The sequence below is a fragment of the Bos indicus x Bos taurus genome, chromosome 25 (genome assembly GCF_003369695.1).
Source record: "Bos indicus x Bos taurus breed Angus x Brahman F1 hybrid chromosome 25, Bos_hybrid_MaternalHap_v2.0, whole genome shotgun sequence".
Taxonomy (NCBI): Eukaryota; Metazoa; Chordata; class Mammalia; order Artiodactyla; family Bovidae; genus Bos; species Bos indicus x Bos taurus.
In genome coordinates this window covers 8016338-8146191 of record NC_040100.1, presented here as the reverse complement: position 1 = coordinate 8146191, position 129854 = coordinate 8016338, and the positions used below count along the sequence as shown (strand labels likewise).

The window sequence follows — 129854 nt, the reverse complement described above, 5'->3', positions numbered from 1 at the left end:
TCTTAATTTCCCCACCTTTGAAGTGAGGAATTAAACTCAATGCTCCACCCAGCCATGATGAGTTCTAGATTAGAGTCAGCCTGTTCCTCATCTGAAATGGAAGGCTGTTCACATTCTTTAGCTGTGGAAGCAGGGAATCTGTCTACAGACCTGGGAGCTGCTTCAGTGCCAGAGCTGAGAGGCTCAGAGTCATCTTTGTTTTTTATTTTATTTTTAAATATTTTCTGGCTGTGCAGCTTGTGAGATCTTGGATCCCGGCCAGGATCAAACCTGCACCCTGTACAGAGAAAGCCCAGAGTCTTAACCGTTGGACCACCAGGGAAGTCCCCATCTCGGTTTTTTTTAGACACAGAGATATCAGCTGTATGACTGGCCAATGGTCACACATCAGCGACCCCTAGAGCCTGAATTCAAACCCAGGCAGATCTTCTGGACTTCAGGCAGTAAGGGCACCCTTTCCTGCCCAAACTGTTGAGAGTCTACCTCTCAGGAAAGGAGGAGCCTTGTCCTCTGGGGACCGACTTGACACAGGGGCACTGGGCAGGTGCCCTGTGTGGCTAACCCTTTGCTCCATCTCCAGTGCTGGAGGATATGACCTTTAGAGGTATCTTCTTGGGGCTGAGTTGGCCGACAAACAGGCCAGCTGGAGACATTAGTGTCCTGCTGTTTCTGGGCAGTCGTAAATCACTGCAGCCCCATCCCCTGGCTCCTGGCTTCCTCCTGCGGCTAGAAAGCTCCCTGATTGGTGTGGAGGCAGCAACAGCAGCAGCAGCAGCAGCATCTTCTGAAGCAGACCAGCAACGCTCCCCACCCTGTCGTCTGGGAACACTTTCCAGCTGCTGCCCTAACAGGCAGGTCTGCAGTAGGGGCAGGGCGAATGACAGATTCACAGGCAAAGGACGACAGGGAGATCTCAGTGGGCTGTCTCTCTCCCTGAGGATATGGGAGCCACTAGTGGAGGAAGCCTGTGCTGCGAGGCAGGACCCACCAGTTGAAGCCTTGACTTTGATATTGATCCTGCGGAGTGACCTTGAACAAGAGGCTTTACCTCTCTGGGCCTCAGATTGTACATCTGTAAAATAACAGAATTGGATGGATGCTTCTTAAGGTCCTCCAGCCTGTCAATTACCCTACCTGAGTGTCTCCCCAGCGTCTCCAGTATAAGAACTGAAAGATGGTTCTCTATGTGCTTCCCATCTTCTCCTGGGCTTCCCTGGTGGTTCAGATGGTAAACAATCTGCCTGCAATGCAGGAGACCTGGGTTCAATCCCTGGGTTGGGAAGATCCCCTGGAGAAGGAAATGGCAACCCACTCCAGAACTCTTGCCTGGGAAATCCCATGGACAGAGGAGCCTGGCGGGCTACAGTCCATGGGGTTGCAAAGAGTTGGACACAACTGAGTAACTAACACTTTGATCTTCTCCTTCCCTCGCCTTGGCTTTGCCATGCGTGCCACTCCCATTGCATATGCATCAAAATCCCTGCTCCCTAGCCTGGAGTTCACAGGCTTCTCCCGAGGTTCCTTCCTACCTCCCTGGCTACATCTCACATAGGACACTTGACTGGCATTTCCTGACCAGGCAGTGCCCTCTTCTTACTTTGGGCCTTTTCAAAGGCTGGGATAGGAATGGGAGGATGGGACAGGAATCAGGGGTGAGGGACCAACAGAGAAGCAGGGCCAGAACACTGGCCACGCAAAGGTGTTGCCCAGCAGTGGATCTCAACTCCTTCAACTCTTACCCCCCATACCGTGCCACCTCTTCAGCCTTTAGACACTGCATGTTGAACTGACCACTCCCCCAGGAGCTCCCTCCAGCTCCCAGCACTGGTTCTAGACCTTGTCACTGCGTATAGGACTTTGTCTTCCCCTGTGGTCTTACAAGTGGATTTCTCAAAGACAGATCCATCTGAGTCACCTCAGAGCTCTGAGCCTGGCATGGAGCAGATGCTCAAGGAAGTTTTGTTCAATGAAAAAGGCTCTGCTTCAAGAATGAATCACCTGGCGATGGTCTTACCTCTTGAAGAGGACTTAAAAGGTTTTGCCTCCAAACAAATGGCCGTGATCAAATTGTGGCCAAAACTCAGGAAGGCAGAAGTGTAGACAAATCCAGGAACAGATAGGGCCACAGCCAGACAGGACGGTCTTTAAGAAGAGCCAGACAGGATTTCAAAGACAGCCTCTTGACATGGGGCTGACAACCACAGAAATTCTCTGTTCCGTGTGTCTGACCACTGCTCACCAAACCAGCTTCCCTAAATCTAGGGTCTCTCAGATCCTCTAAAACTGATTGGGCTGAAAGGAGGGAGAGATTGAAAAGTCTGATACATCTTTCCATTTCAAGTTTTGCATTCCCCTAAAGAGGCCCACTTCAAAGTTTACCACACCAAGGGAATGTTCATCTCCATTAAAAAAAAAAAAAAAGCAAAATAGGCCTTTGTTGGATTTCCCTGGTAGTCCAGTGGTTAAGATTTCATGCTTCCACTGCAAGGGGCACGAGCTGGATCCCTAGTCGGGGAAGTTCCATGTGCTGTGTGGTCTGTTTCCATTAACAAGAGATGGACTTTCCAGGGCAGGGGAGCCTAGGATAGAATCGTCTCCTCAAACTCATCTGTGTGAACTTGGGCCAAGTGCTTCTCCAATATGGACCTCCCATTACACCCCCCAAATCTCAAAGGGAACTCTCCATCATGCCCCCTGAATGTGTTCTTGACTCTGAATGTGTTCATGCCCTCTGGATGAGTAGAGGGGTCTGAAGTCAAGGTCTTGATGCTTGACTCCAACAAAGAGCAAATGACTCAGCGGGGAGCCACAGTGATGGGGCTGGTGGCAACCTACCTACCACAGGGAATGAAGCAGGGGCTTTCTGTTTTTAGAAAACGCCAAGCTTCCCTGGTGGCTCAGACAGTATAGAATCTGCCTACAATGCAGGAGACCCGGGTTTGATCCCTGGGTGGGGAAGACCCCTGGAGAAGGAAATGGACACCCATCCCAGTATTCTTGCCTGGAAAATCCCATGGACAGAGGAGCCTGGCTGGCTACAGTCCATGGGGTTGCAAAGAGTCAGACATGACTGAATGACTAACAAGCTGCAGAGAGCCCATCAGTTTCGGTTCATTTCCAGGAGGCAATTTCTCCACCAGCTGGAGCTGTCCAGTGATGGCCTGGGCTGAGTCTGGGCAGGGTGGGACTGGAATCAGGGGTGAGGGACCAGTAGAGAAGCAAGGCCAGAAGACTGGCCACTCGGAGGTAATGCCCAGCAGTGGTTCTCAACTTGGCTGTGCATCGCAGTCCCCCAACATCCAACGGAGGAGAAATAAAACCCGTTCTGAGAAAGCCCTGAGGCTAGGAATCTCAGAACAGATCAGCTTCTGCCCTTTGGATTCTTCAGCCAGAGCAGATGTCAAGCAAGGGAGAGATGGGGTCCGATTTGCATTTCAGAATGGCCACTCTGCCAATACCCAGACAAGGGGAACTTGTCTAGAATCCAGAGTCTCAGGTCCAATAGAGTGGATCAGAACCTCCAACCATGGGGCCTGGGAACCTGAAACTCTCTGGGGGATTCTGCCACCATCAGCGGTCTGCCAGAATGATCTCGAAAGACCCTGGGAACACTGAAGAAGGCCAGGCTAGGCTGCTCAAAGAGGAAGTGGCATGGCCATGAGGCCTCAGAGAGCTGGCCGAAGAGGTACAGAACTGGCATTTTCTTGCATTGGCTACTCTGCAGAGTCAGCCCAGCACTAATGCTTCCAGACTGCAAACCCCACTTGATCATGTAATAGGAACGCGGGTGTGCTGACGCAGCGGGCAGACTGGAGCCCAGGCTGCACTAGGGGACGGAAGGTAGGCACAGACACTCAGCACCAACTCCGCGCTCTGAGCCTGGGGATAGACAGGAGCAAAAGGCACTCCCTCCGCAGCAAGCCTGAAGCGAATTGAGATGACTCAGGAACATGGGGCTTGCCCTGTCTTCTAGGTTTCAGAACCAACCAGAGGTTCCCTCCCTGACTTCCCAGACAGGTTGGTAAACCAGAAGGGACAGCAGGAGGACCTTTGTTCATCCAATAGAGAAATCCCTTATATAGCACCGCACCTGCTGTGCATCAGCCCTTGCCGCACACCTCTGGCCACAGGTAGTTTACCGTTTCCTGAACCCTCGCTTCCTCTGTGGGACAACACTCAGGTTCCCACGTCCTTTTCCCCATTGTTCCTTATATTCTACCTTTGGACGTCATAAGAAAAAGGAGAGCCCTTCTTCTCCCCCAAAGCCTTTTACATTTAAGGCCAGAACAGATAAAGCCCTTTTGTCTCCACACTGAACAAATTTCTCCAGGAACAAAGAGTAGATTTTAGCACGTTCCTTCCCCCCACCCCCCCTCCATCTATAACGTCCGGTGCATGACGGGAATGGAGAGATGGCCAAAGAGATGGATGACCAAGATATATGGTACTGAGCTCCTGACCTCTCTCCTCGTCCAAGCCAAGAAACCTGTGCCCAGGGACTTCTCTGGTGGTCCAGTGCTTAAGACTCTGCATTCCCAATGCAGGGGGCCCAGGTTTGATCCCTGGCCAGGGAGCTAGATCCCATATATTACAACTAGGAAAAAAAGAGAGTGAGAGAGAAGAAAGAAATGTGTGCCCAGAGGGTTATACAAGGCCTAAGAGCACTTTATGACAAGTGGAGATTGGGCCAACCCCAGGCAGGGCAGTCACACCAATTTGGGCTGAGCCAGGTGCCTGTATCAGAGGCTGCCTCAAAGTCTATAATCTCTCCCCCTAAGTCTTCATCTTGTTCTAACACTCAGATGGCAAGGAAAGGCCACTAAGTGAGAAAACACAGGAGCGCATATGCATTTATCCCCATTCTTCCACGCTATAGATGAGGGGTCCAAGGCACAGAGAGGTTACGTAACCTGTCTAGGTCACACAGCTAGTAAATGGAAGGGCTGAGTCATGAAGGAGGTTCACATGTCTCCTGTACTTCACTGGAGGGGTGGAGGCAGGCCCGACTCCCCACACACAGCTGGGTTTAATTCTAACCACTCCCATGGGAGGATGCAGATCAAGCTGGGTAGGAGGAGGAGCCTGACAGAGGAAGTGAATGACCTGCTCTCTCATGAGAGTGGGAAGGAGTGTATTCCCCAGGAGGATGAGTCCAAGCCAAGGCCCTCCTGGAGAAGTTGGAGGGACAGCAGTTTCCAGGCATCCTGCCCAAGGCAGTGGCTGTCCATGCTGGATTCAGGGACCTGGGGCTGCAAACAACACTGGAGACTGGCTGAACCAATGATGGGCTAAATAACCTTAAACAAATCACACATCTTCTCTGGATCTCTGTTAATTCTGGAACACAGAACTAATGATCCATCAGCACAGAAAAAGCCACTTGGGTTAATACTAAAACCTTGACACTTTCTGCTCTTTGTTGAAATAACCTGACCTCTAATCACCCTGTGCAAATCAGAAGCCTTCAAAGAAAACTTTGGGGATTTCCTGGGTTTGGGGGCATCAGGGAGGGGAGGATAAATAAAACCAGTCCCAAGAAAGTCCTGAGGTTGGGAATCTGAGACTGGATTGGATCCGATTGGACCAGATTCTGCCCTTTGGATTTTTCAGCCAGGGGAGATTTCAAGCAAGGGAGAGGAGGAGTCAGGTTTGCATTTTAGAATGGTCACTCTGGAAGCTGGAGTAGAGGGTGGGCCAGATGGGGAGACCAGAGGAAGGGAGACCACTGGGGTGGGGGTGTTCCTATAACAGCCACTGTGGGAGGTGTGGGAGTGAGGGTAGGGCAGCAGTGGTGACCGGAGGAAATGCCCAGCACGACTCCTAGACAAGTGGGTGGACAGGGAGAGTCCCATTCTCCTCGACAGAGCAGGGTTAAGGGAAAAATGACAAGTTCAGTTTGGGAGGTGAGATGCCCAGATTGGGTCCCAACATAGAAATTTGAGTTTGCAGTGGGTGGTGGACCCATGGGCCTTTAAAGGATATAAATGGGGGACTTCCCTGGTGGTCCAGTGGCTAAGACTCTGCACTCTCAATGTAAGGGGGCCCGGGTTCAATCCCTGGTCAGGGAACTAGATCCAGTATGCTGCTGCTGAAGATCCCAAGGGCCACAACTAAGACTTGGGGCAGCCAAATAAATAAATTAAATGTATTTTTTTTAAATGAAGAGTATAAATGAGCAGGGAGTGATGTATGGGGTTGAGGCAGAAGGCAGATGGGCCCTGCCCGCCCCTTCCTCCCACAGTAAAGCTATTGGAGATTCATTCCCTATGGACTGCAACTCCAAGAATAGCAGGACAACTAAGGGAGGAGGCTGGGCCCTGCCCAGACCACATATTTCATTTCTCAAAGTCAGGAGACCTCCCCAACCACACGTGTGCAGAAAAGGCTTCTTGGAGGTTAAAGGAGAGTCATGTCAAGGGATGTTCCTTACCCAGACGCCTTTTCGGTAAAATCCATCTTGGCTAAGAAACGCGTGCACACACGTGGGAGGATCCTGAGATGGACCAAATATAGACTGTGAACCAGGCAAATCAAAATGATTGGCTAAAGGAAACCCAGAAGAAATACCCCACAAAAGTAATTCTAACTGCCACGAGGGCGCAATTCCAGAACTCTCCCTCTGAGTCTGTGCATGTGCGTATCTATCCACACATACTGTACTTGTTTCCTCTTAATAAATACTTTACTTGCTTCACTACTTTCCGTTTTTATGGGAATTCTTTTCTGCAAAGCTGAAGGCCAGGGCCCTTGTCACTGATCATGGGTCTAGTAGCTAGAGTCTGGTGCTTTCTCCATCGTGACCCAGCTTCAATCTCTGGCTCAGAACCCAAGCCCGGCTCCAAGCCAGTGCAGGCCGAGGCCACCCGAGATCAGGGTGGGCCAGTGAACACGGGCTCTGGAGACCTGGAGGGATCACCAGGAAGCACTAGATGTGACCATCCATTCCTCACGGTGCCAAGTGCCTCCAGAAAACTGGAAGGACACAGAGCAGGCCTTTGCTGAGCTAGGGCATCTTTGTCAACCTTGGCAAGTGAGATTTTAGTGGAGTTGAGCTGTAGTGGCTCAGGATGGCAGGGGTTAGCAAGGTGGTGAATCAGAATTTGGAAATGACTGTTGTCTCTTTCTTTTTTTCAATTTAATTTTAATTTTATTCTAGAGTACAGTTGACTTACAATACTGTGTTACAGAAATGACTATCTTCATCAGTCATTTAATAGATGAAGGAGGGAGAAGCTGATATTGCTGGTGGCTCAGGACCGAGGGAGGGTTTTCTTTGTATGCAAAAGGCTGGGGGTTGTTTAAAAGCCTCGGGGAGAGTCTGGAGAGTGAGAGGCTGGAAGGATGGGGGTAAGGTGGGAGGAGCGGGTAGATAAATTGATGTGGGAGAGGTCTGGAGCCCTGGAGGAGAGGCCAGCGGGGAAGGAAGGCAGGTGGAGACTTTCGAGTGGAGAGCAGGGAGGTTCCTGGGAAACTTCTTCCCCAAGAAGAAGCTGAAGTCATCTGCTGAGTCATGGGAGGAGGAGGGGAAGAGGCTGGTGAACAGGCTGAAGGTTTGAGGGAGCCTCTGGGGAGGGTGGGGGAGTGAGCTGGGAGAAGAACCAGCTGGGCCTGGAGGCCGCGTGCACCGGAACCCCATCTGCTGGGTCCTGTGGTTTTCTTCAGCAGTTCTCACTCAGCACTGTGGATCAGGAGCTGCGAAGGTGGAGGTCAGACCACCCAGGGCAGGCAGTGGTCGGCTGTGGCCAAGAGACTGGGGGCCAAGAGGGCTCAATATATCAAAGGAGTGGGTGCTAGGACTGGCCAAGGACATGGATGGGGCAAGGTGGGGAAATCAAGGCAGGAGGAGGTCAGAGGCCGGAAGGCTCAGGGACAGGGAAGAGCAGGTAGAGGGAGCAGTGAAGTGGGGGTGCCAGAGCATCAGGAGAGTGGGAAGCCCCCCAAGAGCAGCAGGAAATTCTGGAGAATGTACAGGCTCTAGAGCAAAGACTCTCTTGAGAGGCTCCAGTTGAAGACACCATGTCCTGTGGATGCTGGAAGTCCCCAGGATGAGGCAGGGCCTGGGGAAGGAGGAAAATGACCACTAGGGGTCAAAGGCTCAGGAAGGCCACCCAGGACCAGGCTTTGAGGGCACAGGGATAGTTCACAGAGCTACAAGCTTTGGGCCCCAAGGAAGGGGGTCTGCCCAGGGGGCTTGGAAGAAGCAGCGTGGCACATGGGGCAGCTAGTGGCTTGAACCTTCATGTCTTTCCATTCTGCCAGGCACAGGGCCCTGCCACCCTTGCATCTTGCTCCCGTAACTCTGATCTCTGGGCCAACACTTCAACCTCGGGAGGAAGACGGGATGATTTGGGCCTCCTGAACTTCACAACCAGAGAAGAGGAAGCCAAGGGCTTGAGCAAAGGGGAGTGTGGCCACGGTATTCCCCTGCCATGTACTTGCTTTGTCCACTGGGTCACGCAGGTGGCTAAGAACAGGCAGCAGGCAGAGTAGGGGCCGCCGTAATTCCCCAGGCGCTGAAGGTCCTGGGGCTACTCCTGGGGCAGGGAAAGATCAAGGAGGAGGCCGAGAGGCAGGCAAAAAAAAAAAAGAAAGAAAAGAGAAATAAACAGAGACAGAGGGACAAGGATCCGACAGGACAGAGAGACAGACAGGAAAGCAGGATGGCTGAGACAGAATCGTGGAGAGAAGGTGCTGAGCTCACTGGCCACGTGCCCATGGCTCATTCCGGAAGCTGCTGGGATGGACCCAATCAGTGCAAGATGGACGGCTGTTCTGGGAAGGCAGAGGCCGCCAGGCCAGGCAGCCACAGCATCCCTTCCATCTGCACCACCTGCTGCAGGAAGCCCAGTCAGGTGACTCTTGCTGAAGACTGATGAGTGCCCCCAGGGTTTCCTCAAGGGCAGCAGGAAGTGGGAGAAGAAGGGGTCTGCTTTGGAGGCATGAACACAGCACTCCCCCCCAACCCCAGTCTGCCTCTCACTAACTGTGAGGTCTGGCAGCCATTAACCTCCCTTCATCGCCATCAGTAAGATGGAAAGAGCCACCCAATGCTCAGCGGTTGTGACATGTCTTCACCTGCCCCACAGGGTCCTGAGTAACCTGGGCGTCAAGGCTGTCCTTCAGGTCTCACAAGAACTTGGAGGCAACTGATGTCTTCTGTTCCTGGCATCGTTTGAGGAGAGTTCCAAAAATCTGGCCAAGCCGTTTGGGCCAGAGGTGGGGAGTCAGGACATTAGGTTGTGACCCCAGTTCCCAGGGCTGCACCACTGCTAAAAGTGAAAGTCACTCAGTCGTGCCTGACTCTTTGCAACCCCATGGACTATACAGTCCATGGAATTCTCCAGGCCAGAATACTGGAGCAGGTAGCCTTTCCCTTCTCCAGGGGATCTTCCCAACCCACGGATTGAAACCCAGGTCTCCCACATTGCAGGCAGATTCTTTACCAACTGAGCCATCAGATCAGATCAGTCGCTCAGTCGTATCCGACTCTTTGCGACCCCATGAATCGCAGCACGCCAGGCCTCCCTGTCCATCACCAACTCCCGGAGTTCACCCAGACTCACGTCCATCAAGTCAGTGATGCCATCCAACCATCTCATCCTCTGTCATCCCCTTCTCCTCCTGCCCCCAATCCCTGCCAGCATCAGACTCTTTTCCAATGAGTCAACTCTTCTCATGAGGTGGCCAAAGTACTGGAGTTTCAGCTTTAGCATCATTCCTTCCAAAGAAATCCCAGGGCTGATCTCCTTCAGAATGGACTGGTTGGATCTCCCTGAAGTCCAAGGGACTCTCAAGAGTCTTCTCCAACACCACAGTTCAAAAGCATCAATTCTTCGGCGCTCAGCCTTCTTCACAGTCCAACGCTCACATCCATACATGACCACAGGAAAAACCATAGCCTTGACTAGATGAACCTTTGTTGGCAAAGTAATGTCTCTGCTTTTGAATATGCTGCCTAGGTTGGTCATAACTTTCCCTCCAAGGAGTAAGCGTCTTTTAATTTCATGGCTGCAGTCACCATCTGCAGTGATTTTGGAGCCCAGAAAAATAAAGTCTGACACGGTTTCCACTGTTTCCCCATCTATTTCCCATGAAGTGGTGGGACCGGATGCCATGATCTTCATTTTCGGAATGTTGAGCTTTAAGCCAACTTTTTCACTCTCCACTTTCACTTTCATCAAGAGGCTTTTGAGTTCCTCTTCACTTTCTGCCATAAGGGTGGTGTCATCTGCATATCTGAGGTTATTGATATTTCTCCTGGCAATCTTGATTCCAGCTTGTGTTTCTTCCAGTCCAGAGTTTCAAACAATACTGGAGTGGGTAGCCTATCCCTTCTCCAGCAGATCTTCCCAACCCAGGAATCACTGATAAAGATCTCACTAATTAAAAGCTCCTCCCCAGGCTTCCCAGGTGGCTCAGTGGTAAAGAATCCACCTGCCAATAAGGAGACTCGGGTTCCATCCCTGGGTTGGGAAGAGCCCCAGGAGAAGGAAATGGCAACCCACTCCAATATTCTGGCCTGGAGAATCCCACAGACAGAGAAGCCTGGCGGACTACAGTCTATAGTGTTGCAAAAGAGTCAGACACGACTGGAAGACTAAACAACAGCAACTCACCTCCCCTCACCCCTAAACCCCGGCACTTATGCTGGCTGCCAAGCTCCAACGACACAGGGACAAAAGGACACGTATCATCGCTCTGTCCCACCTACCTAAGAGCTCTGCCCCAGATGGCAGCCCTCCACAACTGGGCCGGAGGAGACCCTCCTGATCATCAGGGTTGCCGGCACACTGGCCTCATTCTGCCTCCCCACCATTTACTTGTCCCTCCATTGATTCAAATGTTGGGTACTCATTAGGTGCATCATATCTGGCGGGTGAGACAAATAAAGACATGTGATGAGAAGACGAGCCCAGGATGCTGGGAAGGGACATCAAGGGGGCTCTAGTCCCGTCTATCCAAGTCCTTGGCCTCCAACTCCAGCTTAAGTGCTTCCTCTTCCAGAAGGCTTCCCAGAACTTCTTCTAGGAGTGACTTCTTTAAAAAAAAAAAAATTATTTATTTAATTTGGCTGTGCAAGGTCTCAGTTGCAGTACAAGGGCTCTTCGATCTTCCTTGCGCCATGGCGGCATGCAAACTCTTAGGTGCGGCATGTGGAACCCAGTTCCCTGACCAGGCATTGAACCCAGGCCCCTTGTATTGGGAATGCAGAATTAGCCCCTGAACCACCAGGGAAGTCCCTAGGAGTGACTCCTTCTGCTTCTGAGCCCACATTTCTCCAAAGCTGCATACACCAGGGTCTTACTCAAGGGCTAGGAATGTATATGCACAGTATCCTTACAGATTGTCTCCTCTTTGGGGTCAGAGTACAGATCCTATTCATCTTTGCATTCTATGGAACCCAGCACAGTTGCAGGGGATCAGAGGTCAATGGATACATATGTTTTTGAACCTCAGCAGAGTTCATCAGATGCATAATAGTTTATGTCTTTAAGCCTTAGTCTCTTCACTTGTTAAGTGGGGATAATAATTTTCACTTCCTGGCGAGGCCAGATGGATCAAATGAGATATTGCATGTGAAGTCCCTTGGCAAGCTGGAGGCTGCACAGCTCTGTGCAGTCGTGGGTTGTTGCTAATAATACTGCAATCTCGGGGCCGGAGTTGGACGCAGAGAGGCAGGGAGCAGGCGCCCCTCTGTCTGCAGCTTCTCCTCCTGTCTGACAGTGGCGGAGAGGCTCTCGGCGCCTAAAACAACCCAAATGTGGGCAGCCAGACTGTGGTGGGAAGAGAAGCCAGTGGGAGCCTGGATACTCAGGTTCCAAGTCTGCCTCTAGCTCAGGGTGGTGACCTTGGACAGGTCAGTCCCTTCTCTGAGCATCAGTTTCTTCATCAGCCAAGTAGGAATTGAATTCACTGGCTGGCTGGCAGCAGAGATGAGGTGAGGCTCTAGTAGGAGCTGGAATGCAGAGGAACGCCACACCAATGTCCCGGTATTGTACAGCTGTGGGGTCCCAGTGAGGTCTGTACCAACCCATCTGCAGACATTACCCTTTCCCTTCCAGCCCAGTTGGGTCAGATGGCAGCCTCTCTCCCTGGGAAACCAGGCATAATTTCTGACTAGAGTGGTGCTCAAGTATTTGTTGAATGAAAGAATAAATGAGTGAATAAAGGGGACCTCACAGAGGGAGTGCCACTCTTAGGCTCCAAAAGCATTACAGCCCCCCTTGGACAGGTCAACAGTTCATCCCTCTGCTCATGGTCTGTACCGCTTCTATCAGAGTTTGAACCATCATCACAGCTCCCCTGAATTAATGCAGCTGGTTTTCCTGTTTCCATCTTCTTTCCCTACTATCTACCCCTTCTCCACAGGATGCTTAGAGTGATCTTTTTAAAACTCAAATCCTATTATGTCTCTCTTCTGCTTAAAATCCTCTGGTTAGCTTCCTAGTGCCATCAGGATAATCTTCCTAACCATTAATGAGCCTACAAAGGCTCTTCTCCCGTCTCAATCCACTGTCTCCCTTGAGCCTCTGTTCCAGCCACCTGCTTCTTTTCCCATTCCTCAAAGAAATCCAGGCTCCCTTTCATCTGGTTAAAAGCTATTTTCTTTCAAAAGCTTTCCCTGGTCCCTCCTAGACTCAATTGTTTTTGTTCAGTTGCTAAGTATTGTTAGATTCTTTACAACCCCATGGACTGCAGCATGCCACGATCCTCTGTCCTCTACTATCTCCCAGAGTTTGCTCAAACTCATGTCCATTGAGTCAGTGATGCTATCTAACCATCTCATCCTCTGCAGCCCCCTTCTCCTTTTGCCTTCAATCTTTCCCAGCATCAGGGTCTTTTCCAATGAGTCAGCTCTTCGCATTTGGTAGCCAAAGTATTGGAGCTTCAACTTCAGTCCTTCCAATGGATATTCGTGGGCAATTTCCTTTAGGATTGACTGGTTTGATCTACCAGCTGTCCAGGGCCTCTCAAGTCTCCATGGAGTACTCATTTAGTTTTAGTGTTACACTGCTCGGTCATGTCTGACTCTTTGTGACCCCATGAACTGTACAGCCCACCAGGCTCCTCTGTCCATGGAATTCTCCAGGCAAGAATGCCCTGAAAGCTGCCCCAGACTTAGCACTCTATTCTTCTCCCATCCAACTCTCACCAGTATTTCATGGAATCATTGGTCTATCTCCTGCCTAGACTGTAAACTCTACAGGAGCAGAGACCTGGTTGGATGCGCTGTTTGTTCCAGTTTGACACAAGGAAGGGCTCAAATATTAATATTTGCTGAGTAGCTGAGTGAGGCTGAGAGGAAGAAAGGCTGCTAGCAGTCTTTGAGAGCAAGATAAGCTTAAGCAGACCAAGACCAAGGGCAGAGGCCAGAGACGGGCAGAGGCCAGAGACGTGCAGAGCGGTGGAGGGCGGTGCAGGGGAGGGGGCGGGGTGGGGGTAGGGAGAGACAGGGCCTAGACTATGAGTTTGATGAACAAACTGCTGAGATCCAGAGACCACCCTCCCTGCCCCTTGTCTATATCTCAAAGACCCTCAGGACCAAACTTGCACGCCCAGGCCTTTGTCCGGGTGCCCCTAAGCGGCTGGTCGTGAAACTCTCAGCCTTGTACACCTGTCTGCAAGTACCTGGGCCTGCCTCTTCCAAATGCCAGTTTTAATAAAAACTGGCCTTATAATTTTAATAGTCCTCTGCAGGGTAATCCTCCCCTAAACCAAGAATAAAGATCCCAGCCTGGCCCGATTGTGGGCGGGTGGAGTGTCAAACGCTCTTTGTAAACTGAGAATGGCCGCACAGACTAGAAAAGCTCGCCTTCACCCCAGGTTCTTGGGCGCTCTTCCTGACCTTTTTCTCCTGACCCCGCATAGGTGGCACCAGGCTTCCACCCCAGTTCCAGGCACAACCCCCTCTCCAGTAGCGGAGCCCAGCACGCTCCCCAAAGCCCCAAGGGGCGCGCCCGGAAAGGGCAGATTCTCAGATAGGAGGGGAGGTGGTGCCTTTGCCTTTGGCTCCGCCCCACCCGCACGCCGCAGCTTGCTGTGATTGGCTATGTCAGTCCAAGCCTCTCCAATCAGGAGGCTACCCCGGAGCCAGAGGTGGGGCTTCGGTTCTCACGCAGGGCGGCTCCTAGTCTCTCTTCTCTTGGGGCGTCCACCCCGCCCTGCCCCTCCGCCATGACTCAGCAGGAAGGCGCGACCCGACTGGGCCGGAAGGGCCGAGCCAAGTCACCCCCTCCAGGTCCACGCCACTGAGCGTGTGGGACTGGGAGGAGGATTTGGGGGCAGAGGTGAGAATCCCTAGACCTGATCCCTGATCTTTGTGACCCAGAAAAACTGATCCTTCTCTGACCCTGCGTTTTTCTTTTGTACAGCAGCGATAAACACGTCCAGGAGAAGTCAGGAGACACGGTTGTACTAGTTAGTAGGAAAAGCATGGGGCTTCTCTGGAGTTTGACAGTTCAGGGAGCGAATCTCACCCTCTTAATTATGTAGCTGTGTGATCCTAGCCAGTCCCTAAATCCTCCTGTGTAAAATCCTAGAAAGATTTTTATCTCCATCTCTTAGGTTGAGACAGTGAGACAATGAATACAATGTATATGAAACCACTTAGTTTCATAGGTGGCTGCAGAATTAAATTGGGAGAACCAGCTTTGATTAGCAAAACAAAAGGGACAGTTTTGGAAAGCTAGTCCTGGAGGCTAGGCAGTAGACAAAATAAACAGTTCTGCCTAAGAAATGGGAAAGAACCCAATCGAAAAATGGGCAAAGGACTTGATAGACATTTCTCCAAAGAAGATACACAAATTGTCAATAACAACAACAACAAAAGACACTTGACATAATTAGTCTTTAGGGAAATACAAACCCAAACCAGGAGATAACACTTCACAGTCACTAGGATGGCTAGAATTTTTTTAAGGGGATGGGGATGACAAGAATTAACAAAAATGTGGAGAATTGGAACCCCTGTGCAGTGCACGTGGGAATGTAAGATGGCCCATCCACAGTGCAGAACAATTTGGTAATCCCTCCAAATGTTAAGCATGTTATTATCATTTGCGCTATTGTTGTTTAGTTGCTAAGTCATGTCTGGCTGTGCAATCCTATGGATTGTAGCCCACCAGGCTCCTCTGTCCATTGGATTTCCCAGGCAAGAATACTGGAGTGGGTTGCCATTTCCTTCTGCAGGGATCTTCCCGACCCAGGGATCAAACCTGGGTCTCCCATATTGCTTGATTGTATGTCTACAAAATGTCTAGAAGCCATCTGGACAGAAAGTGAATTAGCGGCTGCCAGATGCCCCAGGGGTGGGGAGATGGCGAGTGACTGCTAATGGATATGAGGTTTTTTTGGTGGGGTGATGAAATGTACTGGAATTAGATAGTGGTGATGGTTGCACAACCTTGCAAATAGCTAACGGACCACTGAATTGTACACTTTAAAAGGGTGAATGTTATGATACGTGAATTATATCTCAGTAATGCTGTTGTTTAAGAAAAGGCAAAAATGTAGGAGTCAGAGGGCTTGCAAACGTTGGGGTAGGAGACAGGGAGGGTCTCATTTGGGGTAGGCTGTTAGGGCTAGAGTAAAGAAAATCAAAATAAAAATGATGTGGGAATGTGCCTGTGTGTGCAGTGGTGGTGATGGTGGCCCTGTGTGAATATACAAAAGAGCTCTTTAAAAACAGGATATGTAGGGACTTCTTGGTGGTCCAGTGGTTAGGACTCTGAGCTTCCACAGCAGAGAACCTAGGTTCCATCCCTGGTTAGAGAATTTGTATCCCACAGGCTGTGTGGCATGGCCAAAATAATAATAATGGACTTGAGTTTAAAAAAAAAACAGGGTATCTAATTTTTAATTTTCAGTTGTTTGGTTCTTTAATGTTGTTCTTTATATTTATTTTTTTGGCTGTGCTGGGTCTTAGTTTTGGCACACGGGGATCTTCGATCTTCGTTGTGGCGTGCTGCATCTTTATTTTTTAACATTTATTTATCTATTTATGGCTGTGTCAGGTCTTAGCTGTGGCACGTGGGATCTTTCGTTGCTGTACGCGGGCTTCTCTCGAGTTGTGGCACTGCATGGGTTCCAGAGCCCACGGGCATGAGGGCTTAGTTCCCCCAAGGTGTGTGGGATCTTAGTTCCCAACTTCGGATCAAATCCGAGTCCCTTGCATTGGAAGGTGGAGTCTTAAGCACTGGACCACCAGAGCAGTCCCTCAGCTGCTTGTTGAATGCTTGCCCCCAATCAGTGGCCAAGCGTGCACTGTGCACAGCCTGGAACAGGTGGAACTTTAGGGGTGAAGGGCTTAGTCAGTGAACAGGTAAAGGGGGAGTCACAAAGGAGGTAAAAGCAGATGCTGCTGCTGCTGCTAAGTCGCTTCAGTCGTTTCCGACTGTGCGACCCCATAGATGGCAGCCCACCAGGCTCCCCCGTCCCTGGGATTCTCCAGGCAAGAACACTGGAGTGGATTGCCATTTCCTTCTCCAATGCATGAAAGGGAAAAGGGAAAGTGAAGTTGCTCAGTCGTTTTCGACGCTTAGCGATCCCATGAACTGCAGCCTACCAGGCTCTTCCGTCCGTGAGATTTTCCAGGCAAGAGTACTGGAGTGGGGTGCCATTGCCTTCTCCAAAAGCAGATGGGAGATTCAGAAATCAGCAAAAGTCAGGGGGACTTAGCAGGACCTAACCTCCATAAGGGGCTTCCCTCATAGCTCAGTTGGTACGATGCAGGAGACTCCAGTTTGATTCCTGGGTTGGGAAGATCTGCTGGAGAAGGAATAGGCTACCCACTCCAGTATTCTTAGGCTTCCCTTGTGGCTCAGCTGGTGAAACAATCTGCCTGCAATGCAAAAGACGTGGGTTCGATCCCCGTGTTGGGAAGATCCCTGGAGAAGGGAAAGGCTATCCACTCCAGTATTCTGGCCTGGGGAATTCCATGGGCTGTGTAATCCACGGGGTCGCAAAAAGTTGGACCCAACTGACTTTCACTCACTTCACTAACCTCCATAAGAATTCCTGAGATTTTTGGTAGGGATCCTTGGTATCCTATTTTAATGGGCCCTTTTAATTAATCTCAAGAGGCAAGGTGCAGTCAGGAAGTTGAAAGATGCGGAAGATGGCCAAGAGGCTCATTGCCCTTAGAATAGAACTCTTCTCTGTGGCCCAGAAAGCCCTGAGCGGTCTGACCCTTACCAGCTTTCCTGACTTGTCTCTTGGCACTTTGCTCCAGTCACAATGCCCTGTTTTCTGGTCCTTCTGCAGGCCAGGCTAAATCCCTAGTGACAGACCTGGAATGGTCTACCCTAAACCTTTTCATGGTCCACAGAAGGCTCATGGCTGGTTCCCACCCAGGCCCAGCTCAAGTCTCACCTCCTCAGAGGCTTTCCCTCACCATCCATTCCCTCCCATAACACCCTGCTTCATGTTCTTCCTAGCACGAATCACTGCTCCAAATCTCTTGGCTGTTGATTTGTTCAGTGGCTTATCACGGGACTTGCCTTGAAGGTAACCTCTGGGCCCTGCAAACAGAAACGGGTCTAGATCTTTCTGGGGCTCTGCAGCCCCAGAGTCCAGCCCAGTGCGCAGACTAGCACACGGGCGCTCCAGAAATATTTGCTCAGGTCCTCTGTTCACTGGCCAACTATTATTTGAGCACCTGCCGTGTATGAGGTCTCGCACACAAAGTTGAACACAACAGCCCCAGCCCCAGGAGGACACAGCCGAGTCAGAGCAGTCCGCTGAGATGCGTGGGTCGGTGCTGTCCCTGGGCAAGTGCATGGTGTGATGGGGGCTCCTAGTCCTGACCGTGGGTGCGGGAGCGGGTACCCGTGAAGGCCTTCTGGAGAAAGGAAAGCTGAGCCATGAGGCTAAATAAGAGTTGACTAAGGGGGAAGGAGGGGAGAGGGTGACGTGTATTCCAGGCAGAGAGAACAGCATGTGCAGAGGCCCGGTGGGAAGAAAGCCCAGACATTAGAGGAACTGAAAGTAGTTCAGCCTGGCGAGATCCTGGCACCAAGTGGTGATGGATGATGTCAAAAACACAAGCAGGGCCAGTCTGTGCAGGAGACTTTGTAGACTGAACTAAGGAGTTGAGCAAATGGCCTTCCCTGGAAGTCCAGTGCTAAGACTCCTTGCCCCCAATGCAGGGGGCACAGGTTCAATCCCTGGTCAGGGAATTAAGATCCTGCATGCCATGTGGTGCAGCTAAGAAATAAAAGAAGCTTAACTTCCAGTCCTGCATCTACTCTGCAAACCTGGATAAATCATTTCCGGTCTCTGAGCCTCAGTTTTCCCTGTCTGTAAAAAGGGATGCTAATACTTCCCTTGAGTTGAGCACCGATGAAAGCACTTTGTTAGATGGGGAAGGGGAGTCCAGGGGTGGGAAGCTGTGATACACCTCAAGACAATGAATGTGGGTGTACCTCAGTCAGTCAGTCAGTTCAGTTGCTCAGTCGTATCCGACTCTTTGCGACCTCATGGACTGCAACATGCCAGGCTTCCCTGTCCATCACCAACTCCCGGAGCTTGCTCAAACTCATGTCTTATCGAGTCAGTGATGTACCTGGAGAGGTAATAACCATGGGCTGTGCAAAATAATAGCGTGCTGCGCTCAGGTCTGAGGCTCTTGGTAGCTAGAACTTCCCTGTTTCTCTGCCTGACTCCCTCCATTCTTTGGTGCTCTCACAGGAGGAGATGAGCACACATCCTTCTACTTCACCATCCTGAACCAGAAGCCCCAACTCCCTGAATTCTTCAGCATTGTCATTCCTTTCCCTCCTCCAGCCCGCGTCCCTCCAATGACACAGTAGGTTGCAGGGTGCTCCCTGACAAATGGAGACAAAACCAATACTGCCAAGAGCTGATGGAGTTTGGAGCTTAAGTGTCTGCCTCGCTTTTTGGCTGGCAGCCAAGACTTGGGTTTGGAGCCTGTGGGAAGCAGAACAATGCCTTCCCCTCAAAGATGTCCATGTCCTAATCCCTGGAGCTGGTGAAAATGTGACTTTACATCGTTAAAAAGATTGTGCAGATGTGCTTAAATTAAGGACCTTGAGATGGGGAGATTATCTTGGATTATCCAGGTGGGCCTGATATAATCATAAAAGACCTTTAAGGATGGAAGAGGGAGGTGGGAGAGTCAGAAGAAGAGATGAGATGATGGAAGCTGGGGTCGGAGTGATGCGATTGCTGACCAGAAGGAGGTCTTGAGCAAGCATGGAATGCAGGCAGCCTCTAGAAGCTGCTAAAGGTGAGGAAATGGATTCACCTCTGGATCCTCTAGAAAGAATATCGCCCTGCCAACACTCTTGAATTTAGACCGGGGAAACCCATTTCCGACTCATGACCTCGGGAACTGTAAGATGATAAATTTATGTTGTTTAAAGTCACTAAATTTGTGATAATTTGCTACGCAATGAGAGAAAACTCATACAGAGCCTGCAGGCTAATGTGGAAGGCGGGGCTTTTTTGGTCAGACAGTTGCTATTGGCAAGTCATGCACCTTGGGGCTGAGAGAGGCTCTGGCAGGATCCCCTACTTCTCTGTGGCCCTAGGGCTCCAGGTGAGGTACCCCAAGAGCAGCCCTTGGGGAAGCCCCAGTGCTGCTTCCTTTTCCCCATCATTCTTTCTGCCTCCTGTCAATTTTTTTCTCTTCTAGTCATTCCGATGCCATGACCGCCATGTTTCGTGACCTTGAGTAGACCCTGTCGAAGACCCAGATTTCTGTGAACATAAAAGTGAGGATGGCCCAGGGGACCTTCTAGGGGCCTTCTTGGCGGCCTGACACTGTGAGTCAGCGTCTCCAGGATGCGAGGGGCCTGCGGAAAGCTCTCTGATGATGCTCTTGACCCGCCCTCCATCCCCCAGAGGGTTTCCTCCAGAGTCCTAACCAGAGTCTTTCCTGCTGCCACAAACAGTGCACTTACACACCAACATTGACCTTGGTTAAAAGAGGAAAAGGAGGGGAAACAATGCTTTATTGACTTGGCACCTATGAATGGGTGGCTACAGGCCCCCAGGGTTCTTTGCATCTGCAAAATGGAGGCTCTGTCGTGGGGGCAGCAGAAATCAGAGTTGCTGGTTCCAGCTGCAGGGAGGGACCACTGTCACTGCTTTGGCCCCTTCCAGTCCCCTTGTCCAGCCAAGCACCATCTGGCCCTCTTGGAGCAGGCCAGTGCAATGACCCCGGTTCTTCTGCAGCCCTTGGCAGTCTAAGGTCAGAACTGTAGGCCTCTCCTGCCTTCCCTCTTCTTGAGGATTCCAAGATGAGTAGAGGTGGGAAGGAAGGGATATACCCCATTCTGGACCTTCTGGAGGACAGACCAGGAAGGCTGGGTCAGGGTTCCTGTAATGGGACCCCTGCCAAAGAGGACAGTTAGGAGTTATTCACTCCCCACCACTTTCTGTTTGAGCTGAGCAGAAAGTGGGAGCTTTCATTGAACTGGGCCCAGCACAGGTGGTGACAGTGAGGTCAGACACTAAGTTGATGGGCTCTGCTTCCCTAGGCAGGACCACACCATTTAGGCAGGCTCTCTCCCAAGCAAGGGGAGGGCAGGCAGAGTGAACTGCTGCTGTCACAGGAGGAGGACTTCCTGGAGGAAGAGGGGCAGGCCACAGTAGGCTCCCAGAAGAGGTGGTCTGCAGAGCAAGCTGGGTCACTCCGGCTGGCACAGGACACTGGCATCCTCGCTGTGGTCACAGTTGTGGGCATCCCAGCGGATGTGAGAGCACAGCAGCAGGGCGCTCTCATCCCCACGGCACTTGACATTGTCCAGGAGAATAGGGCCTCGGCCTGGGCCAAAGTGGGCCTCACCAGGGGCTTCCAGGGCCTGGCCACAGCCCAGCTGGCGACACAAGACGCCAGCTGCCCGCAGGTCCCAAGCATCGTCACAGACAGTGCCCCACCGCTGCCCTAGGAAGAGCTCCACACGCCCCTCACATCGGTGGGCTCCGTTGGCCAGACGTAGGTGTCCTGTGGGGGGACAAGGCCTGGGGCTGGAAGGGGCCGGCCCAGGCCAGGCCACTCCCAAGCTAGGCCAGGGGAGGGGTAGTTAAGAGGAGACAAAGGGTGGTGGTTTGGGACACCTCACTGCCCTGGGAGCCACTGGACAAGGGCAGACAAATGAGATAAAATAAGATGGGCATCAGGAAAGTGTGTACAAGCCCTTGTGGGGTGTTCTGTGCATGCTGCGAGCTCCATGCCTGCTCTCTCCTTAGTTGGCTGTTTACAATCCTAATACCTCAGCCCTACAGCTGTTGTCAAATGAGATTGTGTCCCCGAAGGTCATCACCATTTCCCCTCCCCTCTGGACTCCCCAAATTAAAGCCTGAATTCTTTCATTGATTTCCTCAGGACAGGAACCCCGTCCCTTTATTTTGGTCTCAAGTCTAGAAATCTCTCAATTGCTCTACCTTAAAACCCCCCTCCCTCCTTCCAGACATCATACCTCTATTGATGAGGCCTGAGACTAACAGGAAAGGACAAGAGTTCTAGGATCTGGTGCAAATCTGCTGTGTAACCTGGGGCTGTGACTTCCCTCCAGATCTGGTCCCTCCTACTCTGATGCCTCCACCTCACTCTTAGGGACTGTGAACACCTACCGTCCCTGGGCCGAGGAGTGGGTACCCGGGTGGTCTCAGCACCCTCCTGCTGGACTAGCTCATCTGGACCTGGTTCAGCAAGGACAGAGAAAGAGGTGGCTGTGATACTAGGGAACCAGTCCCTTGAGACCAGGTCACCTCTTACCCTCCAAGGGAAGCCTGATCTAGGATCAGAAAGGGCTTCATAGGCCCCCACTCCTTGGAACAGAAACGGGGTTTGTGTTTCTCTCACTCTGGGCCCAAAGCAGAGCCCTCTGTGGCCAAAGCTACCACCAGGGCACCAAACAAGGGCGAAAATATCAATTCCCACATCCGTCAATAAAGAGACGCATTTTTAAATGTGTCGGACTCTGCAACTATCCCTTTTCCAGTGACTTCCCAAGGGACAAACGTATGCTCCCCGAAAGCTGATCAACTTTCGTTGCTAACTAGAGCTTTTCGGATCCTTGACGCAGCACAGCAAAAGCTCCCGGACCACGCCCTTGACTGACTCTCCCACTCTGAGCTCCGGCACTTCGGACTCTGCTCGGGCCCCGCCCCGCACTGCCGCAGAGGGCGCTCCCTTCCCGGCCCCGCCCATGCCGCGCAGCCGCAGAGCGAGTGGGCTCCACCCGATGGTGGGCTCCACCTCTTACTGCGGAGCGTGAGCACTCTCCCGCCGCGCTCACGCTGCAGTGCCGCGGTGAGCGCTCACGCGCGACCCCGCCCATTTCCCAACGAACCCCGCCCTGCCCGCGCCGCAGAGCGTGCCTCCGCGAGGCTCCGCCGATCCCCAGAGCCTGCCTCCGTGAGGCCCCGCCCATTCCTCAGAGCCTGTTCTTCCCGCCGGCACCACGGCCTACTTCACAGCAGACCCCGCCAATGCCTAAGTAAGCGCCTGCGCGGGGCCCCGCCCACTTCCCAGAAGGCGTTCAGCCTCGCCTGAGCCGCAGTGCACCTGTGGTCCTGCTGCGGCCTCACCTGAGCAGATCGCGCCCGCATCCTCGTGGTGCCCGCAGTTGTGCTGGCCCCAGCCCAGATGGAAGCAGTCGCTGAGGCGGGCCTCCGTGCCGGCGCAACCCACGTTGTCCAGCAGCACGGGGCCGCGGCCGTAGCCGAAGTGGCCAAGGCCCGTGGCGCCCAGCGCCGGCCCGCAGCCCGCCTCGCGGCAGGCCACGCGCGCGTCCGCGAAGTCCCAGTCGTCATCGCACACGGTGCCCCAGCCCCCGGCGTACAGCACCTCTACGCGACCGCGGCACGGGCCTGGGCCACCTACCAGCCGCAGCCGCCCGCCTGCAGGGTGCACAGGCCCGCGGCCAGAGGGGCTGGGCTGGGGCCGCCCGCTCCCTGGCAGAGCCCTGGCCCCACCCTCTCCCACCCGCAACGGAACCCCTGCCCTGCCACTTACTTTTCTTCCCTGCCGCCCAGGCGGCAGTGGTGAGCCGTGCGGGCTCCCTGGAAGGCAGGGCACCAACTCCTGTAGCTGCAGAGACAAGGCATCTAGAGCGTTTGAATGGGACAAAGGGGACTTCTGGCCTGCAGCATGGCACACGGCTCACCTACGGAGATGTCCGACCTCTACCACGCCTTCACCCTACTCAGCCTCAATTCTAGAGTTACCATGTTGTCTGCTGTGGTGGGGTCCTCAGGAAGCTTGAAGGAAATGAATCAAATCCTACTTCCAGACTTCAGTGCCAACGATAGTTCCAGCCCTCATTCCAAAAGTACTTCTATCCTTCATTCAACGTGTATCTCAATTTTCACAAGTCTCCTCGATTTCCAATCTCAGCACCCCATTCCACCCGGCCCCTGCCAAATTTTATTTCAGAGCTTCGAAGAAGTGCCTCCTCCCACCCTGCTGAACTTTTCAGAGCTCCGGATTTCATTCTTGCTCCATCTGCTCATCCGTTCTCTCACTCACGTCTTTACCATCTGGTTCAAAAGCCCTGGCCTGCTAGCCCAGGCCCCCTCCCCATGGATCCAGACAGTCTTCCCAATTTCCAGTCCTACCCACCTCATCTCTACCATTCCAGCCTGGAGGGCAGGGCTCCTTACCCTCTGGCTCTGTGTGCCAGGCCCAGTCCACTCTTGTGGCTGACGGTGGCAGTGCTGTGAGAGTCGAGTGGCCCAGGACTAGAGTAGGAGAGAAGGGAGTGGGGTCAGAGGCCAAGGTTCTGGTTCCTGGAGAGAATGAGAGGGTTTCCCTGGAGAAGACAAACAGATTTTACTTCCAGAGCTGGAGACTCAGCCTCAGCTGGGGTCCAAGGAAGTCTGCCCCGCTTTGCCAATTCTGGTCATTTATTTGTGCTGCCTAGGCGTACACTATAGTTTATACAACACTTTCACAAGCATGTTTTCATTTCTTTCCAGGGTTCTCAGAAGCCCAACGTATGTTCAAGTTGGGGAGATAAAGAAGGTCTTGCCCACCAGGGAGGGCCATGCACAGTCCTGAGGGGCTTGCAGAACAAAACTCACTATCCCCGTCTTACAGATAAATAAGATTAGAAGGGGCAAGGGGCATGCTCAAGATTATGCAGAAAGGTTAGCTGAGGCTTTGCCAGGGCTCACTGTGCCTCATTGGGCCTCAGCTTTCCCATCTGTAAATCGGGATTGATGGCTCCTGGTTTGCCGTGAGGCATGGGCAAGCACTTAATATCTGGCAGAGTGGAGTCCATCTGTAAAGTGCCATTAACAGCCCTATTATTTCTATTTGTTCAGAAAACCTTTCACTGCGGAAGAAGGACCAGGTGAGGGGAAATACTATCATAAGAGAATCAGGATTGAAGAGAGAGGGAATTCAGGGGACATACCTGAGTTTCAGTGAAAGAATTCTGGAGTATCTCTGGAGCTATCTTAAAGTACTATTACTTTACTCCGAAGTATTTCACAAAGAGTGCTTAGTAATCAACAAGTGTAATCAACAAGAACCTACCGTATAGCACTCAACATACTGTAATAATAACATATATGGGAAAAGAATCAAGAAAAATCCATGTATATACATGTATATATGTATAAGTATAGTTTAAGGGTTCAAAGAGTCAGACATGACTGAGCATGCACACACATATGTATAACTAAATCAGCGTGCTGTACACTGAAAAGAATTACAACATTGTAAATAGACTACATTCCAATATAAAATAAAAATTAAAAAGAAAATACCAACAATTAAAAAAAAAAAAAAAAAGAGTACTTAGTGCCAGAAACTCAGCAGTGGCCACAGGACTGGAAAAGGTCAGTTTTCATTCCAATCCCAAAGAAAGGCAATGCCAAAGAATGCTCAAACTACCGCACAATTGTACTCATCTCACACACTAGTAAAGTAATGCTCAAAATTCTCCAAGTCAGGCTTTAACAGTCTGTGAACCGTGAACTTCCAGATGTTCAAGCTAGTTTTAGAAAAGGCAGAGGAACCAGAGATCAAATTGCCAACATCCGCTGGATTATTGAAAAAGCAAGAGAGTTCCAGAAAAACATCTATTTCTGCTTTATTGACTATGCCAAAGCCTTTGACTGTGTGGATCACAATAAACTGGAAAATTCTGAAAATTCTTAAAGAGATGGGAATAGCAGACCACCTGACCTGCCTCTTGAGAAATCTGTATGCATGTCAGGAAGCAACAGTTAGAAATGGACGTGGAACAACAGACTGGTTCCAAATAGGAAAATAGGAAGGCTGTATATTGTCACTGTGCTTACTTAACTGATGCAAAGAGCCGACTCATTTGAAAAGGCCCTGATGCTAGGAAAACTTGAAGGCGGGAGAAGGGGATGACAGGATGAGATGGCTGGATGGCATCACTGACTCGATGGACATGAGTTTGAGTAAACTCCGGGAGTTGGTGAAGGACAGGGAAGCCTGGCGTGCTGCAGTCCACGGGGTCGCAAAGAGTCGGACACGACTGAGTGACTGAACTGAACTGAGTGCTAGAAAATTCTGGAGACATGTTTGGAGTACTGTTAGACAACTCTGGAGTATTGGTGGGGTGAAGTCACTCAATCGTGTTCGACTCTCTGCGACCCCATGGACTGCAGCCCACCAGGCTCCTCCATCCATGGAATTTTCTAGGCAACTGGAGTGGGTTTCCATTTCCTTCTCCAGTGGATCTTCCCAACCCAGGGATCAAGCCCGGGTCTCGCGCATGGCGGGAAGACGCTTTACCGTCTGAGCCACCAGGGAATCTCAATTGGTGGGGTAATACTGCAGTATTACATAGTCGTGGAGTCTACTAGAATTTTATGAGGCACTTCTAGAGTCGTACTGAGAAACAAAAACTAATTTGGGGGCCTTTTCGAAAGAGCTCAGGGAAACATCAAGCCACTCAACATCCCGATCCCCTCCGAGGTCCCTCTTCCGGTCTCCTGCTTCAGAATACGGCCCCGCCCCGCGCACCGCCCCGCGCCGCCCCGCCGGCCCCGCCTCCAACCCCGCACCTGCGCAGAGCGCGCCGGCGTCCTCGTGGTGCCCGCAGTTGTGCACGCCCCAGCCCAGACTCAGGCAGGCTGCTAGACGGGGCTCGCCGCCTTCACAGTGCACGTTGTCCAGCAAGATGTGCCCCGTGCCGTAGCCGAAGAAGGCGTTGGTAGTGGCTGCCAGGGCCGCCCCGCAGCCCAGCTGGCGGCACACCACGGCTGCGTCCGGCAGCCCCCAGTCGTCGTCACACACGGTGCCCCACAGGCCACCGTGCAGGATCTCCACTCGGCCCTGGCACGGGCCTGCGCCCCCCACCAGGCGCACGCTGCCCTCACCTGGTGATGGGGGCGGGAACCAGGAGCATCTCCCCCAGGGCTTTGCTGCCCATCCCAATCCAGTGGTCTTCCTATTGCCCCAGGCCCTCTGCATACCCACAATACATGGTGTCCCAGGACCTAACACCCAGGAAGACCTGCTCACCTACTTACCCCCAAAGCACTGCCTCCTCACAGTCTAGATTAGGGGCGCTTTTGGGGATCTGAGGATAGAATCCTATAACTCTGTCACTTTCAGCCTGCCCTTGTCCACGCTCTCCTAAACCGTATAGAATGTGCTGATTCCTTACTTCACAAACAACTCTGCCTCCAGGAAGCCCTCTCTAATCTCTGATGAGTGGGATCCTCTTCCTCCTCTGGACTCCCTTGCCTTTTTATCTGTCCTTTAAGAGAATTTTTCGTTTTTCATTTTCTTGCTCTAAGATGATTATCAGCATTTCTATATATAGTATATCTCACTCTCCCATTGGATTAGGTTTCAGCCCCCACCTCTTTTGGAGAAGGAAATGAGAATCCACTCCAGTATTCTTGCCTAGAGAATGAACAGAGAAGCCTGGAAGGCTACAGTCCATGGGGCCACAAAGAGTTGGACACGACTGAATGACTAACACTAGCCCACCTCTTTTATTTTCTCCAACCTTATGCTACTATTTCTATCATCTCACTAGAATGAATCCTCTTTCCTTATCCAGATAGTGAGCAGCCTGCGGGGTGGGGGTGCAGGGGGCAGAGCAGGGGTGAGGGAATGACCAAACTCACCCATCAGTAATCCCTCTCTTCCCACTGCCTAGGGTAGGATTTGGGAGATTCCTCTTGGATCCCTCTCCTAAGACCCAGGTGGTCCCCCACATTGCCTTTGCTTACCTTTTCCATTCTGGGGCGTTGTAGGGGGTTCCCTGCTGGTTAACACTCTCCTTGTTGGGGGCTGCGTGGGCAAGAATTCTGGGAAAGAAGCAGGGTGGAAGAGAGGAAGATGTGGATATTTCTGTTCTCCATCCTCACACACACAGATATGTGAGGGGCAGTGTATGGACCCCTAAGTTTCCTGATCTCGGTTTCTGGCCACACAAAGGGTCAAAGCTGGGGACTCTGGGTAAGAGAGGAGAAAGGGCCGCCTGAGTCCTGAAAGCAGTAGCTTTAGAGGAGTTTGCTTTAGAGAATTTCTTCCAGTTCTTGGTTTCCTTAGTTTTTAAAGCAGCATCACATCACCTGAGAATTTGTTGGAAATGCAACGTGCAAATTCTCAGGCTCCATCCCAGGTCTGCAGAATCAGAAATTCTGGGATGGGGCTACCATCAGTGTATGTGTGTGTTTTTCCTGTGCCATGCAGCATGTGGGGGTCTTAGTTCCCTGACCAGGGGTTGAGCCTGCGCCTCCTGCAATTGGAGTGCAGTCTTAACCACTGGACCTCCAGGGAAGTCCCACCATCTGGGTTTTATAATGAGCCCTCCAGCTGATTTTCTTAAAAAACAGAACTACTGCTTTCAAGGTCAAAGCCTCCCAGAGATTTGTTGCAGGTCTATGCCAAGGGGGCCTTAAACCACCAGACCCCAATGGTCTGGATATAAAACTGGGAAGGGAGCTCTCTGTTGGGATGATCGAAGCCCTCTGTGGAAGCAGTATTGCTGGTTTTCAGCAGAGGTCATACCATGAGCCGGAGCATGGCAGGGCCCAGGCTCCTGCCTGCCAGGCTGGGGGTCTTCCCAGGACTATGTACACACTGCAGCTGCTGGCTTGGTCTTCACTGGAACATTCTTACCTCTGGGAAGTCCCTTCACGTGTCTAGCCCACAGCCCTGCTGCCCGGCAGTCTGTCTGCGCTTCCGGGTCACAGGCTGTCCCACTCACCGTCACACAGGACCGCCACGTCCTCATAGTGGAAGCAGTTGTGCACGCCCCAGCCTCGGCTGCCGCACTCGCTCAGGGCGGCTTCCTGCCCGCGGCACTCCACGTTGTCCAGCAGGATGGGGCCTCGGCCCTGGCCGAAGGCGAGGGGCCGGGGCACGGGCAGCGCCAGGCCGCAGCCCAGCTGACGACACACCACATTGGCGTCCACCACGTCCCAGTCGTCGTCACAGACGCTGCCCCAGGAGCCCCCGTGTAGGACCTCCAGGCGGCCCCGGCAGCGGCTCGGGCCCCCCACCAGCCTGAGTTCTGTGGAGAGAAGTGACCTGGCACGGGGTGGTGGTGGGGGTCACTGGGCCCTACCTAGAGGATGCCCACCTTGCCACGAAGCTGTGGGGACCTTGGGATCAGTCCCTCCTGGGCCTTATTTTGCCCTTTCTGTAAAATGGGGACACTGGAGCTGTCCCTTTGCATCTTGAGTAACAGAGGTCTTCTGAGCACCTGAGTGCTTTGGGAGCGAGAGTTGGGGGAGTGTGGGGGAGAGGCAGGGGCACCTACCTGGAAAGGGCAGTGAGGTGGGCTGTAGGGCACCAGCTGGAACAGAGTGAGGAAGAGAATTGGCCCCTCAGCCCCCTCCCTTGGCCCCAGGAACACAGCCTCCCCTCCAACCCTCCCCTCAAGTCCTCACCATCACCCTCTTCCTCGTCACCACCCCTGCTTCCAAAGCCCCTGACTGCCCCAGTTGGCCTCTTGGCTTCATCCCTCGCCGGTTGGTCCATGGGCCGCCCCAGAGAGATCTGCCTGAGACCCAGACAGGCTGATCCCATTCCACTGCTGAATTCCTCTCCCCATTTCCTGCAGAAGTCCTGGACCCTGAACTTTCTCTGCAAAGCCTTCTAGGATCTTCTGAGTAGCCTCACCTTCCTTGTTAATCTTGCATCAGTCTGGTCACCAGGTCTGTAATCTTGCTGTCTCCTCTGCTCCCCCTGCTCATTACAGCCCTGCAGATGGAGCCCCCTCCTATGGGAAGCCTTCCTGGAGCTCTCAGCTAAAAGGGCTGTCTTTCTCCTCTGAATCTCTGGATGCCATATACATACCCCTTTCCAGGCCTTCTGCCCAGTGACGTGGCCAGGTCTGTGTCATCTTGGTTTTCCCCAGAGCTCCCTGCCCAGAGTCTGTTACTCCCCAGCTTTGCCTTAAGGGTGTAAATTAACTTTGGGTTTCATTCTGGTTTCCCACTAAAGAGTTTACCTATGTAAGTCTTTCTGTTTCCTTTGGGTTTCTTTTTTTTTTTTTTTGGTTCTGGTTTTTTGGTCATGCTTTGTGGCATGTGGGGTCTTAGTTCCCTGACCAGGGATAGAACCCACACCACTTGCATTGGAGGCACAGAGTCTTAACCACTGGGCAACCAGGGAAGTCCCTATCAGTCCTTCTGCTTCTGCATATGTCAGCACTGTGCTCATTGCTTTATGTGGCCTGGCTCACTTAATCATTAGGACAACTTATGAGGCAGCTTAGATTTTGCAGAAGGGAAAACTTCAGGTTTAGTGAGGTCAGGCCACTTGCTCAAGGCCACAAAGCAAATAAAGGGTGGAGCAGAAATTCTAACCCAGATAGCCACACTCCTCTTCACCAAACAATTCTGAGCACGTGGCCTAAGAAGGAAACTGGCCTGGCATGAGAAGTTAATACCCCATAGTACCCTTCATTTGTGCACAGGCTTGTCAGACACAGCCCCATACCTTACCTTACAACCTCTGAGGCATGTACTAGTGAACCCATTTTACAGATGAAGAAACTGAGAGTCAGTTTCTTTTTTCCTAAGTTAGGTTAGTTCCTAGGTTGTTTGATTCCATCTGTTCTACCAGCTGGTTTTCCAACAGCCGTTGGTGAGTCCATGCCCTTTCGCTCCTTCCCTATTTCCAGTATCCTCACTGCCTAGACTCTGTGTGCATCGAGCTCTAGCCTTTAACACTGAGCCTTCCACTCCCCCAACTCAGACCTTAGCTTTCATCAACCTGGGGCAAATGGCAGAGCTGGAAAGAATGTTGGAAAACACCTCGTTTACAGGCCATGTCCCACCATAATTTTACAACTGGGAAAGCTGAGAGTCAGAAAAGGGAAGGGGAAGGGTCAGGGGAGTTGGGAGGCACTCACCCAGTGGCAATAGGAGGAGGAAGGACAGGGCTGGGGGGAGAGGGGGAGGGGCAGTGCTCCTGTCTCCGGACCCCCGTCCTCTGCTCCTCTCATCAGGCTGGGGACCAGTGTGCATCTCTGCTTCCTTGTGTGTCCAGCCAATGGGTGGTCTTTCCAGTGGTCCCATCAAGGTGCAGTGAGAAGTCACAGCTGGGACATCTGGAATTAAATGTTCCAGGTCTCTTCTTCCAGCTGGAAGGGCCCAGGGAGAGCTTTGTGGTGGAGGGGGGCTGGGGGGATAGATGGACATTTACTGTTGCCTTAATTTTTTCCTGTTGCAGTGCATTCTGTTTATGACAAAGGATCCTGGCTTTCCATTGATCTGGAACAATATCAGGTTTCCCTTGAAAGTTAATTAAATTTTAAATTAATTATTTATTTATTTTTTGCTGCATCGTGGCTTGTGAGATCTTAGTTCCCCAACCAGGGATTGAACCTGGGTCCCAGCAGTGAAAGCGCCAAGTCCTAACTGCTGGACTGCCAGGGAATTCCCTACAGTTAATTTTAATTAGGAAAAAAAAAAAAAACAGTCAATGTAAAGAAAAAACATCAAGGAGACATGGTTCCCATGAGTCACAAATATGCAAAAATGGTGTAGGACTGGAAGTTTAAAAGCCATTTGGGATGCTGTGCCCTTTTGAAGTAGGAAGCCCAGGGAGATTAGTTTAATTTTGGATTGAAGTTTACAAACCAAGAAGAGCATAAATCCTAAGAGTAGAGCTCAGTGAACATTCACACCATGTCACCAGCATCCCAGTGAGTGGATAATGATTGGGTGGTTGTGGCGGGGGCGGTGAGGGGTGGCTGGTTTAGAAGATGGTTCTGTTTGAGGGACTTCCCTGGTGGTCCAGTGGCTAAGACTCCATTCTCCTGATGCTTGGGGCCCGGGTTCAATCCCCGGTCAAGGAACTAGTTAGATCCCACATGCTGCAACTAAGACCCAGTGCAAATACTTTTTTTTTTCTTAAAGAGAAGATGATTCTGTTTGGGATACACTGAGACTGAGGTGCCCAGGGATGTGGGTGCCCCTCTCATCAAGAACACCGCCCCCCGCCCCATCTTTCCTTGGCTCTGCCTCCATCCTGGCGGACAAACAGGCTGGTTGGGAAGAGGATGAAAATCTATCTGGATGTGGACACAGGGTTTTCAATACTCCATTCATGGGGCCCAGTACAGCCCCCAGTGGAATAATCAGCTTTTGTCCTTCTGGGGACAGATGGGAGATGGGAGTCGAGAACTGTGAGGAGGGGAAAACTGTGGTCCAGGCTTTGCTGAGGGGGATCCACAGTGACCTGGGCCTGCCCCTGCCTCCCAGGCCTGGGGGCCACCCACCTCTCAGGCTGCTGGGACACTAGCCCCCCAGGTCAGGGAAGCCGCTGCTCTTAAGTGTGGGGACAGACAGCTCCCAGGGAAGCTGGCGGGGAATCCTGAAGTCTTCCTGTTCTATCTCCCATCACCCTGGCCCCCAGAATGAGAGAGGGGGACCCTTGATCCGGACCATCACTGACCTCAAGTCCCAGATGACCAAAGAGCTCTCAGTGGGCCTCGTGGAGGCTGCCTCATCTCCAGCTCTGAGCTTGGTCCTGCCTTACACTCTGGAGACCTTGGTCAAAATGAGGCTTCACCATTGCCAGCCCCGCAGATCATGGCTCCCTCCCTCCGCTGTAGTGGTCCACCTGTTGCCCTGAACTGTCTCTACAGTGCAGGCAGGCTGCATCCACAGTGGTTCCAAGCATTGGTTCCACAATCTACTAGCTGTGTGACCTCATCTCACTGGGCCTCACTGTTCTCACCTGTAAAATGGGGCTAGGAATACACTTAACCTCTTCCAGTTTTTGCTAGGATACATGAGCTAAAGTTGATACAAAGCTTAGCCCAGTGCCTGACCCGCCGTAAATGTGGTCGCTGTTATTACGATTACTGTTTCCCCATCCAGACTGGGGACCGTTGAGGGCAGGGATCAGGGCTTATCTAGTGGCAGCACCTGGCATAGGATGGGTGCTAAGGAAACGTTGAACAACTGAATGAAAGTTAGGGCTGCAGAATCACAGCACCGAAGCGGTCAGAAAGGGCCTGGGCGATCATTACGGACAACTTCATCTCTGACCAATGGAAAACCTGTCATACACACTCATACTCACACATGCCAGCAAAAGTGAAGAAATTCATACCTGTGGGAAGGTTCTAGGTTCTCTCTGTTCCTTATTTTATAGTCAATCCAAGGTCAAATCCCTTTTTCCTGCCTCCAGAAGTTTAGGACGGGGAAGGATCTCCCAGATGCAAAGCAACACAGACCTTTCTTCTTTTCTTTCCAAAGCTGGGAGGTGAGCAGAGGCGAAGTCCCCCGTCCATGGAGCTGGCTGGTGGCCCCAGCCTGTCCCCACTCGACCTTAGGGGCAGAGGGAGGCAAAGAGAGAGCAGAGGTGGCCTGCAGCGTCTGGAGCAGCCCCCGGAAGGGGGACCGGGCTGAGGAGGAGCTCTGGGGTGGAGGGGGGCAGACAGACTCTCAGGGCCGGGCAGCCCCTCCCCCCCCTCCGCCACCCCAGGGTTCAGGTTTCTGAAAGGCCTGGCTAGGTCTCCACCCCTTTGTAGAGGTGCCAAAAGCATGCCTGTCTCCTGTTCTTGGGACTGCCCTTAACCACGTCCCACCAAGGGGGTTTGGAAAACATCGATCATAGGAGCCTGAGTGGGCTCCCACGCAGGCAGAACCTCTGGTTTTGCTGCCAGGCTTTTTGCCTTGTTATGGTTCTTTGGAGTCTGGTACCTTTGGGACTTTGTGTTAGTCACTCAGTTGTGTCCAGCTCTTTGCGACCCCATGGACTGTAGCCCACCAGGTCCCTCTGTCCATGGGATTCTCCAGTCCAGAGTACTGGAGTGGGTAGCCATTCATTTCTCCAGGGGATCTTCCCAGCCCAGGGATTGAACTTGTGTCTCCTGCACTGCAGGCAGATTCTTTACTGTCTGAACCACCAGAGAAGCCCTTTGGGGCTTTTTAAATTCCTGGTAACAGATAGTGGCATGTGGCTTACTCTGTAGCTTATAGCTTCAGTCAAATGCTGTGCCAGAATTCTGCACCATCCTGGGGGGGAGCTGGGACTACAAACTCTCAGAGCTGGAGGGGTCCTGAGAAGCCCGGCAGGGTGGTTCCCAAACCTGGATGTGCCTTCACGTCATCCCCGGCCATACTTTAAAAATATATACAGGGACTTCCCTGGTGGTCCAGTGGCTAAGACTCTCTGCTCCCAAGGCAGGGGGCTGGGTTGGATCCCTGGTCAGGGAACTAGATCACACGAGCCACGCCTGAGAGTTCACATAGCCACAACTAAAGATCTGTGTGTTGCAACAAAGACCCAGTGTAACTAAATAAATAGGTAATAAATATTTTTTAAAGTGCGTATATGTACATATATATATACATACACACATAGATTCTTGCCCTTACCACTTTTGCCCCAGAAATTCTGATCCAGCAGCTGAGGGGGGGGGTCCCCCAAAAGTGTATTTTTGAAAACCCATTGAGGCTTAAACAAGTTGGGGGAGCAGGGTTCTAACCCAAGCTGTTTATTGTGCAGGTGGTAAAACAGACATCAAGAAAAGAAAACAGACACACAGTTCTGTGCAGCCTCGAAGGATTTAGCTCCCTGACTCTGGAGCCTGGCCTTGCTTCCTACTTCTCAGGAGAAGAAACTTCTCTGGTGGGAGGTCTGCCACCACCTCGCTCCCAAACCTGCACCCCCTCGCATGTCCACTCTCGGTCCTCCCATCCTCCTGCCTCCTTCCTCCTCCCCGGGCCTGAGGATCTGTTCCCTCGCAGTCCAGACTCCATCTTCTGCTTTCCCAGGGACCTCCCTCTCTCCATCTGTGCGTCTTCTCTCGTCCATATTCGGCTGCTCTTTCCCAACTAGACTCTTCGCATGGGGCTTCTAAGCAAACTCTGGTCTCTGTCATTTAAAGTGAACAACAGAAAACCCTTACCATCTATGTCGGTTGGGTCCTCAAGGTAGCAGTGGCCCGGCCTGGTATCCCCACCCTGCTTTGTCACTGGCTGGGGATGTCTGGGAAGAATGTATCCCCGGCTCCAAGGTGCTACAGATGGAGAGAGCTTTTCTCCAGTTTGCAGAGAGCGGGGGCTACTCTCCAGTTGTAGCGTGTGGGCTTCTCATTGCGGGGGCTTCTCTCGTTGCTGAGCACAGGCTCTAGAGCTCGCAGGCTCCAGTAGCTGCAGCTCGGGGCTCCAGGGCACAGGCTCAATTGTTGTGGCCCATGGGCTTGGTTTCCCCACGGCATATGGAATCTTCCCAGACCAGGGATTGAACCTGTGCCCCCTGCAGGCGGGACGGGTGGACTCTTGATCATTGGCCCACTTGGGAAGTCCTATATATAATTCTTTTTCAGATTCTTTTCTCCTACAGGCTATTACAAAATATTGAGTAAGTTTCCTCAGAGGTGTCTGACTCTATCAGTTACAGTGTTTTGGCTGTAATGGAAGATGCAAATCAAAGTTACTCAAAAAGAGGAGTTTTTTTTGTTGTTGTTTTTGGCCTCACTTAGTGAGAAAGTGAAAGTGTTAGTCACTCAGTCGTGTCCCACTCTTTTCGACCCCAGGGACTCTAACCCACCACGCTCCTTGCCGTTTCCTCCTCCAGGGGATCTTCCTGACCCAGGGATCAAACTGAGGTCCCCTGCACTGCAGGCAGATTCTTTACTGTCTGAGCCACCAGGGAAGAGGGAAGGCCATTTCAGGACTGGTTAATTCAGTGGGCGGACATCGTCAGGGACTCAGGTCTGCTCTGCCGTCTTCAGCAAGTTGCTCCTCCCCTGGCTGCTTTCCCTTATGACTCAAGATGGTGGCCTCGGTTCTGAGTAGCTCATGCATACGACAATGTTCGGAGCCAGAAAAGAGGAAACATCCCCACCTTGTGTCCTATCTTAAAAGCTTAGAAGAGTTTCCCAGAAAACCCAGAAGAGAAATCCCCTTACGTCTCACTGGCCAGATCCAGTAACTTGCCCGTCGCAAAGCACAATTGGCAAGTAGATGGGAGTCCTCGGCTCAGTCCTAGCCTTTTTCTTCACCCATACTCCCTGTCTAGGAAACTTTGAACAAGCTCTGGGTGTGCAATTTATTGGTTTTGAGTACACCCACAGAGTTGTACAACCATCACCGTTATCCAATTACCGAACATATTCACCACCCCCAACGAAACCCTGTGCCCATTATCAGTCAATCCCTTCTCCCCCTCCTCCAGCCCTTGGCAGCTGCTAATCTACATGCTATCCCTACGGATTTGCCCATTCAGGGACATTTCCTATAAGTGAAGTCCTCTAATATGAGGCCTTCTGTGTTCTGTTCCTTTCACCTAGTATAGTCCTCAAAGGTCATTCATGTCATAGCATGTATCTGTATTTTATCCCTTTTTATGGCCCAGTAATATTCCACTGGATGGGTATACCACCTAAATGAATAGAAATATTCCTATGTAGAATATGTAAGGATCTCTCAGAACTCAACATTAAACAAACTGAACACACACACACACACACACAAAACCAATAAGCCAATTAGATGATGGGCAAACCACAAAGAGACATTTCAGCAAAGGAAGTATATGGACAGCAAGTGAAAGAAAGTGAACAAAGAGACATTTCACCAAAGGAAGTATATGGACAGCAAGTGAAAGAAGTTAAGTCGACTCTTGGCGACCCCAGGGACGGTAGCCTACCAGGCTCCACGATCCATGGGATTTTCCAGGCAATACTGGAGTGGGCTGCCATTTCCTTCTCCAGGGGATCTTCCCAACCCAGGGATCGAACCTGGGTCTCCTGTGTTGCAGACAGATGCTTTACCGTCTGAACCACTAGGGAAGCCCATATGGGCGGCTGCTGCTACTGCGAAGTCGCTTCAGTCGCGTCCGACTCTGTGGGACCCCATAGATGGCAGCCCACCAGGCTTCCCCATCCCTGGGATTCTCCAGGCAAGAACACTGGAGTGGGTTGCCATTTCCTTCTCCAATGCATGAAAGTGAAAAGTGAAAGTGAAGTCGCTCAGTCGTGTCCGACTCTTAGCGACCCCATGGACTATAGCCCACCAGGCTCCTCCATCCATGGGATTCTCCAGGCAAGAGTACTGGAGTGGGGTGCCATTGCCTTCTCCGATATGGGCGGCAAGGAGCACATAAAAGATGTTTAACATCACTAGCCATTAGGGAGGTGTAAGTTAAGCCTGGGGTAAGCCATCATCACACGTTTTAGAACTGCTACGATAAACAGTGACGGTACCAAACGCTAACAAGGACGTGGAGAAATCGGATCCTTCATACATTGCTGGTGGGTACGTAAAACGGTCTGGCCCTCTGGGAAATAGATTAGCAGTTGCTTTAAAAACTGAACATACACTTAACGTACAGCTTAGGTAAGAAGTGAAAGTGTTAATCGCTCAGTCATGTCCAACTCTTTGCAACCCCACGGACTGTAGCCCACCAGGCTCCTCTGTCCATGGGGATTCCCCAGGCAAGAATACTGCAGTGGGTTGCCATGCCCTCCTCCAGGGGATCTTTCCAATCCAGGGATCGAACCCAGGTCTCCCACATTGCAGGCGGAGTCTTTACCGTCTGTGGCACTAGGGAAGCCCAAGAATACTGTAATGGGTAGCCTGTTCTTTCTCCAGGGGATCTTCCCGACCCAGGAATCCAACCGGGGTCTCCTGCGCTTCAGGCGGATTCTTTACCATCTGAGCTACCAGGGAAGCCAGGAGGGTTTCATGGGGCTTCCCTATACATTTCTTTTCTTTTTTAAAAAACTTATTTATCTGGGTCTTAGTTGTGGTATGTGGGGTCTACTTCCCTTGCCAGGGATTGAACCTATGTCCCCTGGACTGGGAACACAGTCTTAGCCGTTGGACTACCAGGGAAGTCCTTCCCTATACATTTCTTTGTAATTTCCTGTGAATCTATAATTAGCATTTCAGAATAAGACATTTTTTTAAAAGTCATAGATGACTTACAAAAACAATACAGATTACCCTTGCAAAATAAAAGCAAAAAAGTTTTTAGCACTTCTCAAAATGTGTGTGAAAATGGATTCTGACAAGCGGTTTTCCCTGGTGTGAGAAACGGCAGGTGCCCGGGGGGTTGATTCACTGATTTACCTTCTCAAAGATCCTACGGAGGAGACTTCCCTGACCGTCCAGTGGTTAGGAACTCCGAGCTTCCAATGCAGGGGGCATGGGTTTGATCCCTAGTTGGGAAACTAAGATCCTGCATGCTGAGGGGTGAGGCCAAAAAAAAAAAAAAAAAGATCCTTTGGAAGCAGCCAGGCTTGGCTGAATAGTAGGAAAACCTGGTGTAAGATGTGTGAGTAGATCTCCACAAGGACCCCAAATTCTGGACCGCCTTTCCCGAGTGGAGCAGCTCTTCTGCCACCTGGGAGGGTGGTGACATCCCAAAACTGTGATGATTCCATTTAGGATAGTCATGAAAAGAACTCCTAATTCATCTCTTCTCTTTTTTTGGCCGAGTGGCCTGTGGACATTAGTTCCCAAACGGGGGATCAAACTCAGGCCCATGGTGTTGAAACGGCACAGACCCTGAACAAACCACTGGCTGTTGCTGCTTAGTCGCTCTTTGAGACCCTGGGTTTTTTTTTTGTTGTTGTTTTTTTTGAGACCCTGTTGACTGTAGCCCACCAGGCTCCTCTGTCCTTGGGATTCTCCAGGCAAGAACACTGGAGTGGGTTGCCATTTCGTCCTCCAGGGAATCTTCCTGACCCAGGGATCGAACTCACATCGCCTGCACTGGCAGGCAGATTCTTTACCACTGAGCCACCTGGGAAGTCCCTTAACTACTAGACCGCCAAGGAATTCCCCTAAGCACCTCCAACAGCCCCGCCTATTCGGAGGAAATCTGTTGCATTGAATCATACAACGGCCCACATCACCCTTCCTTCTTGGTGTGTTTTTCGAGGCTGAAGTGGGAGTCCGTTGCAACCCGTTGTTGGGAAATGAAAGTCCTGTTGTGAGATACGTTTGCACAGTGACAAAATGCAGTTTCCACAGAATACCTGAAAGTGAAATCAGAGGCTAGAAGAGACATGCCCTGTATTGCCCCCTTGAGTCACTGAAAGTTCATTCTTTGATCTTTCCGTGGACTTCGGCCGGGAGCATGTTTGGGGCAGCACTGGTGCTGATGGAGAGTTTTGAATGACCAGAAGTGGAGGCCATTATGTTTATCCAGCCCTTTATTTCAGAAGCAGCCTAAGGGTTGCCAAGGCAAAAAGATCCCAAGGGATGTGCCTTGTATTGGGCGACCAATGGTGCAGAGGAAACTTCTGGCAGCAGCTGCCGCATTCTGAGAATCAAGCAGGTCCTCTTGGCTAGAAACTGGATTTTTTTTTAATGAAATATTTTAAAACTATTTTATTTTATTTTTAAGCAGAAAAATAGATTTAACAGAAAATTTACCATCTTAACTAGGTTTTTTTGTTTTGCTCTTTTTTTTTCCTGGCTGTACTATGTGGGGTGCAGGATGTGGGAATCCAATCTTGGTTGCCCAACCAGGGCTTGAACTCATGTCCCATGCAGTGGAAGTGCAGAGTCTTAACCACTGGACCACCAGGGAAGTCCCATCACATATACATTTTGACCCAAAAATCCACTTCTCAGAATTGATCTTAAAGAAATATCTAAGCAGATATGAAAAGATAGATGGACAAGGAAGTTCTAGTGTAACAGCGGAAAAAATTACAACCATCCACATGTTCAGCATGAGGATATTGGTGGGTAAATTGTGGTTACCTCTGTATAGGGGTGTTCTAGTCAGCCATCAAAAAGAATGGAGTGATTTTCAGCATGAAAAATGTCCTCCACATCTTATGAGAAAAAGCGGATTGTGGAACAGTGTAGAATATAATCCCCATTTAAAGTTCATGTTTAAAATAATCTTTTAGAATAATTTTAGATTTACAGAGAAATTGCCAAAATAGTACACAGATTCCTATAAATTCTTCACTTAGTTTTCCATAACATTAAGAATCTTACACAACCACAACACACTTGTCAAAACTGAGAAATTAACATCGGTGCGTTAATATTAACCAAACTCCAGTCTTTATTTGAATAGACCGTGTTTCCCACTAACGTCTTTTTTTTCTGTTCCAGGATCCAATCTAGAACACAACATTGCATATAGTAAGTGTATTTTTAAGTGATTTTATATGCATAGAAAAACTGTCTGGAAAGATTCATTACAAACTGGTAACAATAGTTGGGGGTGGGAGGAGGTGTATTTCATTTTCCCTTTAGACACGTTTTTCTTTTTTTGCCACACCAAGAGGCTTGTGGGATCTTAGTTCTATGACCAGGCCCTAGCAGTGAGAGTCCTAACCACTAGACCACCAAGAAATTTCCAGCACTATTTTTAAAGGTAATTTTTAACACTCTGTAATTAAAAGCCAAAACATTGTACAAAAATCCATTTTTCTTAGCTGTGATCAAGGTGACCCACTCAGGGACTTCCCTGGTGGTCCAATGGCTAAGATTCCATGCTCCTGATGCAAGAGGCCCAGGTTCGAACCCTGGTTAGGGAACTAGATTCCATATTCTGCAACTAAGAGTTCATATGCTGCGACTAAAGATCCTGCATCCCTCATGCCACTAAAGAATACATAAAGATCCTGCATATCCCAACAAAGACTGACGATCCCATGTGCCACATTTAAGACCCAGTGCAGCCAAATATATATGTGTGTGCATACACACTCACTAAAAAGGTCACTCACTCAGTCAAGCGGGCTGTAAATGTTGTACACACTTTGACATTTAATAATGAAATAGTGAAAAGTTGTCCCAATCAGCTTGCTCTTTATACCCCTAAATCTCTCTCCATTTCTCCCAATGCACAAAAAAATGTGCCAAATCTCAGCCCATCAGGGTCTCTCCAGCTAAAGTCTGGCTACAGAGTTAATGCAAAGGCAGTAGTATCAGTGTTGTGTGTGTGTGTGTGGCAAATTTCAGCTGCCCCACGGTTCTCACTATTCTCAATCACACGTTGGTTAGTTTGTCTTCCCAGGGTGACAGGTAGAAAGTCCTATATTGTAAAGCACCTACTGAGTATCTACTATGAATAGTTGGGGGAGACAGGCACGTGTCCGTAAATCCCAGCCCTTGTTTGCATTGGAGTTATTTATCTGGGCATGTCTACCCCCAGCCCATACACAATTGTGTGATGTTGACTGAACTGACTTTACTGTAAGGTCTCAGAGAGACAGTCAAGGTTAGAGACAGAAGAACGGGAACTGGAGTCTGATCAATCTGCAATCAAATCTTGGTTGGGGTGTTCCCTGGCTGTGTGACCACCTGTGTGAGTCTTAGTTTGCACATCTGTGAAACGGGGCCAATGACACTTCCCTAGATGGGTATAAGGATTAGGGTACTCAGCCTAGTCCTGTGTATTATGAATACACATTGAATGGCAATTATGTTTATTATAGCTATTTTATTATTATTTATGAAAGTGTCCTAAAAAAGTCACCTTTCTCCTATAATTTGTGCTTTTTTGTGGAGGGAGGGCATGGGGTCATATTTGGGAAACACCCTACACCTCACTCTGCCCTGTGAGGCTGCATTTCCTTCTGAATGTCTTAACTTTTGTTCTTTCACATTCAGCTTTTTAATCTCTCTAGAATTCATTTTTATGTATGAGATAGAAATCCAATTTTCCCCCATATGGATAATACTTGTCACAGCTCCTGTCACTGAGAGGTCCATCTGTTCCCCTTGTCATGTATCATATTTCCACATATGCAGTGGCTGTTCTGGGCTTCTTGTCTATTCCACTGTACTTTTTTTTTGTCCTAACAGCACCCTGCCTTCATTACCATGGCTCTGTAATACATCTTTGTATCTGTTAGGGTGTGTCTCTCACATTGTTCTTTTTCTTCAAAAGGCTTGCTTTATGGCCAAGTAAAGGGCCAACCCAGCCCTTCCATATAAATTTTAAATTAGTTTTCTTAAGTTACACACACACACTCACGCACACACACCCGCACGCACACACAACCTGTTGGGATTTTGATAGAGCTTACAAATTAATTTTGGGAGAACTGATATCTTTGAGATTGCATTTCCCATCCATGAATGTGGAATCTCTAATTAGATTATATTCTTTGATGATTTTCACAAATTATTCCTCAAAAATCTTACCCATCTTTTTGTTTTCTACCAAGTAACCTCATATTTTGTTTCAGGCATTGCTTTTGGAAACCTGTTAACAGCCTTCTTCTGAAAACAGATCCCGATTGTCCTTTCTTTCACTTGAATCTGACCTAGAAAGGGTTTATTTTTAATCTTATTTTGAAATCCTCTTTACCCTTTACCCATATAGAGCAAATATGAACATTTTGCTATATAAGCTTTCTTTCTGTATATATGTAATTTGCTACACATTACATATTTATCCATATACATGCACACATATGTATACATGTACATGTGTTTTTACATACACACATGTATATTTACACATGCATAACCTTTTCCTACCGCGGGCAGGAATCCCTCAGAAGAAATGGAGTAGCCATCATGATCAACAAAAGAGTCCGAAATGCAGTACTTGGATGCAATCTCAAAAACGACAGAATGATCTCTGTTCGTTTCCAAGGCAAACCATTCAATATCACAGTAATCCAAGTCTATGCCCCAACCAGTAACGCTGAAGAAGCTGAAGTTGAACGGTTCTAGGAAGACCTATAAGACCTTTTAGAACTAACACCCCAAAAAGATGTCTTTTCATTATAGGGGACTGGAATGCAAAAGTAGGAAGTCAAGAAACACCTGGAGTAACAGGCAAATTTGGCCTTGGAATACGGAATGAAGCAGGGCAAAGACTAATAGAGTTTTGCCAAGAGAACGCACTGGTCATAGCAAACATCCTCTTCCAACAACACAAGAGAAGAATCTACACATGAACAGATGGTCAACACCGAAATCAGATTGATTATATTCTTTGCAGCCAAAGATGGAGAAGCTCTATACAGTCAGCAAAAACAAGACCAGGAGTTGACTGTGGCTCAGATCATGAACTCCTTATTGCCAAATTCAGACTTAAATTGAAGAAAGTAGGGAAAACCACTAGATCATTCAGGTATGACCTAAATCAAATCCCTTACGATTATACAGTGGAAGTGAGAAATAGATTTAAGGGCCTAGATCTGATAGATAGAGTGCCTGATGAACTATGGAATGAGGTTCGTGACATTGTACAGGAGACAGGGATTAAGACCATCGCCATGGAAAAGAAATGCAAAAAAGCAAAATGGCTGTCTGGGGAGGCTTTACAAATGGCTGTGAAAAGAAGAGAAGCAAAAAGCAAAGGAGAAAAGGAAAGATATAAACATCTGAATGCAGAGTTCCAAAGAATAGCAAGAAGAGATAAGAAAGCCTTCCTTAGTGATCAAAGCAAAGAAATAGAGGAAAACAACAGAATGGGAAAGACTAGGGGTCTCTTCAAGAAAATCAGAGATACCAAGGGAACATTTCATGCAAAGATGGGCTCGATAAAGGACAGAAATGGTATGGACCTAACAGAAGCAGAAGATATTAAGAAGAGATGGCAAGAATACACAGAAGAACTGTACAAAAAAGATCTTCATGACCCAGATAATCACGATGGTGTGATCACTCACCTAGAGCCAGACATCCTGGAATGTGAAGTCAAGTGGGCCTTAGAAAGCATCACTACGAACAAAGCTACTGGAGGTGATGGAATTCCAGTGGAGCTATTTCAAATCCTGAAAGATGATGCTGTGAAAGTGCTGCACTCAATGTGCCAGCAAATTTGGAAAACTCAGCAGTGGCCACAGGACTGGAAAAGGTCAGTTTTCATTCCAATCCCAAAGAAAGGCAATGCCAAAGAATGCTCAAACTACCGCACAATTGCACTCATCTCACACGCTAGTAAAGTAATGCTCAAAATTCTCCAAGCCAGGCTTTAGCAATATGTGAACCGTGAACTTCCTGATGTTCAAGGTGGGTTTAGAAAAGGCAGAGGAACCAGAGATCAAATTGCCAACATCCGCTGGATCATGGAAAAAGCAAGAGAGTTCCAGAAAAACATCTCTTTCTGCTTTATTGACTATGCCAAAGCCTTTGACTGTGTGGATCACAATAAACTGTGGAAAATTCTGAAAGAGATGGGAATACCAGACCACCTGACCCTGCCTCTTGAGAAATTTGTATGCAGGTCAGGAAGCAATAGTTAGAACTGGACATGGAACAACAGACTGGTTCCAAATAGGAAAAGGAGTTCGTCAAGGCTGTATATTGTCACCTTGCTTATTTAACTTATATGCAGAGTACATCATGAGAAACTCTGGACTGGAAGAAACACAAGCTGGAATCAAGATTGCCGGGAGAAATATCAATAACCTCAGATATGCAGATGACACCACCCTTATGGCAGAAAGTGAAGAGGAACTCAAAAGCCCCTTGATGAAAGTGAAAGTGGAGAGTGAAAAAGTTGGCTTAAAGCTCAACATTCAGAAGATCATGGCATCTGGTCCCATCACTTCATGGGAAATAGATGGGGAAACAGTGGAAACAGTGTCAGACTTTATTTTTTGGGGCTCCAAAATCACTGCAGATGGTGACTGCAGCCATGAAATTAAAAGACGCTTACTCCTTGGAGGGAAAGTTATGACCAACCTAGGTAGCATATTCAAAAGCAGAGACATTACTTTGCCAACAAAGGTTCGTCTAGTCAAGGCTATGGTTTTTCCTGTGGTCATGTATGGATGTGAGAGTTGGACTGTGAAGAAGGCTGAGCGCCGAAGAATTGATGCTTTTGAACTGTGGTGTTGGAGAAGACTCTTGAGAGTCCCTTGGACTGCAAGGAGATCCCACCAGTCCATTCTGAAGGAGATCAGCCCTGGGATTTCTTTGGAAGGAATGATGCTGAAGCTGAAACTCCAGTACTTTGGCCACCTCATGCGAAGAGTTGACTCATTGGAAAAGAGTTTGATGCTGGGAGGGATTGAGGGCAGGAGGAGAAGGGGACGACAGAGGATGAGATGGCTGGATGGCATCACTGACTCGATGGACGTGAGTCTGGGTGAACTCCGGGAGTTGGTGATGGACAGGGAGGCCTGGCGTGCTGTGATTCATGGGGTCACAAAGAGTCAGACACGACTGAGTGACTGAACTGAACCTTTTCCTAAACACTGGGCATCAGGACTTCCCCGGCAGTCAAGTCAGTGGTTAAGACTCCACGCTTCCAACACAGGGGGCTTGGGTTCGATCCCTTGTCTTGGAAATAAGATCACACGTGACTTGGGGCAAAAGAAAAGAAAAAAACCCCACTGGGTGTCATCTCTTCTCATGAGGAGGCGCATGATGTCCTTTTATCCCACTAAATGAATAATAGTGTTTATTCAACTAATGGTTAACTTTGACAAAGTAGCTAAAGTGCTATTTGCCAGATTTATCCACTGTAAAGGGGCTTCCCAGGTGGCTAAGTGATAAAGGATCTGCCTGCCAATGCAGGAGACCCCAGTTTGATTCCAGGATCGGGAATATCCCCTGGAGAAGGGAAAGGCTACCCACTCCAGTATTCTGGCCTGGAGAATTCCATGGACTGAATAGTCCACGGGTTCGCAAAGGGTCGGGCATGACAGAGCGACATTCAGTTTCACTTTCATTGAATGTTTTAGGAGAATTAACTTTGGCCTCCCCATGCGGCATGTGGGATCTTAGTTCCCTGACCAGGGATTGAACCCCAGCCCTCAGCAGTGAGAGAACGAGTCCTAACCACTAAGCTCCCAGTGAATTCTCTATCACAGGACATCTTTAAAGTATTATTTATTTAGCTATGTCACATATTAGTTGTGGTGTGCATGTTCAATAGTTGTGGCACGTGGGCTTAGTTTCACCGAGACATGTGGGATCTTAGTTCCTTGACCAGGGATCGAACCCACGTCCCTCGCTTTGCAGGGCAGATTCTTAATCACTGGACCACCAGGGAAGTGCCCTATTGCAGGATACTGAATGTAGCTCCCTGTGTTATACAATAGGGCCTTGTTGTTTCCCTTTTTTTTGTTTGTTTTTGTCGCACCACGTGGCCTGTGGGATCTTAGTTCCCTGACTAGGGACTGAACAGTGGGCCCACCGTAATGAAAGTGTCAAGTCCTAACCCCTGGACTGCCAGGGGATTCCGTTTCCCATTCTGTATGCAATAGTTTGCGTCTGCTAATCCCAAGCTCCTAATCCATCCTTCCCCACCCACCATTAGCTGATTTTTAACCTGCACTAATACTTCTTGCCTGCATCTGTTACTACTGTGATGATTGCAAATGGTTATTTTCTGAATCTATTTCTCCTTCTACAATCATTAGTCTGCACTGTACTATAAGGAAGTCTCCTTTTTTATGGAAAAAGCTTACTCATTTGTGTGTTTTTAGCTTCTGCACGGACACTCATGGATTCTTATTTCTTTCAATGTGCTGTCTTATTGTCTTCATTCATTCTGGTGGACAGTTGTCCCCAGCTGGACCAGTTCCCACAACCCCACCCCATTCATTTGGCTCCTATGTTCTTCTGACACATCCATATCATTTTATGAGCATTTTTTTGGCATAACAAGATGTTCCAGATTCACCCTGTACTTTCCCGGCCCTAGTCCTGGAATCAGCCATTTCTCCAAGGAGACTTGGGTCCTGCATCTAAAGAGGAATAGTATTTTAGAAACCACTATGGGCTTTGGGCTTCCCAGGTGGCTCAGCAGTAAAGAATCCAGCTGCAATGCAGGAGACGTGGGTTCCATCCATGGGTCAAGACGATCTCCTGAGGAGGAAACGGCAACCGACTCTAGTATTCTTGCCTGGTAAAGCCCATGGACAGAGGAGCCTGGCAGGCTACAGCCCACGAGGGTCCCAAAAGAATCAGATACGACTTAGCAACTAAAGCAACATTACGACATCCGGACTTTAAAAAGTTTTAAGCAAAGGAAAATGCTCTGAGCTGGTGACGCCGCTTTGGTACATTCTGGCCACCAGGGGGCAGCACTTCTCAGAAAAAATGTAAAAGATCCAGAATCTGGTCTGGGTTGGTGTGGTGGGGGCTGGACTGGCCATGCTCCCAGGGGTGCTGTCTCTGGTCCTTGTTCTGAAAAACGGGAATACACACGCTCACCACCACCCGTGTGCATATAGACTCTCACCCAGACTCCCCCTACCCTTACCGATTCTTATCTATTTTTCCCCTGAAGCCCTCCGTGCTATGATATGCTTAGTTGCTCAGTCATGTCCGACTCTGTGACCCCCATGGACTGTAGACCTCCAAGCTCCTCTGTCCATGGGGATTCTCCAGGCAAGAATACTAGAGTGGGTTGCCATGCCCTCCTCCAGGGGATCTTCCAGACCCAGGCATCGAAGCCAGGACTCCCGCATTGCAGAAGGATTCTTTATCATCTGAGCCACCAAGGGAAGCCCTCTGCTGCTGCTGCTAAGTCACTTCACTCATGTCCGACTCTGTGCGACCCCATAGATGGCAGCCCGCCAGGATCCCCCAGCCCCTGGGATTCTCCAGGCAAGAACACTGGAGTGGGTTGCCATTTCCTTCTCCAATGCATGAAAGTGAAAAGTGAAAGTGAAGTCACTCAGTCGTGTCCAACCCTCAGCGACCCCATGGACTACAGCCTTCCAGGCTCCTCCATCCATGGGATTTTCCAGGCAAGAGTACTGGAGTGGGGTGCCATTGCCTTCTCCAGGGAAGCCCTCTAAGGGGGGTTAACTCCAAGGCGGAGAGGGGCTGATGGCTTCAGGGATGCCCTCCCTGGTCGCTCATCCCCAGTCAACCCCACCCTACTCCCAGCACAATCTGAGAACACAGCTGTGGGACTGAGGGGTCCCTTTCGCAGCAGAGGACACAGTCTCTCCGGCTGGCTGTCCCTCGGGGGCCTCAGGCCACAGCTGGCTCTCTGCCTGTGGGCCTGCTAGGCAGGAAACCCAGGTGGTTTCTGCTGTGGTGGGCAGGCCGCCCAGGCAAGCTTGGAGCCTGAACTCCCATCTGCTTCTCTCTGCCGGCTTCCTCCCACCACACCCCGACCTGTGTTGATCAAGTCAAAGGAAGTGGTGAGGGTAATCTCTCCCCTTCATTTATTTTCCCACGAGTTTATTAACAAAAACACATACATTTATTAACAAAATAACAAGTTTATTAACACAAAAACAAAAAACACCAAGGAAGTATATTCTTAAGGAACTTACATATGGTTCAATCCCTTTAGTTAGTGTTAGTCCCTTGGTCCTGTCCGACTTTTTGCGACCCTGTGGACTGTAGCTCAGATTTTTTACCATCTGAGCCACTAGGGAATTAGAAGCAAGTATTTACAAGAGTACACACTTCCGGTGGTAAAGAAACCACCTGCCAATGCGGAGACATGAGACACTGGCCGGTTCCATCCCTGAGTCGGGAAGATCCCCTGGAGAAGGGCACGGCAACCCACTCCAGTATTCTCACCTGGAGAATCCCATGAACAAAGGAGCCTTGCGGGCTACAGCCCATGGGGTTGCAAAGGGTCGGACTGAAGCAACTTAGCACGCACACCTGCACTTCTGGTGCCGAAAGCTCAGCTTCTCTCTACACCAGTGCTGGATCAGATCGCAGAGACAGAGTTCTGGGTGAGGGAGAACAGGATAACTTTGTTACTTTTCCAGACAAAGGGGGACACAGTGGGCTAATGCCCTCAAAACCATGTGTCCCCCCTCTTGGAGAAGACAGTGAAAAGTTTTATAGTAATTGTTCAAAGCGGGCATGATCAGCTTGTGGACATTCTTCTTGGGTTGGTGAGGCAAGTAGGAGTCAGCATCGTCAACCTTCAGGTCCAAATGGTCTGGGGTCTACATGCTTGTGGGCAGCACACCGTTGTTAATTGTTACCTTCTCCCACCTGGAGGGGCTTTCAGTGTCTGCAAAATAGCTTAAAGATATTGTTGTGTGTACCCATTCGTGGGGAAAGGGCACCTTGCCCCAAGGCTGCTCTTGACTGTTTCTCCCTGGTCTCAAATCCCCTCCCTTCCCTAATTAACAAGTGCTTGAATCTGCCCATTGGGACCCAGGAAGGGCATGGGGGCTGAGTGAAGGCTGTCTCCTGAAATCAAAGAAGTGGGGGACACAGAAAGCCTTTCTGTCCAGGAGCCCCACAGCGCCCTGCTTGGTATCACTTCTGCCCCTAGGAATTTAACGCCGTGACTATTTTGAGTTCTTTCTCTCCTCTTGAAGGACTCTCACCCAGGCCTGGCAAGGAGTAGGCCGTGAGGAAGGGCCCACCCTGTCTGTCAGTCTTTCTCCACCTCCCAACCAGGGGTGCAGTAGCCCCCCTGACTCTTGTCTTCAGACCTACCCCTCCCCAACTAGAGCTGGCCAGACCACTCATCTTCCCCACCCTGCCTCTCCCCGACCAAGAGCAAAGTCCAGCATCTCAGCCCAGCACCTTCAGGATCCTGCCCCCCAGCCCCCTGAACTGTCTCTCTGGCCCCTAGGGACCTGAGGCTCCAGCAACTCTGAGTTCCTGAGGTTTTCCCTCGGGTCTACCCAGTGTCCTGTCTACACTCTGTTCACACAGATCCCTCTGCCTGAACTGCCCTTCCCTGCTACCTCCTATGCAGTTGAGCAGCAAGGACTTCCTGGTGGTCCGGTGGCTAAGGCACCATGCTCCCAATACAGGGGGCCCAGGTTCGATCCCTGGTCAGGGAACTAGATCCTATATGCCACAACTAAAGATCCCACGTGCCACAACCGAGACCTGGTGCAGCCAAATAAATAAATATTGAAAAATGCAATCTTATAAAAAAAAAATAAAGTTGAGCAGCATCCCACAACATTCCCTGGTCTCCTAATGATACCATGGTTTCTCTGCTTAGAAAGAGCACCCATCTCTGATAAAATTCTCCTCATCCTTAATCAGTCCTTAGTCAAGGGCTTTCTCCTGGTCTCCCCCAATGATCCAGGCTTCCCAGGTGGCACAGTGGGAAAGAATACGCATCCAATGCAGGAGATGTGAGAGAAGTGGGTTCAATCCCTGAGTCGGGAAGATCCCCTGGAGAAGGAAATGGCAACCCACTCCAGTATTCTTGCCTGGAGAAGCCCGCGGACAGAGGAGACTGGTGGGCTATAGTCCATGGGGTTGAAAAGAGTCAGACACGATTGAGCAACCAACACACACACCCTAAGGATCCAGGGTAGCTCTTAGCTCCCTCTCTAGGTGATGCAAAGGGTGGAAGGAGGGAAGGGGTGAGAAGCTATGACTGACCAGGCTACCAGCTGATGCTTCTCAAAGCTTAATGTGAATACAGATCACTTGGGGATAAAGAGGGAGACCAGGTCCTGACTTAGTTAGCCTGGGCTGTGTCAGAGAGTCTGAGTTTCTTTCTTTTGGCCTGCCCACGGTGCTTGCAAGATCTTAGTTCCCCCATCTGGGGTGGAACCCGTGCCCCCTGCAGTGGAAGTGTACCTTCGTAACCACTGGGCCACCAGAGAAGTCCCAGAGTCTGCCTTTTGAACAAGCTCCCAGGTGAGGCCGATGCTGCGGGCCTGGAGGGCCACCTTAAGCATCGGGGCCTGGCCCACTTGATTGGCTGGGGAAGAGAGGCACTTGGGGCCCAGGTGTGAGTGGCCATCATCAGGGGTATAAGACGGTGGGTGGTGCCTGCCCAGGAGTCACAGTGGGTGGGAGTGGCTTCGTGGGCACCATGGGGCCGTGCTCTAGGCTGTTCGTCTGCTTTCTGCTCTGGGGAAGCACAGAGCTCTGCAGCCCCCAGCCCTTCTGGGATGATGAAACCGAGCGCTTCAGGCCATCAAAGCCGCCCGCCGTGATGGTGGAGTGTCAGGAGGCCCAGCTGGTGGTCACAGTCGACAAAGACCTTTTCGGCACCGGGAAGCTCATCCGGCCTGCGGACCTCACCCTGGGCCCCGACAACTGTGAGCCGCTGGCCTCCGCGGACACGGATGGCGTGGTTAGGTTTGCGGTCGGGCTGCACGAGTGTGGCAACATCTTGCAGGTGAGGCTTGGCCCCACCTCGGCAGCCCCGGCTTTGATGGGATGACACGGGAGGGGGCCGGTGATGCAGAGTGTGGGTGAAGGTGGGGCTAGGGTGGATCCCTTTCATTAGGGGGAGCTGAGTGGGTGGAGCTGCTGAGACCTGAAGCTGGGCCTTGGTGGCGCTGGGGTGAGGGAGTTTCTGCCTCTGGGTGCCAAAGTTGGGGAGGTGGGATGGAGACCAGAAGTGGCAGTTCACTTTGCGCCAGACCGGGCACCCCCACTCTGATTTCTGAGGACTTCTGAACCCCTAGGGGGCAACCAGAAGACATAGTCAACATGGGTGGGGGGTGGGTGCGTGATGGGTTACTCTGCAGGTAACCCAGCGCTTTCATGGGGCCCTAGAAACTTGTATGGAAGAGGTGAATTTTGAAACCTCAGAAAGCCCAAAAGTCATCACGGGAAAAAACTATTTTGGTGTCCCTCATTCATGTTAATGGCTTTGAAGCCTTGAGTTGAAAGTGGTTTGAGGGCAGGGTCAAAGGGCATCATGGTTGAAGAGGCTCAAAGTGTGGGTCCCATGGGGGCAGTCTCAAACGGGGGTGTGTGTGCAGGGGGAAAGCTGAGTAATTCAGGCCAGATCGTCCCCCAAGGGGAGGGGCAGAGCCTCGGTAGGAGGGCCCTCCTAGCAAGGGCCAGGGCACTGGCCCAGCAGGTGCACAATTCCTGGATCAACTTCGTGCTGCCCCTCAGAGGATTTGTCCTCCCCTCCCTTACGCCCCCCACCCAGATAGCCCTTGGACTCTGGTCTCAGTTCAGCCAAGTTCAGCCCCTGGAGTCGTCCTCGGGAGCTCTGGTCTCAGGATGGTCCCTAGGGCTGGACTTGAAGCCACCTGGACCTCATTTCCCTGGGGAGAGCTTAGGCAAGCCAGAGCTGCTTAGAGTTAAGGGATTATCCTAACCTAGTAACTCCCAGTCTTAGGGCATCAGAGTCACCCAGGGACTGATCCCCATATTCCATCTGAAATTGGGATGGAAGTGGGGGCAGACGTCAGTATCTGTAAGATCCACCATGGAGCACAGCTGGGCAGCTTGCCCGGTCTCACCAGATGAGAATCACGTGGGGAAAATCACATGGGGTTCCGGCGGCTTGCGGGGACCACGCTTGCTTTAATGATGCTCCACTGTCCTGACGTTCTTTCCTGTTGGACAAGGAGCCCCACATTTTCCCTTTGCACCGGGTTCCACAAATATGCAGCTTCTCCACTTGGGGACTTGCTAATGGACAGCTAGGACTCTCCTCTGAAGTTTGAGCGGTGAGGGCGGGCTGGGCAGCTGCTCACTGGGAGGGGGGTGTTGGGAGGGGATGCAAATTGCCCAGCAGCACCTGCTGGTGCTCTTCCGGCCTTGGGCAGCCGCAAAGCCAGCTTCCCCCTCTGAGACGAGCGTGAGAATAAGTCAGAAGAAGGAGGGTGAGTTAGGTGGTCACTGCTGTGGCAGTGAGTTGAAATTCCTGGAACTTCCTAGCCTCTTCTGGGGGCTTTCTTGGCCCCCAGGCCTTCCCTGGAAAAGGAAAAGGTGTATGTGTCTCGGGGTGGGGGGCAGCAGCTTGAGACAGGACCTCGCACCCAAGGCCTCTGGTCAACAGGGCCTTGCTTGCTGGTGACACAGAGCTGATCCAGAACCCCCGGGGCGGTGTCCCTATTTTGCAGTGAAACCAGGTGTGAAGCGGGGCGCCTGTGCAGCTGCTCCCACGGGTCAGCGAAGTGGGCTTTGAGCCCAGGGCCTGTGTGCTCTCCACCTCCAGCGGCCCCGGCCCCCCAGCCCCTTGCCGGGCACACCTGGGGCAGGTGATGCTGGTAGAGTTAACCCCTTCCTTTCCCTCAGGTGACCGACAATGCCCTGGTGTACAGCACCTTCCTGCTCCACAACCCCCGCCCTGCAGGAAACCTGTCCATCCTGAGGACTAACCGCGCAGAGGTCCCCATCGAGTGCCACTACCCCAGGTCTGTGTGGCCGCCCCTGGCCCAGAGGCCCCTCGGCAAGCATGTCAGCCTCCTGGCAGCACCTGGCAGTGAGGCTGTGAGGACGGAGGAAAGGCTGGGGCTGTCGTCGCTGCCCTCAGTCCTGGTGGGGGTGGGCGTGGCCCTGTGGCCTCTGCTCAGAGCCCCTGAAACCGGCCAGCCCACAGCTGCCTCCTGGGGGAAGCTGCAGGGCTGCCCTGCCCCCTCAGTTCAGAAAGGCTCGCTCAGTAGAGCAGAAGTGGGTTCCAAGCTCTGACCTTGACCTTGGCCATCACAACCTGCACTCTGTAGCTGAGTGAGGGTGGGGGAGGCCCCAGCACGAAGCATGAGCCTGTGACCTTGGAGCATCAAGGGTTGGGGACCGAGTGACTGGCTTACAACTACAAGGCCTGGCCCTGTGTGCTGGGTTGAGTGCAAAGTAAAAGTCGTTCAGTCGTGTCCAGCTCTATGCGACCCCATGGACTGTAGCCCACCAGGCTCCTCTGTCTATGGAGTTCTCCAGGCAAGAATACTGCAGTGGGTTGCCATTCCCTTCTGCAAGAGATCTTCCCAACCCAGCAATCAAACCCAGGTCTCCCGCATTGCAGGCGGATTCTTTGAGCCATCAGGGACGTCTAGGAAGGCTTTGAACTTGACTCTGATCTGGGAGGGGAGATGGTGTTGATACGATGAAGGAACAAGGCATGTGTGGAAGGGCCTCCCCGGACAAGATCCGGGGGGGGCGGTGCTCAGGCAGGTGGGCAGACACACCCAGAGGACAGTGTCTCTAGTAGGGCCCAGAGCCGAAGGCCAGGTGTGGGCAGCTGCTTGTCTCTTCCTAGGCAGGGCAATGTGAGTAGCTGGGCCATCCAGCCCACCTGGGTGCCATTCAGGACCACGGTGTTCTCGGAGGAGAAGCTGGTTTTCTCTCTGCGCCTGATGGAGGGTGAGCAAGATGGGCTGGGAGGGGTCAACTGTTCGGGGGGGCAGTGCTCTGGCAGGCTCTCACCCCCGGCGTGCCTTGCAGAGAACTGGAGCGCCGAGAAGATGACGCCCACCTTCCAGCTGGGAGACAGAGCCCACCTCCAGGCCCAAGTGCACACTGGCAGCCACGTGCCCCTGCGGCTGTTCGTGGACCACTGCGTGGCCACGCTGACGCCAGACTGGAGCACCTCCCCTTACCACACCATCGTGGACTTCCATGGGTGAGGCTGGCCTGCCTCTCTGGGGGACCCTTCTGGGATGTGACCTGTGTCACCTTCCTCCATCTCTAACTGTGTTTCACTTGCTGTCTTCAAAGTTGTCTCGTCGATGGTCTCACCGATGCCTCCTCTGCTTTCAAAGCACCCAGACCCAGACCGGAGATCCTCCAGTTCACAGTGGATGTGTTCCGTTTTGCTAATGACTCCAGAAACATGGTAATGGCTTAATAGCCTGGAATAAGCCTGAACTCTTAGGGTCAGGCGGACCAGCCTTCCTAAGCTGGTGCTGTCACTCATGAGCTGTTCCCTTAAGCAATGATATGATAGTTCTGCCCCATCCTAGTAACTTAGCAAGTAGATAAAGCCATGATTTCCAGCGAGATCTTTGGGAAAGCATAGGCCTTAAGAGACTGGTAGAAAATCTATGTGGGATGGAGTGAGAAAATCCACAAAGGATGGAATGAGTCAGGGATCCTGGAAACATAACAAGGTAGAGTGGGAACCCAGGAGACTCAGCTGACAATTCACATCAGATGATGGTACTGCATCAGCAATGCAGTATCTGGTGACCAGGTCACTGACATTATCCTCAGCAAGGTCAACAGGACTGGAACCCAGATGGGCTGAGTAAAGGAGTTCATCAGAGCAGGTGCCAGCCTTTCTGGAGGGTTTCTAGAAGGGGCAAGGGAAGCAGATACGAACTTTTCATACTAGTTAGCCTCTCAAACTCGAACATAGGCTAGATCAGTGGCTGCTTGAACCCTAAGTTTACCAGCATCACCTGGTGGGTTGAACTAGATCACTGAGCCCATACCCTCCAGGATTTGGTTCAATAGACCTGGAGTGGAGCCTGGCACCTGCATTCCTAACAAGTCTTCAAGTGCCATTGATGAACCACTAAGCTAGGAAGCTCAGCTTGACACTAAGGGTGGCAAGGCGGGAGGGAGCTAAAACTTGGACCACATGTGATAACTGGCAGGAAGAATAGGTGGGACTGGCAGCTAGCCAGAAAGTGCTGGTAGAATTTTACAAACCAAGACGCTTTTATCTTTCAAATATTTATTTTTGGCTGTGCTGGGTCTTCGTTGTGGGCTCGTGGGCTCTAGAGTAGGGGGCTCGGTAGTTGCAGCACACCAGCTTAGTTGCCCTGCAGCGTGTGGGACCTTCCCCGACCAGGGATCAAACCTGTGTCCCCTGCATTATCAGGTAGATTCTTAACCGCTGCACCACCAGGGTAAGCCCTCAAGTAGCTCTTAAGTGCATTTTCCTGAGATAGGAATGGAAGGATGGGAATTCGGGATAGCTGGTCAGGAAGGAACAGTGATTAAAGCAAGGATTTCCAGCTCTGGCTCTTGTACTAACCACCAGGAAAGATCATCAAAATACTGATTTAATCAGCCCATATATTTTCACTCAACTTGGGTGGGGTCTGACATGAACTTTCCCATTCCATTAAAATCTGCAAATACGTAGAGAAAGGATTTCAAAGCAAACAGCTACATACCTACCATCTAGGTTCTGTTAGTGTTTTATGCCATGCCTAGTCACTGGTCTCTATTTACAAATGCATCAAAAACCACTTAAGTTCTCTAACAAGCAGCTAGGCTTACAGAGTACTGAGCCAGAGGCCTACATGGCTGGGTGGCATTGAGAGGCAAGCAATGGGAACTTTGTAGATGAGCACACAGATGCTACTTCACCTTGCCTGAGAACAGGAGTCCTTTGCTACAGCTGGTGATGAAAGGTGCAACCGAAGCTACTGGATGTTCTCCTGAAGCTTTGTAATGGCAGGCTGTGTGTTTGAATGGGTCTGGGGAGAAAGACTAGACGAGGGAAGGGTCCTAGTCCCCATATCGATGACCTTGTGGGTCTTAAGGTAGAAGATCCTGTTGGGGTGGGGTAGTGACCTCACAGGTGGTCCAGTGGAAGGAGACGAGGCTTCACACAGGTGCTAGCCATCACGGCCGACACCTGAGCCAGCATCTGCATTCTGAAGATGGGGTGGTACCTAAAGACCAGAGGAGGATCCTGATCAAGGGAAGGCAGCCTGAACTCTGGGAGGGCTCTCCCTCAAAGGTGGGCAGGTGGCTGGGCCAGCTGTGGCTAGAGTACAGAGGAGATGGACTCTTACTCAACAGCTAATGAGGAACCGCTCCGGGGATCTGAGGCCCCAGTTAGCATCATCTGGGAAGAAGCTGAGGCTCAAGGCAGTTCCCTTCCTGGAATAGGGATGCTAAAGGACCAGGAAGTGCTTCTCCGGGTTTCGAGAAGGGGTGGAGTCAGACAATCGGGAGTGCAGCCTGGCTGATTCAAGTTTCCGAAACGGTTTCCCTGCTGGTGCATTCAGCCACTAGGTGGTGGCCACAGCTTGTGGTTCTGTACGCCGAAGGCTTCAGGACAGGTAGCTGGTGGTCCAGTGCCTTGGCAGGGCATGTGTGGGGTGGGGGACCCCTAGAGTATGAGGGGGACCTCTGGTTGGGATCCCTCTACCAAGAGGCCCTGGGCTGACCTGAGCTCTGGTCTTGTCAAAATTCCTCCCATTCCAGCAGCCAAGTTGGATTTTGTTCCCTCTGGGCTTGAGTCCCCGTTCCTAAGGTTTTGATTTAATGAGGCCCTGGGGGTGAGACACGGCTGAGTGATTGGAGAAGTGTGAGAGAGTCTAGGAATAAAGCTGATGGGTTGGGTTCTAATTCAGAATTCAATTTGCAACTTGCTCTGGACTTGTAGGCAAGCTGATCTCTGAATATGCATCCTCTTGTCTCTAAAGTGGGCTTCCCCTCCTCAAAGGCTAAGGTTATTGACGAACTGGCTTACCAGTCACTGAACTGCCTAGAACTTTGCCTGGTAATAGCTGCTCTTATTTCCAGATATATATCACCTGCCACCTGAAGGTCACTCCGGTTGACCGAGTCCCGGACCAACTAAACAAAGCCTGTTCCTTCAGCAAGTCCTCCAACAGGTAAGGAGAGCAGACTAGGGTGGAAAACCAGCCATCCTTGCTCATGCTGATTTTTCCCCAATGTGCCCACTATTAGCAAACTGCTTCCTGCAGGCTGCAAAGCTGTCTAACTTCCTGTATTTCACTCTCAGGTGGTCCCCGGTTGAAGGCCCCACTGACATCTGTCGATGCTGTAGCAAGGGGCGCTGTGGCATTTCAGGCCGTTCCATGAGGCTGTCCCACCGGGAGGGCAGGCCTGTTCCCCGAAGTCGCAGGCACGGTAGGTCTCGGGAGGTCCCTCCCCTCAGAGGCACCAGCTGTGACCTTAGGGTGACAGTCCTTTTCTTGTTCCCCATTTAAAGCTGCTTAGCCCTAGGGGATGGCTTCCTGGGTGGCGCTAATGGTAAAGAAACTGCCTGCCAAAGCAAGAGACAGAAAAGATATGGATTCTATCCCTGGGTGGGGAAAGATCCCCTGGAGAAGGGCATGGCAACCCACTCCAGTATTCTTGCCTGGAGAACCCTTGGACAGAGGAGCCTGGCGGGCTACAGTCCATGGGCTCCCAAAGAGTCAAACCCTACTGAAGGGACTTAACATGCATTTCTAGGGGATACCATCTCGGAGCTAAGTGGGAGAGGCTCCAAGCCCCCACCTGATGTTGGCCAGGGCCATTCTGCAGTCATCCTGGGATCCTGACAGTCAGGGGGTTATTGTTAAGTTGCTCAGTCATGTCCAACTCTTTGCAACCCCTTGGACAATAGCCCACCAGGCTCCTCTGTCCATGGGATTTCCCAGGCAAGAATACTGGAGTGGGTAACCGTGCCTTCCTCCAGGGGATCTTCCTGACCCAAGGATTGAACCCGTGTCTCCTGCGTTGGCTAGAGATTCTTCACCGCGGAGCCACCAGGGTAGCCCATAATCCCGGGTCCGGGAGACTAATGCAGCAGCTAGAACTAAACCTACCGGTTCAGCCCGTTGAGCAGAACAAACCCCTCACCCGATTCCTGGCTTGGGGACTTGGGTAACCCTCGGATGTCTTGTCTTTCAGTGACGGAGGAAGCAGATGTCACCGTGGGGCCATTGATCTTCCTGAGGAAGATGAATGACCGTGGCGTGGAAGGGCCCACCTCCTCTCCCCCTCTGGTGATGCTGGGCTTAGGCCTGGCTACTGTGATGACCTTGACTCTAGCTGCCATTGTCCTGGGTCTCACTGGGAGGCTTCGGGCTGCTTCTCACCCCGTGTGCCCTGTGTCTGCTTCCCAATAAAAGAAGAAAGTGAACTTGGTGTGGAGCAGTGACTAGATGGGGGTGAATTGGGAGTGGCTGTGTAGGGGCGGAGGGCAGACAATAACCGAGTCATGGGTTCAAACAGTGAAATCAAAGTACCACTGTGTCTTTAGTGAGTCTGTATGGGCTTGTCTGGTGGCTCAGTGGTAAAGACTCCGCCTGCCAATGCAGGAGATGAGAGTTCAATCCCTGGGTTGGGAAGATCCCCTGGAGGGGAGGGTATGGCTGTTCATTCCAGTATTCTCACCTGGAGAATCCCAGAGACAGAGGAGCCTGGCGGGCTACAGTTCAAGGAGTCACAGTCTAACACAACTTGGCGAGTAAACAACAAAGAGGAGAGAGGCCAGGATTGTTGGTGAAGACAAGCCTGTTTTCCTGGCTTTGGGCAACGTGTCCTTCCTTGGGCCAAGGCTCGCTTGTTCAGGGGCAATTATAACCCCGTGTCTCTAGTGAGCCCAAAATGAGAGATGTTGGGGGCTGAAGTGGGGTGGGCCCTGCCCCACTTTTAGGCTGGCAGAGGGTCCTGGCTCTGGGCCCCGTGGATCTGGTGCAAGGAGTAGGGGCAAGGAGGAAAGGACTTCTAGTCTCTTTCTCTAGTGGCAGCTGGCAGAAAGCCTCACGTCTGTGGGCTAGAAGCTCGAAGGCCATAGGTGATGGCAGAGGGCAGAGCTCATCTTGACAGCTGAAGCTGCTGTAGAGGAGCCCCGCTGGGATGTGGGGGTGCTGTGGTCTCGGTTCACTTCAGTCACTCAGTTGTGTCCAACTCTGCGATCCCATGGACTGCGGTATGCCAGGCCTCCCTGTCCATCACCAACTCCCGGAGCTTGTTCAAACTCATGTCCATTGAGTCGATGATGCCATCCAGCCATCTCATCTTCTGTTGTCCCCTTCTCCTCCTGCCTTCAATCTTTCCCAGCATCAGGGTCTTTTCCAATGAGTCTGTTCCTCGCATCAGGTGGCCAAAGTATTGGAGCTTCAGCATCAGTCCTTCCAATGAATATACAGGATTGATTTCCTTTAGGATGGATTGGTTGGACCTCCTTGCAGTCCAAGGGACTCCCAAGAGTCTTCTCCAACGCCACAGTTCAAAAGCATCAATTCTTAGGTGCTCAGCTTTCTTTATAGTCCAACTCTCACATCCATACATGACCACTGGAAAAACCAAAGTTTCACTAGACGGACCTTTGTTGGCAAAGCAATGTCTCTGCTTTTTAATACGCTGTCTAGGTTGGTCATAGCTTTTCCTCCAAGGAGCAAGCATCAAGTCACTAGCTGTGAGTGCTTCAGGGCTTCCTGTGATGGACAGGAGCTGCCTCTCTGCCTCCCCTGCTTTCCTCACTCCCTTGACGGGCCACTGCCTCTAGGGCTGCTCAGCAAGAGAAGGGTGCCCAGGAAGTTTGTGGCCCCTCTCCAGGGGAGGTGGCCATGCTCTTTCTGCTGAGGGCTGTGATGTCCCTACCTTGCACTGGCTCTTAGCTGCCTCCAACCTCGTCCCCAGCTGTGACTTCTCACTGGGTGAAGATCACTGTGGAATCCCAGCCTTGCTAGTCACCTGCTGTGAGCCCTGAGCACCCTTGGGGGCCACATGGGGCTGGTTTCAGCTGGGCAGGGCTATTGAGGCATAAACTGATTGGAGCCAATGGCGCTTAAAAACATTCAGAGCAAGAGTTTGTGATTCTGGGTCTCAGAAGAGGAAGGCCTAGATCCTTGCTCCTGTCTTGTTGGTTTTCTTTCAGGGTTTTTACAAATTTGTTTTTGGTTGCACTGGGTCTTCGCTGCTGCACACAGGCTTTCTCTAGCTGTGCCAGCGGAGGGCTCCTCTCTAGTTGAAGTGCATGGGCTTCTCATTGCACTGGCTTCTCTTTTTGTGGAGCGCAGGCTTCAGTAGCTGCAGCGTGAAGACTCAGTGGTTAGGGCACACGGGCTTAGCTGGTCCACAGCATGTGGAATCTTCTGGACCAGGGATCGAGCCCGTGTTCCCTGCATTGACACACAGATTCTTAGTGACTGTACCACCAATGAAGTCCATGTGTTTTTCTTGTTTTGTTTTTTATAAACACCACTGGGCATCACCTGGGGATTGTGGGAAAGGCAGAGTTTGGGACCCCATTCCAGACCTAAGACTCTGCGTCTCAACAAAATCCCCGGCTGATTCTGGGCCAAGGGATTTACCTCAAGTAGGAATCTGCCTCCCTTTCTATCAGGTATGCTATATAAGGGGAAAAGAGACTTGGAGTAGGAAGGGTGGGCTTCCTGGAGGTGGTGATCCTGGAGTAAACCCTCAAGGATCAAGCAGGTCCTAGCTGGGCAAAATGGGGAGGTGGGTATGAAGGGAAGAGAGGACAGGGAGAGCATGGGCTCTGATGGATTGGAGGGCCTGGATGTCCAGTAAGGGGGAGAGTAGAGAGGGAGGCCATGTAGGGCTGATGACAGGAAGAAGAGCCACCGAAGGGCTGAGTGCCATGGATGGACTGTCCCTGTTGGGGAGATCAACTGAGCAGCGGAGTACGGTCAGGGGGCCGACAGAAAGCCGGCCATGGTCAGGTTGGCAGTTCCCTTCGTCTGTAGGATGGCACTGTCTGCAGATTAACAGTGCATTGCTGGAATCTTGGTCAGGACCCCTGGGCCAGGCGACCGGTCTCACATTCCACCTAGCTCCACCCCTGCCTGAGCCCGCTTCCTCCTGCTAAGCTTTATCTTGTTTCAGGTAGGGGAGCTCTCAACTTCAGGGTTATGGGAATGATTCATGTGACGCTTGGAACGCAGTGTGCATTCAGAGCTGTTCTCCAGAAAGATTACTCCCAGGACCTCTGGGGGGCTGTCCCTGCCGCAGACACCTACCGGTTACTTGTCCTCATGGTCCCGGGTATTGCAACATCTCAGGAACTCATTTCTCATTCAGCTTCGGTTGTCCTCAGAGGAAGTGGCTGGGTCTGGTGTGGGGAGGAAGTGTGCTGAGGATGTGACCGTGAGTGTCAGCCCCAGGCAGTTCCCGGGGGGCCTCAGCTCAGTGAGCGGAGACACTGGCCTCCAGCAGTAATGTCAGAGGGCCCTGCCTGCCTGCCTCAAGGTGGAGCTTCCTTGGGAAGGGAGGAGAGTGGCAGGCACGCAGGTCCCTGGTGTGTGTTTGGGGAAGCGCCCTATTATATGCTGGGAAACCCTGGGTGAATCAACAGTTTGAAGGTTTAAAACTTCACCCAAAGGTACGTGGCACATCCTGGGGGCTCCAGCTGCCCCTTGCTTGCCCTTTTGGGAAATCCCACACACTGTTGCCTGGACCAGCCTGCAGCCCCAGCCCACAGGCATTCCCTGCTGGTAAAACATTTAGAAAAATAAGACAACTTAATCTTAAATTTTTGCCTTCCTGATAGCCAGGGGGAAAAGGGAGATATGAGGTATGTTAAAGAACAATGAAGAAAAAAATCATGATACCACAAATGTAAAATAAAAAAGTGTCGAAGACCTTGTTTTAACTCATTCATTGAGGGTAAGAGCAAGATGTAAAAAAGTGGTTCAAAAGAGAATCAGGAAAAAAAGAAAACAAAGGAGAATTAAAAAAAAAAAAAACAGATTTACAAAGGCAAGCAGGAATGCAGACATGAATTTGCTGATAGAGACAAAAATGGCTTCCACAGACAGAAGTCAATAAGATCCCTCTGGATAAGAGTTATTTGTATTACTATCGGTTTTGTAAAAGGAAAGGCACAGATTCAAAGAATCAGGTAACCGGGCGTTTTCTAACACCCTTTCAGATTAACTTTCTGCCTATTTCAAGGTCTTTTGGGGGCTTCCCTGGTGGCTCAGACAGCAAAGAATCTGCCTGTAATACAGAAGACCCAGGTTCAGTCCCTGGGTTGGGGAAGATCTCCTGGAGAAGGGAATGATTACCCACTCCAGTATTCTTCCCTGAAGAATCCCATGGAGAGAGGAGCCTGGCGGGCTACAGTTCATGGGGTCGCACAGAGTGGGACACAATTGAGTGACTTTCATTTCACTTTCAAGGTCTTCTACAATTTTTCCTGACAGGTGTGAGATTTATCAGGTATTTTTTTTCCCAATAGATTCTGAGCAACTCCTAAGGGCTAATGGAAATTTTCAGGAGGAGGTAGGATATCACCAGAAAGATAATCCATTGTCTACCAAGGGACCACCTGCCCTCAGCCTTCAGGCTAGGGCACCTGAGTTTGTCCACACATCACAGTGGATCCCTTCTCTTTATCTTTTTTCCCTTTGGCTGCACTGTATGGCATGTGGAATCTTAAGTTCCCTGACCAGGGATTGAACCCATGCCCACAGAAGTGGAAGCTCAGAGTCTTAACAACTGGACTGCCAGAGAAGTCCCTGATCCCTTCTCTCGGGTAACTCAAGATCCCAAATGAATGTAAAAAACAAAATTCAACTGAGTAAATTTAAATACCTTATTGGCTTCATTCAACAGTTCATGAGTTAGGCAGCACTCTGTCTAGCAAATAGAAAGGACCTCCAAACAGCTGTACGAAATGAAAGCCTTTTATAGGCAGAAGAGGGTGGGAAGAGGAAGTTTTGAGCAGAGTGGGTTATTTCAGGGAAAGTTACCCTCCTACTATGGGGCACAAAGTGTCTATGGGGCGAATCACTTCACTGATATGTTCGTGTTCGTCATTCAGTCGTGTCCAACTCTTTGGGACCCCAAGGACTGTAGCCCACCAGGCTCCTCTGTTCATAGGATTCTCCAGGCAAGAATACTGGAGTCGGTAGCCAGTATTCTGGAGATCAATGGGAAGCCTGATCTTGCCATTCCCTTCTCCAGGGGATCTTCCCGATCCAGGGATCGAACCAGGGTCTCCTGCGTTGCAGGCAAATTCTTTACCATCTGAACCACCACTGGTACTTGCTAGGTAATTCCAGATTGACTGGTTAAAGGAGAGGCTGGTTAAAGGATTATTTTCCTGGGAGAGGCTGAAACTGCAATTAGTTATTAAGTCTTGGTTTGCTGTTGTGGGGCTTAGCGCAAGTGAGTCCATTTTGGGCCTGTTCGATCTCTCTCTCTCTCTTTTTGTTTTCTTTCTCTCTTTTCTCTTTTTCTCTTTCTGACACTAGGGTGCCAGAGCATTACTTTACAATCAAAACAATAACTGTGGAGTGGGGGCCAGAGGTCAAGTGTGATTGCTTAGATTTAAAACAAACATCTCCAATGTATTAACTCTGAGTACACATTAGTTATTTCAGACTGGTAGCAAGGGAAGTAGCGAGGACAAAGCAGTTCATCAAATCGTGTTCCAAGGGACTGGGACTTACATAAGACAATGCTTTCGGTGGGGACAGCTTCCCACCTCAGGGCTGCAAAGCCATCATGCTCTTGTGGGCTGTGTAGATCACACCTGGATCCTGAGCCAGCACCGTTGCCCAGAGATGCCAAGTGCTGCCTATTAATCAGAAATAATGAGCAAGGCAGCTGTGGCTTCTAATCACACAAGCCCTCCGGAGTATCAGATGGAGGCCAATTAGCTGAGGCACCAGGCAACGAAATTCTGCCTTCCCAAGCAAAACATCAGAAAGGGCTTGATCCCCTCAGCGGCATCCCTGGGCTCCACTGTCTTGCCTTTTCCCAGGTTTACGTTGATCTTTTCTTGCTCCAGGGTGAGCTGGAGGCTGAGTCCAGGGTTGGAGCTTTAGGAAGCAGTAAACGCTGACACCTGGAGTGGAGTTGAAGGACTTTATTTTTTTGGCCACATCACGTGACATGCGAGATCTTAGTTCCCTGCCAGGGGTTGAACTGGTTGCCTCCCAGAGTAGACGGTCAGAGTCTTGACGATTGGACCACAAGGGAAGTCCCACTGTTAATTAATTTATTTTTAGGCTATTTTATTTCTTTTGGCCACACCCCATGGCACTGGGCTCTTAGTTCCCCAAGCAGGGATCGAACCTGCACCCCCTCCATTGGAAGGGCAAAGTCTTAACCACTGGACCACCAGGAAAGTTCCCCTTAACCCGACTTTATTTTTTAATCTAAGTTCCTTTGGCCACCACCACTCCCCCACCTATGGCCACCTCACTCATTCTCAGCTGCTTGTGTGCGTGCGTGCTGAGCTGCTTTGGTCGTGTCCGACTCTGTGCGACCCCACGGACTGTAGCCAATCTCCTCTGTCCACAGGATTCTCCAGGCAAGAATAATGGAGTGGGCTGCCATGCCTTCCTCCAGGGGATCTTCTTGACCCAGGGATCGAACCCACATCTCTTACGTCTCCTGCATTGGCAGGCGGGTTCTTTACCACTAGTGCCGCCTGGGAAACCCCTCCGTTGCTTAGGAACCCTCAAAGGTCCGTGGGGGGCACAAATGCCGGTCTCTGAGACATTAGAAAAAAAGTCTTTCCTTCTGGGCAGATGATTAAGGACAGAGCCTCTGCCAGGAATGTTTCAGCTCCCACAGGGCATACCTAACCTACCCTACTGTGTGTGTGTGTGTGTGTTGGGGGGAAGTCTCATATTTTTGTGGTAGAAAAAATTAGCATTGAATATTGGCATTTCCATCTCCAGGGGATATTCCTAACCCAGGGATCAAATCTGTGTCTCCTGCATTACAGGCAGATTTTTTTACCACTGAGCTATCAGGGAAGCCCGAATATATAGTAAATAAAATAAAAATCTTCAGCTCATCTGTTACCTTCTTGGAGCATCTTAGGTTTCCTTACAGAAAAATCTCTGCTGACAAGCCTGTGTGTGCATTTTAAACACACACATACACACACACCAGTATTCACTGCAGCACTACTTACAATAGCCAGGACAGAGAAGCAACCTAACTGTTCATTGACAGAGGAATGGATAAAGATGTGGTACCCATTTACAGTGGAATAGCCTGCTCTGTGCTCAGGCATTCAGTTGTGTCCTATCCTTCGGAGCCCTTTGGACTGTAGCCTGCCAGGCTCCTCTGTCCATGGGATTTTTCGGGTAAGATTACTGGAGTGGGTTGCCATTTTCTCCTCCAGGGGATCTTCCCAACCGAGGGATCAAACCGGCATGTCTTGCATCTCCTGCAATGCAGGCAGATTCTTTACCCACCAAGCCATTAGGAAAGCCCAGTTGAATATTACTCAGCCACAAAGAAGAATGAAATAATGCCATTTGCAATATGGATGGACCCAGAGATTGTCATACTGAGTGAGGCAGGTCAGACAAATGTATGATGTAGCTTATATGTAGAATCTAAAGAATGGCACTAAGGAACTTATTTATACAACAAAAATAGAGTCACAGATGTAGAAAACAAACACGGTTATATGGGGAGGGGTGAAGGGGGTGTAAACTGGGAGATTGGGATTGACATATACACACTAGCATATATAAAATAAATAGCTAATAACCTACTGCATAGCACAGGGAACTCAATACTCTGTAATGACCTATACGGGAAAAGACTCTGAAAAGAATGAATATATGTATATGAAGACTCTGATGCTGGGAAGGATTGGGGGAAGGAGGAGAAGGGGACGACAGAGGATGAGACGGCTGGATGACATCACTGACTCGCTGGACGTGAGTCTGAGTGAACTCCAGGAGTTGGTGATGGACAGGGAGGCCTGGTGTGCTGCAATTCATGGGGTCACAAAGAGTCGGACACGACTGAGCGACTGATCTGATCTGATATGAATAGCTGATTCACTTTGGTGTGCACCTGCAGCTAACAAAATATTGTAACTCAACTACACACCAATAAACACACACACACACAAATAAGTACCTACTCTACTATAACCCTCTGCTCTGAGAGTTCCTTTTTCACTTAACACTAGATCTCAGCTCGGAGAAGGCAATGGCACCTCACTCCAGTACTCTTGCCTGGAAAATCCCATGGGTGGAGGAGCCTGGTAGGCTGCAGTCCATGGGGTCGAGAAGAGTCGGACACGACTGAGCGACTTCACTTTCACTTTTCACTTTCATGCATTGGAGAAGGAAATGGCAACCCACTCCAGTGTTCTTGCCTGGAGAATCCCAGGGATGGGGGAATCTGGTGGGCTGCCATCTACGGGGTCTCACAGAGTTGGACACGACTGAAGTGACTTAGCAACAGCAGCAGCAGATCTCAGCTACCAGTTCCCTCAGCACCTGTGAGTCTTCCTCATCCTTTCTACCTAGCGTCCTAGGGTCATTTAACCAGCCTCCTTCTGCTGCGTGTATTGGCTTCAAATTCAGTTTGCAAGTGGTCCATCCAGTTTCCCTCATTTCCAGCTTCTTGAGGGACATCTTGCTGTGACCTCAGGACACAGCACACTCACTTTCTCCTGCCTAAAAACTCAGAGTCCCTGTCCCCACTTTCTCCTGCCTAAAAACTCACAGTCCCTGTCCCCCTTCTGCCTCTTGCTGCTGCCCTATTTTGCCTCTTTTCACAACCGGAACTCTTCATTTTTCCCCAAATAAAAATAGTCTTTCCTTTCAGGTTATAAAAATGGAAACTATTCATTGGGACACACTCAAATGTTACAGGAAAAGTACAAAGAAAGTGACTATCACCTGCTATTCCCGCCTTTCGGAGGTCACCGAAAGTGCAGGCGGCCACGGGCATCCTTATGGAGGTGGCGTCATCCCCCCTGTGGGGGTTTATCCTCTTCGGTCCTCTCAATCCCTCCTCCCATGTGTGGAACACAAAGATGGCTCTTGGAAGAGCCGCCTGTACTCCCAGGCGTTCCTAACCTCCATGACCTCAGTTCCTGTCTCTCAGTGGAAACTGCTGTGCGGTCACTAATGGCCTTCCTGTGCTAAGTCAGAAGTTTGGGACTTTTCTGAATGTCAGCCGGTTGACTGAAAAATGAGGGAGCCCCAGATAGGGAAGCAGGAGCCCTGGGTTCTGGATGGGCTCCCCGCCCGGGGACCAGCAGGTTGGGCCTCTCAGAACTGTCTGCCATCACTGAGCACCCCCTTCATGGGACACTTCTCTTGGATCTAAGCCATCATGCTCACCCCGTGTCCCCAAGTCCAGCCTCTTCCCCAGACATTTCTGCCTCTCATCCGTTCTTCAGAAGTCAGCATTCCTCAGGGAATACCCTGGCAGTCCAGTGGCTAGGACCCCACAGTCCTGCATGCTGTGGGGAGAGGTCCAAAAAATGGGAATAACATCCATCTCGTTGAGAGGATTCACTGAGGTGACGCATGTCCAGTGCTCAGCACCTACTAAGTGCCTTAGACGTCCTGTGGATGATTATGGCTGAGGTAACTGAGGCTCTGAGAGGGGAAGGGAAGTGTCCTATTCTAATCTGTAGCCACTTCAAGCATCTAGTATAAATCGTGGGTAAAACGCTACCCTTCATTCCTCTATGGAGAGCTGGCTCTGGGCATAACTGGGAGATCCCGACTTCGATGCCTTCCTAGGCTCAAGACCAGTGTCCTCTGAGTCAGGTCCCGGGCGGTAAGAGGTCCTGCCCTAGGGTACCAAAAACTAGGCCTGCTGCAGGCACTCCTTCTCTTCCTTCACTAGCTTTTGATTAGATTATGTAAAGATATTTCAATTAGAGTCCAAGATTCAGAGGACGCTGAACCCCCTGAAACTGTATGTAAAATGTATGTGTGTATACGTGTGAATGTATCCGAGCATTTTTCTGGGAACCACTTTCTTTAGCTTTGTAAAGGAAGTCTGTGATCCAAAATATTAGTCATTAGCCTGGTTTAAGCCTCATCACTTTTGACCTGGACTACAGCCTAAGCCTCCAAACTGGTCTCCCCACTCCTTTCTCAATCCTCCACCCACCACAAGGGTATCCTTCTAAAGTGCAATGCTGCCTCTCTTTCCTCTGCTTAAATCCTTCCATTGACTCCAGTGGACTAAATTTCTTGCGTGATATTTAGAGTCCTTCATAATCTCACCCAGCCATTTAACCATATCCTGCCACACCCTAATCCATTTTCTCTGTCCTCACCCTGTCCATGTACCTATTCTCTGCCTTGGCTACACAGAACATTTCATTGCTTCCTGAATGCATCAGGCACTTTCTCATCTCTCATCCTTTGCAAATGTTTCTCTGTATTCCATTTGACAAACCCCTACTCAGGCTTCAAATTCTAGTGTCACCTCCCGTGAAATGTCTTCCTGACATCCCCTCTTCCTGCAATTAGGCACCCCTTCTATGCTCTTACTCCTTTATCACATTTATCACACTAGATTGCAGTTGCATGTTTAAGTGTCTGTCATCCAAGTAGGTATGAAGGTCTCCTGGGATGCGCCCAAGTAGGTACAAAGCTCTTTTTTCTTGGAAGGAAACCTATGACCAACCTAGGCAGCATATTAAAAAGGAAAGACATTACTTTGCTGACAAAGGTCGGTCTAGTCAAAGCTATGGTTTTTCCAGTAGTCACGTATGGATGTGAGAATTGGACCATAAACAAAGCTGAGCGCTGAAGAATTGATGCTTTTGAGCTGTGGTGTTGGAGAAGACTCTTGAGAGTCCCTTGGGCAGCAAGGAGATCAAACCAGTCAATCCTAAAGGAAATCAGTCCTGAGTATTCATTGGAGGGACTGATGCTGAAGCTGAAGCTTCAATACTTTGGCCACCTGATGCGAAGAGCTGACTCATTGAAAAGACCCTGATGCTGGGAAAAATTGAAGGCGGGAGCAGGGGACAGAGGATGAGATGGTTGGATGGCATCACTGGCTCAGTGGACATGAGTTTGAGTAAACTCCGGGAGTTGGTGATGGACAGGGAAGCCTGGCGTGCTGCAGTCCATGGGATCGCCAAGAGTCGGACACGACTGAGCAACTGAACTGAACTGAACCGAACAGGTGCACGTCGGGCTCGGCCCCGCCCCCCTGCTGCCCCGCCGGAACTACGTTTCCCAGAAGGCCCAGCGTCTTGGGCATGCGCACTGGAACCCGAGGAAGCTGCGACGCCGAGTTTCACTCAAGCTGCCTCCTCGTTAGAGTAGGAGCTACAGCCGGAGCAGTGCCCAGGCCGAAGCGGAGCTGCAGTCTGAGCGCGGCGGTGTCCTCCGCTCGCCTGCCTCGCTCTCTTCAGTCTCGGTGAGAGGGCCGGCCCGGGCCACCTGCTCCTCGCCTAGGGCTGGGGTCCCGGGGACGCGGGGGAGACCTAGCCGAGCTGGGACCGGAAGGGGGCGGGCGTGGGCGTGAGGGAGGGTTGGGCCGGGCCGGAGAGGCGCTCCGGGGTGAGGTCCCAGGGGGATTGCGGGGACCGGGCTCCGGGTGGAGGTCCCCGGGGGCGGGAGTTGAGGGCATTGAGAGACCGGACGGGGTGGGGAGCGGGAACGCCGAAGTGCTGGCAAGGGGAGGGGCGCAGACCCTGAGAGTTTGGCCCGTCGGGAGGAGAGTACCCTTTCGTACAGGATCCGGAGGCGGCGGCGGCGGGGACACCGGGCTGCCCTAGTGAGGGTGTGGGTCCTGCTGGGATCTGCCTCCCGGTGGACGGGTCCCTGGAGCCGGGGGCTGTACTTCTGAGGAGTTCGCTTAACTAACTCCGCTTTCTTCTTCTCAAGTAAGGTCCGCCTTCCAGGAAGTGCCTCTTTTCTGGGACCCTGGCTCACTTTTGCGGGGTGCCAGTAGCTTACGCTGTGAAGAGGACTTAGAAGACTTCCCTCCCCCTTTGCCCCCGAAACTACCCTTTCTCAAGTCAGCTACTGTCCTCCACACTGGTTCCTCTTCCCTAAGTGCCAGTAGCAGTGGAAATACTGTGTGATAGACGCTTGGCCGCTTAAGAAACTCAAAATATTTCTGTGTGCCATCGTAGCTCGTCTAGAGTTCTAGAAGGTGGTCTTTCTGGTAATCAGGCTTTACTTAAACCATCTGGGTAACTATAGCTAGGCTTCTTGTTCATTCACTGCGTGACCTTGGCAAACTTTTATGTTCTGTGGTTTGTTGATTTCTTGGATGCTCACAGAGCAAACTGGCTTACAAAATCCTTTCAGGCCTTTCTGTGGAAGGGCTTTTTTTTTTTTTTTTTTTCCTTCCCCTAACTAGCCCCTTGATTATTGAGTGGGCAGAGGGAGACTACTGTACCTTCTGCTGTGCCCAGGCTGTTGGAAAATAAATCTGGTGGTTTCCAGTCCCCAGCCACAGCACACAGACCCAACATCTGTGCATTCGTTTTCACTAACTGCTGTTTCCCAATTTAAAACCCGATCGTCTTCTTCCTTGTTGGCAAAGGTGCCTTGGAATTTGTGTCGCTGAGTCAGCAAGCCTTTCAGATTTGCCCGGTTTTTGTTGTTTGCGTTTTCTATCAAGATGGGAATCCACACAAGTCATTCCTCCTAAGGATCTGGTATCTTCATCAATAAGGCACGGTTTGTGCCAGCTCTCCACAGAGAAAAGGTGAGAGCCACAGGGATTTCACGTCGCTGCCTTTCCAATCTGGTTTTCAGTAGAGAAAGTGCAGACTGGGAAGGGGGAAATTTGAGGTCCCCAGGATGAAAGTGAGCCCTGGAAGTGGATTGTTGATTGCCTCCTGTCTCAGATAAATTCAGGTGGCTTCTTGCCAACAGCTTCTCCTGTTTAACCAGTCTTAGAAGCTACTTTCTGTTTTCACACATGCGTTATGAGACGAAGGACACGAGTCAGGATTTCTGCATCGAAAATTTTAATTTCCTTGGTCACTTGAACCTTTACTGGGTGCTTCCTTTTGGTCAGCCCCTTTTGCTTGGTGCTGAGCGTGCAGTGACCAGCCATAAAAACTCTGTCTTCCAGGAGCTCATCATTCAGTGGGAAAGGTAAAGAAACCATAGATTGCAACAAAGCATTGTCGGTGTGATACATATAGAGGAGTGGGTAATCACAGGCAGAGCCCACCCCACCCCCACCCTTGCCCAGAAGGGAAGGTCCAGAAGGCTTTGAGAACGTGAGAGCCAAAGTGAATTGTGAAGAAGGAGTAGGACCCAGGAAGTATGGGACGAAGCCAGGCAGAGGAGTCAGTAAATGCAAAGTTGTGAAGAGACCCGGTGTGTCTGGGTCACTGTAAGTGTGACTCCAGTGTGGCTGGGGCATCGGGATGGGTACAGGGCTGAGTGTGGGGGCTTTTGCGTGTCATGTCAAGACTTGGGGGATTTTAGCGGAGAATTCCAGGAAGGGCCTTGCTAAATGAGCACCCTGGCTAGAAAGCATGGAATGGGTTGGATTGGATCATTCTCCTCGTGACTGTTTCCTTACATCACGCCAGCTTCTAGTACAGGGAGGTAGACAGGGAAGCTTGTGCTCTGGCTGTTCCTGGGCTTGTCAAAGAGATAGAATGGCCGGAGAGAACTGTAGAGGACAGATGCAATGCTGTAGAAGTTGATGAGAGGGGATTTTCTTGCAAGAGGGCACATCACGGCATCCTGGAGGTGTTTAACTGGTTGGCCAAGTGGGTGGGGTTCCAGGTAAAGTTGAAGCACAGAGTTGGGGAAACCGGATATATATGGGGTATCGGGTCATCACTTAAACTCTGTGGAAGGAGCTGGGGAGGGGGAAGAGTAGACGAGAGAGGGGTACTGAAGGGAGTGTGCCAGCAGGTAGTGTTAGGGAGGGACCAGGCTGGTGGACTTTCACCGTGAGCCACGGAATGTGAACATTGTTTCTAGACCTCGAAGGGAGGTGTGGAGAGAGAGGGGCAGGACTGTACTCCAGGAAGCTCCGCCTCATCCCTGTCTCTGAGGTGGGTGAGAAGGAGAAACGGTGGAAGAAGCCAGGTGAGAGAGTGTGCTCATCAAGGTGAGAGGCTGACAGGTCCCAGCCGGGTGCTCACAGTGGGGGCTGAGGAGGCGAGAGCAAGCCAGGGCAGCTGCTGGGCTGTGGGGAGAAGCTGGAGGAGGGGCAGCCCGGAGCCAAGGAATCCAGGAGGAAAGAGAGAGAAGCAAGGAAGGTGAGTTTGACTTCAGACATGTTGGAGGTACCTAAGAGACAGCAGGAATGGGGCTACGGACAAAGCGTCCCTCGTTCATTCCACATGTACCCAGGAAGTTGTGTGCCAGGGTTTGTGCTCAGCACCCGGAGATGAATTAAAGAGTCACCTCTGTGGGTTTGTTTTAATATTCACCTCAGATAAACAGAGAACTGGGTTGCTCCACACTGATCACCTGTTCACACATGGCCTACTTTTATTTATTTCCTAAGTTTTTTTTAATGAGTGTTGTAAGTTCCTGCGTTTCATCCATCCACAACAAAAGCCAGGATCTTGAGACAGAATACATATCCAGTTTTTGATCTTTCTTCCTGTTCCCATCCTGAGATATCCATTATCCCTTTGCTTTCATTTTTATCTAGTTTTATGGTACCTGGGTATTCCTAAGGAACCTAAAAAATATTGCTACAATTTGTCCGTAGTATTGCTATCACTTGGTTCATTTGTCTTGAATATTGAATAATAGTCCATGGTGTGAAGAAACCAGTTTCTGCATCTGATCTTCCATTGATGGGCGCCTGGTCGTTTCCAGGTTTTTGCTACTGAGAGAGAGCTGTTCTGAACACTTCTGTACATGTTCCCTGTTGCACCTACTCAAGAGGTTTTCTTGGGTGTGAACTGAGGGCTGGTGTTTTGCTGGATCGTAAGGTAAATAAATATTCAACTTCCATAGCTGTTGCCAGACTCTTTTCTGAAGTGGTTGTAGAGTTTGCCCTCGTACACTTCCACACTTGCTCCACACTCTTGCCAACACTTGATATAGGCTGGTTTTTTGTTTTTTGTTTTTTTTTTTGCCAATGGAATGGATATAAAATGGGATCTTTGGGATCATGGTTTCTATGTCACCAAACCCTAATGTCAAGCATCTCTACATGAGTTTATTGGCATGTGTGTTTCTGTAAATTATATCTTCTGCCAATTTTTCTGTGGGGTTCTTGGCATTAAAAAAAAAATTGATTTGTAAGAGTTTTTTTATGTATGCTTGATTTTAATCCTTTGTGTTTATTGCACATATCTTTTTCCAGCTTGTAACTTTCTGTTTTCTTTAAGGCACGTTTTGTTGAACAACCATTCTTGATTCTAACACTGTGAAATGTATCTTTTCATTTATAGTCAGCATTCTGTGTCTCCTTTGAAAAATCTTTTCCTAACCGTAATCCTTGCCTGTAAGGAGCCCATGCCCCACTGGAGGGGACAAGTAGATAATCGCACTCAGGTGTCATATGGACATTGGTGGTTAGATGTGGCCACTTTTCACTGCAGGGCAGGAGTGGGTATAGGAAAGATTTCACAGGGAATTAAGAGATGAGTGAATGGACAGGTAGAGTGGACACTGTGGGTGGGAGAGGGGTGGGCATGAAACAGCCTGATCAGTCCTGGGCTGTCCCTGGGGTTGCTGATGGCTGGACCAGGGATGTGGGCAGGGTATCTGAAGAAAGATCTGGACGATCAACGTGCGTGGGATTATTGAAGCCGTGGGAACAGATAAGAGAGTCACGGGGAGTGCAGAGAGGAGAGGCAGACAGGGCCTGATTGCCCGACGCAGGAAAGGCGTGGCTCTGGGGAGCAGTTGGGCTTTCCCAGGGGACCCGGGCCGCACACCGCCTGTCGTGCTCTCGGGTGCTGTGTTTTACCCTCAGGTGTTGGGCGAAGCCCAACGTGTCTGCAGAGCACAGGCATGCCACACGGGAGGCTCGCCAGAGCCATAAGCACTCTCGCAGCGTTTAAAAGAGAAACGGGTTCCAAGAAGTCCTTCTCAACTATCCGGACGGTGAGAGCACAGCTTGGCTGGCAAACCGTAGCTCATGGGCCAAGTCAGCCCACAGCCTGTTTTTGTAAATAAAGTTTTATTGGGACACAGCCACACGAGTTAGTTTACACGTGGCCCATTACTGTTTTCACACTGCAGAGTTGAGTAGTTGCAGCAGACACCCTATGTTCTGCCGAGCCTACAATAGGTACCTTCTGGCCCTTTACAGAAAAGGTTTGCTGGCCTCGCGCTGGGGAGTCATGGTAACTGTGGTAACCTCGAGAGCAGAACCAGCCACCACAGTGGCGCAGCTCGTTGTCGCTAGCTAGATAATGAATCTGGGTCAGGTCTGCAAACGTTGCCAGGTTTTCTGGTTTTCAAGAGAAGCTGGAAATCTGGATTGATTGACTGATTTATCCTAATTTTAAAACATTAGCTCAATCTGTAAGATTTACAAACTGTAGTAGGCTGAGCAGACACATCTGGCAGGCTGATGTACCCACATCAACTTCTCCCTCTGCAAACTGATTTGGGAAACCTGTGACTGGGTTTCCCCCATAGCTCAGCTGGTAAAGAATCCTCCTGCATTGCAGGAGACCCTGGTTCAATTCCTGAGTTGGGAAGTTCCCCTGGCGAAGGGATCAGCTGCCCACTCCAGTATCTTGGGCTTCCCTTTTGGCTCAGATGGTAAAGAATCCACCTGCAGTGCGGGAGACCTGGGATCGATCACTGGGTTGGGAAGATCCCCTGGAGGAGGGCATGGCAACCCAGTCCGGTATTCTTGCCTGGAGAATCCCCATGGATGGAGGAGCCTTGTGGGCTACAGTCCGTGGGGTCACAGAGAGTCGGACGCGACTGAGCTCCTGAACACAGCACAGCACATACCTGTGACTTCTCAGGCAACTTGCTTATCTTTTGCCTCAGTTTTCTCTTTTATAAAACAGAGATAATACCCTGCCCTGTATTGTAAAGATTAAGTGAGAACACTCAGAAGATACTTAGCCAGCACTGGCCTGGTAATACATAGTAAGCTCTTGTTGCTGGCCACTGTGCCTGCCATTGCTTCCTCGGCTCCCACATTCTGGCCTCAGGGTAGGCCTGGGAACCAGGGCTCAGCCCTCTGATGACCTGTGGGTGGTCAGTTTGCTCCTGGCCAAAGAAGGGGCAGCAGGTTCTTGGTGCTGGTGAAGGAGGTTGTCCATGGAGCAACTGTCGGTCACGGGGGCCCACCCCCTGGATACTGTGTGGCTTTCTGCTCAGACCTGCCTTTGGAGGCCCCAGACAGGCACCAGCCAGGAGAGGAGTTGTCATTTCTCATCTTGCAGCCGCAGCGTGCAAGGGACAACTCAAGTGTTAGTCCTTCCATCCTTCAGAAGCCTAGTAAGGTCTGAGTGGCGCTTGATGGAGCCATCCCTTGTCTAAACCAAAGCCCTACCTTGCAGCGCTCCTGTTGTAATAATCCAGGTCCTTGGGTGGTGTGTTTTTTGCACTTTCTGGGAACTCGGGTGGGGCGTGTGTCTCTTGGCAAGGAGGCACCGTGGTGCTTTGACAGGCCTGTTAATGAAACCCCATTGCGACGGGAGTGGCTGTCTAAAGTCAGGATGGTAGGTTAACAGAGGTGGGGGTTTGGTTCCTATTTACGATCTTTTGAAAGTTGTGGGCATTGTTGAGGTTTGTTTCTGATAACAGAAGTAAAACTTTCCCACTTTAAAAAATGGGAAAAGTTCAGAAGTTAAACAAAAGGTCTCCTGCAGTTTCTCCACTCAAAGGCAGCTGTTGTTAGCATTTGGGTACATTTCTACTGAGTTTTCTCTCTGCTTCTCTTTACCAAGTTAAAGTAGTGCTGTGGGGAATAGCTTTATGTTGACGTTTTCCTCTAATCTCCTTAGATAGATTTCTTAATGATTGGGTCAAAGCAAGTGATGGCCTCACCATGGGGCATGCAGGATCTTAGTTTCCTGACCAGGGATTGAACTTGCGCCCTCTGCAGTGGAAGCAAGGAGTCTTAACCGCTGGATTGCCAGGGAAGTCCCCTGAGTGAACATTTTTAAACCTCTTGATACATATTACCAGACTGTTTTCTGGAAGGAGTTTATCCCTCCCAGCAATGTGACTTCTCAGTGTTTGTGGGACTGTGTATTGAAATTAAGTTATTTTTATGACTTTGAGAGACAGAAAAATAATACTCCATTGTGTTAAAAACAACACATCTAGCAAAGTAGAACATTTCTTTGATATGTCTTTGCACAGGATTCGACTTTCCCAGGTCCACAGGAATGCTTTCTGACAGTGCCCGGGTGGCCAGCTGCCCATAACAGGTCTTTCAAGGTCATGCTCTAGTTACTGGTCATGCTTACCATGTCAGCTGGTGGGGTGTGGAGTTGCAGGCCCGTGCTTCTGGGAAAGCACCCGAAAGAGAGGCAGCTTAGAAAATAGGGCTTAAGGTCACCCAGCCTCACTGGTCTCCAGCCCGTGCACCTCAGACGCCTCTGTCCTGCACAGCGGCTTCCTGGGCCTCTCGGAGTCGGAAGTAGAGGGCACCCTCTGTGGCAGAGCACCCCACGTTTTTACATCTTGTGTTATTGATGGGAGGCGTACGGTCACATTTGGGAAAGGGTTCTGCTGTTTATAAGAAGCTCGAAAACCCATCCAACCCCCTGAGCAGTTGAGCCCAGGAGAGGGGCTGTGACTGTCCCAGGATCATTGCGTGTGGACCCTGGGGTGAACTGCCAGGCTTGGGCCAGGCCACTTCGTATTTCAGTGGGACTCAAGGGGGAGAAAATGGGTCCTCACATGTTGGCACATTGACAATCCCTCAGTCTGGGCACCAGTTTAAAACCACGTTCAGGGCCTTCTTCCTGGAGGCCTCAACTGTAAGGGGATCCGCTTGTGTGGCTCCCCGACTTGGAGGCCCACAATTAGGTGGGATGCGTCTCACTCAGATTCCTGTGTCAGCTCAGATCTTGTTCTAAAGTTTTCCTAAATCCCCTAGGAATAGAAAGACTCTCAGACACACGTAACTCTTTTGTGTCAAACACATCTCTGGTAGAACAGCAGGGTCCTGCTGTGCCTTGGGACCAGGGGCCAGGAAGGGGTTCAGAGATCAGATCAGATCAGTCGCTCAGTCGTGTCCGACTCTTTGCGACCCCATGAATCGCAGCACGCCAGGCCTCCCTGTCCATCACCAACTCCCGGAGTTCACCCAGCCTCACGTCCATTGAGTCAGTGATGCCGTCCAGCCATCTCATCCTCTGTCGTCCCCTTCTCCTGCCCCCAATCCCTCCCAGCATCACAGTCTTTTCCAATGAGTCAACTCTTCGCATGAGGTGGCCAAAGTACTGGAGTTTCAGCTTCAGCATCATTCCTTCCAAAGAAATCCCAGGGCTGATCTCCTTCAGAATGGACTGGTGGGATCTCCTTGCAGTCCAAGGGACTCTCAAGAGTCTTCTCCAACACCACAGTTCAAAAGCATCAATTCTTCGGCTCTCAGCCTTCTTCACAGTCCAACTCTCACATCCATACATGACCACAGGAAAAACCATAGCCTTGACTAGACGAACCTTTGTTGGCAAAGTAATGTCTCTGTTTTTCAATATGCTGTCTAGGTTGGTCATAACTTTCCTTCCAATGAGTAAGCGTCTTTTAATTTCATGGCTGCAGTCACCATCTGTAGTGATTTTGGAGCCCAAAAAAATAAAGTCTGACACTGTTTCCACTGTTTCCCCATCTATTTCCCATGAAGTGATGGGACCGGATGCCATGATCTTCGTTTTCTGAATGTTGAGCTTTAAGCCAACTTTTTCACTCTCCACTTTCACTTTCATCAAGAGGCTTTTGAGTTCCTCTTCACTTTCTGCCATAAGGGTGGTGTCATCTGCATATCTGAGGTTATTGATATTTCTGCCAGCAGTCTTGATTCCAGCTTGTGTTTCTTCCAGTCCAGCATTTCTCATGATGTACTCTGCATATAAGTTAAATAAGCGGGGTGACAATATACAGCCTTGACGAACTCCTTTTCCTATTTGGAACCAGTCTGTTGTTCCATGTCCAGTTGTAACTGTTGCTTCCTGACCTGCATACAAATTTCTCAAGAGGCAGATCAGGTGGTCTGGTATTCCCATCTCTTTCAGAATTTTCCACAGTTTATTGTGATCCACACAGTCAAAGGCTTTGGCATAGTCAATAAAGCAGAAAGAGATGTTTTTCTGGAACTCTCTTGCTTTTTCCATGATCCAGCGGATGTTGGCGATTTGATCTCTGGTTCCTCTGCCTTTTCTAAAACCAGCTTGCACATCAGGAAGTTCACGGTTCACATATTGCTGAAGCCTGGCTTGGAGAATTTTGAGCATTACTTTACTAGCGTGTGAGATGAGTACAATTGTGCGGTAGTTTGAGCATTCTTTGGCATTGCCTTTCTTTGGGATTGGAATGAAAACTGACCTTTTCCAGTCCTGTGGCCACTGCAGAGTTTTCCAAATTCGATGGCATATTGAGTGCAGCACTTTCACAGCATCATCTTTCAGGATTCGAAATAGCTCCACTGGAATTCCATCACCTCCACTAGCTTTGTTCGTAGTGATGCTTTCTAAGGCCCACTTGACTTCACATTCCAGGATGTCTGGCTCTAGGTCAGTGATCACACCATCGTGATTATCTGGGTTGTGAAGATCTTTTTTGTATAGTTCTCCTGTGTATTCTTGCCATCTCTTCTTAATATCTTCTGCTTCTGTTAGGTCCATACCATTTCTGTCCTTTATTGAGCTCATCTTTGCATGAAATGTTCCTTTGGTATCTCTGATTTTCTTGAAGAGATCCCTAGTCTTTCCCATTCTGTTGTTTTCCTCTGTTTCTTTGCATTGATCACTGAAAAAGGCTTTCTTATTTCTTCTTGCTATTCTTTGGAACTCTGCATTCAGATGTTTATATCTTTCCTTTTCTCCTTTGCTTTTTGCTTCTCTTCTTTTCACAGCTATTTGTAAGGCCTCCCCAGACAGCCATTTTGCTTTTTTTTGTTGGTTGTGGCTAAATCTGAGGGAAGAATGCAAGGGAAGGCAGGATGGTTTTTCTTGTGGTCAAGTTGTTAATACATTTTTTAAAGATAATTTTGGTCCGATCATCATAAGTAATATGATCGTTGTAGAACATCTGCCAGTATAGAGAAAAGTAAAGAACATATATCCCATACTTAACTCCATCGCCCCTAGTAACATGTCAAGAGTTGTTCCTTCCAGCCTTTTAATAATTGGTTTATATAAGGTAGAAAGAACATGGGCTTCATGGTGTCACAGACCGGCCACCTGACCTTGAATAAATTTTTTATTTCTTTTGGCCTCAGTTCCTGCGTCTGTAAAATGGGGATAATTTCTACCTTCAGGGGCGATTGAGGGTTGAGAGAGTGGGATGACAGGAGCACTGGGCAGAGTGCCTGCCTCGTAGTAGACGTTCAGTAAATGGTGCACCTGCCTATCTGAGATCATAGTGTGTGTGGTTACATACCCTGTGTTTTTAATTTGGCAGGAGAATTATCCTAGGTCTGAAAGCCTTTTAAAGACTCACATTCCATCATTGGGATGTACCATAATTTATTTCAGAATTCCCTTATTCCATTATTGTAAAGTATTTAGGTGGCCCCCAGACTGAGGCTTTTTTCCCATGGCCAATTAGAATAATAGTTTTCATAATTAAGAGCACCCTAAATAGCCCCATCATTAAGAGCCAAAACAAATTAGGTTTCTGAACTGCAGCTTGGGGGTGGTTGAGGCTGTAGCAGAGAATGGGTGCCTTGACTGGCTGCTGCGTGTGCGTAATTGCTGCCTTTGAGGGGAGCAGCAGTGGGCATCCTGGGCCCTGCCCCAGGCCCCTGGAGTGAAAGGTGCTCCTCCCTTGTGAGTGTTTCAGCCCCTCTGGGATTTGGGGTGTTTGACGAACTGCAGCTCCAGCTTTAGGTCAGCCTCGGCTCTGCCCTCAGGGAGTTCCCTTTAGGAGGCTGTGGGAGGGAGGACAGACGCTGAAACCAATCAATGTGATCCGGTTCGGATAAGCGGGATATGCGGTGAGGACGCACAGGAGGGTGCAGTCAGCATTTTCTGGCAAGCACCTGGTCAGAGGGCTCAGAAGGGGGCTCCGGCTGAGTCTGGAAAGATGGGCAAGTTTGCTAGGGGCTCAGATGCGGAGAGGATGGGACTCGGGACATGGGCAGCAGGGTCCATGGCTGGGAGGCGGGAAACGGCTCCAGATGTTTTGGCACTTGCTGGGATTTGATGCAGCTGGACAAAAAGTGCAGGCCTTGTATTAGTGGGGACAGTGGCCGGTCATGGAGGGGCCGTGTGCTGGGTCTTTCTCATCTCTGGGTCTCCAGGACCCTGCCAGCCTGGACTGTGGTGTGCCTGCAGTCTGCAGCTCTCGCTGATGTTCTCGAGCGGAGTTCTCAGGCTGTTTGGCAGACTTCTCCAAGTCGGTTCACCTGGGGATGTGTGGACATGCTGGAGCGTACCGCGTGTGCTGGTAACTGGGAGGCTCCCCCTCCGGCTGAGAAATGAGTGATGCCTGTCAGGAGGTGCCGGGGGAAAGTCTGGGCTCAGGAGTAATTGGCCCCGAAACCAGTCCTGTGATTTGTACCTGGGTGTTGTTCCAGGGACCTCTAATTGCAGGCGCTGAGCTAATAAACCCTCCAGCCATCTCAAGGGCATCCCGGGTCTGGTTCTCCAGGGTGGGAGGTGTGGATTTGTTGAAGTGGTTGCAGCTCAGGGGCGGGCCTGGCTCCCCGAGGTGTGCTCAGAGTTATCTCTGGCCTGACTCACCGCCTGTGCTCTCAGGTAGCACAGAGCCGCCCTGGGCCACCGCTCCTGCCCCAGACTCGAGGGGTAGGCAGGGGTGGGGTGGAGGGGGCAGGGAAAGGGAGGGAGGCCCAGGCCTGCTGATATCTGCTGGGTGCCTTAGCACACCTGTCCGTCTGAGTCCCTGAGGAGTGCACTTAGAGTAGAGGGGATGTGGCTGTGTCCACCTGAAGTCAGGCTGGCAGGGCCTGGTCACCTTCATCAGAAGACACAGCGAATGGAGCACAGTAAGCGGTGTGTGGACGCCAGAGCCCATGCCCCTTCCTTTTCACGTGCTGCTCCAGGTCTGCCTTTCTCGTGGGGCAGATGGTCTCAGCCTTCTCACGGAAACCCTGCTGGAGTGCAGTCTCGGGGACAGCAGCGAAAGCCCAGGGTCCCGGCCTCATTAGTGGCCATGTAAGCAAGTTTCTGAAACTTCCAGGGCCTCAGTTTCCTCATCTGCAAAGTGGGAACAAAATTCGATGCCTGTGCTTAAGGGGGTTGGGTGGGAACCGGAGCAGATGCCATAACTGGGACCCTCTTGGCACCAGGGCCCTCCGTGGACGTCACAGCTGAGGGTGCTCACGGCATGAGATGCAGGCTCCTCTTCCCCCCCCTCCCCTTGCCCCCTTCTCTCCTCCCTAAGCGGGGCCTGAAAGTGGAGCTCGAGGTAGAGCCCATTACTGAGCCTTCCCCGCTGAGGGAAGGGCATCAGCTCGGGTGACCTGGGTGTGCACTCTGTGCTGTCTCTCAGCACCATATGTGTGGCCTTCAGTAGCGCCTTGACTTCTTGGAGCTTTAGTTTCCTGTCCATAAAGTGGGAGAAATACCGCCTTGACAGTCTGTTCCACTTAACTGAGACGAGTCCCTCTGGTGTTGTCACTGAACATCGGCCCCGTTCCCCTCACACCCCCGGAGCTGGCGCTCTGGGCACTGCCACCGTGTGAGTCCACAGCCCCCTTCTCCTTCAGACACTTGCAGGCACTGGAATCGTCATCTTCTCCTGAGTTCAGCCGTGCTCAGAGCTAATCCCTGTCACACTCATGCTGCGTTCCATGGCCTGTGCTGGGGCTGGTGATGGGGCTGTTGACAAGGCCGACCTGCGGGGCGTCTGCCGTCTGAGGAGGACAGAAAGACCGGGACCGCCGTCACCCCTGCATATGTTCCGTGGTGCCGTGGGGGCGAAGTTTATGCGACGGGTGGCCTGGGCAAACCCCGAATGATGCAACTAGGCGGGGGTGACTGGGAGGAGGCCTCGGGAGATGCATGTAAAGTCTCTGGACCTGGCTGCTGGTCATCGAGGCCCGGGACCCGAGAGCGGGGCTCAGAGAGGCCGGAGAGGGAGGAGCTCAGCGCCCAGGGATTTGGATGTCCGTCTCGGGCTCCACAGTTAATGATGTGGGAGCCCGGGGGGCCTGGAGACCTGGGTGGGGCTGGTACCCACCCCAACTTTGAGTCCCTGCTCTGCCATTGACCCCGGGCTGCCCTTGAGCCCCTGGTCCTTTCTGAGACTCTGTTTTGGTTTTTTTCTAATCTGTAACACAGCAGGTATTGTTTTGTGTCTTAACAAACCAACTTGGGGAACTATGTCATCCCCACACAGGTATAAAGCGTCCTCATGGCCCCCGTCCACGAAGGATTTGAGGTGACTCATGAAAATATGCTAAGTGTATCAAAAGATACACTTAGTAGCTGGGCCAGAGGGAAAGTTTTGGTAAAGGGACAGAAGCAGGGCTGATAGTTAGCACCGGGAATTCAGTCACTGTCTTCCCGGACGTGTAGAGGTAAGAGCACTGCCTGACTGACGCTGGATTCTGACTGCCTGCCTGAGCAGAGAGACAGGGTAAGGTATTTGGTTCATGAAGCTTTTAAGGTATTAGGGGAAAAAGTGACTGGAAAAGCATGAGCTTTTCCCTGCACCCAGACCGACTCGGGCAGTGCCACCGTGTGTGTGGGTAACCACTTGTCTGTCTTGTTTACAGGTCTCCTGGCAGCACTGGGCAATGAACCCGAGACTCCAGCCCAGCGTGGTCTGAAGCCGTTGAGGAAGTCAGGGAGTCCTGGGGAAGATGGCCATGGCCCCAAGCCCTTCCCTGGCTCAGGTGTACACCAGCCCGGTGGCAGTGGCCGTGTGGGAATGGCAGGACGGGCTGGGCACCTGGCACCCCTACAGCGCCGCCGTCTGCAGCTACATCGAGCAGCAGTTTGTGCAGCAGAAGGGCCAGCGCTTCGGACTGGGGAGCCTGGCCCACAGCATCCCCTTAGGTCAAGCCGACCCCTCACTGGCTCCTTACATCATTGACCTCCCCAGCTGGACGCAGTTCCGCCAGGACACTGGTAAGACCCTTCCTGCCTCTAGCGTGTGTCTAGGTGCCTCCTTCGGGCCGGACATTGTGCTCTGTGTTCGGGTCACAGAGTTGACTCTCAGCGCCATCCTGCCTCTGAAACGCACAGGGCTGGGAGGCGGACGCTGAGTGGTAGCGGGCACCACACGGCGTGTGAGGTGCCGCTTCATGGTGCAGGGTGCCTTGAAACACAGCGCAGAGGCCGTCCCGGCCCCTTCCCCTTGTCTCCCAAAGCAGAACTGCCTGTAGAGATTGGAAGGTCTAGCAAGCAGCAGGCCAGCAGGCCAGCCAGCGTGGGCGTGGCACACCGTGCTAGGGAGAGGGCCTGGTGATGAGTTCTGGCTCCTGAAGGACAGTCGTGTCACCTGGGCGGGTCACTTCACGTTGCTGTGCACTCATGTTTCTTTCTTTCCTACGTTTATATTAATAGTATGGGCTTCCCCAGTGGCTCAGTGGTAAAGAATCCACCTGCAATGCAGGAGACCTGGGTTCAATCCCTGGGTCAGGAAGATTCCCGGGAGGAGGGCATGGCAACCCACTCCAGTGTCCTTGCGTGGAGAATTCTATGAACAGAGGAGCCTAGTGGGCTACAGTGCATGGGGTTGCAAAGAGTTGGACACGACTGAGGCGACTGACCAGCTGCAGCAGCAGTGATCAGTGTTACCGAGAATGGGGCCGCCAGCTTCTTCCCAGAGCTGTGCCTGTCCCTCTAAATCAGTGGTTCTCAGCCGAGGGTGACTTTGTCTCCTGGTACACTGGGCAACGTGTGGGGACATTTTTGACAGTCAGGACTGTGGGGTGGGTGCTACTGGCATCTAGTGGGTAGAGGCCTGGGATGCTACAAAATAAACATCCTACAGCATACAGGACTGGCCCCACGACAAGGAACTGTTGGCCCCAAACGCACTGGTGCCCAGCCTGAAGAATCCAGCTCTGATCCCATAGCAGCCTCCTTGGGGGTGTGAGGACTCAGGCTTCCAGGCAGCAGATGCAGATAAAAGTCCCGGCCCTCATGACATTTGCAGTCACCAAGAAAGACAGCGAGCAAGATAAATAATTCGTGACCCATGTATGGTTGGGTCAGTGAGTGTTTATGAGGGTGTGTAAAGTGTAGGGAGAGGTTATTCTGAAGTTAGAGCTTGCGTGGCCTGGTCACCAGGAAGGGCCAGGCACAGGCCAGGGGGAGGGGCAGCTCATGCAGGGCTTTTCTGACCCTTGAAGGGACTTCAGCTTTTCTTCTAAAAGGAGGAGGCCCAGGAGGATTTGGGCAGAAGAGTGACGTCATCTGATTTGGGGGTTAAATGTATTGCTCTGACTGCTGAGGTCAGGAGAGTAGGTAGAGGGTAATCGCAGTGATCATCTTTTGGCAAGTACTGTTGGAAGCATGGCCCAAATCGATTTTTTCCTTTCTCCTTTCCATAATCATGCAATTTGGTTTATTCATATAAGGTAACCACAGGTGTTTCCTAATAGTTGCTACCTGAGAAGTCCAAGGGAATCCAGGTACATCCGTGTAAGAAAAGTCTGTAAAAGTTAATGAGTTTCTGGGACTTCTCTGGCTGTCCAGTGGTTAAGACTCTGCACTTCCACTTTGCAAGGGGTCACAGGTTTCATCCCTGGTGGGAGAACTAAGATCCCACATGCCGTGGGGCCAAAAAAACAAAACAAAAAAGTTAATGAGTTTCACAGAGTCTTAGAGACCTAAGAATTACCTACAGCATAGCACATGGAAACAGGAAAGGTTTTCGCTGTGATTCTCAGCTGCACCTAAGCGTACGTGCTTAGAAGACTGGACGGGCAGGAATATATCTCAGTCTACGAAGCGTGCTTTCCTCTCGGTGCTTGGATTACAGATGGCTTTGTCTTCTTCAGACATTTTGTTTTGGTGTCTTCGGTCAGCCCACACAGGTTTCGTCATTAGGGGTGTCTTGAGAGGCCTCGTCGGGTCTGAGCCACAGCTGGTCTTTGACCCCAGCGTCCAGCGTCCCCTAGTCCAGCTGAGAAAGGCCGGTCCCCCTCTGCCACTTCACCCCTTTGGTCCGCAGTTTCTTTGCATAGAGAGTGCACTCTGCCTTTCATCCCAGATTTGGAGAGAGTCATCAGTGTCAGCCTTTAGGTCAGACAGCAGCATGACCCATGTGTGTATACTGTGACCACATTATCTTATGTTGGTTGTAGGGAACAAAGAGGACTTTAAAGCGCCTGGTTTGAGGGTGGTGAGGGCGGCAGATGAGCTGTTGACGTGCGTCCCTCCGTTTAACAGGCACCATGAGGGCCGTGCGGAGGCACCTGTTCGCGCAGCACTCGGCCCCCGGCCGGGGCATCGTCTGGGAGTGGCTGGGTGACGACAACTCCTGGACGGCCTACGAGGCCAGCGTCTGCGACTACCTGGAGCAGCAGGTGGCCCAGGGCAACCAGCTCGTGGACTTGGCGCCCCTGGGGTACAACTACACTGTCAACTATGCCACCCACACGCAGACCAACAAGACTTCCAGCTTCTGCCGGAGCGTGCGGCGCCAGGCGGGGCCCCCATACCCAGTGACCACCGTCATCGCCCCACCGGGCCACACGGGGGTGGCCTGCTCTTGCCATCAGTGCCTCAGCGGTGGTACCACTGGCCCCGTGTCAGGCCGCTACCGCCACTCCATGACCAACCTCCCCGCCTACCCCGTCCCCCAGCCCCCCCACAGGACTGCCATTGTTTGGGGGACCCACCAGGCCTTTGCTCCGTACAACAAGCCCTCCCTCTCGGGGGCCAGGTCTGCGCCCAGGCTGAACACCACCAACCCCTGGGCCGGGGCGCCGCCCTCCCTGGGGAGCGCGCCCCTCTGCCGCTCCAGCCTCTCCCACCTGGCGTCGCAGCACCAGCCCTCAGGACCGTCCGCCACCGGCGCAGCCAGGTATCTTGTGTTCCTGACAGCTGTTGTGTCCAGCCGTGCGCCTTGTCAGGGCCTTGGGTTTCCGCCCTTATTTAGCTGGGAAGGCTCCCCCTGTGCCGTGAAGACCTGGCACCTGCCTCCTCCTGCCCCACCACTTCGTCATGTCCTTTGCATGCATCACGTGGTGCCAAGGGACCACGGCCATCCACAGCCTTGCGTCCCACCGACCTCCACGACCTCTGGCATGTGAGTGCTGGTAGTTGCCACGTGGGTTAAAAACCCAGTGATCCGTTCATCGGCTCAGGAGAATCGGGCTCTCTGAGCAGTTAGATTATTTGGCTGTGTGTGTGTGCCCACTGCTGGGTACATGAGGACATTTCACTGACGCCTGCTGTGTGCCCAGCCCTGAAATCACAAACACGGAAGGTCCAGTCCTCTCCCCGAGCCCACGGTCTCGTCCAGGGGAAGGCTGGAGCCCAGTTTTGGAGTTTAACAGTGTCGAGGAAAGAGCACAACGCTGAGCGTGTGGGGGCGGCAGCAGGTGATGTAGGCTGGCTGCTGTGCGGGTCCCTGGGGTACAGTCGGGTCCCTAGGGCACCCCGACAAAGTGAGGAAATGGGCCCCATCTAAGCTAGGTGACACTTCAAAGTGGGGAAACCCTGGAGTGGCCAGTGGTGGATGCTTCTGGGGTGCTCAGACACCTGTCCCTGACCAGGGGCCTTGGCGTTGATCATTATTGAGAGTCTGGGGCCTGCAGAACGTTTTGAGGATTCACAGTGGTGGCCGGGATGGGGGCAGATTTCTGAGAGAGGGTGACCTCAGCAGGCGGTGAGTGGACGTGGGGGCCTGTGGCTGCCCTGTTCCCCGGAGAGTCAGCATCTTGGTGCCACCTCGCTCACCCAGCCCAGCCCTCCTGACCACAAGGAGGGCTGAAACTTCCCAGTGTGAGACCTCCTTGGCAGCTTCTGGGGCCTCTAGTGTTTTCTCCAGAGGACCCGTCCGGCTTCGGTAAGACAATGACAGCTTCACTCACCAAGCACCCGTTATAGCCAGGCTCGGTTTTCCCAGATCCTCCCAACGGCCTGTGGTAGGTGGTGTCCCCAGATTCCAGGGGAGCATGTGGAGGCTGGCGGGGTTGGCAGCACAGCCAGGACGTGGCAGAACTGGGCTCAAACCCAGGCCCCTTGTGGGCCGCGTGGGGCACGTGGAGCTCTGGAAGCCATCTGAAAGTCGGACTGAGAGAAAGACAGGACGTCCTGACGGGTGCGTGCAGAGGCTGGCGCTGCGGAGAAGAAGGCGGGCCTACTGGGTCCTGGTGTCTTCCTGTATGTCTCTTCCTTTCTGAAGCTGGGGCTCGTGGCTCTGAGGTCTTTCTGGAAATTGGAAGCATGGGTAAGGCTTGGGCCTTCCTCAGAGACATAAGCATGCTGGGCTCAGTGCCAACCCAGTCCCTCCCAGTGCCCTGCGAGGCCTCTTCCAGTACGTGGGTCAGTCTATTTTAGAGAAAAACACGTCACGTCTGTCAGCCCAGAAGGGTTATCAGTAAGGGTGAAGCCGCTTTTACGACTCGGTCAGCTTTGCCCAGCCTCCTGGGGCTTCTGTGCTGACGTGTTAACTGAGGCAGGTTTCTCAAAGGTTCTAGAGCTGGGATTCTGGGAGGAGCCAGGCGACCACTTGGGCTTTGTTGCTTTCTTCTGGCACGGGGCTCCCATTGGTCTCCCCTGAGATTTCTCTGGAGTCTCCCCTCCCCAGCTTGAGGGCCCCGTCCAGGCAGGTTCCAGAAGGGAAGGCTGCGGGGCCAGGTAGCCTCACTCTGCTGCTTGGCCGTGCGTGTTGCTGCTTGCCTTGCCACCCTGCCTTGTACACCAGGTGGGAACTGCGCCAGCCAGCTCTGGTAGGTGAAGCAGGGTCAGAGGGGCCTGCCTCCTGACGGGGGGTTCACCTTGACCTCTTGGACCATCTCTTCAGGAGCGGGGAGGGGCGTCTTTCACTGGCAGGGGTCAGTCTTCCCGCGTCTAACTCATTGTGCGGCCTTCTATAGTCAGCCATCTCGAACGGCTGTTGTAGAGCCAGAGGGGGTCTAATTAATCCCTGACCTCTTCACCCAGCTGGGCTGGGAGGATTTGAAAACACTTGGCACCTCAGTTCTCCAGCGGCTGTGGTGTAGTTTCTCCAGGCCAAGCGAACATCAGCAGCATCAGGTGAAAGTTACCAGCGCCACAGACTGGGGAAACCGGGAACCAGCAGCGTTTACTGGTAGCCCCTGGGAAGGACCTGTGAGTGAGCGAAATGAAAGTTTGTGGAGCCCCTGTGGGTTCTTTTTTTGGAACCCATGTAGTTTCAAATCCCTTCCTGCTCAATCCGGGTAAAACCTCAGCTGATGGACCCGCCTCTTGCCCCAGGAGCCTTTCTCTGAGTGAGTAATCTATCGGGAAGACACGTGCTTGTCACTGAGCCGCCGGGTTTAAGTAAATTTCCTGGTAGCTGAAGTTTATCCCTTTAAGCACCAAGACTTGTGTTTCAATGATGTTGGATGGAAGACTTTCCAAAATGTGTCATGCACACGTTGTTTAATAGTGGGTGTGCCATTGTTTAATAGAGGTGTTAGCTCTCTGCTGACTCGGGGTGGTGATTACGAGCAGCCCTCTGTTGCAGCTTCGCTGTAGCAAGGTCTCGGGGGTCTTTGCCCCTGCACTCACCTGGCCTAGGAAAATGGCTCTCATTTTCGTCCATCTACTCTGTTCTTGTCCCGCTGTTCTCCCAGCCTCTGAAAGTTGCACCCTGCTCCCTCCTGCTATCAGTCAGGCTCTTTAAACTTGTAGGATTGGGGTCCTGGACTCCAGTGGGACCTGACTCCTGACTCGCTCACTGTGAGCCCTCGGCTCACCTCTGTTCTCTCTCTACGTCTCTCTTTTCCCCTTGTAAGATTACCAAGTTGGCTAGGGCAGTTGCAGAAGTTTCCCTTTGCTCTGACAGGGCTGTGTTGGTCAGGATTTGGTGAGGGCCCCACGACTCTCCAGAACCGCCTTGTTCCACTGGGACCTGGGACACAGCGGGCATTTGGATCGTACTGCACACAGCCTGGCAGCCACCCAGGGGGGCTTGGGGGATTATTCTCATCTTACAGAGAGAGAAAGTAAAGCTCGGAAAGGGGACTCGACGTGCCCCTCAGTGGGTGCTGGCAGTGGGGTCCCCAGGCTCTGTCTGCATCTTAAGTGTCTTGTACTGCACATGCTCAGAGGGTCCCCTGTGGGGAACTGGAGGGAAGCTTTGCATGCCGTGCTCTCCTGCCTCCTAGCTCTGCCCCTTGTCCAGGACTGTCCAATCCTGTCCAAATAGACGATGAGAAATCTCTGTCTTGTGTTCTCACCTCCACTTGGAAGCTCCTGGAGATGGTTTCTTAGATGGGAAAGGCAGGGAGGGCCTAGTAGGAGACCTAGGAACCCAACAGGCAGGCAGGGGGCTGATAGGAAGGAATTCTCAGAAGGGCACTTCATGGGCAAATGGTGCCCACAGCAGAGAACATTCTGCCAGTCTGAGCTCTTAGCGGACAGCGCAGGGGGATCCGTGACCTCCGAGGCTCTGTCTGCTCTTCAGAGTCCCCGTCGTGGAAACCGCTGGATCCTTTCTCTGTCCCTTCTGATCACAGCAGAGAAACGTATGGGGGAGGAGCTGGGGAAAGTCACAGGGGAAGTGACACCGGGAGATCCCTAGGCAGATGGAACTTTGACGCTTCCTGGTCCCACTTCCTCCGTGAGCTGCCTGTTGGAAGCCTTACTGCCTGTCTGCTTTCTGCTCTCATTCTTGTGGTAGAACCTGAGCCTTGGCCTTCTCTCTCAGATATGGGCCTCTTGCCAGCAAGGGGAGACCCCGCTGCCCTGGCCCTGCTGGGCCCGTGGTGCCCAGCCCGCTGGGTCACCCCTTGGAGCAGCAGAGCCAGGCTTTGGCTTTCCCACTTTCTGGCTCATTGCTCCCTGTTGAGTTGGCTTAGGAGGTGAAGGACGCCTCCAAGGACTGTATCTTCTCCAAGTCGTTCACTTCTAGAACCTGAGAATTGAAGAAACACACTCAGGAAGGGGGTGGGTGTGGCTTCAAATTAAACAGCTTAGTGGGGCCAAAGCCTTAGCCCGGGTGTCGTGCATGCCCAGCCCTTCCCCCACTGCCTTAGCAGAGCATCCAGGCCTGGTTCCATTGTCCCCTTGGGGCTGACAGTAGACATGGGCAGCAGGAAGCGTAAAGTCCAGAAGTGAAAACCAGTACCAGCCAGTGTGAGATTTTGTGGACCAGAACCGGCCAGCTCCCCGTTGCGTCCAGCAGCGGCATGTGTGACCTGAGGCTGGCGGTAGGCAGGGGGCTGGAGGAGCTCCCAGAAGCATCTGCCACCAGCAGGTGGCTGCTGGGCTGTTGGCCGTTGCGAGGGTAGGACAGCAGGCTGGAGGCGTCCATCGTTTCCTGAGCACCTTTCCAGCTCCTGGCTGTGGCCTGAGCCCAGTGAACCCAGGCCCTGTCCTCGGGGAGCTCCAGTTAGGGGCTGCGGACCCTTCGTCTTGTATCATCTTGAACATGAGCAGGGCTGGAGGACACAGTCACTGGGATGAGGAGGGAGTAGCAGGCACCTCGGGCCATCTGCATCAGACGTCTCCAGTATGGGGCTCCCCACAACCTATACTGGCATGGATTTATTACCATTTAAAAATATGATGGCTTCCCTGATGGTCTAGTGGCTAAGACCCTGAGCCCCCAGTGCAAGGGTCCCTGGTTCAGTCCCTGGTCAGGGAACTAGATCCCACATGCTGCAACTAAGACCTAGTACAGTCAGATCAATCAACAGATATTTAAAAAGTGAAAAAGTAAAAATACAATCACACACACACATATATAATGGCTTAAAGCCAAGTGAGAGAGTTGGAATTAGTCACTGTGGGAAGCAAGACCTTCATTAAAAAAAATTTTTTTTCCTTTATTTTAAATAGATTTACAGGAAAGTTACAAAAATAGTGGAGTTTCCATCTCTCTTACTTGGACTTCTTGTGTTAACATCTTTCATGATAACCGTAGTGCAGTTGCCAGAACCAAAGACTCACCATTGGTGTGGGACTATTAGCTAAGGACTTTTCTTATTTTCATCAGTTTTTTCTGTGGTGTTCTCTTCTCGATCCATGAACCCACTCTGCATCCAGTTGTCATTCCTCCTCTCCTCCTCCTCTGGATAAAACCGCTCCTCAGTCTTTCTTCATCTTCCATAACCTTGACACTTTGGAAGAGTTACTTTTGTCAAATGGTCTTAATTTGGTTTCATCAAATGTTTTCTCATGATTGGACTGAGGCTATGCTGTTTTGGCAGAAACGACAAAAAGGGTGTTAATTTCCTTCTCAGAACATCTTCTCTTGGAGTTCCTGATGATGTTTGGCCCGTTACTGGTGGTGCTGGGCTTGACCACTAGGAGTGGTTTCTATTGGACTTCCGCTCTCTGGTTACCACAGAGCCCTCATTTCGGTGAAGCTGGTGAGCTCATAGTTCTTTTAGGATTTGTCTTCAGAGTCTTGGGATTGTCCAGGAGAGCATTTTGTGACAGCCAACGCTTCGTTATCCATACCATGTAAAAAGATGAGTCTTGTCCCCAGCCGTGTTCTTCCCTGCCCAGTGTTCCCTCCCCTCCCCAGTGCCCCACCTGGAGTCTGACTTTTATTGGTTGATTTTCACGGAGGAAGTGCTTTCGAGAGTCGTGACCATCAGACCTCTTCGCCCGTCCTTTGAGATATTCTTCGTGGGGATCTTTTCTCTTAAAAAGAAAAACCAGAAGCCCTCAGTGCAGAGGCTGCTGCGGGGAAGTGAAACCGCAAAGGGGCCTCGGCAGCACCAGGGTCTTCCTCACTTTCTGCCAAGTCAGCTCCTCACATTGAGCTCTGTCCCCTTCTTCTCCCCAAGTGCCTCTCTGCCCAGCGGTCCAGTGAGCAGCCCCCGGAGTGTCCCCGCCACGGTGCCTGTGAAGATGCCGAAGCCCAGCCGGGTCCAGCAAGCCCTCGCAGGTAGGCAGGTGGTCTCCGGTCCAGTCATGTCCGCCGGGGTGGGACTTGCGGGTGGGGAATGTTTGGGGCAGGGGGAGGAGATTGTGGGGAGGGGGTCTTCTGACCCTCTGTGTTCTTGTGGAAACCCACAGGGGCTCCTTGGGGGGGCAGCGCCTTTTTTCATTGATGGTGACCTGTCCCTCCCCCCGTGAGTGAGCCTGGGTGCCCCCTCATTTGTCTCAGTGTGGAGGGGATCGTACCTGATGATGTGGGTGCACAGTTCCAACTTTCTCCATCTTTTACGTTTTCACGTCACCTTGAATTATGGTTCAGGAGTCGCTTTTCTGTTCTGACATGCTTTAGGCATTTCCCTACAGGGGCCCTTTGGGGAGTTCCTCCACCTTTTTTGGCTGGAGTTCACGTTTTGAGCAAGTGGCTTTTGTGTCTCACTAGGTCGTTTGTTAACCCTGCCCCTTTGAACGGTTTTCAGAATTCCTTCTGTGGGTGTTGGGAAGCCACTGAGAGTTGTTTTTTAACTTAGGGGGAATGTAGACTGTGGCATGAAGGTACACCGAGGTGTCTGGTGAACCGCCGTCATTTAGAGGTGGAGGCAGGGGAGGAAGCTGGCCAGTCCGTGTGCTGGGTGAGTCACTGTGATAGCACAGGGCGGGCTGGAGAGGCCCAGGCTGGAGGCAGAGAGGCCGTGTGGACCCAGGCTTCGTGCCCCAGGCTGGCTGACCACTGACTAGGGCCTTGGCAGTGGATGGAGGTAAGGGCTTCTGACTCAGTGATTGGACTGGTTGTGAGATGGAAGGAATAGAATGAGGCCTGGTGTGTGCTGCCAACAGCGAAGTCCTCGTGACTAAGGACGAGACTCATTTCATCCCAATAGCAGCTCTGTGCGGGAGGAACTTTGATTCTCATTTTACATTTGAGGAAACTGATGCGCTAAGAATTCCAGAAACCTCCCAAGGCCAGGCAGCCAGTCCTGGACAGAGTGGGATTCAGCCCCAGGCCTTGTTGGCCTCAGAATCTGGGCTCTTCACTATGACACTGTGCTGCTCCCGAGTCTGGTGGGTCCATGTCTGTGGCCGGTGGAGCTGTCCTGGAGGCGGGGGAGTTTGGATGGGCAGCTCAGAAGAGCAGTGTGGGGTGGAGTAGGGGGGCGTCTGCCCGCCCAGGAGTGTGTGAACTTACAGAGACTGGGTGGACCACCAGGAAGAAGAGCACTTGAAAGACATGGAAGGACCAGTCAGAGATGTAGTGGAGACAAGAGAGTGGGGCCAGGAAGGGCCCAGGAGGGGACATGCTAACCAGCAAGCCCTCCGGAACACACTCACCTGCTCAGCCATCAGCCCTCTGCTGCGGCAGAGAGAACAGTGAGCAAAGATGACTAGATAGTTCCTGCCCAGTTTAGGTCTTCTCGTGGCATCACATAGCCCAGGTACTTCGGATTGTGTGTGTGTGTGTGTATGTGCGCACGTGTGTACATGTACTGCTGGGGTGTGTGTGTGGGTGTGCGTGTGCGCGCACGTGTGTACATGTACTGCTGGGGTGTGCGTGTGTGCGCGTGCGTGTATGCGTACACATACTGCTGGGGTGTGCGTGTGTGCACGCATGCACGTGCATACATGTACTGCTGGGGTGTGTGTGTGTGTGCACGTGTGTACATGTACTGCTGGGGTGTGTGTGTGTGCATGCACGTGTGTACATGTACTTCTGGGGGTGTGTGCGCGTGCGTGTGCATACATGTACTGCTGGTGTGTGTGTGTATGCGCGCGTGCACGTGCGTAAATGTACTGCTGGGGTGTGTGCGTGTGTGTGCGTGCACATGCATACGTGTACTGCTGGGGTGTGTGTGTGTGTGTGTGCGCACGCGTGCGTACATGTACTGCTGGGGTGTGTGTGTGTGTGCATGCACGTGCATACATGTACTGGGGTGTGTGTGTGTGCGCGCGTGTGCATACATGTACTGCTGAGGTATGTGTGTGTGTGTGCGTGCACATGCGTACATGTACTGCTGGGGTGTGCGTGTATGCGCGCATGCATGTGCATACGTGTACTGCTGGGGTGTGTGCGTGTGTGTGCGTGTACATGCGTACATGTACTGCTGGGGTGTGTGTGTGCGTGTGCGCACGCGTGCATACATGTACTGCTGGGGTGTGTGCGTGTGCACGCGCGCATGCGTACATGTACTGGGGTGTGTGTGTGTGCGCGCGTGTGCATACATGTACTGCTGAGGTATGTGTGTGTGTGTGTGCGCGTGTGTACATGTACTGCTGGAGAGAGGTTGCGGGAGCAAGCCCAGCCTGCAGGTGCCTGGCTCCATTCAGCCCTGCAGTCGCTGAGGGCCTAATACCAGCATGGTCCCCTCTACCCGCAGCTCAGCAGTGGTCTGGGTGCTGAGGCACTCTCGGGGCCGGGACCCTCTCCTGGCCTTGTTCTCTGTGTCCCCTGCCACCTTTGCTCTCAGAGCGATCCTGGGGCGTTTTAACCTCCCATATGCTTGTCAAGGAGACAGACCCTGAAGCTCAGGAGTGGGTCCTGGCGAGGAAAGAGTAGACAAGTCAGTGGCCGAACACCGCCTCCCCTGAACGCAGGGCTCTGGCTTGTACTGTTGCTGGGGCGGCTGTGTGGGGCGCCAGGGAACCAGGGACCCTGGGCCCACCCCCAGGTAGCAGGGGCTGGAGAGACGTCTCAGCTGGGCAGTGGTTGTGGATTTGGTCATGGATCTGGGAGTACTCGTGCCTCACTGAGGTGAGCACCTGGGCCCAGGGGTTCTCAGGCAGGCTCCTGGCCAGCAGCTGCGCTGCGGAAGGGCTGCGTGCACCCTGCGCTGGAGGAGGGGCCGCCTCTCCGTCAGCCAGGCGCCTCGGGGGATGGCTTTACTGCCTGCCGCCTGGCCAGGGCCCCTCCCTAAGGGGTGTGGGGAGGAGTGGGTCCCCCAGGCCGGGGCCAGGCTCCCAACCAGCAAGGGAGGAGGAGTGTCTGCATTTTACGCTGCCAGGACCTGCCCAAGGCCGGTCAGCCCCAGGGGAGGGGTAACAGCCTCAAAGCCAGGTTAGTAAGGCCAGGGCAGGAGGAGGGTAGGCTGGCATCTGAGCCCAGTCACTAGACGAAAGGCCAACACTGGGCTTCAGAAAGGGGGAGTTCGCACGTGTGACCAGGTGTGGGACCTGCCGGGGGCTCTGGCAGACCAAGATGAGAGTGGGAAAAGCTGTGCTTGTCCGCCCTGTTACAGTTGTTTGGGGATGTTGGGAGTTTGTGGGGGGGGCACATCCCTGAGCCCTTGCTCTTGGGGAAGTTGTGATGGCCCCTCGTGTCCCTCCCCCATCCTCTCCACTGGATGCCGCTTTTGTGACGTGTTGGCTGCGGGATGACCTTCACACTTTTTCACGAGAAGGCAGACCGGCAGAGCCAGGGGCTGCTTCTCCGCAGGCGTGTAAACTGAGACTTACTGTCTGTGGCTGGAATGAGGAGGAGCGGGTCCTTCGTTAGAAGCAGCAGCAGCGCTGTCCATTCCAGCCTCTTGCGGGGCTGATGGCGTGGCCTCAGGGATGTCCGCTCCCCAGCAGGCAGAGACTGGGTCTCCCCTGTGACCAGGCCCTGCCCTGTGTGGTTGGATCAAGTGAAGACAGTCACAAAGACAGAAGCCCATGTTACGTCTGGTGCTGAGAATGGAGTGGAGTGAAGGAGATGAGCTGGAGGGGAACGTGGCCGTTCTAGATGGGTGGTCAAGGAGGGGCAGCTGGGAGATGGGTCTGGTTGATGGGCAGGGTCCGGTGGCTTCTGGGAGAATAAATCACAGTCAGCACACACAACTCCTGGGTTCCCATCAGGAATTGTTCTCTTTCCATCTGTCTGCACCCCCTGCCTGCTTGTCATCCAGTCCACCCAATGTTTAGTTCCCAGGGGAGCCACATTGGAGCCCAGGAACAGCCTTGGGATGCTGTGGCATCGCACTGCCTGCTGGACGAGTGCCCAGCGTCCAGCCTCGGTGTTCTGATGGGCACTCTGGCACAGTGCACCCAGCGCTGCCTGGGCCGCCAGACTCTGCTGCTGTCCTGCGCTGGGCACGTGGGCTGTGCTGAGAACCTCTGTTCTCCAGTGGGGGCCACGGTGGGGCCTGATGGAGCCCAGGGCCAGCTCCCCCCTGGCTGCTGTGGATCACCTCTGGAGAGGGCAGCAGGTCCGCCTGTCCTGTCCACGGTGCCCAGACTGCAGGCCAGATTCTGAACACCTGTTAACTCCCTAAGGGGGTGGCAGAGAGGAAGCCCAGAGCCCCTCTTCACGGCAGGAGGTGCTTAAGGGACGGGGAGGGGAGGGTGGAGGCCGGTGTGGACCACAGAGTAGCTGAGAGCATGGCAGGAGCGGTGCCTCCAGCAGGAGGATGTGCTCGGTTCCAGGTCCTTAGGGAGCATGGGTCAGGGTCAGCTAGGGCACGGGCGGAGCACCAGACTGAGGAGTGGGGCATCTGCTCTGCAGGCATCAGGGAAGGAGTGACAAGATTGGACAGTCCATTTGGGGTGGCCGCCTGCTGCCGCCCCTCCCGCTGTGGGCTGCCCCGTGTTCCCACCACGGCCAGAGGAGCTGTCTGAGCCTCGGCTGAGGGACCAGAGAAGGGAGCTCCGGGCTGGGACCTTAGCTGCTCCCGAAGAGTGGTCCTGGGGGCCATAGGGACACCTCGGTGAGGAGGCAGACCCTGGGGCAGGATTCCTGCCTGTTTCCCCCAGTAATGGCTCTGAAGGCACCTAGACAGGTCGGGTGGTGCACGGAGAACAGGCAGCACCCCACGGGGGGCCAGGCGACCGGGGGCCGCGGGGGCTCAGCTGCGGGGGCACAGAGGGAGACCCGCAAGCTCCGGACCATCCGCCTTTCCATGGCTTGGCTGCACCCTCCTGTGTTGCCCTCTGCTCTCCTTCCTCACGCTGGCATGGAGAGGCGGCCCCCCCAGATCCGCTCTGGATGCGTCTTGGGGTGGTGTTCTGCCCTCTGCCCTCCTGAAGCCACGGCCTCCCCATCTGCATGCTCCGGGCACAGGCTGATGGGGTGCTTGTTCAGACCCTCCTGGAACTTGGGGCCAGGGCTCTCACAAACTGGCATTTCACTGATTGTCGAGCTCAGCCCTGCCGGTCTGGGTGGGCCCTGGCAGCCTCGAGTAGCTAGATTCCCCGGGGAGATGGGCGAGTCCTGATGGCCATCGACAGTGCCACCTGGGTGCAGCTGGGGTTTGTGGCGGTCACGAGCCGGACAGCTCCTTCTAACGTTTCTCCCCTCTCTGCATGTCTGATCTTGCACCCCGTGTAGGCATGACGAGTATTCTGATGTCAGCCATTGGACTCCCTGTGTGTCTTAGCCGCGCACCCCAGCCCGCCAGCCCTCCCGCCTCCTGTCTGGCCTCTAAAAGTCACAGCTCAGTTAAGAGATTGAGGAAAATGTCCATGAAAGGTAGTTCCTGCTCACAAATACTCTCTGGCCTCTGCTCAGCCTCCTCCGAGCCTCGCTGCCTCTGACTCTCCCACACCGGCCTCTCTCCTCTGACCACCTCGGCCCTTCGCCCTCCCCTCGCCTGCGGGGGTGGTGATGGGCTCGGTGGCCCATCCTGCCCTTGGCAGCAAGCCTGGCCCCTGGGAATCCACTCCCCTGTGAGACCCAGAGTTCAGTGCTGCAGTGGAAGCGTGAGGGGCCTGTGCTTGAAGACTCAGTGACTGTAAACAGAAGTTCGAGGCAAGACGAGGCTTAGGAGGGGGGACAGCTCTGTCCCTTCCACTGGGGCCACCGTGTGTCTCAGGAGGGGCCAGCCCACGTGGGGCTGCTTCAGAGGGGCCCCCAACAACCATGCCATTCCCGTCACATGGCTAGGGGAGAAGGGGTTTCAGAACTGTTAGAAGGTGCTGTGTGAGTCTGAAGAAAATTCAAGAGGAGGGCCTGCTGCATAGTAAGTTCTACGCCTGTCATTTCTAAAACCGTGGCTCTGCTGCCCTCACTGGGCCAGAGAAGTGACTGCTTCGGGGACCTTCAGGATGGCGTGAGCAGGGCTCTGGCCCTGCCAGTCTGGGTTTGCAGTGCTCGCTCACCAGCTTTGTGATCTCATGCCAGCTTCCGCGTTCACGAGCAGTGGGCCTCCTACCCAGCAGACCGGTGTGGGAAGAAGAGGAAGTACACACGCAGGGGCAGTGCCTGGCACATGGTGATCGAGTTCGCTGCCTCTCTGACCGTCGGGAGGAGGGGAGGAGGGAAGCCAGGGACGGGTGGCCCTGAGAGCCCAGCTGCCATCACCACCCCTAGCCTTGCTCCCTCTTACTCTGCCTCAGGGCTGGATCTGTGGGCAGGGCCGCTTCCTGCGACACTCGGGGTTTGCTCTGAAAACATGGCGTTCAGCAGACCCTCTGGCCTTCCTGGGCTCAGATGTCCTTTCGTGGGGTAGGCGGTCACCTGGCTGGCCCTCTTTTGAGAAAAGTGGATCATGGAGAGTTACTGTCAGTTTCGAAAGGCTGCCTGGACGCGGGGAGGCGGGAGAGGAAGGGGTGCTCAGACAGGCCTTGCCGGAGGGGTTCTGGGGTTCAGCTGGAGACTGGCCTGTCACCGAAGTGGCCTTCTAGACCAGCCTTTTCTAGAAGGTCTCTCCCCTGAGTAGAGTCCCAGGTACTAGGCTGGCCACCTGGTGCTGGTGGGGATCGTGCTTTGGTCTGGCTTTCTCTCCAGTGAGCAGAGTCAGGGTCCTTGAGGTCTGTGTCTGGGGATGTGTATGCGTGTGGATGGGGGTGCCTGATCTGCATTGGCTTCTAGCTGCCTCTCAGGTCATAGCAGCTAATGTCTTTTCAGTGCTCACCTCTTGGGCTGGCGTCAGATCCACTTTTTAGATGAGTGACCTGAGACTCAGAGGTGACCTGATCTGGTCCCAGATCCAGACTCCTGATCTGGTCCCAGATCCCAGAGCCAGACTCCATCCTGGCCTCACCCAGCCCCGACCCCTCCACTCCCTCCTGCTTGTCACCGGGCCTCCTCTGGTCTAGAGGGGGCTCCCGCTGTTGAGCCCTCAGACTTGTAAGGCTCTGTAGCCACAGGCTGATGGCTGGGAGCTTGGGCTTACGCCAGAGCCCCTCTGGTCTCAGAGGCTGGGACCAGGAGCTCCCCCGGACTTGAGGCAGGCAGGCCTCCCCGCGCCTCCCTCCCAGACTGGGCCGGTCTCCCCATCCCTCCCTCTGCTCCTGTTTTGCTGCCACTCTGTGACTCTGCTGATTGACTCTCTGGCTGCAGCGGGAGGTGGGGAGGGGGTGCTTGTCCTTGGGGTGGGGCTTGTTCGGTGCAGGGCCTCCCCTCCCAGCTTCACGCCCAGGTGCACACGGAGGCGTGGGAGGTTTCGAGAGGAAGAGGCGGGGCGATGGAGCTGTGGGCAGCTGAGGAATCGAGGAGGTGGGTCACTGGCACCCCAGTCCAGGGACAAGCCCAAGAGCTCCGTGGTTGGCTGTGGCTGTGTGGCCGTCTCTGCGGTCGTGTGCACACGGATGTCCCCGCAGGGCGGGCGTGCACTGTACACACAACTCAGAACACTTACTTCTCTTACCCAGACTCTCTTCTGAGAGTAATGAAAGTTGAGTAAAATCACCTGGCCAGAACACACTCCAGGGCATTTGTTTAGAAGCTGCTCTTTAGCCCTCCTGCATGTCCTCTGAAGCCTGGGTCTGGGCTCCTGAGTGAAGGTGCGCGGGGCCGTGGCTGAGGCCCCGCCTGTGGCTCCTGAAGGCCGTGGCCAGCTGCCATCTCTGCTTCTCTTCCTCCAGTGCTCCTGGGGCCACCCCCCACCCCCCACCCCGGCCCCCGGTGGAGCTCTGGACTGTTCTGCGCCTGGCCTGTTCTCTCCTCTCCTGCACACTAACCTTCCCATCTGAGCCATCCTAACCTCCCTCCCGGCAGCTTGGACCGCTCCCTGTCCTCCTCTCTCATCCCAGCATCTCCAGTTTGTTCTCCTCAGGATACCATTTATGTTCTTCTCTCCTAGGAGGGTCCCCAAAGCCAGAGCCAGAGCAGGTGATCAGAAACTACACCGAAGAGCTGAAGACGGCCCCGGAGGAGGTGTGTGTCGTGGGGGCCGTGCTGCTTTTGCTTTTGTTTGGTAACGGGGTGGCTCAGACGAGGCCCCCAGCCTGTCCTCTGCCGGAAGGTGCCTCGTCCAGAGACCAGTCCTGCCCCGCTGGCTTCGGGCAGGGCCAGCTGGGGTTCCTGCTTTTAACCCCGTCACGGCTTCACCTGACCCGTCTCTGCTGAGTCTCATTTTGGGGCTGTGATGCCACTGTTCTCCAGTTTGAATGGAGAGCCCTGGAGAATCCTGAGGGGTGGGTTCAAGGTCACGTGTGCCGGTTCAGAGCTGGGGACTCTCTGGCCGCCTTCTCCTGCAAGTCGAGAACATAGGAAGCATCTGGTTGGTAAAGGTTTGGACAGAAACTTGGAAGTCCTTCTCACCTTGGGCTTCCCCTCCTGCCCACCCCCTTCACAGGAGTCTGTCCATCTCTCTGCCCTTGTGCTCACCTGACACAGCTGGGTTGTTTGGCCCCCGGCAGCCTCCCCGCCAGCTGCTGCTGATCACACAGCCAATGTGTGGCCGTGATGGTTTAGTACCCACTGCTCATGCCACCTGCCTGTTGCCATGTTGCTGTGCTTACAGAAGCAAAGAGATGGCCCCAGCCTTTTCTTGAACCAGGGAGGGCTTCCTGGAGGCGGAGGCATCTTATACTGGGCAGAATGCCCACAGGAGTCTAAGCAGGAGGAATGCTTCTGCTTACCCTGATGTGTAAGACAAAGCCCCACCCCCAGTCATGGCCTTCAGGGCCTCCCGGGACCTGGTCCCCTCCCCTTTGTTCCCCTGCACCCAGGTCACCCCTGCCCTGCAGGTGCACTGGCCCCTAACAGCAATGCTGGCTCCTGCTTCAGTACGCTCTCTTCTCTCTCCTGCCTGCCTGTTGCTGTGCTTGTGCTTCTGACAGGTTCCCTTTCCCTTGGAAAGCCCAGTGCTGTGGGCCCCTCCTGTCCTTTCCTCTCTGCCTGGCTCTTCTGCCGCCTTCTCAGCCTGGGCTCCAGGCGTCACAGCAGCCCCCAGGCTCAGTGCCACCTGCCATCCCCTCTGCCACGGTGACAGTGACTGCTCAGGCTGCAGACACCAGTGACCCCTTGGTGCTCCCAGCCTCCAGAATGGAGAGCTGTGGGGTTGACTTAGATTGGGGTCCAGCATTTCCGCAGATGACGGCTGGTCCTCAGGACTTGCCCTTGTGGCGCAGGGGCAGTGGGTGAGCCTGCCCCGTGTGGGGTCTCCCTCCAGGACTGCATCATCTGTATGGAGAAGCTGTCCGTGGCGTCTGGGTACAGCGACGTGACCGACAGCAAGACCTTCGGGCCCATGGCCGTGGGCTGCTTGGCCAAGTGCAGCCACACCTTCCACCTGCTCTGCCTGCTGGCCATGTACTGCAACGGGAACAAGGTACCCATGGCCCCCGGCCGGGGTGGGGGGATCGGGGTCACCTGCCCGTCCCGGTTGTGCCGCACCTGAGCAGGCGACTGGGGCTTGCCCAGAGACCGCCTTGAGACGTCCGCAGCCCTGGCCTTGGAGCGGAGGGGGCTGGGGGTGGCGGGTGACGCCAGGCTGCCCTGCCTTTGGTGTAATTTAGCCAGAGTGGACAGAGGTCGGGGAGCAGAGAGAGCCAAGGCCCGTGGGGCTTTGCCTGGGCTGTCCTCTGTGCAGCATCCTTCTGCCACGCGTGCCGGCCAGGGCTCCAGCCTCGCAGTCCTTCCGTCACCGGGTTTTCTGTTCCATTTTAAACATGACTCAGCTGTGTAGCAGAGAAGGCAATGGCACCCCACTCCAGTACTCTTGCCTGGAAAATCCCATGGACGGAGGAGCCTGGTGGGCTGCAGTCCATGGGGTCGCGAAGAGTCGGACACGACTGAGCGACTTCACCTTCACTTTTCTCTTTCGTGCACTGGAGAAGGAAATGGCGACCCACTCCAGTGTTCTTGCCTGGAGAATCCCAGGGACGGGGGAGCCTGGTGGGCTGCCGCCTCTGGGGTCCCACAGAGTCGGACGCGACTGAAGCGACTTAGCAGCAGCAGCAACTGTGTAGACTTTGGTTTATAAACCTAATTTCTCTAATTGATGCCAGTCTCTTGGTACTTTGACTCTTTAATGAAAATTGCATAATGAGTTTCTGGGGTAAAACTTACCTTTCCAAGAACATTGCCAAAATTGAATTTCTTTGCAAGGAGTCTGCCAGGGAGCTGGGCGACTGGCCTAGGACCCGCTGGGTGACCAGGGAACCAAACCCGTGTCCCTGCAGGTCTCTTTCCCATCTAGTCAGCGGGGTGGCTGGCCTGGGTGCCCTCTCAGGGCCACCAGCTCAGTCCACAACCTTCTGCCCTGTCCCAGGATGGAAGCTTGCAATGTCCCTCCTGCAAAACGATCTACGGGGAGAAGACTGGGACCCAGCCCCGGGGGAAGATGGAGGTGTTCACGTTTCAGATGTCCCTCCCTGGCCACGAGGACTGTGGGACGATCCTCATAGTCTACAACATTCCCCACGGCATTCAGGTGAGGGGCACGGCACAAGAGGAGCCTCCTTGGATCTTTCTGGAATCGGCCCCTCTCTGGGGCTCTTCCTGTCCCACTCTGTCCCCCGGGGTCACTGAGGGGGCCCGGCTGCCCAGTCAGACTCCCAGCAATCAGGAGGCACTCGTGCTGGGGGCTCCATCCAGCCCTTAGGGTTGTGGAAGCAAAGAGATGGCCCCTGCCTTTTCTTGAACCAGGGAGGGCTTCCTGGAGGCGGAGGCATCTTAGCTGGACTTGTACTGGGCAGAAGGCCCACAGGAATCTAACCAGGAAAAACAAGAGCTTCTGTTGGGCTAGCTGGCTGGCTGGGGAGCCCACAAGCAGGAACCTTCCCAAGGGGCAGAGTGCAGGGCAGAGAGGTGCCTGCAGTGAGGCCTGACCGCTCTTGAGGGACCAGCTCAGTGGGCTGACCCAGACCTGTGTGGGGTGTGGAGGAGCAGGAACCTCAGCTGCAGGTCCCAGTGGAGACCCAGCAAGAGTCTGGGCTCCTCAGGTTTCTGCCTTGGACCGGGGGATCTCAGCATCCCCCAGAGCCTCGTTGGCTAGGAAGATACAGGAGGACAGGCTGTCCCTTGCTTTTGTCCAATTATGTGCTTTCCCCTGGTTGTCCTCCAAAGTGACATTGTGCTCAAAGTGAAACTGGAAAAATTAGAAACATTCTAGACAGCAGTAGAGCCACAAAGCAGGAGGGGGATTTGGAGTTGTACATGGTGTGTCTCCCGAAGAAGGCAATGGCACTCCACTCCAGTACTCTTGCCTGGGAAACCCCATGGATGGAGGAGCCTGGTAGGCTGAAGTCCATGGGGTCGCGAAGAGTCGGACACGACTGAGCGACTTCACTTTCACTTTTCACTTTCATGCATTGGAGAAGGAAATGGCGACCCACTCTAGTGTTCTTGCCTGGAGAGTCCCAGGGACAGGGGAGCCTGGTGGGCTGCCGTCTATGGGGTCGCACAGAGTCGGACACGACTGAAGCGACTTAGCAGCAGCAGCAGCAGCATGGTGTGTCTCCATGGGCTGAGGGCAGAGCAAGGGCTGAGCGTGGTTCCAGCCCTCGCCCTCTGGGTAGCCTGCTGCCATGGTCTCGGGGCCCTGCTCCATCCGGAGAGAGCAGTGGAGGTGCTGTGCGCCCCAGGGATGGTGAAGCAGGCCCTGCCGTCCAGTCCAGAGAGCCCTGTGCCCAGAGGGTTGCCAGTGAAGTAGGAGCTTCCGGTCTGGCCTCTGACAGGTCTGGTTTCCTCAGGGACGTGGAGGCCGTAGGGTGTGTGGTGCCCAGCAGAGCAGCATGGGTTCAGGGAGGGCAGGTGTGGGCAGGCCATGTGCACGGTGGGTCGTTAGAGCGAGACAGGAGACAGCGGTTGATTTGGTCACTTGCGTGCAGGAGGAGCCCCGCCTGGAAGGTGTCGGGGTGTGGCTGGGGAGAGGGGGCCCTGTCCCAGCAGCTCTGCAGCCCGCGAGCCCCTCAGCTCCCACTCTCACCATCTGTGTTCCTCCTGCAGGGCCCTGAACACCCCAACCCTGGAAAGCCCTTCACTGCCAGAGGGTTTCCCCGCCAGTGCTACCTTCCCGACAACGCCCAGGGCCGCAAGGTAAAGGCCCGGCTGCCACCCCTGGGAGCAGCCTCCGTGCCCCTGCCCCGCAGCTGGCAAGTCCGGCCTGGCTGCCCCTGAGCAGCGGGTGGCTATTGGGTCGGGAGAGCTAGCTCGGTGGCCGCACCGGCTCTGCCTCTGCCCATCTTACTGCAACAGGAGGAGGGGATGAAGCCTGCGGGCTGGCTGGGGTGTGGGCTGCCCCTTCCTGGGGACCTGCTGCAGGTTAGGCGTCCGGGTATGGGGCATCCAGGCAGAGACGACCTGACCACAGGTGCTCTGGGGGGAGGACAGGGGTCTTCCTGCGGCCTAGTGTGATGGGATGGGGCGGAACCGGGGCCTCTTCACCCTGGGTGATGGGGGTGGCCTGTGGAGCCGCCTCTGCACTGAGTCCTGATTTGGGGCTTCCCAGCTCAGAGGAGGGGCTTCCCAGGTGGCTCAGCAGTAGAGAACCTCCCTGCTAAGGCAGGAGACGTGAGTTCGATCCCTGGGTCAGGAAGATCTCCTGGAAAAGGAAGTGGCGTCCCACTCCAGTATTCTTGCCTAGATCTCATGGACAGAGGAACCTGGGGGCTACAATCTATGAGTTCGCAAAGAGTTGGACACAACTAAACAGCTATGAGAAGGCTGGGGAAGAGCATTCCAGGCAGACAGAACAGCCAGGGTGGTGGCTTTGGGTGGGGACAGCCCCAAGGGCGCGGAGAGGCTGAGGGAGGTGAGGGGGTTGTCAGGAGTGTCTGCCCTCCAGGCCAGCCCCTGCAGCCAGGGTTTGTTCTGAGCACTCCTTCATAGCCTTCTCCTGCTCCTTCCCCACTGCCCCTTCCCCCCTACCCCCCACCCCCCCTACACATCATCCCTTTCCCCTCCTCCATCCCCTCCCCTCCCCGCCCCATCCCCTCCCCTCGGGCAGGTCCTGGAGCTGCTGAAGGTGGCCTGGAAGAGGCGCCTTATCTTCACAGTAGGGACATCCAGCACCACCGGGGAGACCGACACAGTGGTGTGGAACGAGATCCACCACAAGACCGAGATGGACCGTAACGTGACAGGCCACGGCTACCCCGACCCCAACTACCTTCAGAATGTGCTGGCTGAGCTGGCCGCCCAGGGGGTGACCGAGGACTGCCTGGAGCAGCAGTGACCTGCGGCCTGGCTGGCCCCATTCGTCCACCACAACGGCGGGCTCCATGTGGAGTGCAGGCTCCCCATGCCCACCCGTCCCCTTCCCTGTGCCTGCCAGGCCTGGTTATCTGTGGAAACCGGGCGAGCGGCTGGGAGTCGTACATGTGGAGGCTTCGGATGCCGCTACCTCAGTGTGTGGGCCCCTCCGTCCTCCGTAGGCTGCGTGGGGCCCCCAGTGTCCGGGGTGAGGAGAGGCTGCCTGCCGTGTGCGCCGCCGGGGCAGGCCTGAGTCTGGGTCAGCTTTTCATACCTCAGATGTTCTGTTTGCAATAAATGCCCTAAAGCCAAAGACCGTGGGCCCTGTGGGTTTGCCGTTGGAGAGACTGCGTGTGTACACGGGTGTGTATGTGTGAAGGCCAGCCCACACACGTCTTGCTGCATCAGAGAAGGAATGGACCTGCCAGGCTTCCTGTCCAACCTTTGTTTCTTCCTAAATGAGACACAGGCTGCGGGGAGGCCAGGAGCCGGGCGCTGACCCGAGCAGCTCCTCTGGCCCCACCCAGCTCTCCTTGCAGTGGGCCTTCAGCAGCTCTGCCAGGGAGACCCCGCAGCTCCTCCCATTTACTTCCTCAGGGGTTCTGACTTTCTAAGCGGGTTCTGACTTTCTAAGTGCTGCTCATGTGGGGGCGTGTACTGCTGTGTCCACTTTACAGATGAGGAAACGGAGGTTTAAGGGCACAGTAGTAGAGCTGGGACTGAATCCCAGCCAAATCTGGTCTGATCCCCGCCCTCAAGGTTCCAGTTCTTCCCAGTCTTCTTAGAAAGAGGATCCAATACTCCTAGGCCTCCTGAAGGTGAGCGGGGGTGGGGGTGGGGGGGTGTGCTTGTGGCCTTCACAAGCCCTTTTCTCCCTAAGAAAGAAACTTAAATTCTGTTTTATGATTTGTTGTTACAAAGATCAGCGTATGTTAGAGTATTTACTTTCACCTAGAAGTTACTTTCTTTCCTCTTCTGATTGTGAAAAGAAAGTAAGGCAGCTTGGTGAGCCCCTGGCATCGTGCCCCCTGCCCTGTGGAGAAGTTGGTTTGGGGAGGGCCAGGAGGCCCCGATAGAGAAGCTGGAGCCCAACGCTGTTAGGTTCCACAGCGAGACTCGCTCCAGGGCTCACAGGGCAGAGGGGTGGTATGGGTACCTGAGTGCCACACCCTCACCCTCGGCTCCCACCCCCACAGCGCAGTCAGAGAGCAGGAACAAAATGTTTGCACATCTTTTGCCTGATCAGAGTCTTGTATTCACAGTATATCAAGAACTGTCACAATGATAAAAAAAATTTTCAATTTTAACGGGCAAAGGACTTGAACACACATTTCTCTGAAAAAGCTACACAGATGGTGGACAAGCAACATCATTAGGGGAGTGCAGATCAAAACCACAAAGTGCTGCCACTCAATACCCACTAGGGTGGTTATTATAAAATATATAGGAAATAAATACTGGTGAGGATGTGGAGAGAGTGGAACCGTTGTCCAGCGCTTGTGGGAATGTAAGATGCAGCTGCTTTGGAAAGCTGGCGACCAGTGCCACAAGAAGCAGTTACCATATGACTCAGCAGTAAACTGCTAGATAAATATCCAAGAACTGGAAACATGGCCACGGTAGCGTTCATAATAGCCAAGAAGTGGGACGACCCAAAGAGCCATCAGCCGATGAATGGATGAACAAAATACGATCTGTCCGTGCAATGGGATGCTATCCAGCTAGAAAAAAGAACGAAATGCTAACACATACAACATGGATGAGCCTTAACATTATATCAAATGAAAGAAGCCAGGCAGAAAATGACACATTGTGTGATTCTGTCTATATGAAATATCCCGCAGAGGCAAGTCCACTGAGACAGAAAGTACATCAGTGGTTGTCAGGGGGGAAGGGGGATGGGAAGTGACCGTTTTAATGGGTACAGTGTTTCTTTTTGGGGTGATAAGGTTCTAGAATCTGGTGATTTATGGCAATGAAGTTTAAAAGGAAGTCTACAGGGCTTATGTTATATGGAAAGTGTAAGGTTTTCTGATAAAAGAGTTTGAGCAACACCTCCCTGCTCCTCCCTTCTTCCTACCTTGAGTGAGAACACGATGCCTGAAGCCACAGCAGCCACCTTGCTGCAATGAGAAAAAAATGCCAAGAGAGGGAGTTCCCTGGTTGTCTAGTGGTTAGGACTCTGCTTTCACTGACCTGGCCTGGGTTCAGTCCCTGGTTGGGAACAAGAATCCTGCAAGCTGTAAGGTATGGCAAAAAAAAAGGTCGAGAGAATCTTAGAGGCATGGACCCTAATGTCATTTGACCAAACCCATACCAGCAGCCATCTTTCTCCAGAATTCCTGTAAATAAAAATCCCTTCTTGTTTAAAACAAAAACAGCCTCCCCAAAAAACAACCCCACCAAAACAAAACCCTCTAAACTGTACATTTTAAAGGGACATCTTAGGTTATGTGAATAATATCTTAATTTTAAAAATACATATAGGGAATTACCTGGAGAAGGAAATGGCAACCCACTCCAGTGTTCTTGCCCAGAGAATTCCATGGATGGAGGAGCCTGGTGGACTGTGGTCCGTGAGGTCGCAAAGAGTTGGACAAGACTGAGCGACTAACCCACTATAGGGAATTCCCTGGTGGTCCAGTGGTTAGGACTTGGTGCTTTCACTGCCAGGGCCTGGGTTCAATCCCTGGTCAGGGAACTAAAATTCCTCAAGCTGAGTAGTGTGGCCAAAAAAATTAATGAAAATTTAAAAGAATTCTAAAAAGTAAAAAAAAAAAAACATATATAGTGAGAACCCAAGGGAGTGATGTCAGCAGGGCACTTGCCAGCTGTCTGGGCTCTATGATCACAGGAACTAAGGGAGGATGTGGCCTTGTGAAGGGAGGGCAGGACCACTGGGCCCTGAGGGAGCTAGAGCTGGCCCCTTCCTCCTCTGGGTGGGGATGGAAGGCCAGAGGGAGGCTCCTGGTACTCGGGGTGCAGGAATCCCTGGCATGTGGCCCTCCTCCCCAAGGCTGGGGGTCTGGGTGGGACCCAAACTCAGACGTGGGCCTCTGGGGTGACCTGGCCAGCACCCGGGGGTCCAGGGGCCTCTCTCAGCCCTGGCCTGCCCCTGCCCAGAGCCCTGCCCAGCCCCCTCCCTGGGGTGGGCTGGGCTGGGAGGCGGAGTGGGGTGCTTTTACATTTTCAGGTCTTTCCAGCCCTTGGCCAGCAGGGCAGCCTGACTAACCAGCTCCTCCAGGCCCACGGTGTGCGGGGGAGAGGCGCAGCCCGGGCTGGCCAGACCAGCCCCAGGCTGTGGGTGTGGAAGCAGGCTGGTGGGTGCGCTGCAGGCCATTATGGGGCTCCCCTCCAGGCAGCCTCGCCTCTGGCTGCTGCTCTTGGTGGTGCTGGGCTGGCCCCAGCCCTGCCTCACCCTGGGTAAGTAGGGGTCCCGGGAGGGGTGCACCTGGCCAGACCCTAGGGGCTGGGGCACCTGTTGGAGTGATTAGACCCTGGGACCCCCCACCCCCCACCAACCAGGAGAGGCAGCCCCAAGGGCAGTGGGCCCTGGACCCTCACACCTATCTCCACGGCCCCAGACCTCATCCCCTACACGCCGCGGATAACCTCCTGGGACCTGGAAGGGAAGGTCACGGCCACCACGTTCTCCCTGGAGCAGCCACGCTGTGTCCTGGACAGGCACTCCAGCGCTGCCGACACTGTCTGGCTGGTGGTGGCCTTCAGCAACGGTAGGTCATGGTGCAGGTCTGGGGCCTGGGGTGACGGGTGGGTCTGAGGACAGCTCCAGGGCCCTGGCAGCCCCGCTCAACTCGGTGTGAATGGGGAGTTCGGGCTTTATCCTGTGGTGGATCTGAGTGGTGGCGTCTGATTTGTGTCTGGAGGGGCACTCTGGGCTCTCAGGCATGGAGGGCGCAGGGCTATGGGAGTGGACCACCTGTCTTCTGCCCTCTGGCCCCAGCTGCCTGTGCCTCCCTCCTGCAGCCTCTAGGGTCTTCCAGAACCCCCAGACACTGGCTGAAATCCCAGCCTCCCCACGGCTGCTGACCGATGGCCACTACATGACACTGCCCCTGACCATGGACCAGCTGCCCTGTGAGGACCCTGCGGACGGCAGTGGGCGCGCCCCCGTGCTTAGGGTGGGCAATGACGCCGGCTGCCTTGCTGACCTCCATCAGCCTCGCTACTGCAATGCCCCCCTCCCGGGCCCGGGGCCTTACAGGTGAGTCGCCTGACCTGAAACCTGGAAGGGAGCTGCACTGGGAAAGGGAGGGTGGGGGTTGGGTTCTGAGACCAGGGCTGCCCCCCACCCTACCCCCGCCCCAGTCTCCGCCCAGGCCTCTGTCCTGGCCCCGCCCCTTCCCGGCTGCAGGCCGAGCCAGCCCCTCCCCTTCTCCAGCTTTGGTATCTTCCTGTGTGCGGTTGGATCTCCTGGAGGGGCAGGTGGCCTCCACGAGGAGGTGGGCATCACAGAGCCGGTAGGGGATGGGCCCAGCATGTGGGGAGGGGAATGCTGGAGACCGCTCCCCCCCAACCACAGGTGGGTCTGGCAGGAAAGTCAGCCTGGGGCTGAGGGTGGAACCCGGGTGGGAGAGCAGGGGTCCAGCGAGCAAGGGGACAAGGCCAGACATCCTCAGGGTGACCAAGTGCGGCTGGGGGAACCGGCAGGTGCCACAGGGACGGCGGGGCAGAGTGTAGCCGCCTTCCACGCCCACGCCCCTCACCCTCTGACCCAGTGGCCACTCACTGACTCAGCCTCCCGCCCTGTCCCTAGAGACCACGAGAGCCGGCTCCCGTCAGTAGCAGGTGCCAGCCTGCCTGGATCCCAGAGCGCCCACCCCGAACAGAGATGCAACTCAAGTTCTGGGCGGTGCCCTCGGAGCTCAGCCTGCCCACTCCCCTGATCCTGGTCTCTGAGCACGCCCTGAGCACACCTCTCCCTCCTGGCCTTTGCCAGGAGGGGTGCCCCCTCCTATTGGGGGGCCTTCCAAAGCCTTGCAGACTCCACACAGCCAGCAGTTTTCCTCCGGAGAAGAGGGGCTGGGGCCTCACACACCCTTGTGAGCCACCCTGAAGCCCCCGTATGTGGCATTTAGTCACGGGGACCCCTGAACCAGAGAGGGTGTCTGAAGAGTGACGGTTCAGATGGCTGAGTGCTGGTGGCAGAGGCTGCTGTGGCCAGAGAGGTCTCGGGGTGCTTAGCACAGGGCGCCCCCCTCCCCTGAACATGACAGGCCCACAGCCTGGCCGTCATGGGCTGCCTGGGGCCTGGCTGAGGTGGGGGCCTTGCCCAGAGCAGTCGAGGCTCAGAGCCTCACCCCTGGTCCTCTCCCCCAGGGTGAAGTTCCTGCTGACGAACTCCAGGGGCTCACCCCAGGCCGAGACGAGGTGGTCCGACCTCATTGCTCTCCGCCAAGGTAGCGTGGAGGGCTGGGCGCTCCAACTCCAGTGTGCCCTGTGGGCCAGCCAACTTTGGCACCCTGGTCGTGCTCAGCCGGCCCCTCCCCTGGCTACCATGGGACTGGGGCCCCCGAGTCAGAATCCAAGTCCTGGCCACCCCCTAAATAGAACCTCCCACTAGAGGGTGAGATACTGGGTCAGCCCCCTGGGCAGAGACACCAGCTCTGTCCACCCCAAAATGTTTGCCAACCCTTGGGTGCCCTAGGCTGAAGCCCCATCTTGGACAGAAATAGTCTGCCCTTCCTTCAGGGAGCCAGCCCTGTGCTGGGCACTGCTGGGTAGAAAAGAGGGGCCAGGGCAAGAAAGAGGCTGGAGCCGTGGTCCTGGGAATTCTGCTCTCAGCAGAGCGCCAAGGACCAGCGGTTCAGCAGACCAAGAAAACTGCACGTCAAAGGCCGAGTGTCCCATGGAAGGCCTGGGAGACAGGCTGCAGAGACGGGTCAGGAGGGGAGGGGGCGTGGGTCTCGTTACGTGAAGGCCTTGAATGCCAGGCTCCAGGGAACAGGGCAGCACCCGGTCGGCCCTGAGCTCCGCTGCCCCTCTGCCTGCCACGGGTGGTGGGAACAGTCCGGCCGGTGAGACCACAGCGGAGGCTGGCAGAGCGCAAGTGCCGCGGCAGAGAGGGGCAGATGAGCGGGCTCAGGGTGCCGGCTGGGGACGTGAGGCAGTCAGCATGGCGGGGAGGTGACTGCCCTGCGGTCCGAGGGCAGCCTCTGAAAGCCGCTGTGTGTGCAGGGAAGTCCCCAGGCTCCATCGACACGTGGCCCGGGCGGCGGAGTGGAGACATGATCATCATCACCTCCATCCTGTCTTCTCTGGCCGGCCTCTTGCTCCTGGCCTTCCTGGCAGCCTCCAGCGTGCGCTTGTGAGTGGCGACCCCCGGAGGGCCCCTTGCCCCCCCATAGCCCCTGCTCTCTCTCTGGCCCAGCACCTTCTGGAAGCCTTGTAGTTTTGAGTTGGGTGGTTCCCCTTCCAGCAATGTGCAGGGAATTTCCACCCTGAGTGTCTCTCATCTAGGAGCTCAGGGAGGCAGTCCAGCAGGTCCTCTGATGATGGGTTCATAGACGGGGCCACCTTGCTCTGCCTGGGCCCTTCTCCCTGACAGTGAGCCCTCAGTTGTTTCAATGAACTGATACCCAGGGAGCCAGGGTGGCCACCTGGAGGAGGTAGGCCTCCAGCTGGTCTTCCCAGGGAGGAAAGGGACATCAGAGGCTGCAGGAGGAGGGCTATGGGAGCTCGGCAGCCCGCTCCACCCAGCAGGGAGACACTCCACCCACAGCCCGTCTCCCTGTCCCCAATCCAGCTCCAGCCTGTGGTGGCCGGAGGAGGCCCCGGAGCAGCTGCGGATCGGCTCCTTCATGGGAAAGCGCTACATGACCCACCACATCCCGCCCAGCGAGGCAGCTACCCTGCCGGTGGGCTGCGAGCCTGGCCTGGAACGCTTCCCCAGCCTCAGCCCCTAGCTTGGCCCACCTGGCTGGGGCTGGGGCAGTGGGGACCTGGGGGGTGAGTGCACAGTGCACGTGTGTGTGTGTGGGTGTGTGTCCCGCATCGCACCTCCTGCCCTGTGTGAAATCCCACTGCTAGCAGCCCTGCCTTGGGCTTTCTCATTTCCCCCGTCTCCAGGCAGTTGGGGGAGGGCCTCAGTCAGACCAGGCATCCAGCCCCCAAAGCCATCTGCCTCTGATCTGCCTGCTTCAAGCGAGGCTGGAGGTCATGTAGACACACTGCCCGAAAGGAGGCTTCCAGGCCCCAGGAGGAGGCCTGCAGCGGGCTGGGCTGGGCTGGGCCATATTGGGGTACATGAGGCCCCTGTCTGTCCCTCCGTCTGTCCCTCACTGGCGGCCGGAGCTGCAGTGAGGCCTTCAAAGGTGCCTCCATCTTCCCTGGACGTGGGTCCTTTCTGAGGGTGGCCCTCACTGGCTGGAAGGTCAGACCGTGTAGATCTCTGTGACGATCCGGCTACCACATCTAACCTCCTTGCACATGCAGATGGCACACACACTCATGCACTCACTCCCATTCCACAAGCATTTGTTGAGCGCCTGCTGCATGCCACACACACAGTGTTAGGCATGGCCTCACGCAGGGCTCGCTGCTGTTCTTCGGGCGCTCACTCACTGCTCTGGGCCTCAGATGACCACGTGTCCTGATGTGACCTGTTACTGTTGGGGGGGCTATCACCCCCTCGGACTGTCACGCACCCTCGAGCTCACACTTCTGAGACGATCTGCCCCCGATGGACTCTGCTGTCCAGTAGCCAGCGCCCGCATCACCCAGCAGGAGCCACTTGACTCTCCAGAGTCCGTCTCCCTGCAAGACCGGTGATTCCCACCGTGGACACAAGAGGGCGCCGTGGCGCCGCGGTTGCCGAGTCCCGCGCATGCGCACGTCTGTGCACAGCCGAGCGTCCCGCCGCTGGACCTGATGTCTCACAGCGGCAGCCACGCAGCTGGGTCTCTGGAGGTCACGGCTCCAGTTTCCACCTCGGCCAAGCCAGAGGATGAGCAGTCACACTCTCGTTTGAGGATCAACGGTGTGTCGTCCCACTGCACAGCTGTCACCGTTTTCTGGATGGAAAAACATGCTCAGTGATCTGCCCACGATCCACTGTCCCCAACCCCGTGTCCCCCGGCCGCTCCCAGGCCCTTCTAAGCCTGACTGCGGCTCCCAGCATACAGGCCGCCCCGAGGAGGGCGCCAAGCGGGGAAATCTACCCCCCTTCCCTGACTTTGGAGATGAATAAATGCAATCTGGCTCCTCCATCCCCGTGGTGCCCGCGCTGGATCTGCAAGAGGGGCAGTTACACGCGTTGCCCAGCCTGGCTCCGCCCTGTGCAGCCTGCCCCTGACACCAGCCCGGGCGCTGCCCCGAGCCTGTCGTCTAGATTGCTAGCCCTAGCTATGCATTGGGGTATCCCCATCTCCTGATGGCCCCAGGGAAACCCACCCCCAATGGGGTGGGAGGCAGGGCCAGGAAACCCACCACTAATGCAGGTGGATTTAGCAGTGCTCCTTCCAGGTACACGCTTCACGGGAGTCTGCTTTCAAAACCCATGCACCCCTGGCCTCCGTGGTCTCCCTCCCACCCTGCCTGCACCCTCACCAGCCACAAGAGCTGCTCTCGGTGCAGTTGGGAGCTCACACCCTGGTGTCCTGGGTGACACCTGGCCACGAGAACCAGGCCTGTCAGACTGCCACTTTTGGAATTCCGCTGCCGTAGAGCCCAGGATCCTCTTGGATTCTTGGAATTGTTGTTGTTTAGTCGCTCAGTTGTGTCTGACTCTTTGCGACTCTATGGACTATAGCCCGCCAGGCTCCTCGGTCCATGGGATTCTCCAGGCAAGAATACTGGAGTGGGTTGCCATTTTCTTCTCCAGGGGATCTTCCTGATCCAGGAATTGAACCTGTGTCTCCTGCTTTGGCAGTCGATTCTTCACCTCCGAGCCATCTGAGAGTCTCATTCTTAGAATTGGAGGAGGGTTAAAAGTTGGCCCTGCGCTATGCCAGCTACCACCAGCGGAGCCTGGCCCATGCTGTCCCTCCCAGGCCTGGCCCCAGTACCAGACAACAAGGCCCTTAAGACCCAGGATGCCTGGCTTGGGGCCTGCCCAGGAAGGAAGTGATAGTGAGAAATAGGGATCTACTGGTGTTTGCTGAGTGAAAAGATGAACAAACCTGCCCAAAGATGGAGGATCAGCCAGGAGCAGGAATTGCCCCTGGCTCTGGCGTGTCCCGGGGTCCTTTGGTGGCTTGTTAGTGCCAGAATCTTTGTGCATTCTGAGTCCTGTGATGTGCGTCCTGGGGCTGCCCCTCCCAAACATCTTCAAGCCCCTCTGAGGAGCTGCTCTCATCGTGGCCACCTGAGGCTTGACCGTGGAGACGAGCTCTAAACAGACATTGCAACATGGTGAGTGAAGCCTGGGCAGGGGAGGCAAGTGACCCCACCTGATGGTCAAGGGGACTAACTAGGGGTGAGAGGTGTCTCAGGAGGCAAATGTAAGTCAAGTCAGAGGAAAGAAGGAGGGACAGAGAAAGAGTGGAACTCGGGGAGATCAGACTTAAATAGTCTTGCCTTATGGTGACACAGGTGGTTCCTGGGACCACAGCAGCAGGGATGGGGGGCCGGGAACCAGGTAAGAGCAAGGGTGACCTGGTCTTCCAGGCACGTGGAATCAGCCCTGAGCCAGGGCAGACGAGGCAGGTTGGGGAGGAAGAGGTGGATTCTAGAAATATTTGGGAGGTGATTGGAGGAATCTGGCACTTCTTAGACATGGGAGACAAGCCAAAAGGGAGAGGCTGTGCTTGGGTATCTTTCCTTCATTAAAAAAAAAAATTATTTATTTATTTGGCTGTGTCAGATCTTAGCTGGGGCTTAGTTGCCCTATGGCATGTGGAATCTTAGTTCCTCAACTAGGGTTCAAACCCATGTCCCCTGCATTAGAAGGCAGATTCGTTTTTTTAATTTTTAAATTATGAAAACATAGTAACACTTTTACGGGAGGCATGGAAAGTACAGAACAAAGTTACATGTAGTTCCAATTAATTACAGTTGTTTTAGGTAGATAAGATATTTAGTTGGAATTTCAATATCAAACTCTCAGAAATTAATAGAATGGATGTACAGAGAAGCAGAAGCATACAGTAGACCTGAAAATCACTGTGAACCAATTAGACATTATTAAGATTTATACAAGAAGGTGGATTCTTAACCACTGGACCACCAGGGAGGTCCCTCCTGTGCCCAGGTTTCTGATGTGGGGATGGATATGAATGCAAAATGGGGCCCTTATGTTCTGAAAGTGGTCCTATCACCCCAGCCTTAGAGCCGATCCCCAGGAAAAGGGGGTTCTGGGAACGTCATCGTAGGTGAGTGAATCCACACGAACGCTAACAAATTGTTAGTATTTTACAAAGATGGAAGCCAGTCCTGGTCAGCGGAAGGCTGCCCAGTGAGCCTGCTGGGCTGCGGGCGTGCTGCCCCAGAGCAGGCGTTCCCCGGGCGCCACAGAGTCCACACGGAGTTGGGGTGGCAGGCCCGGTCATCACCAGCCCAGGCACCGCCACGCTGGGCCCTGGGGAGCTGTGCTGGGGCCTTCCGCCTCAGAGTCACGCTCGAGAGGGTCACCAGCTAGACCCAAGCTCCGCGAGGGCCAGCTCGTGACAGCCTGGAGCAGGGCGCCTAGTGAGAACTGCATTGCGGAGAACCTCTTTATTAAATGTTTTCCATGTTCTCCAGGGCTGTCCTTGGGGAAGTACCTCCAAACCCATTGGCCCATCACATCATGGCTCAGTGTTTAAAAACAAGTTCACTGTGAAGAAGGAAAAAACAGCAGTGATTGTGGGGGCGATGACTCACAGATGACTCATTGGGCCAAAAATCAAAGGCAGCAGAATGACAGCAGGTAGAAACCGGCCAGCACCCCTCCCTCTCTCTCACCCTCGGGGTTCACTTTATTCCTCTCATCTCTGAAGCGTCCGTTTCTCTCCATCTTCCCTGCAGTCCCCCAGGCCCGCCACCCTGGTTTCTCGATGGGGTGTCAGCAGTCGCCCCTTTGCTGGTCTCCGCACGTCTGCATCCCTGCTCCCCACCCCCATTCTTCCCGTGGCATCCAGAGGAACTCGATGATACACCTAATGTGTCTCACCTTTGCCCCCCCTCAGAGGTTTCCTCCCCGTGAGAGCAGGTCTTCTCATTTGCGAGGCGCCAGGATCCATCCCTTGCTCCCTGAATTCGTGCCTCTGTTAGCCCCTCCACCCCATCCCGCCACTGGGCCTTTGCACCTGCTTTTCCCTCGATAGAGACCATGCCTCCATTCCACGCCCCTTCCTCTAGGTCGTTCCTCAGCTCCACTCACGCTTCTTCAGAAGCCCTTCCTGACCCCTCAGCTCTCCTAGAGCCCTGTTGTTTTCCTCCTCGGCACCTTTTGTTTCCTTGTTGTAATCAGACATTTAAAACAACCAGCTTTTGCATCTCCTCTGCTAAACTCTCAACTCCAGCGGGGCAGGGACCACATGTGCTTTGCTCACCAGAGCGCCCCCTAGAGCTAGCACAGTGCCCAGCTCCCAGTAGGTGTTTAATACATATTTGTTGCCTGTTTTATAAAAAACCCCCTCACACCGGCCAGAATGGGCTGATGTGGGTGCCCTAGGAGCCTGGCACGTTCCACCCTCTGGGTGATGCAGGGGGAGGTGCAGATACAGGCTCCGCACCCCCCACCATGGTCGGGGGGTCCTGGGTGGGGGTGAGGGGACCCAGTCCGAGCAGAGACATCATTTGGGTAGTGCTGGCTGGTGGGGGCTGTGTCCCGGACATAAGAAGGGCGTTGCAGGAGGCAGTCAGAATAGCAACCATCCGTCATGCCCGGGAAGGTGGCCAGGCCCCAGGTGCTGGGGGAACACGAGGAGCTCCTGATGGCTTTGTGGTGCGTGTGTGCTAAGTCGCTTCACTTCTGTCTGACTCTTTGTGACCTCATGGACTGTAGCCCGCCAGGCTCCTCTGTCCATGGGGATTCTCCAGGCAAGAATGCTGGAGTCGGTTACCATGCCCTCCTCCAGGGGATCTTCCCAACCCAGGGATCGAACCCGTGTCTCCAGCAGCTCCTGCATTGCAGGTGGATTCTTTACCACTGAGCCACTGGGGAAGCCCGTTCCTGTTTGGCTTTGTGCTCACGGAAAGAATTTCCTTTCATGTTGGAGTTCCTCAGAGCCTTGTTGGGGTTTGTGACTCTCTGCCTCCTAGGAAGGGCCCCAGGGCCGGTGTCCCAGCCTGAGGGGCAGTTCATTGGTGCCTCCGCAGGATGGCGACTCAAGCACTTTCTGCAGAGCGCTGCCCCGCCCTGCTGTCCTTAGCAGGAAGCTGGAAGGCAGGGAGGGCCAGTCCAGCTCCTGGCCCCCCCAGCCCGCTGCTTCCTGGGTTCCCTGGGGCCCCTCCCGTCCTGCCCACAGCAGCCTGGGGAGCTGCCAGGCCCCTGGCAGAGGGTGGGGCGGGCACTACCTTCTCGGGAGGGGCCGACGTGAAACAGGAGCAGATGGACAGAGCCACACCCCGCTGCTCACTCTGCAGCCTGGCCACCCCACCCACCCCCACCTGTCCCCTCAGAAGGGGGAGGGGCAGCTGCTGGGCAGGACAACAGGTCAAGGGACCCAGCCCAGAGACCCTGCAGGCCTCTCAGAGGGAGGGTCAGATCCAGTCCCACTCACGGAGGGGGCCGGGGAGCCGACCGCTACAGACGGAACCGTGTTCCTCCAAATTCCTATGTTGAAGCCTCAGCGCATGACTGTTTAGTTAGTTCCCTCGACTGGCATGGAACCTGTGCCCCCTGCAGTGAAAGTGCCCAGTCCTCAGCGCTGGGCCTTCAGGGGCCTTCCAGAGTGTGGCCGTATTTGGAGAGAGGGTCTTTAAAGAGATAATGAAGTTAAGAGGTAATTAAGTCCTTGAGGGTGAGGATGTGACCCCATCAGACTGGTGCCCTTATAAGAAGAGATTAGGACACAGAGACACCGGGGTGCTGCAGGGGACAGACCAGGTGAAGAGGCAGGAAGGGGACGATCCAAGGAGACAGGTCCAGAAGACACCACTCCTGCCCACGTGATCTTGGCCTTCCAGCCTCCAGAACTGGGAGAATGTAAAGGTCTGCTGTTAAGCCGTCTGGTCTGGGGCGTTCTGCCCTGGCGGGTGGAGCAGACTGATCCACCCACCCTCACAGTGTTGGGGACATGAGCAGGGATGGGGTAGAGTACGCAGGGCAGGGGGCCATGGTGAGAGCTGCCGGAACAGTGTGTGCAGAGGCTTGGAGGCAGGAAGGGCCGGTCTCACGCTGGCCCCTTGGCCCAGCTTTCCCTGCCTCCTCTCCTCCCCAGGGCCCACTGCAGCCGTGTCCTGGCCCCCTCCCCACCGACCACCACTACTCCCAGCCTGACCCCAGGAGCCCAGGGGTCACCCTTGATTCCTCCTCCTCTAGGTGAGCCCGGCAGGCAGCCCTGCCCCCTTCTGCTGGCCTCAGTCTCCCCTCCCCCGTCAGATGAGTGACCATCTCTAAGCTCCTTCAGCACAGACACTCGAGTCCCCACCTCCCCGAAACCCCACTGCCTGTGGGGTGACGCAGGCTGGAGTTATTCCCAGGAAGAATGCGTCGCCCTTGACAACTATTCTTCTCCCTGACTTCCGACCTCTCCCCGCTGAGGGACAGACAGGAATGCCCCATTAATCATCTTGGCCTCTCCCTCCAAGTCCTCAGCCCCCCTTCCTCCGCTCCCCAGTGGAGATGTTGCTGCATGGAACCGTCAGGCTCAGCTTCGCCCTCCAGTCCCTGTGCCTTGTCCGAGCCCTGAATCTAGGCGCCTAGGGCAGTGGGAGAGCCCTCGGGGCAGGGGGTGGGGAATGGGCTGAGAGTGGGCTCGGGTCAGGCCCTACCCTGTCCCATAAGTGACCCCAGGTACAGAGCCAGGTAGGTCCCTGGGAATAGACTATTCCCCAGGGCTCGGTGTGTCCCACCTGTCCCTGCAGCCCTCCCTGGCTCCCCCAGGCATTCTAGCCCCTTCACACTGGCTCCCCTGCAGAAGCCCCAGTTTGAATGCAGGACCAGGGGGACTCCTCAGGCCCTGTGGGTCTGGGAAGGAGCACTGGGCCTGGGGGGAGAGACGGAGCCGGCTGGCGCCCCAGGGTGGGCCGTGGGGAGGATCGCCCTGCGGACATATGGGACCTTGACCTGGATCAAGTGAAAAGGGCATCGAGGGTTGCCCCCGCCTGTGACTTGTGATTAAAAATAGAACATTTCAGGGACTTCCCTGGTGGGCCAGGGGTGAAGAATCTGCCTTGCAATACGGGAGCCGTGGGTTTGATCCCTGGTTGGAAAACTAAAGTCCCACATGCTGTGGAGCAGCTAAGCCCGCTTGCTGCAACTAAGGCCCGTGTGTCTCAGCTACTGAGCCCACGAGCCGCAGCTAGAGAGTCTCTGGGATGCAATGGAAGATCCCGCATGAGTCAATGAAGACCTGACACAACTAAACAGAGAAAATTTTTTGAAAATAGCATTTCAAATCAGTAGAAATAGAGCTGATTTTTCAGTATTTTAGTTTTTTTTTCAATATCTGAGGTTTTTTTTTTTAGGTTTCATTACATAGGCATGATTGATTAAACCTTCGGCAGCTGATGATAAATCTAACCTCCAGCCCCTCCCCCCTCTCCAGAGGTCGGGGGATGAAGCTGCAAATTCTTGATCACGTGGCTGGTTCCCTTGGCAACCAGCCCCCCTCCTGTGATTATCTAGGGGCTTTCCAAAATCATAGCAACATAAACTCAGGTGTGGTTGAAAGGGGCTTGTTACAGAAAACAAAACAAAACAGCCATTTCACCTTTATCACTCCGGGGCTATTTCAGGGAACCAAGGATGTTCCTTTGTGAGCTGCGTGCTGGGGACCACAGACAAAGACCTTAATGCACGTCACTGCAGCCATAGGTAACTGATGCAAAGACACACACCGAACTGAGGAGAGTCGATGCCTCGGGGAGCACAGAAATAGGATAGAGAAGGCCGGAAGAGATTAGAAAAAAAAAAAAGCAAGACCTTGTGCAGAGCAGTAATGAGGGGCCCACAGACTGAGAGAGATGCATGGTCCTTTGCTCCTACGGCCCCTGGGTTAAACAGATGAAAAGGGGGCCGGTTTCCAACCCCACCACTGACCGTCCACAGGGCCGAGAAAGCTCCTCTCCCTGGGGGGCCCGTTGTTCTCATCTGTATGATGAGATTAATAGTCAGGCCTGCCTGCCTGCTTCTGGGATCTGAGATGAGTCGATGGGCAAGAATGTACTTTCGAAAGGTTAAAGCCGGCTCCTCCCATGTTCAGATGGCTGCTTTCAGCTGCCTTTCAGAAGAGTAAAAAAAGAAGAAAAAAGTAAATCTATATACTTTTATTACTGTACATTATATTAAAATATATGTAAGTGTAATATATACAGTATACATATATATTTATACATACTTTTTGTAAGTATACATATATATGTTTTATATACATGTAAGTACGGCAGCCCACTCCAGTACTTTTGCCTGGAAAATCCCATGGATGGAGGAGCCTGGTAGGCTCCAGTCCATGAGGTCACTAAGAGTCGGACACGACTGAGCGACTTCACTTTCACTTTTCACTTTCATGCATTGGAGAAGGAAATGGCAACCCACTCCAGTGTTCTTGCCTGGAGAATCTCAGAGACAGGGGAGCCTGGTGGGCTGCCATCTCTGGGGTTGCACAGAGTCAGACACGACTAAAGCGACTTAGCAGCAGTAGCAGGTATATATTGATGTATAGAGAGTAACTTAGTGTGTGTGTATATATTATACACACACATATGTATATACTGTGCTTAGTCGCTTTAGTCGTGTCCGACTCTTTTGTGACCCCATGGACTGTAGCCCGCCAGGCTACAGATACAATCCTCTATCTACGGGGATTCTCCAGGCAAGAATGCTGGAGTGGGTTGCCAGTTCCTCCTCCAGGGGATCTTCCCAACCCAGGGATCAAACCCAAATCTCCTGCACCTCCTGCATTGCAGGTGGATTCTTTACCGCTGAGCCACCGGGGAAGCATATTGTGTATACTATACACACGTATATACTATACTCTCCCATAGTGTGTATACATACACACACACACACACACACACATACACACACACACGGGAGAGGCTTGAGAGCAAGTATAGCAAAATGTTAACAGTTGTTGAATCTGGGTAGGGACTGTATATAAGGGCATTCTTTGTTCTATAGACTTCCAACTTTCCCAGGTGTGACCATTTCTGTAATAACAGGCTGGCGAGATAAAGAAGCTTTTCCGGGGTTGGGTCTGCCCGGGACTTGCCGGCTCATGTCCCCCTCTCTTCTGCCTCCAGGCCCAGCAGCAGGTCATGTCCTCTGAGAGGCCCACACCTCTGCTTCAAAGTCTAAGCACGACCTCCGTGTCTCATGGCTAAACGTCAAGCACAGGATGACCTGCATCTGAAGCCCATCCGTGTAACCGGCAGCACGCCGAAGTGGCTGCTTTGTGGAGGCCTCCCCCACACCCCATGCCAGACCCGGGGGCCCTCCCCCTCCACCCGGCCATCCTGTGGGGAAAGGAGGGGGATTCCTGCCTCCAGGAGCTTCCAGCAGGAGGAGGGCCAGGTGTGGCCAGAGCTGCACTTGATGAAACAATACATTTTATTGCAACAAGTGTATAAGAGGATGGAGGTGCACGTCGGGTGCTGTGGAGGGCCTTAAGAGGAGGCACCAAGGCCAATTTGGTGACACCGGACCCTGGGGTAGGTAGGGCCAAAGGACAAGAGCTCGCTGGGTACGCAAGGCAGTGAGGACCCTCCAGGGAGAGCCTGGCCTGAGCCAAGACACAGAGGCGAGAGGCCTTGGGAGAGGGTGTCTCAGCGCCTTTTGGTTGAGGCTCCCCATGAACACCTGGACTACCCCAACTTTGTCTGCCTCCTCTCCCCCTTTAGATACTTAAAAAAATATATTTATTCATTTATTTGGCTGTGCCAGGTCTTACTTGTAGCATTCGGGATCTTTAGTTGCCGCTTATGGGACCTAGCTCCCTGACCAGAGATAGAATCCAGGCCCCTGCATTGGGAGCACAGAGTCCTAGCCACTGGACCACCCGGGAAATCCTGTTCCCTGAGTTTTCCCCTCTGGTTTTGGCCCCCAGTTCCCTGGGGGCTGGGCTTCCCTGGTGGTTGAGATGGTAAAGAATCTGCCTGCTAATGCAGGAGACCCAGGTTCGATCCCTGGGCCAGGAAGATTCCTGGAGGAGGAAATGGCAACCCACTCCAGTATTCTTGCCTGGAGAATCCCATGGACAGAGGCACCTGGTGGGCTACGGTCCATGGAGTCGCAAAGAGTCAGACACGACTGAGCAACTAACACTCCCTTGAGGCTGAGTCAGTCACTGGTGAAAGGCAGTAATGTTCATATCCTGCAAAGTCTGCGACCATTTGCTAGCGAGTCCAAGTAAACAGTTGGTCGAAAAAAGTCTACTAGGTAATAACATAGTGTCAGTAGGAATATTTTCCTTTTTTCAAGTTCACTGCAATAAACAATTTGCACATTTTAAGTATTTTGGGAAAGAAAGATAGTTCAGGTGGGCTGGCAATCAACTAGATTATATATTTGATTATATAGAGATATAAATCAAATGCATTATAATGACTAAGGAATATAATTAATTGTTTTTTTAAAATTCAAGTGTCCCCCAAAGGAGTTTGAGTTTTAAGAGGGTGGCTCTGGTCAGCTGTGGAGCTAGGCCGAGTGGGGTCCCTGTGCTTGGAGCAGAGAACCCCATGAGGGGGGCTACTCCAGTCCAGGTGAGAGGTGGTCGGTTCATGCTCCACCCACCAGCCCTGGGCCCCAGCCGAGAACCTTCTGTCTGGAGGGGGGATTGTCCTGCTCTGGCAGTGGCCAGAGATGGAGGAAGGAGAGAGGAGGTCACCTGGATAAGGAGAGGAGGGAGGGTGATGTGGGGGAGCCCCTCCCTGGGTGAGGCTGCAGGAGGGCAGCAGGGAGTCACCCTAGGCTTGCCTTGCGGGGGAGATCTTCCAGTTCTGGGGTCTGCCCCAGCAATCTTAGACAAGCCCCCTTCCTCTTTCTGTACCTCATCCAGGAAATGAAGATTACTGCCTTCCGCACAGGGGGGCCGTGGGGAGCCCCCTCCCGGGGCCAGGCAGCAGGGAGTGCCCTGAATGCCCCCAGGCTTGCCTTGGGGGTGATCCTCCAATTCTGGGGTCTGCCCCAGCTGGCTGGGTGATCTTAGACAAGCCCCCCTTTCCGCTTTCTGTGCCTCATCCAGGAAATGAGGATTACTCCCTTCCGCACAGGGTGCCCATGGGGAGCCCTGGGTGCCAGGTTGGAGAACTGTTTGGATGAGGAGATTCCACAGGGCCTGGCAGAACTGCCACTGGGGCTGCCTGGACCCAGGGCTGCCGACCCCTCCCGGGGCCCCTCCCTGGCCAGGCCCTCTTGGAGTTGGGGGTGGGTGCCCGGGCTGGTCTGGCAGCACAGCTAATTATTCTGTTCAGACCCCTCCCTCGCGATGCCAAATCCTTAGGGCCAACAGATTCAGCCCCTAAACCTGTCCGACCAGTTGTCTGAGAGAAGGGGGCACCTGGGAGGGGCAGCAGGAGGTGCCAGAAGCGGCTGCCCCATCCCAGCACAGGGAGCGGAGCCTCTGGGGCTCTGGATGCTGCGGACAGACCCTTGGACAGACAGACGGTTGGACGCTTGTTCTGGCCATGGGGCTTGGCAGGGGACAGTCTCCGCTGCTGATGGCACTGTTGCTGCTGCTGGCCTGCCTCCAGATGGGGATGAGCCTGGGTGAGTGAGGGTCGGGGCAGCGTGGGTGGGGTGAGGAGGGGGTGGTGCCCACCACGCTTCAGGCTTCCGGAAGACAGAGCCCACCTTCCCCAGCTGCCTCCTGCGTCTGAGTCCTGAGTCTGGGGCTGGGTCCCAGATGGGTCAGGGGAGACAGCCCACCAGAAGAGGGCACAAGGCAGACACCTGTGCCCCCGCCCCCCAAGACAGGGGAGCAAGGAGCGCTTCCTGCCTCTCTGGGCTTCTCGTCCCCTGTCTCCCGAGCCCAGTTGTCACCAAGTGGCTTCCCTCCTTCCCCTCCTCCATGTCCCCAGGAAAGGTTTAAAGAGGACTTCAGGGCACTTCCCTGCCGGTCCAGTGGTTAAAAATATGTGCCTCCACTGCAGGGGGTGGGTGGGGAACTAAGATCCTGCAAGCGTGGCCCCCCAACATTTTTTTTTAATTAAAAAAAATTAAAGAAGTCTTTAAGGATAACACTCCAAAAGGAAGCTCTGCAAGGGAGCGACAGGCATAGTTCACTGTCAGGCTCTTCAACTGGAAGAACTTAGACACACACCCCCCAACCCCCATTGCTGCTGCTCTGCGCCTTTCTCCTCTGTTAAGCACGAACATTAAGTACCTGCTGTATGCAGGGTGCCCTGGGCCTCAGAGCCGGGAGCTCTGAGAGGGGAGGTTCTAACCCTGAACCTTTGGCGCTTAGCTGAATTTAATAGAAATGAATCATATTGAACTGAACTGAACCAAAAGAGGAAGAGGGTTCTGGAAACTTCCCTAGCCCATCTCATCTTTCTGCAGCTCTCCAGCAATTGGGGCTGGAGGGAGGGGGAGCTCTGACCTCAGGGGGCCCGGAGAGGAAGTAGGGGTTCTGAGCTCTCTGAGCAGAGCCTGAAGGCTGGACAGGGCTGTGGGAGGCTGAGAAGGGGACAGGTTCCCAAAGGGGAGGGAGTCTGAGGTGGGCGGGAGGTGCAGAGCTCTAGGTGAGGAGAGGTCACCCCGCGCTCTGAGCCAGGACCCATCCCCACGTCTGGGCCTGGGGTCTTCCTGTGTCACCACCCCCCCCCCCCACCAAGCCATTCACGCCTCCCATCAAACCAACCAACCTGGACCATGTGTGTGGAGCTGGGGAGACTCGAGAGGTGGGTAAACTGAGGCCCGGAGAGTGTCAGAGCTCAAGGTCACTGGGCTCTGCCAGAGTCCAGCCTAGGGTTCAGGCTTGGGCTCAGTTCAGTTCAGTTGCTCAGTCGTGTCTGACTCTTTGCGACTCCATGAATGCACGCCAGGCCTCCCTGTCCATCACCAACTCCCGGAGTTCACTCAAACTCACGTCCATCAAGTCAGTGATGCCATCCAGCCATCTCATCCTCTGTCGTCCCCTTCTCCTCCTGCCCCCAATCCCTCCCAGCATCACAGTCTTTTCCAATGAGTCAACTCTTCGCATGAGGTGGCCAAAGAACTGGAGTTTCAGCTTTAGCATCATTCCTTCCAAAGAACACCCAGGGACTGATCTCCTTTAGAATGGACTGGTTGGATGTCCTTGCAGTCCAAGGGACTCTCAAGAGTCTTCTCCAACACCACAGTTCAAAAGCATCGATTCTTCGGCGCTCAGCTTTCTTCACAATCCAACTCTCACAACCATACATGACTACTGGAAAAACCATAGCCTTGACTAGACGGACCTTTCTTGGCAAAGCAATGTCTCTGCTTTTCAATATGCTATCTAGGGTGGTCATAACTTTCCTTCCAAGGAGTGTCTTTTCATTTCATGGCTGCAGTCACCATCTGCAGAGATTTTGGAGCCCAAAAAAATAAAGTCTGACACTGTTTCCCCATCTATTTCCCATTAAGTGATGGGACCAGATGCCATGATCTTCGTTTTCTGAATGTTGAGTTTTAAGCCAACTTTTTCACTCTCCTCTTTCACTTTCATCAAGAGGCTTTTTAGTTCCTCTTCACTTTCTGTCATAAGGGTGGTATCCTCTCCATATCTGAGGTTATTGATATTTCTCCCGGCAATCTTGATTCCAGCTTGTGCTTCTTTAGGCTTCCCCAAATCTGAGTCTCACCCCAGCAAGACCTAAGATGCCTCTCTCACAACTGACTATGCAGCTTGGGGAGGGGCCTCTGGAACCTCCATCTGCCCTGTACTTCACTGAGACCCTGGTGACTCCAGGGGGCAAGGCTTCCCCCTGACCGCCAATGGTGCCCACCCCTAATAGGCTCCCAAGGCAGGGGCCAGGGGCTGGATGCCAAGAAGCCCTCCTGATTAATGCCTGATTAGAACCCCCAGGAAAAGCCCTAACTCCCCCCTCAGAATGGGGCTTCCCGGACTGTGAGCCTCCAGACTAGACTATGAGGAGTTGGTCATCGTGTTGAGTCTCTTTTCTCTGCCCCCACCCGGCCCAGAGCGCATCAGCTACGTGCCCCAGCTCTCGAGTGCCACCCTGGCAGGGAGGCTCACCCAGTCCACCTTCACACTGGAGCAGCCGCGGGGCCAGTTCAGCCACCCCAGCATCTCCGACTCTGACGCCATCTGGCTAGTGGTGGCCCACAGCAACGGTGGGTGCTGCCGGGGCCTTGCTTTTCCCTCTGTGAAGTGAGCCTGGGGGGAGCAGGCGGTAGGTGGATGTGGCCACCCCCACCGTCTGACCCTCGGTGCCACCTTCAGCCGCGCAGAAGTTCACGGCCCCACAGAAGGTGGAGGACACCCCGGTCCCTGCCGACTTCCCCCAGCGGGGCTACTACCTCACACTGAGGGCCAGCCGGGCTCTCTACCCCGGCGGCCCGCCCAGCAACCAGCTCCGGGTCCTGCGCGTCGGCAACGATACCCGCTGCTCCCCGAGGACAAGAGGCTGCAACCGCCCACTTCCGGGCCCCGGCCCCTACCGGTGAGCGCTGGGCTGGGGCGGGGGTGGAAGGCTCCTGCCTGTGTCCAGGCCTGAGCCCGGGTGCCTGGGAGCGTGGCTCCAGTTCTGCCAATGGCAGGAGGGGACCAGGGAGGCCGCGGTGAATTGTCTAGTCTTCTTGAGCAGAGGCCCCGCCCCCAGCTCGAGCCCCCACCCCATGGGCCACCTGGACCACATGGGCGGGGTCTCCCCATCCAGTCAGAGTGGGCCCCATCTCATCTCACTCAGGACTTGATTCACTGATGTTCTGTGCTGGGGGACCTAGCCCATTCCACTCACTGTCCCAGGTGAGAACACTGAGGGTCCCAGAAAGGGCAGGCCATGCACCCAAGGCCGCACAGCGGAGACAGTCACGACTGGGATCAGAGCCCCTTCCGGTGGACTCTAAGGCTGCGCTTTCAGCTCCAGGCTGTTCCTCCCAGGTCCTGGGAGTCAGGGAGACAGACTGACAGGCACCAGGGTGGGAGGGTTTCAGGTCCCCGGGACTCGCACCCCCAATGCTGGATCTCCTGTTCAGAGTGAAGTTCCTGGTGATGAGTGACAGGGGACCCATGGCTGAGACAGAGTGGTCCAGTGAGACCCGCCTGCAGCAAGGTATGCGGCCAGGTGTGCAGGGCCAACAGGAGGCCTGGGGGTGGGCTGGGAGGAACGGGCCAGCCCCTAGTCCGTCAGAGCCCCTCTCCCAGCCTGTGCCCCCGCCCCATTCTTTCCCGGCTGGGCTGGGAGGCTGTTGGTCTGGGGGCTGTTCCAGGTCCCTCTTCTCAGGTCGGATCTCTTTCCTCCCTTCCTGCCCTACCCACCTGTGGCACCCCCTGGCGTCCTCAGCCGAGGTGCTCCAGGCTGCCCCAGGGCCCCAGACCGCAGGCACTGTGGTCATCATTGCCATCCTGTCCGTCCTGCTGGCCGTCCTCCTCGCTGCCCTCCTCGCCCTGCTCATCTTCACCTGGTACGTGGACAGGGTCGAGGCTCCCCTGGGAGGGTGGGGTCCCTGACCTGGGCCGCCTCTTCCCTTCCCCTCGATCCAGGCCTCCAACCCTGCTCCCCATTGCTAGCTCTGCAGGAGAGGTTTTCCCTGAAGGCCAAACAGGGGTAACAGTTATTGATCAAGGGATCCCCAGCGTTCTAGAGCCAGTATGTGTGCTTGTGGGCTCATTGACCCCTGTTTCCCTCGTCCCTCTGCCTGCCTGACACCCGCTGATGGGTGGAGCCGGTGGGTGGGGCCACATTTTCTGAGCGGACACCATCTGCCCCCTGGTGGCAACAGCTAGAATTGCACGTGGGGGCACAGAGCAGACGGTCCAGGCGGATGGAGGTGAATTGTTTTTCCTCTAAGCGCTGAGCTTTGACTTGAGTGCTCAAGGCTTCATTTAGAACTCAGATGCGGGGGCCTGGTGGGGAAAGCGATGTCCACAAGGCTTCCTAGAGGAAAGAGACATCTGATCCCTAAAGAGAATTTGGAGAGGAGGGGGAGGGAAGCAAGTGGGGAGGGTCTGGGGGCAGAAGAGTTGCCACCAAGGCCTGGGCCTTGATTCAAGGCTGAGCTGTATCCTGAAGGCCAGAGAGAGCCAGTGGCCGGTTTTGATCAGGGGAAACGCAGATGCTGTTGTGGAGGCGTCCTGGGTGTGGGGAGTGGAGGAGACCATGGGGGCGGGGTCGTGACAAAGAGGGGGGAGACAGAGCTGCGTTTTCTCAGATTTAGGGACACAGCACTCCAGGCTCTAAGCCATGGCCATCAGATTTCAATTGGGCTGTCCATTCACCATCCTCTCTGTCTCTCCCCTCCCCTCCACACCCACCCAGGTACGACACCTGCGGGAGCACGCCCATCTCTGGCCCAGGGGAGCTGGTGTTCGTGAGAAAATATGACACCCACCACATGTCCAGGCCTTCAACTGTGGGGGGCTCCTGAGGGCCTCCAGGGGGCCCCTGGTGCAGGCTGGGGGCCCACTCTGCTGCTTCAGAGCCCGAGGAGAGAGTGTTTCTAACTAAGGGGGAGGGGAGGGTATCCTTAGCCCAAAGCTTGGGCCTGCCCCTTTGAGGAATAAATGTCCCCAGCAGCTCCCTGAATGGCTGGGTCATGAACATCTGTTGGTCTCCCTGCGTGCCTGTCCCAGCCCCTCTCAGGAGGACACAGCATCAGGGGGGCAACCCAGGGGTTCTAGGCCAGCCGAGCCATCCGGGCAGCGAGGATGAATCCAGTGACCCCGTTAGGTCTAGTGAGGCCCACCTGCCCTGTGGGCACATGCCATCCCTCCCCACCAGCCTCCTCTCTGTGGCCTCTCCTCCTGGCTGGAGGACTTAGAGCTTCTAGGCTTCACCCCCACTCCTGTGCTCACTCTGGGTGGGGGCGCGGAAGTGTGTGAGAAGCTGTAACTCCTTGGAGATGCCTGGGTTCAGACTGGGGGCCCAAACCCCATGCAGGACACCGAGCGTCTGTCGTCATCCACTCCACTCTGGGCCGAGATGACCCAGGCGGGGCTCTGTCCTCACGTCGCTCAGCGCCGTGGGGGACAGTGCTGTAGCCACGTGTTCCGGGAAACAAACTCACTCAGAAGGACAATGCAGATAGTGGAGTGCAGTTTATTACACCTGCGGGCCCAGGGCAGAGTCTCCTCTTAGCCAAGGACCCTGACCAGTTTTTCTGAAAACCTTATATACCCTAGGTGTATGTGCCCAAACCCACCTCCCCAAATTCCCTGAAACTAGTCTGAACAAAGGAAAAGAAAGTATAATCAAAGTTAACTCTGATTCATATGCCTTAAGCCTAGGTAGTTAACAGGGGACAATTATCAATAGGCCTGTGGTCATACCCCAATAAGCATGATAGAATTTATTCTATTTGGTTACACAGATAATTAGGGTGTTCTTTTAGGCAACAGAGAGTCTAGGTATGAGCCCTGGGGCTCTTTCATCCGGGGGTCGGGGGGCCTGGTTTTCCTGTTGGTTTGTCGTTTCCATAGATACTGGGCATAGAGCTCAAAGTCCACAGTCCGGCCCAAGATGGACTCCTGCTTTCAAGGTGGAGCCTGTTCTGTCTGTTTCCTCCTTCATTCCCCTCTCTTGATGCTCTTAACTCATAGTATGAGCATCATTCATAGGGATATATTGCACCCTGACTCTCCGACCTCCAATCTGGGAGAACGACATCAATCTTTGAGTTACAAAGTTCATAATACATTGTAAAATAAAGGGTCCACAAAGCAGAACTATCAAGGCAACTATAACAATGGTAAATATAGTTTTCCACCCATCACTCTTCACCCAAGATAGGACCGAAGTCCAAAAAGGAAGATTGTCATCAGACATAACTTTTACCTGACCTTTCATGTCATC

The 129854-nt window shown here is 53.3% G+C and overlaps 5 protein-coding genes, 1 long non-coding RNA gene and 1 other non-coding gene across 16 annotated transcripts; 6 read left to right on the top strand and 1 right to left on the bottom strand.

The window, feature by feature from the left end:
• Window positions 1–14110: 14110 nt before the first annotated feature.
• On the top strand, window positions 14111–19984 carry LOC113883938. Its single transcript, XR_003508773.1, has 3 exons — window positions 14111–14288; window positions 18688–18805; window positions 19655–19984. It is a non-coding gene; the product is annotated as an uncharacterized LOC113883938 (long non-coding RNA).
• SSC4D (scavenger receptor cysteine rich family member with 4 domains) lies at window positions 19942–32920 on the bottom strand. Of its 4 annotated transcripts, none has more exons than XM_027528133.1 (11): window positions 32664–32920; window positions 30330–30527; window positions 28731–28766; window positions 28176–28481; window positions 27193–27270; window positions 26014–26328; window positions 23632–23709; window positions 22985–23059; window positions 22558–22869; window positions 21598–21666; window positions 19942–20968 (listed from the first exon to the last, which is right to left on the bottom strand). In XM_027528133.1, exons 2-11 carry the CDS (start codon window positions 30493–30495, stop codon window positions 20652–20654), a joined length of 1752 nt encoding a protein of 583 aa, XP_027383934.1. In that variant the 5' UTR covers window positions 30496–30527; window positions 32664–32920; the 3' UTR covers window positions 19942–20651. The 4 variants fall into 4 exon arrangements, with proteins under 4 accessions (XP_027383934.1, XP_027383933.1, XP_027383935.1 ...); XM_027528132.1 differs by having other exon boundaries at window positions 32540–32919; XM_027528134.1 differs by having other exon boundaries at window positions 19942–20306; window positions 32540–32917.
• A 16992-nt stretch (window positions 32921–49912) lies between these two features.
• Window positions 49913–57811, top strand: ZP3 (zona pellucida glycoprotein 3). Its single transcript, XM_027528032.1, has 8 exons — window positions 49913–50410; window positions 52276–52394; window positions 53234–53337; window positions 53419–53596; window positions 53692–53809; window positions 56461–56552; window positions 56684–56811; window positions 57580–57811. Exons 1-8 carry the CDS (start codon window positions 50102–50104, stop codon window positions 57795–57797), a joined length of 1266 nt encoding a protein of 421 aa, XP_027383833.1. The 5' UTR covers window positions 49913–50101; the 3' UTR covers window positions 57798–57811.
• A 10838-nt stretch (window positions 57812–68649) lies between these two features.
• DTX2 (deltex E3 ubiquitin ligase 2) lies at window positions 68650–105120 on the top strand. 4 transcript variants are annotated; one of them, XM_027526959.1, is made up of 12 exons: window positions 68659–68805; window positions 69943–70107; window positions 72201–72316; window positions 82216–82570; window positions 84842–85478; window positions 91387–91487; window positions 96774–96914; window positions 99469–99542; window positions 100783–100941; window positions 101884–102045; window positions 103563–103652; window positions 104563–105120. In XM_027526959.1, exons 4-12 carry the CDS (start codon window positions 82303–82305, stop codon window positions 104788–104790), a joined length of 1860 nt encoding a protein of 619 aa, XP_027382760.1. In that variant the 5' UTR covers window positions 68659–68805; window positions 69943–70107; window positions 72201–72316; window positions 82216–82302; the 3' UTR covers window positions 104791–105120. The 4 variants fall into 4 exon arrangements, with proteins under 4 accessions (XP_027382762.1, XP_027382759.1, XP_027382760.1 ...); XM_027526960.1 differs by lacking the exon at window positions 69943–70107; XM_027526958.1 differs by lacking the exons at window positions 69943–70107; window positions 72201–72316 and having other exon boundaries at window positions 68651–68805.
• A 2316-nt stretch (window positions 105121–107436) lies between these two features.
• TRNAE-UUC lies at window positions 107437–107508 on the top strand. Its single transcript has one exon. It is a non-coding gene; the product is annotated as a tRNA-Glu (tRNA).
• Window positions 107509–107534: 26 nt separating this feature from the next.
• Window positions 107535–113035, top strand: UPK3B (uroplakin 3B). Of its 3 annotated transcripts, XM_027526962.1 has the most exons (7): window positions 107536–108230; window positions 108392–108541; window positions 108795–109032; window positions 109210–109350; window positions 110148–110227; window positions 111006–111135; window positions 111574–113035. In XM_027526962.1, the coding sequence occupies exons 1-7, from the start codon at window positions 108149–108151 to the stop codon at window positions 111731–111733; spliced, it is 981 nt and encodes a 326-aa protein (XP_027382763.1). In that variant the 5' UTR covers window positions 107536–108148; the 3' UTR covers window positions 111734–113035. The 3 variants fall into 3 exon arrangements, with proteins under 3 accessions (XP_027382765.1, XP_027382763.1, XP_027382764.1); XM_027526963.1 differs by lacking the exon at window positions 109210–109350 and having other exon boundaries at window positions 107539–108230; XM_027526964.1 differs by lacking the exons at window positions 109210–109350; window positions 110148–110227 and having other exon boundaries at window positions 107535–108230.
• Window positions 113036–123322: 10287 nt separating this feature from the next.
• On the top strand, window positions 123323–128607 carry UPK3BL2 (uroplakin 3B like 2). 2 transcript variants are annotated; one of them, XM_027527791.1, is made up of 6 exons: window positions 123323–123621; window positions 126022–126174; window positions 126284–126503; window positions 127039–127127; window positions 127347–127467; window positions 128322–128607. In XM_027527791.1, exons 1-6 carry the CDS (start codon window positions 123540–123542, stop codon window positions 128428–128430), a joined length of 774 nt encoding a protein of 257 aa, XP_027383592.1. In that variant the 5' UTR covers window positions 123323–123539; the 3' UTR covers window positions 128431–128607. The 2 variants fall into 2 exon arrangements, with proteins under 2 accessions (XP_027383592.1, XP_027383593.1); XM_027527792.1 differs by having other exon boundaries at window positions 123453–123621; window positions 127039–127115; window positions 128322–128588.
• The last annotated feature ends 1247 nt before the right edge of the window (window positions 128608–129854 follow it).

Excerpts from the sequence above, each read along its gene's own strand:
- SSC4D (XM_027528133.1), bottom strand. The coding sequence starts at position 30,495 with ATGGGACCACTGGAAAGACCACCCATTGGCTGGACACACAAGGAAGCA. Across the intron at positions 28,482-28,730 it reads CACCTCACTGCCCTTTCCAG|AACTCAGGCTGGTGGGGGGC; the intron begins GTAGGTGCCCCT and ends TTCTCTCCACAG. Across the intron at positions 20,969-21,597 it reads CACTCCTCGGCCCAGGGACG|GACACCTACGTCTGGCCAAC; the intron begins GTAGGTGTTCAC and ends GTCCCCCCACAG.
- UPK3B (XM_027526962.1), top strand. The coding sequence starts at position 108,149 with ATGGGGCTCCCCTCCAGGCAGCCTCGCCTCTGGCTGCTGCTCTTGGTG. Across the intron at positions 110,228-111,005 it reads CCTCATTGCTCTCCGCCAAG|GGAAGTCCCCAGGCTCCATC; the intron begins GTAGCGTGGAGG and ends CTGTGTGTGCAG. Across the intron at positions 111,136-111,573 it reads GCAGCCTCCAGCGTGCGCTT|CTCCAGCCTGTGGTGGCCGG; the intron begins GTGAGTGGCGAC and ends TCCCCAATCCAG.
- ZP3 (XM_027528032.1), top strand. The coding sequence starts at position 50,102 with ATGGGGCCGTGCTCTAGGCTGTTCGTCTGCTTTCTGCTCTGGGGAAGC. Across the intron at positions 53,597-53,691 it reads ACCATCGTGGACTTCCATGG|TTGTCTCGTCGATGGTCTCA; the intron begins GTGAGGCTGGCC and ends CTGTCTTCAAAG. Across the intron at positions 56,812-57,579 it reads TCCCCGAAGTCGCAGGCACG|TGACGGAGGAAGCAGATGTC; the intron begins GTAGGTCTCGGG and ends CTTGTCTTTCAG.
- DTX2 (XM_027526958.1), top strand. The coding sequence starts at position 82,303 with ATGGCCATGGCCCCAAGCCCTTCCCTGGCTCAGGTGTACACCAGCCCG. Across the intron at positions 91,488-96,773 it reads GGTCCAGCAAGCCCTCGCAG|GCATGACGAGTATTCTGATG; the intron begins GTAGGCAGGTGG and ends CACCCCGTGTAG. Across the intron at positions 100,942-101,883 it reads TGTACTGCAACGGGAACAAG|GATGGAAGCTTGCAATGTCC; the intron begins GTACCCATGGCC and ends GCCCTGTCCCAG.
- UPK3BL2 (XM_027527791.1), top strand. The coding sequence starts at position 123,540 with ATGGGGCTTGGCAGGGGACAGTCTCCGCTGCTGATGGCACTGTTGCTG. Across the intron at positions 126,175-126,283 it reads AGTGGTGGCCCACAGCAACG|CCGCGCAGAAGTTCACGGCC; the intron begins GTGGGTGCTGCC and ends TGCCACCTTCAG. Across the intron at positions 126,504-127,038 it reads CCGGGCCCCGGCCCCTACCG|AGTGAAGTTCCTGGTGATGA; the intron begins GTGAGCGCTGGG and ends TCTCCTGTTCAG.